Source organism: Ixodes scapularis, unplaced genomic scaffold (assembly GCF_016920785.2).
Source record: "Ixodes scapularis isolate PalLabHiFi unplaced genomic scaffold, ASM1692078v2 PGA_scaffold12__126_contigs__length_90152505, whole genome shotgun sequence".
In the NCBI taxonomy this organism is placed as follows: Eukaryota; Metazoa; Arthropoda; class Arachnida; order Ixodida; family Ixodidae; genus Ixodes; species Ixodes scapularis.
Genome location: NW_024609838.1, coordinates 70,309,651 through 70,453,829, shown reverse-complemented (window position 1 = coordinate 70,453,829; position 144,179 = coordinate 70,309,651). Strand labels below are relative to the sequence as shown.

Sequence of the window (144,179 nt, the reverse complement as noted above, 5' to 3'; positions counted from 1 at the left end):
CCTTTTCGGCGTTACTCCAGCACCGGACCTACTGGGAGACAGGGCTGAGACTTTGGGCCGGAGCCACCCTGGAGGGAGTCCCAATCTTCCTTTGTCGCGCCTGTTCCCAGCTGTGCCTACATAATTTCTACCAATTTTCTAATCGTCTCTTTGTCACTGTAATCCTTTTCTGTTTCGTCCTTCCATCGTCAGCAAAACCGAGGGTCAAATCCGTTACCCCTTCAGGGAGGGCAGGGCGAAGCCCCGTGCACTTCAAAACCAAGTGCTCCAGTGTCTCGCTCTCATCATGGCAGGCGGCACTGTCTCCGGAAATTGATCGCTCTACGACCTTGTCCTTAAAACTCCTGCTCTCGCCTCAAGCAGTAGAGAACTTCCCAGTTAATTGCCAAATACATATTTCTTTCTTATGTCCTGTTTTTGTGACCTGCACATTGTTAGAGCTGATTTTTTCTACATCCTTCCCTTCCAGATCTTTCTTTCTGCCTCTTTCACTGTAGTAGTGTGCTCAGCCCCATCGCTTGTGTGTGGGTATTTAAATAGAAGCTTTCGAGTTCGGTTTGTTCATTTTATGTTTAAACTTTTAATATATAAATACTTGAATATCTTCCGTGCCCATCGCATATCATCCATTTTGGTCAACATTTCTTCAAATTTAAACTTATTAATTTCCTCTCTGCTCTCAAAAGAGGACCAGCCCATGTCCTCTTGTACTCTCGCATTTGGTGTCTTTCTATGCGTTTCCAGTGCCAATCTGCCTACGCTTCTTTGTGGAATTTATAATCCTGATTGAACCTCTAATTTAATGCAGAGTGCCCCATTGCCAAAAGACAGTCCCGGTACCATCCCCTCCTTTCCATATACACCTGACCACTTCATAAATATGATATAGTTCCATAGTAACTTGAACTTCATAATAGATGAATTTACTTTTCATTTGCTAATAATATTCTTCTCATGTTCCTCTAGTTATTTCTTCCCCTCATTGAGCCAGACTCCCAGATATTTGTATTTTCCTACATGGTCTATTACAATGTCTTATATCCTCAGGGGTTCCCTCTTTTCGTGGCTAAACATCATTACTGTAAACTTGTCACTACTAAAACTCATGTCCAAGGTATCCCCTTCCTCTCTATATATTTCAGCTAGTTCCCATGATCCTGGTTATCTGCGATGAGTACTATGTATTCCGCATACATCAGTCCTATTTGCATCCCGCTGTCCCCTTTCTCCTTGCCTAGCGCTCCTCGACCCTTGCTACGTTGGATTCTGCAACCACAAGGACCCCCCTAATTGCCAACGGCTGTTCTCTTTCTCCTGGCACTACGCTAATACCTTGCCCCCGCATTTACCAGCGGCACCAGGTTAGGCTTTAACAATTCACCTGTTTCTATCTCCTTTTGCGCTGCTTCACTATAGGTCCTAGAAACCTCCTTTGTGTTTGCACTGCCTGCTCGACTCCCTCTTCATCTCTTTCCGCTGTGCTTCTAGCTTGACTCTCTTCTCAACTTGCCGCCGCCGCGATTCATTGTGAGACCTTTAGTCTTTGTGCAGCGGGGCTGGTGCGGTCGCAGGCGGACATGCAGTGAAGATTTGGCTGACGGCTAGCCTAGCACGGACGGCGTTAGGAGTATTGTTCCATTGAATTGCTTGTCTTTTGCTTCGCCGTTATGGCGGGTTTCACGTGTTGCGCGCCTAGAATGCAGCAACAACAGCACCAGAAACAAGGGTTTCGGGTTTCATAGCTTTCCGAAGGACCGGCAGTTGTGAGAAAAATGAATCGCCAAAGTTTGCCGAGCCGGCAGTAAGGGGCGGTAAATGAGTCTTCACTTCCCCAAGAAAGCTAAGTGATCAACGTTATGTGCGAGAAAACAAACTCGCACGGATTCTGATTTTCCTATTGTTGAGAATGAATTAGGACAAAACTGACAGAACCCGCGGAGTGTCCCCTGAGTCGGAGGTGCCGTACGATCGTTCTTGCCACAGATCGCGTTTGCGTCCCGATAAGCATCTCCTGTTTGGCTCTGATTCGTCAAACACACGACCTCTCTTTACCGGTAGCTTTCCGCGCCATTTTTATCTAGGTTTGGAGTTTCTATAAATTCGTGCCCAGGACTGGTCACACAAAGCGAAATTATCGAGGTTTTGTTTTGTTGTAGTCTTTGCTCGCTCGCCATGTGCACGTGGGTAAGTGGTATAAACACCTCAAACATAGAGACCCAAGGACAAGGCAGGCGAGCTAGTACCACCAAATGTTCTCAAACCCGGGTCGAAGGTAGAAGCACCGAACAGAAGTATGACATAAACTAACATCGGTGAAGCACATTTTCGATATGTACACTAATACCTCGTTTAGAAACATATCCCAGAATTGTTTGCCAAAGCTAAAAGCCAAATTATGATCAAAAACAATAATTGCAGGAACAACGTGATTTGAATGTCCGCAAGTACAAAAGTTGCTAAGCACGCTTGTCAGTAAATTATACAAGTATTTACGTTGCAAGAGCTTACACTGAACGCTGACCTTATTTTTAACAAACGGCCTTGCGGGTTTTCTTAGTCACATCGACAAATGTTGGGCCCAGAAGATGGCGCAACCATTACTGGTTCCTTCCTCAGCGTGTTTAGGAACGAAACCACACGCACATGGAAATTCAACCCCACTACCTTGCGTGCCCCTGAACCGCATCATGGCTCAAACAGGGCTTAATTAACCCGTGATTAATTGCTCAAAAGGAATTAAATGAAGTGGTGGCGATATTCAACAACATTCCTTCCTAAACACTGGAAATTAACTTTGCGGCAAAAATGAGACAAGCCGGTGCCCTTCCCCTTCGAGTGTGTTGCGCGTTAAAATACCAAGGACCAAAAAAAAAAAAAAAGGGGGGCAGCATACCACTCATTTTTCCTTAGATTGAAGAAAAGCGGAACACTTCTGCTTGTTATGGCGGTGTCATGCGTCGACGAGGGAGCAAGGCGACGGCGGCAGTTAGGCTTTGGACCTGCGTGTACGCACGTCCTCCACGCTTCCGCTGCGTCCGTAGACTAAAGTTAGGCGGCACACAAGGTGTCTTGTTCAAGTTCGTGCATACGCCGAAGGGTTGGTGAGATCGGGTTATTCTTAGCAGGTCCGCTCTGAAAAAACGGTCGCTCAAAAAACAGGCGTGGAATTTAAAGGTCTAAAAATAATAGATAAAGGGAAGCCTAGATTTCACATTTACCACGACAGGAGTTTGCCAAGAATCGCGTGTTTCTGAAGAATTTGCGACGGCAACTTCCTGTCCTCGAGACGCCTCGAGATGCCTGTTGCAGACGACTAAGGCATTTACGAACGTACACGGAGTGGCCGTCTGCAACAGTTTGAATCGTTTTCACAATGATACAATTTTTATTTCGTATTTATTTCGAACATGGCTGGCCTAAGAAAACTAATTAGGTTCATAAAAAACAAATTGTTTTTGCGCGCGATACCGGATACTGTCTGACAAAAATCATCACACGCATGGAAATAAGCTAAATATACAGCGAGAAAAGCATCTGTTTAGATTATGATATAAAAGCAGCGTCGGGCCTTATTTTTGACTTTGCAATTAACGTGCATTGTAATATAAGAGAAATTATTTTGACCCTAACATTAGCGGTTCGAGATCCCATACTTTGTTTTTCAGGCTGGCATTATGGGTGTGTGTTTTGTACCTGCCTTGTAATCATCGAACTGAGAAACAAATCCTACTGATTCTTCAGCTTTAAGCAAGAACCTAAGCGCGCATGACTGAGAAGGAACGCTTCTCTGTGCCTCTAGAATAGGGGTGGCCAAACCGCGGCTCGCGAGCCGCATGCGGCTCTTTGCTGGTCCAAGTGCGGCTCGCGGATCCCTCGTAAGGGGACCCACCCTCCCCCCCCCCTTCCCGCATTTCCCCAAGAAAAAAAAAAAAGGGATTTCAGGCAGAATGAAGTACGGCTCGCGGTTGGGCAGCCTTGTACATCCATACGTACTGTCGTACAGCCTTCTGCACTCATACGTACAGTCAGACTCTGAAAAAAATTTAAACTTGCCCGCCGCCCCCCCCCCCCCCCCCCCCCCCCCCCCCCCCCCGGTGGCTCTTAGAAGTTTCGTAATTCCGTTTGCGGCTCTTAGGCCTGGTAGGCCTGGCCACGCCTGCTCTAGAATATTCAAATATATCCAATCACGTGAGAAAAAAAAAATTCAGTACTGTGCAGGAAAGCCTCCGCTACGGCCGCTCCGCAGCTTCGCTAGCCGCTAGCCGCTAACTAGTCATTAGCAAACTGTGCTCATGGTCTTTACTTTGGCATGAGGCAGTATATCTTCCATTTATAGGTCGTATCATCTATATTCCATCCACTTGAGCATTGCGAAGACGACGAAGACAGGCGGTTATCTTTTGATGAAGACAGGCAACGTAGAGGACGAAGAACACGAAAATAAACCCATTTGGGTACGCTTTTCACCATGCTGTCAACCGAAAACGTAGACATCGCGCGTCTGATATCAGAGGCTGACGCGGAACCACGATAACGTGATTGTATACCACCGCATATGGACCCGAGGGGACTAGCCCTATCCACTCGGCCTCTCGGTGGTATGGGTCCGGTACGTTAAGGGTAACTTTCTTGCATAACTTTGAATTTCAAGATGGCTGAACGCGTAACTCTGGCTCCCGTAGGGAGCCTATACAGGAACTCTAGGCTGTCAACGATGCTGATGCACGGTGGGCGGCGCTGCGTTTTTGGCAATAAAGTCAAAGCTATGGGTACCCGTGCGCTCGAGCACATTGAGCGCCGATCACGGCTGTGCTCGTGCGGTATTTATTTCTTCGGAAATACCAGAAAACAATTTGTCCCCGAGTATTAGCGGCGAGATGTTTTGGTGGCGCCCTCCTATGGTTACCTCTCGTGACGTCATTACTTTGCGAAAAACAAGTTTGATGGTGTTTGTTGTGAGCATGGTGGAAGCTTTAAATTATTGCGCTCTGAAACCAACACTGCCAACAGAGTCACAATTTTAAATTCTTACGTTACTCTTATTTCTGTCGACGAGGAAACCTTTGTTGACGTGATAGTCAGCATTCGGCCAATCGTGGAAGACCGACCAGAGCGACACTTTGGATCGTGCACGTCGCCAATAGACCTTTACAGAAAAGGGCTCCTGGCCGGTTGCATTTTCAGCGTTCGTTCGTATAGGACGCGTGATTTGCTCGCTTTCCGAAGTGACAAACATGCGCGTGCTGGGCTGACGAAATAGCAAGTTGGGCTGAGGACTCGCACATGTTGGAATGGTGTTTGGAGGGAGGCGCATTCTTTATTATGATTTCTAGAGCGCGTCTCCGTCTGGTGTGTCTAGCGTCCTATGCTGCCCATACATCAAAAGTGCTCTCGAAGTGGCAACAAATGACGACACAAAAGCCGGAGTGTCATGCTGTTGCATATCCCGATCCTGGCGATTGATTGTAGAAGTTCTGGCGAAAAGCACGAGCGAATGCGAGTGTCGCTGTCGTAGCGGCGTCCCAACTTCTGGCTGCCGAAGCTTCCGTGGACTGCCACACTGGAGAGCGACCTGCAGCAGAACAGGCGTCTGCCACTTCCACCACCGCTGCTGCGACACCACCAGGGTCGCGATCGGCGACAGCATGACACTTGAATGACGTCATCAGGCGGAAATTGAGGGACCACATTTTCAGACGCGGTAAACACGCCAGTTGGAAACGCGTTCCAGGCACTATGCTCTTTATCCTCCAAGTAGAATAGAGCCTTTTCAAAAGTCACAATCACCTTGTGGCAGTCCCAAAAGCACAAATATTGCCGCTCTAATGGCGGTGATAGGAGATCATGCTCGGGTAAATGAAGCACCCTCGATTTTGTAAATTGAAGGTGTCGTTAAAGGACATCCATCTTTTCCCCTTTGTACTTTGTGCTTTCGAAGACGTTCGCTATTTCTGGTGTGGAGGGGTTTGGCTGGGTCGCACTTTTTGGAGGAGCAGTGGGGAACAGCCGGTGTATCACTGGGGCGCGTATTAACCCCCCCCCCCCCCCCCCCCCTTATGTTTACGACGCTGCGCGGCGGCAGTCTGCGGATGGCTCATCAACACCTGGCACACCCCTACACGCCACTTTGCGGCGTATGCAGGTGGGCCAGGTGGGCCAGTTTCTGCACAGCGGCGCCAGCGCACCGCCATGTTTTTCGCTTAGCCGTGGTGGAAGATCTACCAACGAAGCGTTTGTCTGTTCGGCGATTCCGAAATCACTACGGGACGACACTCACCGGAGCCAGTAATTCATGAAATCTACACGAGGAATATTTTTCGCTCCCCTTATTATGAGATTGCTCTTCGCTCGCCGACGGATCGAGTAGTTCTGCTGGCGTTGAAGTAATCGGGGCGGTTTTCGTCGGAGCATGGAGGGCATCTATGTTCACATTTTCCGTGTCTCCTGTGAACAACATTAGCATGGCCCTAAATGTTTTGTATAACGCTGTGCTCAGGCAAACCGGCATTGATTAGATACAAAGGTTGGTTGCTACACAGGCTGTCTACGCCAGTCCGGCCGTGTTCAATACTAATGGTACTGATAGGAGTCGCACCATGGCTCCGCTGTCTTGACGCACGCTTCCAACAGTGAAATAACTCAATCAATAAAGCTCAAAAGCAAAATCAGGGACGATGAAAGATGAGTGGTTCTTCGAATCTGTGTTTTTAGGCACTTTTTTATTTACGTCAGTATTTTTTTTTGTTTTCTTGCTTGCAAAGCGTATGCTTTTTAAAATTTTCATATTTACGATGTTCTTCATTGGTCGCCTGTAAATTTGTAAGATTACTTTTTATACGTGTTTTACTGATGCATATTGGAAGCTTGGCGAAAGTCAAGCTTTCTCTAAGAGATTGTTATTTCCTGGGTTCCTGAAACATTGTGCTTTTTTATGGTTCTAGCATTGTTCTATGCTACTATTACTGTTACTACTACTACTTATTATTATTATTATTAATGTTACTATTATCGTTATAAATATTATTATTATTAATTCTTCTTGCCGGCAGGTCTCCCTTGAAAATCCCTGGACGCAGTACCATGGCGATACCAAGCCCCAGGAAGCTGGCCGAGAACTCGAAGAAGAAGACCATGGCGGCCAGACGCAAGGCCAGGCCGGTCCCCTTTCCCGGCTCGAAGCAGCAGGTGCCATAGGCCATGGAGGAGAACAGCAGCGGCAGGAAACCACCCTTCACGGCGTTTAGGCACAGCTCTCCTGCATCCACAAAACCTCTTCTTAAAAAAAAAAAAAATAAAACAACAACGACAAAAAATTAAAGATGTTCTTGAAAAAAAAAAAAAAAAAAAAGCAAGTTAGAGGTGAATTTTAGAGTATTTTTATCCCGTGAATTTGAATGTCACGTTCGTTTTCCCCGAAGATGTAACTAAACGCGAGAAAACACGACCCCCCCCCCCCCCCCCCCAGTTCAGTTGTTACATCATAAAAATTACACCATCTTCCCGAGGGGAACCATGGGGTGATGCAGAGCATCGCGGATCGTTATTAACGGTGTTATTAACGGTGTTAGTAACGTTGTCGAACTTCACGGTCCCGAACCTCAGGTTCTGCTGCTCGACGTTCACGAACCAACGCGGCTTCCCGTTCTCGAGGGTCGGGTTCCGCCGCTCGCTTCGTACGTTTACGTTGAACTTCACGATCCCAAACCTCAGGTTCTGCTGCTCGACGTTCTCGAACCGCCGCTGCTTCACGTTGTCGTAGTTCAGCATCCGCCGCTCGACGTTGACGAATGGACGCCGCTTCTCGTTGTCGTAGTTCAGGGTCTGCCGCTCACTTCAAGCGTTTGCGCTCAGCGTCGCGTGCCCTTCGCTGCGCAGCTCTGTCTTCAGTGGACGTAGCGTTGCTGCTAGTTTGTGGGGTGGTGCTGACGCTTGCTTGCGCCAACCCACTAACTGACGGGACTGTTGCTTCCATCACACTTCATCGGAAGAACGGAGTGAAGTGGAGTCAACAGCGGGAGAACTGAACGCGCGCAGCGCGCTACCGCTGCTTATATTCACCCTTGAAGGAGAGGAGACTAGAGGAGGAGAGTTGCGCATGCGCGCGCGGTGTGAGTAGAAGCGAACGCACGCGAAGTGCACGCAGCTGGTAGAGAGAGAGAGCGGAGAGAGTAACGCGCAGCTGTTGGAGAGAGGGAAGGAGGAGAGTTGCGCATGCGTAGTGTGAGTGCGGACTACGACGCCGCGGGACATAGACCCGAGCAAGAGATGCTCCGCATCTAAAAGAATATTTTGGCTGCCAAATGCGTGTCGCTCGTGTGGGCAGCGCGTGGAATTGCAAGCTTGCCAGGCATATTTATTCGCGCTGACACCAGTAGTGACGTCTTTCTCTGACCTTTTTCTGAAGATAGCAAGAGTCCGCGTGCATAGCTTTGATAGGCGCTGAAGATGCACCAGAGCGGACTTTCCGAAAACTCCTTCTATATGACGTAACGCTCGGGGAAGAAGGGGCTTCAGCGGCACTTCGTAAATAATTTTCTACAGCCTCCGTGCACCAAATCAGGGCTGCCAACTTAGAAAGTCAAAATTTCCCTTACTAGTGCCTGAAATTTCCTTATTTCTGCGAAAATTTCTCTCGCTTGCCCCAATAATTGTATAATATTAAATACTCATTGTTTTCTGCATCACCTCCACTCTTACAAAGAGATGTATGTTAAATAGCCTTCACAACCACGCGTGCCTTTAACAAGATGAGTGTATCGGGCCAAAACCGTGGCCAAGGCCAATCTCGGGAAAGGAAATTCAAACTGTCGAATGAATTCCTATCTTCGCTATAAATTTTATGTGCGTCATAAAAATATCATGCTATTTTAATAACTTTAATAGCGCTTTTTATAATAGTCAGTCCAAAACAAAAGGTGTAGCACAAGCGAGAGTTTTCAAACTCGAACATACGGAACACCACATGCAGTAAGTACCATTTTGTGCTCGGCACTTGACAAAATAATTTTAGTCATGGTAAGTCTGTATCTTTGACATGGTAAGTTTGTATCTCCAGACATCGCAGTATCTCTTTATTGTACTCAAGCTTTCTTTTTTGAGAAGGCACATCGGCGCTCTGAGAAGCTTCGTCTTGGCTTGTCCCTTACTTCATAGGTTCCACGAGGACGAGGGGGCGATGAAAACGGATTTACCGAAAAAAGCTGTTTTAGTTCTGCTCAGTCTTGCCAGATGGTCACACAACAAACAACCAAACGGCTAGAGGGGCTAACCCAAATAAAATAAATTTCAGATATATACGGTGCCCAAAATTTTCCTAAAACCAGCAAAATTTCCCTTACTACCTTAATATTACCTTAATCTAAAAATTTCTCTAGAATTGGCAGCCCTGCACCAACTTGAAAAATAATCTCGATATTCGAGATCGTGGAGGATATGTAAAAACGATTTAAGTGTCGTTACTCATTTATTATGTTGTCAGAAGACTACCCAATCAATGTTTTGATTGGGTCATCGTTACACATATCTTTAATGAAATCATAAAACGCAGCTGCTCGAAACCGAAACTGGACTGCGGAGGAAGAAGAAATATGGAGGAGGAGAGAGTTTGCGAAAATCACCTAGCTCTGTGACTTTTTTTTCCTCTTGTTTTCAATTAATGTATTTGCACCGTTTCAGAAGCCACACATTTGCGTATCATATTCCTATTATATATTTGATATTGAGTGTGTGCGTTCAATCGGAGCCGTATATGTAGAGAGTTTGGCCATTCGTTGGGAAGTATAGGAGGTAAATGAGGAGGCGCCATTGGCCAAAAGCGGGCTGGGCGTGTTTCAGGGCGTCTTCAGAAATTCGAATGTGGCGAACCAGAAGCTGAAAATAATACCCTGGTGGTGATCGCGAGAAACAAACCTGATAAGTGCATCGGAGTAACTCTCGGTGACTGAAAATATGGTGCACGTGATGTTTCAATCACGGTTATCCAAAATCATGGTGAAAGAGTGCGACTAGCGCAACCATCGACATAATCCGTACGCCAAGCGCCGAGGGCCGGGAATCTGCCTTCCGGGAATCTGTACTCCGGGAATCAGCACTCTACGCGAGGAAAACAGAGTTGAGCGACCGTATTCGTTTCTAACATCTTTCTGCATGATCATGATCGAAGCATCATGTGCACCCTATTTTCAACCATAAAGGGTTACTACATTTAACTCTTACGCGCTTATTAAAACGACCAGAACTGTTTTTCGCTACAACCACTAGGGGTTTATTTTCGGCTTCAAGTTGGCCAAGAGAGCATGCCAAACCCTCTTTCCGAGTCTGCCGCACGCCCTGGCTCTGCCCGCGCCTCCCATTGATCAAACTCTCTGTACACACGGCTCTGTCTTCAATCATCCACGACTTTGATTGTATTTGGTGGTTGTGTCTAAGCCATAGAGAAGGGCACGTGACCACGGAGGAGAGAGTGAGCGCGACACAAAACGGCCAGTTCTTGGGCGGCGGTTTTCGGGCAGAAAGAATACGAATTTCGAGCCGTAAATTGTGTTCTGGGTAGTTGGGCTTTTATATGTCATGTACAAATAAAAATCTTGGCGAGCATAAATACCCCGTCAGTGCCCCTTTAAAGAAGAACAGATTTACACACTCAAGAAAACAACAACAAAAAACATGCACGCTCCAAAAAAAAAAAAAAAAAGAAGAAAGAAGTGACTGTTTTGGCGTTTGCGTACGCTTTCAGTGATGGCGTGAACCACGCAAATAACACGGCTTTCCTCCTCGCTGTCCTCTCCACCACTTTCTTGTTTTCGGGGAAGATGAGGACCGCCAACAACAGCGGAAGCCTTCCAGCAGAGTCTGAGAGTTGCTACTTCGAGCCCTGCGTCATTAGCTGGCTCCAAGATTTTGTTCAAAGACGCTAGCGGAGGATGACTTTCCCCTCCAACGCAAGTCGTCCAAACGTAGACCGGCAGCGGAGGAGTACCTCCTTTTCGGTCCAGTAAATGCTGCGCACAGCACTAAACGTGTCCTGTTTAGACAACCCTTTAATATGCAGCCCATTGATGTAATTTGCTGTTTTTCTTTATGGTTTGATAATACCATGTATGTGGTGGAAAAAAAAATATTGCATCTGTATTTCGATCTACGAAACAAACCGTCATACGCAGAATTCTTTTGTATAAAAAATGCAGTGAACGCTGACGTCCAGTTTCAGCCTTCCATGGCACGTAGCGTCATGTGTTTTTAAAGCGTCGTCACGTCCTCCTTTGCTACCGCTTCTTGTTTTTTTGTTTTTTGCCGCGAGGCACATGCACATTGTACGAAGACAATACGCAGATTGAAACAAGGGGCGAGAAAGCGTCAGGTGGGACGACTCATAACTAGGATTCCGTGTTTTTCGGAGTTTACTTTTCGTCAAATCGGGAGGGTGTTTTTGGGAGTTTATTTTTTGCCGAAAATTCGGAGTTTATTGAAGTTTATTTTTCTTCGACTTTCAGTTCTCCAAAATTTTGACTTTAATTTCGAAGTGTTTTTATATTAGGCATAAATAAATAAAGAAATAATATTTATGTGTATACATATATTAGATAAAATAAAAAAGGACGATAGAACTCGCTTGTATTACTTAATACTTTCTCAGCTGCATATAATGTTGGTGCCATTGCCATTGGCAATACTCATTTGTCTCACGACAAAAGTTGCACAAAAGTGTTGCTTCGATACACACACATGCATTCAAGTCAATAAACTCCTGGAGGTAGTCATTCGGAAGCTCGTATTCATCCAGTCTTATTGTATGAACGTACCCCGCTGCCGCGCGAGTTGGGCTGGTAAAGGATGTAATAGAGAAGCTTCAACTGCCACTGTTCCCCAATTTTATGCAATCTGTACGGTCCATAGCTTTCAATGTTACAAAAACACAACCTCTCCTTCCTCTAAAGCACAAATAGTATGACCCAAACTGGGAACCACAACAGCGGCTTTTAGCGTGACCCGAAAGTATAATCATCTGTCGTCCTGATTGAACCTCGACGAGATAAGCGGTAGACCCCTTTGACAATGGTCCTAGATTCAAAAGATAAATGTAGTGGCGATTTCCCAGGACCAGTGACTTTGTGCACCGATAGAACTAAATTATAAAATACCATGTTCTTTTTTTTTTTCTGGGGGGGGGGGGGGGGAAGGGGAGGGGAGGGGGGGGGTGCATTCGCCTATCGAAATTCGCAGCTTATTGCAGCAATCCGAATTGCCAAAAATCTTTACCGGCGGGTGTTTTCGGAGTTCATCGAATTTATCCGAAAACACGGAACACTACTCACTCATAACGTGTTGACATGCATGCGACACGTGCGAGGACGCGCAGTTCGTTCACGTATCAGGTGTCTGGCAACTGGCCGAAGATGCGATCTTCTACGCAGCAGTGGAGGTTTAGGAACCCGGCCGGACTTCAATATCTCCCCCAATTAAACCTTTCTCAAAAGTGCGCGACATCCATTAGCTGCTGTTCACATTCCCCTAGTCCTCCACTGTTTGGACATGTACGGAGAATGTGTTGTACGCAAGGATCTGCGTCGGCGTTCGGCGAGGACTCGGGTCCAATCGCACGTAGCGTGCCCAATGGATGGATAAATGAAAGCTGACGGCTGCACCCTTTATATCGGGTGGTAGCTTGCGCCACCTAGCCTAGAAGTTAAGAACCCAAAGTACGCTCGATGGACCTTTGAAAAGGGCCTATTTTGAGTTATATACGTCTCGGCACCAGGCGCTCGAACCGTGCACGGTGCGGACAATGGCCAAAGGGCTGTCCAAACAACGTTTGTTTTGTTTCCGGGGAAAACACTATTTTCCGCTTTCGTCCTTGGACAGAGGCTTGGAACATGCTCATGACGTAGGTCCGGACGGCCAATCACAGGGTCTGCGGGCTGTCGTCGAGGCCTCCGCCATTGTTGTTAGTCGAAAGTTCAATCCCCATTCCTGCCCGTTTCGATCTGTATAAGCATCTATAGCGGCATGCGGTCATGTTGCGTGGTGCACGTTAAAGAACCCAGGCTAGCGGTTTACAGCACGGGCTAAATTTCTCGTCTACAGCTAAGATACAAATCGCCCATGGAGGCTGGCTAACGCCCGGCTTTCTAAACAAACATACACCATAGTTACTTTAGTCGCCAACATCCCAAAAGCAAGAAAGGGTAGGAGACGACAATCTAGGAAGCAAGGAGAAAAGCTGAGCTGTCCGCGTGGTCGATGTCCTCATTGAAAACGTACGCGCGCGATGCGACGTTAACGTGTTTTTGAAGAGACGTGCACACTTTTGTGCTGTGCACAGCAGGAAACATGTACTGTTTGGACAGCCCTCAACCAGTCGAAGACCCGTTCCAGGCAGCGCAGTAGGAGGAAGGACGTGCCTGGAAGCCTGAGGAAGGCCTGGAGGCGGGGAGGAGGGCTGCCGGTGTACAGCAGGACGAGCCCCATTAGGATGCCGCCAATGTGCGCCGCCCAGATGCAGGCGCAGAAGGATAGCCGCCGCCTCGAGGACATGACCATTAGGTCCGAGTGGAGCACGACGCGCTCCTCGATGCGGCGCAGCAGGTAGCGCCGTGTGGCCTGGTCATGGATCTTCGGCATGCTTGCCTGTTTGTCCCGCTTGTTGTTTCCAAACGTTTTGTTTGGAACGTTCTCAAAAAGGGGATTGTTCCAAGGGTATGAATGATTGGATCGTGTGTTAATACTGCATCCTAGATTGCTGCTTGTCTTCTTCTTCTTCGAATCATTCATTGGCAGTATCTTTTGATTTTTTACAGCAACCACGGGGACTTCCTAGTCGGTAAAAATAAAAATAAAACAAAACAACAACAACAAAGAGGTAGAGTTTAGTTTAGGCGTCGTTCTAAGAGTTGGGATAGAGGAATAGGTGAACTTACCTTTCGAATTGAGGCATTTTGTCTATAGACCCTTTGCGCCAGCTGTGCATGGGCGCCGTCATGACCGACCTTCAGTTTTTGTTTTCTCTTATTCCGTTCACTTCACGCCAAACAAGTTATTGCAATTGAAAATTTTGCTGGGTCCTTCTTCCCAGCATAGGCTATATGGAGGCTCGTAAACGCCCGCTCGGTGGCGCGTCATCTCGAGAAGTTCAGCAATGGCGGCTGTAATCTGGCGCGTCTGTAAAGCGTCCTACAAGCAAAAGCTGTAAGGCGGTTGAGTGAGACGCTTTACACACGCGCCAGATTGAGCCGCCATTGCCGCCCTTCTCTTGTCTTACCGAGATGCCGAGCCACTGAAGCGGGGCGTTGACGGGTCTTCACAAGGGCCTATGCTGGGCACAAAAACACAGTTGCATCTAAAATGGCAATAACCTGCCCTGCTGTGGTAATGATGAAGTGAAGCGAACGGAATAAGAGGGAACAAAGATTGAAGGTCAGTTATGGCGGCGCCCATGCACAGCTGCTGTAAAGCGTCAATACAGCCTGGAACTTGATCCGACTCAACAGGCGACGAGTCTCCCAGCTGTAGATGAGCAATTTAGCCAGTGCACAGTACAACCGATAGCCTGGGGTCTTTAAGGTGCGCCACGCAATTGGCGACGTGCGCGACCGAAAGCGTCGCTGTGGTCGGCCTTCCACGATTGGCCCAAAGGCTGACTATGACGTCGAAAAGGGTATACCATCGACGGAAATAAGAGGAATGAAAGAACTTTAATTTCGACGGTGTTGGCAGTGTTGCTTTGAGAGCGCAATGATTTCAGGCTTCCACCATGCTATTTACAAACACCATCGAACTTGTTGTTCGCAAGGTAATGACGTCACAAGGGGGAACCTTAGGAGGGCGCGCCACCAAAACATCTCGCCGCTAATAGTGATACACGACTGCACGCCGGCACGATGCTCATCTAGATCGAAGCGGGAACAAAATCTACATGGGATATTCACAGGAACTCCATATTCAAGTGCACAGCTCGAACTTACAGTTTCCGATGACCGGCAATCGTAATGGTGTAAAATGCACGTTGTAAAAACGCCGCGGCAGCTTGCCGTCAGCACGCGCTGGGCAGCTACCCATCAGCTGTGGCTGCCGTTGGATAATGTTGGATACACTTTATTGGCGGCGAGATGTTTTGGTGGCGCCTTCCTATAGTTACCTTCCGTGACGTCATTACCTTGTGAACAACAAGTTTGTAGGTGTTTGTAAAGAGCATGGTGGAAGCTTGAAGTCATAGCACTTTCAAACAAACACTGCCAACACCGTCAAAAATGAAGTTCTCCATTCCTCTTATTTCCGTCGATGGGGAATCCTTTGCTGACGTCATAGGCAGCATTCGGCCTATCGTGGAAGACCGATCACAGCGACGCTTTCGATCGCTCACGTCGCCAATAACGGACGACCTAAGCTCCTGTAGAAGAAAGGACAATTTCCCAAAAGGAGAAGGAGGTCGTGCCACACGGCACCGTAAATGCTCCTTCCGCTAAAGTGCCCTTTTCTAGAAAAAAAGTTGCTGGCGTCCTTTAGTACAAAGGAAGGGGTCTTGACAGTAGGCGCTAACGACATTGGAGACGATGTGATTGCCTAAAGCTGAAGCAGAAGCAGAAGCAGCAGCAGAAGAAGCAGCAGCAGAAGAAGCAGCAGCAGAAGAAGCAGCTGCAGCAGAAAAAGAAGAAGCAGAAGAAGCAGCAGCAAAAGAAGAAGAAGAAGAAGAAGATGCAGCAGGAGAAGCAGCAGCAGAAGCAGCAGCAGCAGCAGAAGCAGCAGCAGCAGAAGAAGAAGAAGAAGAAGAAGAAGAAGAAGAAGAAGAAGAAGAAGAAGAAGAAGAAGAAGAAGAAGAAGAAGAAGGAGAAGAAGAAGAAGAAGGAGAAGAAGAAGAAGAAGAAGAAGAAGAAGAAGAAGAAGAAGAAGAAGAAGAAGAAGGAGAAGGAGAAGAAGAAGAAGAAGAAGAAGAAAAAAAAAAGCAGAAGAAGAAGCAAAAGAACAAGCGGAAGCAGAAGTAGAAGCAGAAGCAGAAGCAGAAGAAGAAGAAGCAGGAATAGAAACAGAAAAAGCAGAACAGAAAAGAAGAAGAAGCAGAAGCAGAACAAACAGAAGCAGAAGCAGAAGCAGGTGAAGCAGAAGAAGAAGGAGCAGAAGAAGAAGAAGAAGAATCAGAAGAAGAAGAATCAGAAGAAGAAGCAGAAGAAACAGAAGCAGAAGAAGAAGAAGAAGAATCAGAAGAAGAAGCAGAAGAAACAGAAGCAGAAGAAGAAGAAGAAGAAGAGGAAGCAAAAGAAGCAGAAGAAGAAGAAGAAGCAGAAGCAGATGAAGCAGAAGAAGAAGAAGCAGACGAAGCAGAGGAAGAAGAAGAAGAAGTCGAAGAAGAAGAAGAAGCAGAAGAAGAAGAAGAGGAAGAAGAAGAAGAAGCAGAAGAAGAAGCAGACGAAGCAGAAGCAGAAGAAGAAGCAGAGGAAAGAGAAGAAGCAGAAGAAGCAGAAGAAAAAGAAGCAGAAGAAGAAGCAGACAAAGCAAAAGCAGAAGAAGAAGCAGAGGAAAGAAAAGAAGCAGAAGCAGAAGAAGCAGAAGCAGAAGCAGAAGAAGCAGCAGCAGAAGAAGCAGCTGCAGCAGAGGAAGAAGAAGCAGAAGAAGCAGCAGCAAAAGAAGAAGAAGAAGAAGAAGAAGCAGCAGGAGAAGCAGCAGCAGAAGAAGCAGCAACAGCAGCAGCAGAAGAAGAAGAAGAAGAAGAAGAAGAAGAAGAAAAGAAAAAGCAGAAGAAGAAGCAAAAGAACAAGCAGAAGCAGAAGTAGAAGCAAAAGAACAAGCAGAAGCAGAAGTAGAAGCAGAAGCAGAAGCAGAAGAAAAAGAAGCAGAAATAGAAACAGAAGAAGCAGAAAAAGAAAAAGAAAAGAAGAAGAAGAAGCAGAAGCAGAAGAAACAGAAGCAGAAGCAGAAGCAGGTGAAGCAGATGAAGAAGGAGCAGAAGAAGAAGAAGAAGAATCAGAAGAAGAAGAAGAGGAATCAGAAGAAGAAGCAGAAGGAACAGAAGCAGAAGAAGAAGAAGAAGAAGAAGAAGAGGAGGAAGCAAAAGAAGCAGAAGAAGAAGAAGAAGCAGAAGCAGATGAAGCAGAAGAAGAAGAAGCAGACGAAGCAGAGGAAGAAGAAGAAGAAGCAGAAGAAGAAGAAGAGGAAGAAGAAGAAGCAGAAGAAGAAGCAGAGGAAAGAGAAGAAGCAGAAGAAGAAGAGGAAGAAGCAGAAGAAGCAGAGGAAAGAGAAGAAGCAGAAGCAGAAGAAGAAGCAGAAGCAGAAGAAGAAGAAGCAGAGGAAGAAGTAGAAGCAGAAGCAGAAGAAGCAGAAGAAGCAGAAGCAGAAGAAGAAGAAAAAGAAGAAGTAGAAGAAGAAGCAGAGGAAAGAGAAGAAGCAGAAGAAGTAGAAGAAGAAGCAGAAGAAGCAGAAGCGGAAGAAGAAGAAGAAGAAGAAGATTGGAGACGGAACAAGGACATAATTTTGTCTCCCTGCACTAAGAACGTTGAAGGACTGACCTCGGCATGGGTTCTTCAGGCGTTGGCTGACGCTAGTGTACCTATCTGAAAGGCTTTCATTGTCAATTAGATCTTGTGTCATCATACCCCTGTCAGACAACTCCCTAAAGCAAACTTTTGTCCAGAGCAATAAACGAAACTCCAACTACTTTCGATCAATCCGAGTCAAAAGCAGTCCAACTGTCGGATCTGTCGGATCGGACGTCGGATCGGATGATTCTGCCGCCCTAGTGTCTCGCGCTTCTCTGCGATATTTGACCAAGAAAGTTTGTGAGTGAGCTAGGGCGTGTCTGACTAGGAAATGTCATTCTGACCTTCTTTTACACTCGCGGTTGCAGTAATATCGAATCTTCTAGAATTACAAAGAGGTGTTCCTTCTCGGTCATGCACGATTTAATACATCGGAAAGTACAATAAACAATTTTAATTGTATTGAATTATGTAATAGCATTAATATCCTCGAAATTGTAGTTTTGTGTTTATGTATTCCAAAGTTAACACTTTTGCAATTCCCCCTATCTGGCGATGTTTGCTTTCCCTCAGCATCACAAGGTCCGCGGAGAAGCACGCTTGACAGGCGGCTTTATAAACGCTTTTTCAAGCTATCGTTTTCGGCTTTTGTGAACGTTGCTACACAAAGTGTACAATGTAACGTAACGATATTTAAAAAAAAAAAAAAGAAAAGTAAATGAAGGTTGAAGAAATGGAGGGGGCGGGAGAGGGGGGGGGGGCGGAATTAAAAGAGCGAAAGACGTTTACAGCTTCCTCTAACACCGATTTAGAGCGCAGCTCTTGAGGAGGTGGAGAGGCGGGTACTGGGGGGAGGGTATGCCCCTCCTCCTAATCCGTACCCTCTTCTCCTTCCCTCCTCCTCTTTTCGTGCGCGAAACGTGCGTCATCATACGAGGTTTCGGCGCGGTGCCGACACGTCACCGTGGCGAAACGCCACCGCTGTGCATTAGGGAAACGTCCCATAATGTACAGCGCGGTTACGCCGGTCAAGCCGGAAAGGGGCGCCTAAAAGCTGCGCTCTAAAAAAAAAAAAGAAAAAAGCTTATCTTCTTCTTTTAGCGAGATAGGAGTACTGGAAAAAAAGGAAAATAAGATAGGAGTAGGTCACACTCACGTGAAGCGGTGGTAGATGCAGGGAAAAAAATGATTAGGGGGAACAAGTTAAAGAAAAAATTCCCTCCAAATTTCTTTAAGGCTTGTTTTTGTTGTTAACTCATTTTTTATTGAATAATATAAGAATATGTGGTCATGTACGCACCGACACACAGCGGCTTCCGAGAGAACATTTCTCCGTTCGACTTGAAAGGTTCCGGAAGGCTTCGGGCTACATTACCCGTCTCAGGTGCCGCTGCGTGATCGGAAGACCTTGCCGCACGCTTACATCAGCTCTGCGCAATATCGGCGCAATACCCAAGCACCTGCATTGGTGACCCGGACGAAAAAGAAATAAGCAACTTTTCAACGCAAGCACATCGTCACGCCGGCCCTCCCATCCCCGCAACAAACGAAACTTCCGGCCCCGCTCATCTCTTTCGTCTCCCAGAAGCTACTTTCACCACTTGGCCCACCGTCTCCCTGACAACAGCTCAACCGAAGGGCATCACCGACATGGTTCCTCTTCTCCATGGCCCACAGCATGGCAGTGGTGGTACCGCTCGACGAAAATGCGAAGCTCGGCGAGCCTTTCGCAACGACGGTCTCTGCCACCACCACTGAGGGGAGCGTCGATCATTTCTGCCCCAACTTTCGGCGTCACGGCCCGTGACTTCATCATCGCGCCTACGGCCTTTGTCACCATCACCACCGATGCGCCCCATCTTCTTTCTTTCACCACGCAAGACAAAGAAAGCAAGCTACCCACATCCCTCTTGTTGCCACGTCCTAAACGCTGCACCCCCAGCGTGCAGTTTGCCGCAAGGCACCCACAGCGTCCAACTCCGCGCTTGGCACAGAACCAAGCAAAAAACCGCTTGCTACCCAACGCAGCTAAATTCGTGCAACCCAACCCGGCAACACCACCACGAAACTCACCGCGTGCCACTCAACCAAGAAAATGACCGCATGCAACCCAACGCAACTCACTGCGTGCAACTCAACGCGGCAACACTACGCAACTCACCGCGAGCCACACTATGCACTCAGCTCACCGCTGACACCTCAACACGAGCACGTCTACGCGGCCTTCTCACCGCCAGTCAAATCACCGCAAGTACCTCACCACCGGCCTCTCACCGCCACGTCCCGCCACCTGCTGCTCTACGCGAGTACCACGCGGCCGATAACGCTGGGCCTCGGCACGGGCACGCTATTGCGGGTGACTCTCTGTGGCCTTTCGGACGCTCCTGGCTCAGACGGAAAAATCACGCACGCATCCCGCAGAGACAGCTACACGTGATGTACGGGCTACACCTTCGACTTTTCACGACGGCCCACACAAGGTTCTGTAGCACTTACAGGCGCCACTCATGGTCGGCGCTCACGGAAAAAAACGACCTGATCGTAGGTCATCATCGAAATCTTCATCTTTGGCATCAACTCTTCTTTCTCGTCGTACTCCACAAACCATCATCGCCCGAACGTCCAGCAACCAGAGATCCAGACAAGCTCCAGTCGCCACAGCGCCTGGGCATCGCATCTGCTCCGACACCTGCTACACGCCTTACTCGCTCGCCCGCGGCGAGACGAAAGCCTAGGCTCGGATAACGAAAGTCTCTGCACCTTCGCCTACTCTCTGGGGATGGAGTACTGTGGTCACGTACGCACCGACACGCAGCGGCTTCCGAGAGAACATTTCTCCGTTCCGCTGCGTCTTCGGCTGACCTTGCCGCACGCTCACATCAGTTCCGCGCAATATCTATTGAATAACGTTGGATTATATCCTGGCAATCACACCATCGCAAAGCGCAGACTACGCTCTCGTATGGTTGCCGTATTGCCTCGCGATTGCACCACCTCACGTCACCACGAGGTAGCCCTCGGCACCTGGGTACAAAATAATACTGCGCGAGACGACACAGCGAGACTACTTGGGACTAGTGGCCTGGGCAGACGCCGACATCGCGTCTTCGTCGTTATTCTAAATTCGGCCATATCTTAACTAAATAATACGTTAGTGTTCTTACCAACCGTTACAGACCAGCTTAACTTCCGAGTCGAGTCCGGAACAACCCAAGCACCTACATCATCGAGTTTGACGTTGATGTTCCTGATGGATCTTTCCCAGGCTAACACGCCTTGTGTTTCCCTTTCGCTACATCCGGTGCTTCTAGCCTGGCGTCTGACACCGCCTGCTAGTCGTGCGAGTAGGAAAGCGGCAGCCCCCAGTATTGTCTGCTATTCCACCACCGTCTATCGTCGTTATGCCCAGACTCGAACATGAAAGCTGCGCGTCGGCGTCCGTTTTAGCATTCGTCCGTCTGCTACTCCGCCCTTCGTTTAAAAACTTTTGCAACATTCGCAATACACGGCCATGAAAGCGGCGGTCTACAGGGTGATACAAGGAGACGCCAGGCTCTTTAAGTCGACCGGAAAATTTGGTTTCTTAACCTATCGCGCTAGGACTTTGTACAGCGTTGCCCACAGATGGTGCATTTATTTTGTAAAATTTGCAAAGAGCGAACTTACCTGAGGAAAAAGTAAAGAAAGAAAAAGGCTTAGCTCCTATGGAAACGCAGCAAATTCACCGGTCTTCAAATAACACGGCGCCGCTTCGCACGGGAGACAAGAGATGGCGCAACGAACGCCGCCAACGAACGAGCATACGGCGCCGAGAGCCAGCGTCTTTAGCAGACAATCTTTTAGACTCAAAAGCGGCGCGCGTTCCGCAGGCGGCGACAGTTGCAGAAACAAAAACAGGCGCGGTAACAACAAGGAACTGCAGTTCCTTGTCTGCTAAATACGCCGGCTCTCGGCGTCGTCTGCTCGTTCGTTGGCGGCAGTTGGCGTCGCGACCGCTTGCGCCATCTCTTGTCTGAAATGGCGCCATGTTGTTTGTAGTCCGGTGGCTTCGCTGCGTTTCCATAGGAGCTAAGCATTTTTCTTTCTTTACTTTTTCCTCAGGTAAGTTCGCTCCTTGCCAATCTTACAAAAAGAAAAAAAAGAAAACACCAACTGTGGGGAACGCTGCACAAAGTCGTAGCGCGATAGGTTAACAAACCGAACTTTCCGGTCGATTTAAAGAGCCTGGCGTCTCCTTGTATCACCCTGTAGTGTCCCGTCATGCACGAGCCATGGCACAATACAAGTGTCTGTCAACGTTTGTGTATTTGCGGAAAAAAGCGACCGGGAAAAAAATCAACAAAATAAATATGTAGTGTTTTATATGTTTCTCTTCTTGTTATTTTTTTTTTGCATTGCATCCGCGAGCAAGGTGGGTGAGCCTCATGACGGACAATTAAAACACGACCTAAAAATTACCCTTTGGAAGGCCAGGTGCACTGTAAAACTTGAGAGCTGCTTGCCTATCGAAACGAAATGACGAGAAGGTAGACAAACTTGATGCGGGCTGAATGCCCGATTTCCTCCAGCTAAATGGCTAGCGAATTCTTACCTAGAATAGATCATAGAATAAAAAAGAATCTTTATGTGCAATACATACATTTTTAAAAAAGTATAAGAACGAGCCGGTGTAAGCCTTAGGGGCTTGGCAAGTCAGATGGCCAAATCTAGTTCTTAATACAAATATAAATTTTCATACACCGACGAAATTATACATTCAAGCTACCTAACGGCAGGAACACCGCAGAACAATAGGAACTATGTCCTGGAAAACAATGTATCTTTGGGAAGAAATAAAAATCGTCTAGCAATCAAGTTTTACTTACCTAGATTTCATAATCACCTAAAGAAGCGCAAAAAATACACGGACTAGGAAGTAGACAGACAAGAGCTCTTGTCTGTCTACTTCCTCGTCCTTGCATTTTTTGCGCTTCTTTAGGTGATTATGAACCAACTGGCCCAAATTGCTACCTTAATGTAGATTTCATAGTGTTTTTTGTAAGCGTTTGCCCCGAAGTGACAGCAAGTGAGAATTCTGGCATGCTATTAAAAATATGAGGCACATATTACACCCGCGTACGTTCACGGTTTTTTATTCGGATTCGCGGTATGCTAACTCAAAGTGACTGTCTCATTGGGCGCCCTGGAGCGTACTCAGTAATAACATATAAAATCAAGAAATGTTGAAGTGCCTCAGTCTCTTTGCATTTAAGTATTCGATTAATCCGACACATCGAATTCTGCTGGATCAAATTCGAGTTAATTGAAGAACTTTTTTGTCTTGATAACCTAGTCTTCGGGCATCAAGGTGGCGTAAGACGCTTCGCCTCGAATCTGGCGGTTGAGCCATACCTGTTCATTCATCCATCCAGCCCTTTGTGAACGCGGTGTATTCTTCCGTGGGCGGGTGGACAAGGTGGTTATTGGCGTTTGAAGTTGAACGTTGGGCAATGACGCCCTTGGTTCCCGTCGGCGTTTCCTCTACAGCGGAGGTGTTAAGGGCTAGTTTTCCCAGGATCGTGTCCCCCGCGAAGAAATGAAGACACCGAACTCTGGACACCTACCGCCATCTATGAGCGACTCCAACAAGCCACGTATTTGGTTGCCGCCGTCGCTCATAGATGGCGGCAGCCTTTCCACTCTGGCTTGGCGACTTGCGGCCGGCCATTACTTTCCATTGTACAGCTTCGCTGGTCTTCCTTCTTCACCAGAGTGGAAAGGCTGTAAGTTTTGGGTCTTAGTGGTTGTTGGTAAAGCTGGAATCACACTACCATAGCCTCATAGCCTCTTTTATACTCACAAAGTCTGGCAGTTCGACGACGGAGCCATAGAGTGCCCGGTCGCAGATTTGGAGCGCGAGGAGCTGGTAGCACAAAGCATTTCGCGGGGAACCTGGACGTCAGCGCACAGCTTTTGCAGCGGCGAGGCCACGAAACATGGTTTTCAAACCCGACGAGAAAAGAAGCGGTAGGGCGAGAAACGCGAGGAGCATGAGCGGACATTCCATCGCACGAAAGAAGTGTGTTTCGGCGTCCCGGCGCAGCGGGGCGCCCGTCACATGGCTCTTCTCTCATCCGTTGTATGCCGCTCTATCATTTCAATTTCGTCGGCCGTTTCTCGTGGCGATCCGCCAGGCTTTGTAAGCATAAAGGAGGCTATGGCACTGGTTGTACATCGTATACAAACGACAGTTTTTAAACACGAATCACCGCAATATTCGTGGTTCGAATACCGCGTGCCAAGTTTCTCCTTGAACTCATTGTCATGCGGCATTCGGAGCAGAGATCTCGCCGTGACTCGCGTTCAAATCTGTATGCAGGCTGTTGTTTGTATGATCTATAAGCATTGTGACTCCGACTTCAAACAACTGTTTCAATGTCTCCTAAACACATTCAAACGATCGCTCCCTAAATACTGAATTTAACGCATCGTAGGACTTTAAATGTGAAAGAGACGTGATGCGCAGGCCTTATCTTCGAGCTGGTGCTGGTTTACCGCGCCCTAAAAAGTGGTCCCTCGATTTCCGAATGATGACGTCAAACGGGTGTCATGTTTTTGTCGCGGCCGCGATTCCGGCGGTGTCAAAGCAGCGGTGGTGGACCTAGACAGACGCCCGTTCCGCTGCAGGTCGGTGTCCAGCTCGACGGGGCCACGGAAGGTTCAGCAGCCAAGAATCGGGACCCCGCGACGGCAGCGACACAAACATTCACTCCTACGTTTTGCCGAAACTTCTGGCCCTAACCGCCAGGGTCGCGAGATTCGACAACGTGACGCGCTGGCTTCCATGACGTCATTTCATGCCACTTCGGGACCTTCATTCGTGTTCTGGGACGCTAAACACGTCAGTCGGAAACGTGTTCCAGGCACCCTATACCGACAGTACGCATAAAGCACGTTTTAGTCGAGCTTCCGATAAAGAACGCCCGTTCGCTTTCATGCGGGGAAAAAAAAAGAAAAAAAAAAAGACGCCCGTTCGTCGACTGCTGGCGAGGAGGTTCGCGGGACATACCGATATTCGATCTAATGACGAGTACGAACGATTAATCGAATCCGAACCACAGACAGCTAATCGATACCGTAGGGACGGACCTACTTAAAACGGGCAACCGCGGCCGACGGGCACCACTGTCCGCGGCTAAGTTTGTTGCCGCGCCGATCGGCTTCGAAGACAAGCGGTCGTCAGGCCGAGCCGAGTTTGTTGGCGAGCTGACGGCACTCCCGCGCGACGCCGTACCGTCTGCCTTCTCGAAGAAGCGTCGGACCGCCGGAATTCGGTGAGTGACCGGTGTCCAGTGCCGGGTCCCGACAACAGGGCTGGAAAGAGATGCTCCAAAAAGTATCCGGGAATATAAATACTGAGATACATGTATTTTAAGGCCCAAAATACAAATATTAAGATACATTTGTCTTTTATACAACGGGATATCTCTGAGATACTTGTGAAAAAAAAAAAAAAAAAAAAAAAAAAAAAAACGTCGAAAACATATTTTGGAATACAGATACAGATATCTATAGAAATACATTTGTTCCCGAACGTGGGGAGGGTGTAGTTCGTGACGAACGCAAATGGAAATTTATGCTTGCATTCCTTTTTTGTATAATTTTATGCACTTCTTACTTCGAGATAATGCCGCTAAAAAAACACACACAAAACATGTCACCACCGGTGAACCACATAGTTAATTAATAATTGGCGTTGTGGGGATATTTATACAGCGTGTAGTTGGCCTGCCATTAAAGTTGCACCACATAGTTGCTGCACGGTAAAGACTGCGTGCCATGCTTGACAAAAGGCGCTTGCACGATATGAACCTTGTTTTACCATGAGGGCGCATCTCAAACTCACATCGTATATGCTTCCGAGTCACCCATAGTGTGAGCAGATTCGACTCCATAGCAGTATACCTTTTTTTCACTCAACTCCTTTACAGTGTTCGCTATGCTAAATTGGGAAGAGTGGGGGCTTTGTAAGTGGAGCTTTGTCCAAGTAGCACACTTCCTTGGCCCAAACTTGGGCCAGACTGGAGCGAACTAGACCCAAATTGACTCAAGCCTGGCGCAAGCTTCCGCCAAACTGGACCAAGTATGCGCCGGGGAGGTGTCCTGCTAGGGTATATTGTTATTCTTGGAAGTAACCTCCTTTAAACCACTGGTTTTGCTTTGTGTTGGTGATTGTAATGGATTATGATATAGGGCAGACTCTTGTTATAAATTCTGAAGAAACTTGCACCAAACATGTTTTAATTTTTTTTATTTATCGTAAAAACGGCAAAAATGCAACGAGATACCTAAGTCTGGCAAAGTATTTTGTGATAGAAGCGATACATTGTAAACGTATTTCACTACTGAGATACAAATATATTTTTCAAATATATCTCGACACAGAGATACAGAAACTTATCTCCAAGACACTACCGCGATATATTCGTATCTCGATACTGCCCGGCCCTGCCTGACAATACGTCTTGGAAATAAGTTGGGGGTAACGGAAATTTGAGTCCCGCGCTTTTGTAACAACTTACGACAATACAAAGCAATTCGAACTATGCGAATAAATACACCCGCACACCGTAACTAACATTCATCTTTAAACACTCAAGACTGCTTACGTGTAGGAGTGCGAAAGCGTTATTGTCCCGCGGGTGAAATGTTTTCGAGTAATGTTTCTACACGTATTAAAGTTGTTTCTGCCGGTATTGTATTCGGTGTGCCGCGTGGATGTAGACGCTGCTGCCGATGTCGAGGCTGTAGATGTAGACGCGGTCACCTCACAGTCCATCGCACGAAGCACACAACGAGCACAGATGAAATCCGAAGCGCACCTTTTGCACACGGCACTCCGGTGGTGACGTCACGCTCCCCCACTGCGCAGGCGCGGCGCCCCCGCCGGCTTCACGGCTTCCGTGACGAAGCATCTGCGTTGCTGCGCTTTTCTTTGTATTTTATTTATGAGGCGCGTCCGCTTTGACCTAGAAGCGGCGCGTGCTTGATGATGTATTTTACGGCCTTACCTGGGGCACAGCGCCGACGCCGCCTTTTATGCGAAAGCATTAACTGTCCCTTAGAGCGAAGCTGGCGTTGTCTTCAACCGTCCGTAGCAGCGAAACGGCAGTTAAATTTCCATCGGCCAAAAGATGCTTCGTCACGCTAGCTGGCGGGGGACGCTGAAGGTCAAAGTGGACGCGCCTCAGAAATAAAACACGAAGCGCAGCAACGCAAATGCATCGTCACGAAAAGGCGTGGAGCCGGTGGGGTTCGCCCCCGCGTGTGCAGTGGGGGAGCGTGATGTCACCGCCCTGAACGCTGTGTGCGACAGGAAGATGTGGCGTGCTCCTTGTAGGAATCTGCTTTAAGTGTTTTATTCCCGGAATGGAACATGCAAAAGTTTCGTCTCTAAAAACTCAACTGCACGTAAAATGTGCGTATCTGGTACATGGTCGCGCTCTTGATCGTATTTTAATTCCTAGATTGGGATTCAGACGCACGGCAAAAAAAATTGGGTTAGGGGGATATTTATGCAGCATGTAGTTGGTCAGCCATTAAAGTAGCGACGAGTCACACGCTGTAAATGAGCAATTTAGCCAGTGCAGTACAACCGCTAGCCTGGGGTCTTAACGTGCACCACGTAGTAGTGATACACGACCGCACGCCGGTACGATGCTCATCCAGATCGAAAGGGCCAGGCGTGGGGCTCGAGCCCCGGATCCCTGGGTTCTGCAGCGCGAGCTTTCGCCCAACGCGCGTCGAGCTGGGTGTGCGCTTTAGCCCACTCGGACACCGATCCCCCCCCCCCCCCCCCCCCCCAGACGCACGGAAAAAGCTTGGCATATCGGCTATTCTCCCTTTCAATTATAAGCCTAACCGAAGTCGACGCTACGATTCAATGAGGATGGCTAGTTGGGCTAGTTGGTTTTGCATCATGGTGTAATACGCCAAAACAACAGGGACAGACAAAACGAAGGTAGAACTAGACAGGACGCGGCGTAACTTTCAACTGAATTGTTTATTTAGAAGACAGAATTTAGGAAAAATATAATATAAAAGCAGGCACACGTGGCAGAACAACAGATAAGGTCCAAAAACACACCCCCCTCAAATGCCAGTGTCATTGGTTCTTCAAATAGTAGAATTCTTTGTCAGTCAATGACAAAGAGGGAGCGCTTATGCAAGTATTGTCGTGGTGGGACCTAATCAGGAAAGCTTCATGAATTTCTCTAGCCGTTTTTGTTTTATAATGGCCCATGACACAGGTGTCACCAAAGAACTTAGCGGTTCATTGTGACCGTTGCGATTGCGGGCCCAACTCTGAAAAGTGCAGCCCCATCTTTGGTGACACCTGTGTCATGGGCCATTATAAAACAAAAACGGCTAGAGAAATTCATGAAGCTTTCCTGATTAGGTCCCACCACGACAATACTTGCATAAGCGCTCCCTCTTTGTCATTGACTGACAAAGAATTCTACTATTTGAAGAACCAATGACACTGGCATTTGAGGGGGGTGTGTTTTTGGACCTTATCTGTTGTTCTGCCACGTGTGCCTGCTTTTATATTATATTTTTCCTAAATTCTGTCTTCTAAATAAACAATTCAGTTGAAAGTTACGCCGCGTCCTGTCTAGTTCTACCTTCGTTTTGTCTGTCCCTGTTGTTTTGGCGTATTACACCACCATGCTACGATTCAACGGACCCAATCAAGCAGCGGCAAAATTTGTATCGTCACGGTGCATTTGTGAATTTGTTACCTCAAACTAAAACCAATCACGCGCACAAAAAAACAAAAAGAAAAAAAAGTAAAAAGCTCGGGATCGCGACGTATTCACTTTGCGTGATTGGTCCAGTCAGTGATAGCAAACTAGCAAACACACGAGGACGATGATTGGATGGATTGATGGATGCTAATGGCTATACCCTTTGTAACGGGCGGTAGCTTGCGCCACCTAGCCCAACTCTAGAAAGTAAAAAACACACGATTGCAGTGACGACGCACTTTTGATTGCGGTGCGGTGGCTTATAAGTTATGCTCATAGCTTATGGGTGCGGTGACGATGCACATTTGCCGCTGCTTGATTGGCAACATTGGGTCTTTGGGTGAAATGAAGAATAGAGTCACTTCGGTCGGAGGGAAACGGAGAATAGAGTCACTTAACAAAAGCAGAGCGTGGCATAATATGTACGCGCTGTGTACTTTGTGATTGTTTGATTGGCCGTCTTATCCGCTAATGTCACGTTCTGATCGGCTGCTGGTCGATGCTGCGTTCTGATTGGCTGCTGCGTTTTTTTAAGTTTTCGGTGACGATAGAACGTGCCTTGACCGATAGGTGTTTTGTTTGTTGTTTGTTTATTCATACTGCTAACCTCTTTCGAGGTCGCAAGAGGAGTGGAAGACACATAGATACAAGTATTTTATGGTACACTCATTTAAACAAAACGTCGCAAAAGTCAGAATAGGTGGCTGCATTAATGACATTGTGTGGCAGGTTGTTCTATTCAATTAGTGTTCTAAGAAAGAAGGATTATTTAAATGAATCATTTTTATAATTATATGGTTTAAGTGTCTTTTGATGTGAATATCTGGATGCTCTGGGGCAAAAAAGATGTAACGTATTGATTTTTGTCTATTCCCAGCTTATTGCTGGGAATAAAGTTTCCAGCTCATTAAATAAAGCAATTTCAGACACTTTTGTTTCCTTCTTTCGTGTGACGTTTGGAGCCCAGCTCTAGCGCACAAGTGTGTGGGGGGCACATGAGAAGAATACATATTAAAAACAAATCGCACTGCAAGTCTCTGAACTCTTTCTAAATCAGCTATGTTACAAGCCGTGTGCGGGTCCCAGACACTGCTAGCATACTCTAGAATTGTCCTAATAAATGTTTTATACAACAACAACTTAGTATCGCTTGATCCATGTTTAAAATTCCTGCGCAAAAATCCAAGTTTATTTATTGCCCTTGCAATAATTTGGCCAATATGCATATTCCAACTCAAGTCAGAAGTTAAGGTGACACCGATGTACTCATAAGAGGACACTCAAGGTAGATTATGACTGCCGACAGCATAGTTAAAGTAAATAGGATTCTTTTTCCGAGTGACAGACATGCACACAGTTTTAGTAAGTTTAAATGACATTTGCTCATCTTTGCACCACATATAATTTTTTTCTAAAGAAGAACGTAGTACTTCATAGTTAGTGGAACTCCTAATTTTATGAAAAAGAATGTTTCTGCGCGATGGAGATAGCCCAACGACCAATCGATTTTTTTTTTCATATCTCTCGGAGTTAATGAATTCCTCAATGAAACATGTCGTGCGGTGAAAAGTGATTTATTGAGGACTCCGACTTAAACGATGAAATTTAGCGATCGTCGATAACCTGTCTTAGTGAGTTGCGAAAAGCGTTCCTAGGTAACGTCGGCACACGTGTTGTAGTTATGTTTTGCGAAAATGTTCCGAACGGTGTGTTTGTGTTGGGGAAATCTTGCGAAACAGTGGCGAGTTTGTTTTTAAGCGTGAAACGCTTTGTTACGGATCCGCCGATCTCAGAGGTTTGTTCGTCCGTACATCCGTCCGTTCGTCCGTCCGTTTTTGGATCTCCCTCTAAATTTAGCGGGGAAATTAATGTCACGTAATCTACACACTTTCAGCTCCACCGCAGAATTTAGCGGAAACATCGATGTCACGTGACCCGAAGTCACGTGATCTATACGCCGATTCAGTTTCCCTGCTAAATTTGGCTTGGATATTGATGTCACACGGCCTGCTGCCACGACACCTATTTACTGATAGTTTCTCCGCTAAAATTGGCTGAAAAATTGATGACACCCATGCACCAATTCATTAATGACCTGTACACAAAACCCCTTTCCCCTTTAAATTTAGCGGGAAAACGTCGCGTAAACAAATTAAAACGATCGCTTCATTTTATGCGTTAGATGAGTTCAGAATGAAGGTCGCTGCGAATATTTTTGACACAACAGTTACAGATTTAAAAAGGAAACCAGGCATCACGCTGCTATTTCGAAGTCTGGGCTGAATGGCTTTATGTTTGTTAACTGGACGATGAAGACAGAATGTGCAAAACTCGGGGACAACATCCTTGACAATGCCACCAAAAGTACTCGAGCGCGTGTTTAACGGGACCATGAAACGGTTTTAAAATCGAACTTCATTCACTGCACGTCGTAAAAGGTGTGAAAAAAAAAAAAAAAAAAAACCTAAAACACAAAAATAGAGCCAGAAAAATCTTCGCTATAGAACTTTTAGAAGAAAACCGGACTCTTTTACACCCTCTTTCCTTCGAAAGCTATTTGCCTTTTCACTGCGATGCATCCGCGGAACCGCAGCACGTCAGCCAAATCCACGTTGCCTATTGAGTAAAAGCCTACCTCACCATCACCGCGATTATAAACAATAAATAGCCGCGAATGTATCCTAAACGTTTTGTTAACTAATATTCAGATCTACATCTTGTAGCATAATTAGAGGTGTGACGAAAATTGCCAAATTCAATAATGCTCAGAGCCGAGCGCCATCTATCGTGTGGGAAACGAAGCAAGAGAAAGACTTGACTGCACCTGCGCAGTCAACCCATGAACGTCGTCTGCTGAATGGGTTTGCTTTTGGTGTCGCTTTCTTCGCAGAGCAGATTTTCGTTTACTGGCTGCTCGAGTAGTGTTTACATTGTTAGTGATCGATCGCTCGGTCGCTATGCCGAAAAGCTGCAGTGTACCGAAGTGCCCGAATTACAGTTTCTGCAGTCCGGTGGTTAAAGATAAGCAGTTGCAGTTTCACCGCTTGCCACTCAATATGATCCACGTGGAAGCACTTGGTGCAGGCTCATCGGTTTGAGGGACCCCGGGTCAAAGGTCATTTGTGTATGCTTGAAAGATTTTGACACCGAGCGTGATGATTTCAGCTACATTCACAGTGTTCTCCGCGAATGCGGGCAGGTTCTAAAAGCCCTCCGCCGATTCCTTTAAAGAACTGGAGTCTTCGTCGGAAGACTCGCCGCACTTCCCAGCAGGCTTACCGGCGTAAGGGACTAGTCCCATGCTGTCGCTGTAGCGCAACATATCTTATTGAATTTCGCTCAGCTGCGATGTTTCAATGGCTATCGCGGCGATGAGAAGCGCCGATTCAGAAACTATGTAGGTGGCATCAGCGCCATGAGCGCAGCAAAACCTACCGGCACACCGCCAACTTGCCGCCGCTAACGCTCCCATTCTCCTACTGCTGAGAGAACTTCCGGTTCCGGTTCCGGTGGACGTCACGACCGTCAAAATCACGCCGCAGCTTGTTTTGTGGTGAGTTGGAGAGGAAGAAAAACTCGATATTTAATTAATTTCTTTTTTGTGTAGAAGCTAACAAACCGAAACGAAAACAGATGCCTGTTCGGCATTCAGTGAACATTGAAGGTTTAATGTAAAAGTTATTTGGGGCAAAAGTAAAAAGGTAATTTCATGGTCCCTTTAATTGCCCGTTCAAACTGGGCACGCGCGCTCTTCCCCTATTCAGAAGGGCCACAGAATGTAGTCCCTGAATATAGACGCTTTCCGTTTCCTTTCGTTGTCAGTCCCTTGGGTTCCGTATCTGGTATGTGGGACGAAAAAATAATAAGACACTTCAACCTGGAATATGCAAGAAAATATAGATGAGGCAAAATAAGAATGTGTGAAAATCACGCATTTTTCGTGAACACCTTCGAGCGGCGTAAAGACATAAAAAAAAAAGAAGACATAAATAAAATATCTTTTTACTATGGCATCAGACTAGCACGAGCTCCTTGCTCAAGGGTGTGCGGCGGCTGCACGAGGAATGCCATGAAATCGAGATGTTTTATTTACGTTTTTCCACAGTTGCCTCGTTTCGCCAGCGAGCGACACTAGTTCGCCGCGGGCCGTTGGGCGCGCGCATGCGCACGTGAGGGGACTTTATCTAGTCGTTCGCGTCTCATTGTTTCTCGCACCCCTGTGCTCACCTAAGGAGTATATATCTTACACCGTGGTCCAGAATACCGCGATGGCAAAACGGCAAACACACTGCTTTGCTATAAACACAAGGAGCAGCCGGTCAGGATTTAGTGGTGGCGCTGCTGTCGGCACTGAGATGCGTCGTCCACTCGCGTCCACTTTCACTTGGGTGCTTTCTTGCTCCACAACGAAGTATCGCTTGTGATAAGTGTTCCCAAAAATACTTTTCAAAGTTAAACTATGCTTATTTGGAACATCTGGCTAACGTAACAAAAGTATAAACCTGCCGATGCTTTTGTCGTCGTCATCGTAGCGAACGGCAAAGAGGAAGGCTTTCTTTTTTTTTTTTCTTTCGCAGGGAAAAACGTATTACGTTGAGCACCCAGTAGAAAAGCAGTGAGTTTGCCGTTTTTCTTTCGTGTTAGTCTGGATGCCTTGAGCTATCCTGTCTGGAAGAGCGTCAATAACGAGAGCTTCTAGCGAAGCGAAGGAGTCTTTTCTAACGCGGCGTCTGCGTTAGGCATCTAAGGGTCGATGAGCGTGCCATCTATCGTCGTCATGATTTACAAGGGCGCCGCCGCATACGGAGCAAGCTGAGCGACGCTGACACTTCCCTCTTCTAGACACCGGTACGGCGCTTTGTGTTTGGGTGGAGAGGGTCATGTGGTGCGCCGCTTGTGCGTTTTTGGTCGCCGGTGCCGCCGGCGAGGAGTTGCCGGCGATTGATCAGCTGAATTCGCCATTAAGCTTTAGGAAGTACTTTGATGCCGTGCACATATTTACACATGCCTTGCCATTTGCTTTGTTTAGGAGCAAAAGTGGAGCAGCCATGCCTTGGGGATGCTGCCCGTCGGGCCAGGTGAAGCCCGAGCCCAAGGCCATCCTGGGCGACGACCTGGTGCTGCGTTCCAGCAACACTGAGCTCCTCGTGCCGCTTGTCTCGGTGCCAGAGTACCTGGAGGCCGTTTGCCGACACTTTGGTCCCAAGACCAGCTTTGTGAGCGCCGCAGCAGCAGAACGCACAGCACACGGTAGCGCATATGACACGCATCGTATTTTCTGGATTTTTCGCAACTCCCACCCGGACGAACAAACAACCAGAGGAGCGGTGACGGTGGCGGTGGCGGAGACGGTGGCAGGTCTACAGTTACTCTAGTGGCAGGGACTGCTGGCTCTGGTGCTGCTCTTATTGCATGGTTCTGGTCGGCGCGTTCATGCATCATGAAATTCTAACAAAAAAAGCGAGTCCATTAAAATATGTAGTGTTGCGTTCCGCCTCACAACTTTTAAAGCTCGATGTACCCATTTGCCAAACGCACGTCACCATTTCCGTCACCTGTGATATGCTCTTGCCCTGACCGCTTCGAATTGCAGCCAAATGAATTATTAATTTTAATGCGCTGACCGGGAGTCAGCGAGCAGGTGCACGAGAAATCCTGGAGAATCTATTTCCGCCCTTTCCGCCATCTTGGAGCCAGCACTCCGCCATCTAAAGGGCGTTGGAGTTGTGAATAGTCCTTGAACTATAGGTGTTTAAAAGCCGTAGTCACGCGGCTAAAGCCATAGTCACACTCGGCGGCGTACGCAAGAGGGCGAAAGGTCTCACGAAGAAAATGATTTACATTTTATTTGATTTTTTAAATGATTAGACTAACCTTTTTAAACTGCTTATTTCTGTTTAGCACGGTGTCAAAGGTTCAATAGAAGAGGAAAGTGCTCTAACGCGAGATACAAATTAGTAGCTAAAGTGATAGGTTTGGATAATAAGATAATCTTAAAAGTGCCCCGTGGAAGATTCTGAGATTTCCTAATATGACGATAGCTCACTCTAGATGCTCTAAGCATCCCAGAAATGCCTCAATAATGACAATACGCGGCCAATTTTCCTATTAAAGATAATAGATCGCAACACATCGAGGTCATCTCCTGCGATGGGTGTAGCACTTTCCGAAACCAGGACCAATGTCAGCCAATAGCAAACAAAGGATCCTCGCGCCTCCAGCCAGTGGAACCGCGGAGTAATATCGCGAATGCGTCCTGCTCGTTGCTCATACAGCCCGGACTACAATTTAACCCAGCCAGCGTGCTCTCGAGAGCTGTCGACCGGACACAACACTCCCGCGGAAGACAGAAGAAAACACAGTGCTTTGATTTTGAGACTATTATTGCAGTATTACGAAGCGCGTCTCCGAGCAAGCGCGCTCATGGCCGAATCATCTAGATACAGTCATGTTCATTGGCCACCCCAGCACCTGGAAAAGTAAAATGGATGTAAAACACGCTGACGTCAATGTTGGACCTGTACAAAAATATATCGCAGAAACTGCATGCGAGTTGACAGTTGTCTACAAAACTAGGATTCCTCCCCCTGAGTGGTTAGCTGCCTTCAAGGAACTGAAGGCGTTAAAATACTTTTAAACTAATGACCAGTTCTATACTCTGTTTCACCTTACGTTGTACCGCAGTGAAGGCTGGAAGCGCGAGCTCATAGCGTTGGCAGTCCCCTTAAAGGACCCATGAAACGATTTTAACGTCGAGAGAACGTGCAGCTTATTACCCTTTTTTTTAACTTTAGCACAAGGACCATAAAACGCGACTACTTCTCTCGAAATGTCACGGATGCGCTGCGTAACCGCAAAAACAAAAAGGAACTATTTCTTGACTTGACTTCACGTACGGCGGCCATAGGAACTAACTTTGTGACGTCACGGTGGGTGCGGTTACTGAGATCGCTTTTGAACAAGTATATTCTCAGTTTAATGGTAACGTTTAGAAATGATTTCATTCCGACATAAAAAAATGAATCGAAAGTTTTATATTCTTGTTCAGTACACCAAGTCTTCGCAGCGCCATCTATCCGCAGTAAGTCAAAGCATCCCCTCCCCGCTGCTCCGCTGCCTAGCAACGTTGGCTGGCTGCTACCGGACGAGCGATGTGATCAACGCGATATAAAAACTACGTTTCGGCAGCTGCGTGGTTCGTTTTCTTTCTTGTGAGCCTGGTTCGCCTGCCTGCAGTTATACTCTGTAGTGGGCGTGTAGGCGCAATGTAGAGTGCCTTCATACACACGCGCGCTTTTGCTTGAGTGGTGACATCTCAGCCATTTTTCCGCTCAATCGTTTTTTATGCATTTTGAAGTGCGCGCAATCCGGTGTCACTCAGCTCGAGCGCGTAGCTTTGGCTAATGTATAGACGCCATTTTAGCGCCCAAGTCACGCACCGAGTGCGCGAGAGCGTCACGCGCTGGCACATTCAGCGCAACAATGGATGTCTTCACCCTCAGACAGACAGACATGTAGGCACCCTAGCGCAGTGAGCTATGGGGCGCCCTCTAGGGTGTACGTAAAAAGGGTGTGGGTGAATAAACGGGGGCTTTTTCGTCCGAGCACTCGGAGCTTCAGCTGCGTCAGTCTTTCCTCCACGGCCCTCGGCTCTGGCCGCCTCCTCGGCCGCCTCGGCTCGAACCCGCCCACTACATACTCCGTTTCACCTTATGTTGTACCGCAGCGAAGGCTAGAAGCGCGAGCTCATAGCGTTGGCAGCTGCCCTAGGTGCACGAGAGCTTGTGCCGCCGATGTGTGCCTTAAGCGTGTTTCACATGCAGCGATTTTGGCCCTAAAGGGCCGCCCACACTAGCGAGAAAACGCGCCCGGCGCGCCGATAAATCGGTTAAGCGGGAAGATAAAGGGCGTGTCTCTGCACGCGCTCGTGGCGCTGACTGTGCTTCGGCGACATTTTGTTACTTGCCGCGATCGGCGTGCCACGCGCGTTTTCTCGCTAGTGTGGGCGGCCCTTAAAGCGGCGCGATTTCTGCCGTCGCGGCGCTCGTGCCGCAGAAAATGCTGGCCAGTGCGCCGCGACGGCAGAAATCGCGCCGCTCTAGGGCGAAAACCGCTGCATGTGAACTAGGCTTTAGAGCAAGAAACTCGCGTTTGTATTTGTTCCTGCGGTAAAACACAAGGTGAAACAGAGTATTGGCGACGTGAGCGATCGAAATCGTCGCTGTGGTCGGCCCACCACAATTGGGCGAATGCTGACTATGACGTCAGCAAAGGATGTCTCATCGACGGAAATAAGAGGAATGTACGAACTTCCATTTTGGCGGTGTTGGCATTGTTGCTTTGAGAGCTCTATGATTTCAGGCTTCCACCATGCCTATTAGAAACACCATCGATTTCGTTGTTCACAAAGTAATGACGTCACGAAAGGTAACCGAACGAGGGCGCCATCGAAACATCTCGCCGCTAATAGGAAGTATTCACTGGCGGCCATAGCTGTGTGCGCGACTGCTGAGCGCGGGCTGATAGGTAGCTTCCAGGGTTCTTTTGCAACGCGCATTCCACCCCGTCAAAATGGCCGGTCTTAGCAGCCTATTAATGAAGAGAGAGGGCAGAGTCTGCTCTCGCTGTAGCAACGTTTGCAGTGCTAAGGAGAGGACAAGACTGGAAGTCGCGTACCCCGCGGCGCGTCATGCGCACGTGACCCGAAAAACATTGTATGAGTTGAAAAGCATCCCCAAATGCCATCTTATTTGGCCGGAAGTCCGAAAATCGTTTCAAGGGTCCTTTAATGCACGAGAGCTTGTGCCGCCGAGATGTGCCCTAGAGCGAGAAGCTCGCGCTTGTAGCCTCTCCTGCGGTACATCATAAGGTGAAATGCAGCATAGCCTTCGTTTACGCAGGGCGCTTTTCTTTTAACAAAATGGTTCTGTTGTTTGTCATTCTGTTATATACTATTTAATGTGGCAATAGAAAAAACGCCCCTGGTTGGATTGTTATCGTTTTTGGCTCTTACGCAAAGGACCGAGGTTCGATGCCCCGGCAGGACGCACACTTTTGTTATTTATGTAAATGACGCGTTCCGGTAAATTTGAGAACCCCGTTGCTTTTTCGAGACCCGAATGTACTACTCGCCGAACCGTCTACGCCGATTGTTCCAGAAGCCCACGTGTGTACATAACGGGCTCGGCCGTGGCGAGCCTCAGTGAATCTCACTCCAGCGCATGATCCTGCTGTTACGCCGCCATCGACGCCTACGACGTTAGCCTTCTTCTATTTTGTTTTGGGCACAAGTTCGCCCAAAAACGTCGTTTTTGTGCGAACTTGCGCCAGCACAAAAACGACGTGCAAGACGCCAGCACAAAACGTTGTTTTTGCACAAAAACGTCGTTTTTGTGCGAACTTGCGCCAGCACAAAAACGACGTGCAAGACGCCAGCACAAAACGTTGTTTTTGCACAAAAACGTCGTTTTTGTGCTGACGCCAGCACAAAAACGACGTGCGAAAGTTCGATCATGAGCGCAGCGCGGTTGCGGAACACACTGACTCGAATGACCACCGCATTGACTTCGACAACACACGCATCCTCGACATTGAGACCAATTGCCGGCAGAGGCTCTTCGCCGAGTCATGGCACATCCAAACCACACAGCAAAACATCAATCGGTCGCTTGGCGCTTTACCGTCCGCTTACGTCAGCGGGCTCAGCCACATTACGATCGCGAAAACATCACGTCCACCGCTGTAAAAGAAGACAACTCGCCCCTCGCGCACACAGTCGCCCCTGAAGAAGAAACCAAGCAGGTTTCGAAACGTTGGGCTCCTTTTTATTTTTGGTTGGCGTTCCTTCCCCCTCTTCTAATTCTTTCACGTTTCTCTGTTGCTGCGCTCAGGACGTTTCCCAAAATTTTTGATGGTTTTTCTTTCCCAAGAGTCACTTTATTGGGATTCCGCAATCATAAATTCAACAGTGTCCTTTTCGTTGCAATATTATGGCCAAGGTTGTTAATGTCCCTCAATATGCACGCTTCCTGAAATCGTACATAGATGTAGACACACGAATGTATAACATCCGTGTGGAGATATTCGAGCAGTCTGCACACCTCGCAATGACGGTTCGCAACTGAAGCTTCATTGGCGCAATCGCGGCTTATACTTGGGGGGGCAGAATTTGGGAGGAGGCAAATTTGGGACAGGGAGTTGGGTGGCGCCGACACTTTGCAAGCTAACGTCTCAACCCTACCCACACAGTACGAATAAAGAAGTACTGTGCGTTCTGGACTCTAAAAGTAACCGCTTCGATAAAAAAAAAAAAAAAAAATTAGCACTCACGTGGTTCATTAGGAAGGACAACGTGCTCTTTCAAGGTGTAGTCACACAGCGGTCAAATTTAGAGAGCCTGGTCTAAGTAAAGCCCTTTCTATCCTGGGAAAAGTGGCGCCATTCATTGTTGTGAGAACGCTCGAGACACGTGCCGCGCGCCACTTCTGGGAAGAACATGGCGTCTGAATATGCCGAACGGCGGATCCGTCGCGAGGACGGATCCGCCGTCGCGATTGGCCAGCGCCGGCCCTCGCGCCTTCCTCGAGGAAGTGGAGGGGCTCTTCAGTTTGAGTGTAGTTTGAGTGAGGTTTCTGAATTCGGCGGTTAGGGTCTAGCTAGAGCCACTCTATATGGCAGCGTAGCTGCCAGAGTAGCGACACGACGCAAAATTATCTAGATGCACGACGTCAGAAGCGCTGATAGTGATCTCCATTTTGGGCCTGGGAGGTTGCCATGGTAACCGTGCTTCTAGCGACGCCGGGCGGCAACCTTTGTAGTCTAGTTGATATCTCCATTCGTTCATCGAAAAGTGGTATAAGACGCTTGGCATCATGGTACGGCAAGAACCTCTGGAGGAACGGTGCCGGTTTTTTCTGAAAAGTGAGACGATTTGCAGCCTGGGGACTGTCGGGCGACGAGAGCTGCTATGGTATATCGTACGTGCAAGGACAAGGCGAGTGGTTTTCGGCGCCGCCGGGACGGCGGCCGCTTCGTGGGACGAACGTACCGTCCTAGTACCTTCGGACTTCGCTCCGATGGAACAAAATCCGATTACGCCGGCCACAACAGGACGATTGGCTCGGGGCATGACTGCTGCTCGACTGCGCCATAGTGAGCGAGTATATGTTTAGCATCATACTTCTTCAAGACCCGATCATCCCTTCAAGATGAGATTTTCTCACCAACTGGTGAGGCGCGACGTCGTCGGGGTTCAACCAAGAAGGACGGCATGGTGGTCTCTAGGGAACTGTTGAAGCCATCAAAAGAGACGGACGCCGGATATGAGGTGTTCTTGACGACAGGCCAAATGGTCGTTCGGAAGTTTACCGGCATTCAAAAAGTCAGTATTTTTATCTGGTGTAGCACAGATATCCGTGTTAAAGGGGCCACAAAATTATTTTTAAACTTCTTCTTCCTTACCTGTAATCCTCAAATCAAAAGAGAACTGTGAAATCACGCAGTCGAGACATGCAAGGGCACCGGTGCGACGACCCCAAGCTTTCACCGTGCTTTTTAAGCACACCGTAGAACTTGGCATTCGCAAGTGATGATAAGTTTTGTCAGGACACTCATTGGCCAGGAAAGCGAATTCAAATATTTATGGACGAATTGATTGCTGACGAGCGCATACATCGGAGCGACGCAGTTTTCGTGTCCAATGTGTGAGTTGGGATCGGCTGTTGTCATTTTGGCCTTTGTAGGCATTGTAAAGAGGATATTTGGAACCAAGCACACTGACATTAAGGAGCACAAAACGGGCCCGGCTACAGAAAATAAATATTACGCTCGTAAGAAATAAACACGTCTGTAACTTGTTAATTACAAAGACGAACACACCTCTGAGCATCTAAGTTTAATAGTATATGTGTTGATGCATTGTTATATAGCAGGACATTTCATATACGTCACCTGAGCAAACGCCAGTTTTTCACTTGAAAAACAAACCAAAAGACACTGCGATCAAATGCAAGCTATTGCAACGAAAGCAAGTTATATCAAAATCTTCAGAACTGCCAATTTGTAAAATTGGCGATTAGTAAAAAAGGTTAAAGATCGCAAGAGCTTCCTCGCTAAAAAATGCTGTGATTATTCGGTGACCCAGGGCTGAAACAATTTCCCCTAGGCCCTACACGCGCCGTATACCTTTCGTTATGATTCTCAGAAATTAAGACTTTCAAAGGAAGCTAGAAAAATGCGAAAATCGTATCCTAAAAGCTATGTGGAGTGCAAGTTCGTCTGCTTCTTTTTGCAGGGGTAGTGGTGACGTCAGAACGCCGAGATCTGAGTGGCTCCGATTGAAGGCTAGTGGGTAGTCCTAAAAGCAAGCTGCCTTGAGGCCTACCCACTATTCCTTATTCAGAACCAATCAGAGCTCGGCGTTCTGACGTCACCACAACCCCTGCAAAAAGAAGCAGACGAACTTGCTATCCGCATATCGTAAAATCGTTAGTTAGTATACTTGGGAGTTGTGTGAATATTTATACAGCGTGTAGTTGGTCAGCCATTTCAAAGTTGCGACGAGTCACTCGCTGCAGATGAGCAATTTAGCCAATGCAGTATGACCACTAGCCTGGGGTCTGTAGGTCTTTAACGTGCACCACGCAGTAGTGATACACAACCGCAGGCCGGTACGATGCTCATCCAGATCGAAACGGGCAGGGGTGGGGATTGAACCCAGGTTCCCTGATTGATTAGTACAAAACGTAAACATCGCAGGAGCTTCCTCGCTAAAAGTTTGTGATCATGCGGTTACCTGGGGCAAAAACTAATTCCCCAAGGCCCAACATGCGACGCATAGATTTCGCATCGATTCTCAGACACTTCAACGTTAAAATAAAGCTAAGAGAATGCGAAAATCGCATGCTCAATGTCTTATCGATCCTCAAACACATCCGGAAACCCGAGCACCGCTAAGGCGATATTACTGATGCTGTCGTACAGGTGCTAATATCCAGAGCGATCTTGCAGAAAGGGTATAAAGTATCATTCTTTGAGATCTTCACGTTATACCTACGTCAGAAAGCACGAAGAAGACCTAAATCGTCGGCAAGCTGCGGCGCATCACGACTCCGCCGCACCGAAAAAACTCGCAACCACCAGCTCTGGGCGCTGCCATTTTAGCGATGACATCACGGCTCTTGAGAGGTCACGTGACGAATCGTCACTCGGTTTCTACGGAAACCGAGCCAGCTCAGCTCGTTGCTATGGTACCGCGTGTGACCAATCGCAGTGAGAGGCGGCACAGGGAAAAGCGTGGCGCTACTCTGGCAGCTACGCTGCCATATCGAGTGGCTCTAGGTCTAGCCTTGTCCGTCCGGCGTCCGTGCTCACATCGATCTTGCTGGTGCTCGTGCTCGGGATCGCGCTCGTGAGCTCACGTGCTCACGTGATCGTGTAGGGCAAAAACAAAAATGATGAAACAAAAAATGTTTGCGGAGTCGACAGGATTCGAGCCTGTGCGGGGTGACCCCAATGGATTTCTAGTCCATCGCCTTAACCACTCGGCCACGACTGCGGGACGAGTAGGGGGCTCTGAGATGTGGTAGTAACTCAAGAGCTGGGGATATCATGGATGAAACGTTGCATGTAGCCGCCCAACGTCTATACAGGAAAGGGCGCTGCGGTCAAATGCATATATATTCGCGTTTGCATGCATTGGCTCAACGTTTATAGACGAGAGGGCGCTGCGGTCAAATGCTCGAATGCGTATATAACCACGTTCCATACCACACATTCTCTTTCCCATATGGATGAAAACGAACGAAAGACTCGGCATGCTGCGGCTCAGCGTCTACGCAGACATTCACCACCAGAGATTCGCCCCAATCAACATCATTCACCACGTGGAGATGCGGTCATTTTTTTCTTAAGAGGTGCAAATGAATTATATGCAACCTTTTTATTCTGTATAAACGGTTAACACGAAATATAATAAAGTATTTTTTTAGAGCAAAGAAACGGTAATCAGAACGTTTCGCTCGTGGAAATGGAGCGTGCTGGTTAAGTTACGGTGTTTGTGGAGAATAACATAGAGGACGAAAACCACAGATACGTGTCGTCCTGTTTTCGTCCTCTATGTTATTCTCCACAAACACCAGAACGTTTCACACCAATTTAAGCAAGAGAGACATAACGAAAATCTTGTCGGCATCGATATGACAATGGCCGCGCTCGTCCAGCGTGGACTTCCGCGAAGTGCCGTGATTTTTCAGCGGCCAGCTCTGGCCCCGAATCATACCTATTCCGACAATATTTGCTGCTATGATCCGTCCTAGATACCTCCCCCATCTTCCACAATAGTAAGTGCTTCGCTTGCGCTGGCCGTCGGCGGTAATGCGACGGACGCCGCCATCTTTCGCCCTTACGAGAGCCACGTGCCGATTATTAGAGGGTCGAAACACGACTTACTGTAATCTCGACCTGCAGACAAAAAAAGGTGCCAGCACGCACCTTGTAGCACACGGCCGCGGCGGCAGCGTTTCGTCACGCCATGACTTCGCGGTGCTGCGTAAATGATTTTTTGCTTCCTCGATTATCCACCTATAAATTGAAGGCTCGCAAAACGCGGCGGCCTTCTGTGGTCCTGACCTGCTCTCCTCGCGGGCCTTGCGGGATTCAGCCGTCAGTCGGTGGTCGCGTGACAGATTCGTCACTAAAGGCGCCGGCTGCCAGCACTGTGGCTATTTATGCGTGATACGAGAACGCGTCTAATTTCGGCGATGGCATAATAACAGTCGGGGCTATAAAAACGCCCTTGCGCCTCTGTGCCTGAGAAACGTGTTGTTTCTATCCAAGCAAACGTGAGAACGACGCACACTGCTAAGTGCTACAGTTACTGCAGCCTGCTGGCGTCACGCTGCGCTAGGTGTTCCCGAGAAACAGATACCACCAGCCGCACGCCCGTGCGGACCGTGTCCCAGACAGTCTGTGAACCACGTTTGGGTCGCAGAAAAGCCTTTATTGAGCGCCGCCAATGGCAAAGCGACGCATTTCATCGGCGACATCGTCTTCCATTGGAAGCGACTCTGTGGGCCGGTGAGGATTACAGAAGGTCGTCGGTCGGAATTACTGCACAATGGCGAAGCATCTGACATCGTGGAACGTTCAAGTCATTCCATCAAATAGCGACCGTTGCTACAAGACCTACACTAGGAGCCGACGATTTAATCAAACAGTGTCGACAGTGCAACGTCACTGAGTTTGTGTTTGCCTTCTAATCCAACCAAACGCATGATATGTGCCCTGTCGTAGAGGTGTTAGTCCGCCATTGTGCAGGGATTCCACCAGCCGCCAACAAAAGGCAGTGTTTCGGAAGGGGTCCAGTTAACTGAGGTAGGCAAGCTCAGTTCAAGACAGCGATTGTTCGCGGCTCAGTTACAGTTGGCGCCGCGGTGAAACTCCGGCCGATTGCGATTGTGTCAAGTGTCCTTGGCCTAAAGGACCTTGGCAACGATATTTAATTGGAATGTTTTTCACTCTACACGACCTTACTGGCACACCTGGGACTCAAGGATACCCACACGCAACGCCACTGGCCAAGAAACTCCTTTGTTGCGGTGTAATTTCAAGGACAACAGCGATCATTTTCATTCAATCTCTCCATGGCAAAATTTGATGACGTAACGTGGGGATCGCAGTACACCCAAGTGACGATATTTGAAGGCGGTTCATAGATTGGACCCGAGCATTGCGAGGACACTCGACTTGGGCTCGTGATAATTGCTAGCTCGAGAAGCATTCGGATAGTGACCCGTGTCCAATCGCTGCAACGACGACAACAGCCGAGCCATAACAATGTCTGGAACTCAGGGCGTGTCCTGCGCTTTGCCAACCCCAGCACGTGGCTATGATCAACACTGGCGGCATATAATCGGCTCCAGATCACGTGACCTCTTGTTCTGGCTGTGAGTTGAAGGGGTGAACGCTGCTCGTTTTTCTTAAATTTTTTTCTGGGACTTCTATATTGCGTGGGGCGAAGAACGAACGCGTGTTTCATAGGTCATTAGACAGTTTTAGTATAGCGTTGCTGGATCTTACGTACGCAATACGCAACAGTATAGCGTACGCTAAAAATGAACTGCTCGGACCGAATTTAGTTGTGCGTTACGTTTTCGAGTGAACACCGCGCATGATCTTGGTTAAATTTGCTAGTACCGTAGCAACCCAGCAACGCTATACTAAAACTGTCCATTGAAAATGAAAACCTGTCCAATCATTTTATTTCAAATTAAACCAAGCCACAGCTGCCTCCTCAAGCGCGCTTTTCTGCGGGGTACAGAGGCTACGAGTACGAGTGCGTAGCCAAATTCGATCACGGAGCCTCTGTCACTCGTCCCGTGGAAACGGCACCTTTTATCAATGCTATCGCGGAATGAAATTCATGACCCTGATGTCCGGTGCATAGCGAGAACTTCGGCGATTTCCTTTAGAGTCGTTCGTCCGTCGGCGATGAACTGTGGGAATAGGCTTAGCGTTGAGCAGATCGCAGCGTCGACGCACATTCCGAGCGGCGAACATTTTCACTGTGCACTCCTTCAGCTGCACGGCGATCTGATTCGACCGCGGTAGGTCCCAGAAAGAATCGCCGAGCTCAACACCACGCAATTTCACGTAACACAGAACTTGGAAAACACCACGTCGCCCTTGCTGCGCCAGTCGAGGCAACCGCCATCTTGAAACTGGCGCTCTCGTTGGGTCCGAGATCTCTCGAGAGCGTCCCGCAAGGCCCGCTAGCCAGCAACGCAAAATCCCCAGCGTTGCGCGCGTACGCAATACGCTAGCCCTTTTATTGCGTTCTGCCCATGCGCACTCACGACCCCCAATTTCCTTGCGTACGCAAAGCTATAGCTTACGGTCCACTAAAACTGTCTATTAACGTTAGGGTTCCGTTTTAAGCGGTATTTGCGCAAAGTACAAAAATTGTTGCATCGCTCCTTTAATAACAGCTGACAGGCGCTCGTGTAACTAGGGAAGCCATATAAGCAAATTCTAAAAGTGGTCCGTAGAAAACAACAACAACAACAACAACAAGACGACGACTTGTGAATCCATTGTTGCTCGAGCAGTTTGGCGCGATTGGTTCCTTCTGAGTTAGCCGAGTCCGCGGGCTTGGCATGGATCGGCCTCGCCGAACCCGGAAAAAGCGGCAATTGAACGGGTTTAAAATTTCGATAACCGTGGTACGACAGGTGCGTGGACCTATTTTATAACGTTTTCCTACGTGATACGCAACATTCAACAGATCCGCGGACTCGTTCCCGGACACCTTCCTGTGGTCCGCGGACCAGCCCTTGAGCTTTGCGTGCCTTTTTCGCCTGGAAAATGGCGGATTTCGAACTACAAAAAGGGGACGTCCTCATTTTTGTCAACACTTCTTCGGGGACATGTCCGCCATGTAAATACACCTTTAAGCGGCGCTACGCGTATCTGTCTCACTTGTTTCGATGACAACTGGTGCCATGATTTATTTATTGATTCAGACCGCCGTTTAGTGTTCTCCCTTTTCTAACGGCGCCATTTGTTTTTACAATTTTTCTACCAAGGAACCTTCAAACCGAGTCTCCAACAGATGTATGGTGTACCGAAATTGGTGGATTAAACAGATAAGTAATTTCTAGTTTGGTGAGTCTAATGCAATAATGGGTAGTACAAAAACCCGTTTTCAAACCAAAAAAAAAAAAAAAAAAAGCTGTCGTTTTGAACATTTGTAGTAATCGTAAAACTAACTGTTCTTTTCTCAGGCAAGGGTCAATTATTTTTCTTGTCACGTAATCACGTAATCCAATTGAACACCGTCTAACCAAGCGTAATTGTAATTGTGATCGATTACCTTTTTCTAGTAACCTGTGCGAGATAGAACCGACGTGACAGTACGCTCGTACAAGGGAGAAACATTTTATAGACTGTGTCTGCAGACTATCTTTTGTATGATGTATTAGCTGTATGTCCGCGACTTAATAATGACGTAATACGCAGGCGTCGTCTTCCACGGGTATTGGTCCTGTTTGGACAGCCGTTTTAAAGATGGGCCTTCAGAATCACCTTCTACAGTGCAAAAAACCGGTTCCCAGTTTTCCTCTCTCCATTCCCTCTCGCACTCTTCTCTCCTCCTCTATCTACAGAAGAGTGGTTACTGAGCTGCTCTCCACAGAAATGGCGAGGGTTTTCTTTTTTTCTCGAATGGAAAAAAGTTAATTGAGGGGAAGTGTTCTCCTTTCTGGCTGCTCGTTGGCCTTCAGGGTGCCGGAACGTGGCGCGAGATCTTAGGGAGTTTTCCTTGATCTTTTTCGCCTCCACAGTCTTCTCAGTTGGATACCATACCCGGAGCTCTACAGTCAAGGCCATCGGCGCGCAGGCTCAGTAGCGGCCTCTTGGTTGTAGGAGGCTGAGCGGAGGGGGAGACGCGGTCTACGAAATCTCCCTATTCGCCGAATGGAGTGAACCGATGGCGCTCAATTCACGCGGAGTTCCATCTGCTCAGGTGGACGGGGTGACCGGCGCTGCGACCACGTTCTCCGAGCTGTGGCAGCAGACGATGGCCTTTGCGGCCGCCTTCAGACACCGGGGTCTGACTCCGGGACAAAAGGTCTGCTTCCACGGCAGCAACCACGTGACGCTGTGGCCGGCGTTCCTCGGCATCGCCAGCATCCAGGGCGTTCTTGTCATGGCCAAGGCGTCGCTCACCGTCCGTGAGTAACGTTTCAATACATTTAAGCCAACGTCACAGCGTTAATACCATCATACAAAAAACAGTCTGTAGAAACTAGAGAGTTTTAGTAGATCGTTCCCATGACTCCGATAGCGATGCCCGATACTCCGCCACTGCCTTCCTTGTGCATGCATAGTATCGTTATCGGGGCTATCGGAGGTATCGGAACGATCTACTAAAACTCTCTACTGTCTGAGGTGTTCCTTGTATGATGGTCACATTGGTGATACCAAAGCTTTCTGCAGACATGTCCGAAGCACACATAAAACAAAAATAATTTGAACGTTCTAGGGTCGCATCCGCACATAATTATGTTACGATGTCCGCAGCGGCATGATACATTTTACTTACTTGGTGTGACGATCTGTCTTGGAAAAGACGAGTCAGTGTCGCTCGGCTATTTTTTTTCTTTTGTTTTCCTCACTAACGCTCGTACAAGCCGCTTCCGATTAGCGTCTCTTGCGCTCGCTATTGGTACTCAGGCGAGGAAAGTGAAAAAGAACCGCGTAATTCATTGAGAAAACGAATTCCGAGGAAGGGGACAGCAATCCCCCTCCTTTATAATCTCCTGAACAGTTCCGACGCGACTGCTGAAGCAAAGAAGCTCGACTCGCCGGAAAAACGAAACCTCAAACCAGTCGCTTGCGTGCTTTCTCTGCTCGTCGTCTGCTTCAAGAACGTGAAAAGGCGAAAACGCCGTCGTCCTATGCACCAGCTTTCCCGCAATATTCCTCCTCTTGTCACGTGATTTCCCGTCGCGCTGTGAGTGGCTAGCGCGGAAGCTGCCGCTCTGCCGCGGCGAAAAATTTCCAACCCGGTGGAACCGTGCCGCTCAGCCGCTGCGGCTGGCCAGAGCGCCGCCACGGCAGAAATCGCGCCGCGCCGCCCTATGGCCAAAATCGCAGCATGTGAAACCCTCTTTAGAGTTAACCGGCTTCGAGCAAACGGGCCCAGAAGAGGGAACATTAATAGCCACGCCACCCATTTCTAAAAGCCTCACACACTGCCCACACGTATACACAAGGCACGGCATTCACCGCGTACGTGATGACGGAAATAGGAAGTTTTAGGGAATCGTTTCTGCACATCCGATACGTTACGATGGGCCCTCCGGTACGATCTGCGCATATGGGAGTCTTCTGATGTAGTGCATACACAGTTCGTACCGTATCGGATATGCAAAGACAGTTCCCTAAAACTCTCTACTATATAGGGAGTTTTAGGGAACCGTCTTTGCACATCTGATACGGTACGATGGGCCCTCCGGTACGAACTGCGCATATGGGAGTCTTTTGATGTAGTAGTGCATACACAGTTCGTACCGGAGGGTCTTTCGTACCGTATCGGATGTGCAAAGACAGTTCCCTAAAACTCTTTACTAGGGAGTTCTAGCGAACCGTCTTTGCACACCTGACACGCTACGATGGGCCCTCCGGTACATACTGCGCATATGAGAGTCTTCTGATGTAGTAGTGCATACACAGTTCGTACCGGAGGGTCTATCGTACCATATCGGATGTGCAAAGACAGTTCCCTAAACGCTTTACTAGGGAGTTTTAGGAAACCGTCTTTGCACATCTGATACGGAACGATGGGCCCTCCGGTACGTACTGCGCATGAGCGAGTCTTCTGCGGTAGCGCATGCGCAGTTCGTACCGGAGGACCCATCGTACCATATCGGACGTGCAAAAACGGTTCCCCAAAACTCCCTACCATCTGGGCAAAAACAGTTCCCCAAAACTCCCAACTATCTGGGCGAGAACGGTTCCCTAAAACTCCCTACTATCTGGGGAAGCGCCTTATGCAATTCCCTAGCATGTTTGCTTCATTCACCTACGTATATGTTTGGAACACGTCTGCAGACAATTTTTTGTATGACCCACGTGACTGTCATACAAGGAAAGAGACACGCCCCGGACAGTTTGTGCAGACTATCTTTTGCTCGATCTGTTGACAGCGTAAGCGCGGCTTTTACGCCGTCGGTGACCTTATGAAATTTCAACCTTGATTCAGCACGTCGGGAGCGAAAAAATAGGTTATTTTCGAAAACACGTAGAATATTTGTATGGTTAGAAGCAGTACAAAGCAAAACGCGTCATCGTAACAGCGATTGGGGCCCGTCGAAACTAGGGTGCCACACACGAAGCGGAGTCCGCTTCCAGGACCGCGTTATCGCGTATTCCAACACCATTAGTTCAACTAAACGAGCGACCGAATGAAGGACGAACCGATATTGACAGCGGTCCTCGGAGTCATTAGCATAAAACAGCGGGAAAATAGAGCCTCCCCCGGCTTATCTTTTCCATGGTCAGCAAACTTTCCAAACCCGCATCGTTGCCATTCGAAGGAGTTTTCCACGCAGCGATCGATTTATATTGAACCCAGCGGGTACAAGCTGCCGGCGGCTAAAACGGGAAATTGCCTCGTTGGCCTGCTTTGAGATTGCACCAATTTATGTGCATAGCTTCTAGTAGCTAAAAAAAAAACAAAAAACAGGAGGTAGACGTCGGTGGCGTCAGAAGTAAGAGCCAGCATTTAGACAGACTGGTGTATACGAGAAGGAATAAAACATTTAGGCAAAATGTGTCGATGAGAAGAGCGGTGGTGACGTTTCGCGGAGCAGGGTTATCATGCATTCCAGTTGCTTTGTAGGGTTGCACGCGGAATCGTTCATGCAATCATTCCTCATTGCAGAACGTTTGCTGCAGTTATTAGCGATCGATCATGAATGAAGAAAGCGTTTGAGTCACGTATAAACCATGCCAAGCAGCGTCCGCTCTAGTTCACGTGCAATGTGCAAATCATTTGCCGGCAATGAGGTGGGTACGGCGACCACAAAAAGTGATGCCGAAATCGAAACCCACTTCCAGGATTTCAGCAGGGAGTAGCAGCAGAGCTGAGAACGGCGCTCGATCCAGGCACTTACTCTCGGTGAAGCGCGCGGTAAGAAAGCGAGCCGCCACGGCAGCCGCGTCATGGCGCTGATAACACGGACCGGTCGACGGTCCGGCGTTCACCTTCATATAGCCTGCGGGTGTACGACCCACTATATGTGATGTATGGTAGTTGTATAAAACAAACAAACACACACAAAAACTACTTTTGTGAGAACGAGAGAACTCACGGCACTTAATTTTATTGCGTATTTTGTGGTGCAGAATAATCGAGGACCGTACGCCCAAGCTCGCTATCCACATGCTGTCAACACCAACGTTACTAGAACCAACTCAGTTGTGGAACCCCCCTCCGGAGGGGGGTCTCTTTGAGTGGCGCCTGCCAGAGGGCGCGCACTCCGCATTAATACTGGCTATCATCATCATTTACGACGCGTTTCTGGACGTTGCTTCTGGCTTACCGCGCTTACCGATGTTTACGGCGCTCTTTTTGACAGCAGCAGACGACTTTAAAGTTGTTTATGCTGCTGTTGGGAGTCACATATTAAAAATTCCGTTTATTTTTTCAACCAATAAAGTAGTGAATCTGTTTTCCTGTTTACCCTGAACCCTATTTCAAGTGTCGTCTGACATCGGCGCCAAGTAATGATCTCGCGCGCGCGAACATTCCCTCGGTCGTTTGCAACAGCTGCGGCGGGGACGCCCGCGCGCATTTCACACCTCGGAAATATAACACAAAGAGTTGTATTCAATGCATCAGACATTACACATTGTTAAAAACTGATGAAGCAACAATCTGTGAGCCTACAATCTTTTCAGAATATACGGGTGGCATGCTGCGCACCGGAGTGTCGACAACGTAAACGGTCGGCGCCAGGTGATCAGGCAAGACATTTCTTCAATGTTTTTTTGGACAAGAAACGACGCGCCTTAGAGGCGAAAAAACTCCCTTGGCGAGACCTATCGCACAAGGACTTCTTCTGTGATTTGTACTTTAAGGAAGAGGACATTTTGAAGTACTTTGAGCAGGAGATTCGTAAAGAAGTCGTCCTAACGCCACGGGGTAAGTGGAATTCGGAAACCCAACGCCGTCCCAAGCGTGTTTGCGACCTTCCCGGAACATTTGCCGCGTTCGGAAAGGTAGCCTGAAAGTAGGGAATCACCGGAGACGCCCCTGTACAAAGATGTCCTGGATAACTCTTCGGGAGGCGCTCAGCCAACTTTGCCCGCGGGCGCCGACCTGTCCCACGAAGATCCCTTGGAAGGCTGATCCAAAGATGTTGAGAACCTCTGTGAACCAGAGAAGGTCCACAAAGCCTTTCAGCAACAGCGGAGTTGGAAGTACACCCAGATTCTGGTCCAACAGAGCATGTAGAACAAATGCATACCTCACTGCCAAGTTTATTCTGCAAACTCCTAGCAGCAATAGACCCTTTGCAAACATCCGAAAAGCCCGCGCGCGCCGCGCGACGAATAATTGGAGTCTTCTGTACGCTTCTCCCAACGTCTCTCCTCCCGCTACCACGTGGTGTACGCGAGCAGGCGCAGGTTACCACGGCAACAACGTTTGAGCAACCGGGTCGGACGAGTGACGAGCCAACGGCTGCCCCTCTCTCATCCCTCTCCTTTGTACCGGCTCTGTCATCTGCTGCAGAAACGCTTTTGAACCTGGTCCAAACCTGCCACGGTTGCGGTGGAAAATAAGGGGATTCGGTGACACTTGAATGCGTGAATGTAAGTTACGACGAATGATGTATTCAAATAAGTTCACCTGTCGCGATGCCTTTACGCTGCCACAGATACGGTACGCCACCAACGACGTACAACTCGGCGGATGGGCGGGATGGCGGATGGCTGTAACGGCCGCTGGCGGTAGCTGCCGGGACGCGCGCGCAGTCGCGGAGGCGCAACGAGAAAGCGCGTGATCTGTACCGAAGGTTCCCAAAATTCCCTGCCGTCGTAGCGCCGTACATTTTGCAACAGGTCTATTGGTCAACAACGGAAATTCGAGGGGTGGCCGGCACATTTTGAACCTCCTCTCTCGAAAATTGTTCCCCCTATTTGGTAGACGCTGACCAGCCAAACAAGTGCGAGAAAAGCGGCAGCTACATGCGCGAGCGCACGCCTCAAACAGTGCACGTGCAGTGCACGATCAAGACTGAACTGCACAGAACTTCAAAGGCGTCAACTTTTTGTGGCAATGCAGTCAAAGGAAGCGTGAGCACTGAGCACTCCTCCTCGCGTCGAAAATGCCACACAAAATGCTCCATGTATGTTGAACCATAGCCTCCTCTATACTCACAAAGCCTAGCAGTTCGATGACGTAGTCATGGAGTGCCCGGTCGCTGATTTGGAGCGCGAGGATCTGGTAGCACAGAGCATTTTTCGGGGAGTCTGATATTCAGCGCACAGCTTTTTCAGCGGCGAGGACCCAAAACATGGTTTTCAAACCCGACGGAAAAAGAAGCGGTAGCCCGATGAAGGTGAGAAGCACGAGCGGACATTCCATCGCTCGGGTCAAGTGTGTTTCGGCGTCTCGCCGCAGCGAGGCGCCCGTTACACGACTCTTGTGTGCCACTCTGCCTTTTCACTTTCGGCGGCCGCGTCTCGTGGGGATCTGCCAGGCTTTGTCAGTATAGATGGGTTATGATTGAACTTAGTACGTCCATCAAGAATAAACACACCAAAGATAATGGAAGTTTTAGCAGATTATTCTTTGCCCCGATGACGACACCCGATGATACGATGTATGCCCAAGGCCGCCGGAGAGAAGAGGAGGTATGGTTATTGGGGCGGAAAAACGATCTGCTAAATCTTTCTAATAATGGCGACAGAACGAAAGCAATGACGCAATCGAAGCGTTCGGATACGCTCGTATTGGTGTGCTGTGATCACAGCCAGCAATGGCATTACCCTGTTAAGTCTGCAAATCTACTACTATGGTAGAAAATAGCTCAGATTGAAGTCAGCGGATTGTAGTGGTGCCGACAAATTCAGGTTGATTCAAAAGCTTCACGCTGCCAGTACAGCTAAGGCGGCAGCATTTTGCAAGAATACAAACCCCATGCCAAAACAGTCCTGCCGCTTATCATGCTCAAATTGTATCTTTTTAACTGGCGAAAGGGCAAAAACCAACCAAAAACCATGCTGAACCTCGAGAGGAGTCGGAATTCGCAAGCAGCCGCGGAGCACTAGCAGACGAAAATGCGTATATTAATGCGCCGGTAGCGCCACCTCGCTGCGAAAAAATTGGACATGCTTTCGGGCCCTCTCCAATGTACAGCGTCTTTGGGAAGTTCCAAAACTGAGTTGATGCAGTAACGGTGCTCAACACCACCTAGAATATTCCAAACCCGTGAACCAGCATTTCGACATGTTCACGCTGCGGTGAGATCGAGAGCAGACATTGATTGGACACCAGTGCTGCGTCAGCGTTTGGCTGCAGCCTCGTGTCCAATCAGCGAGTCGAAGGACGCTCGGCGTCAGGCTCGGGCCCAATCGCTAAGTGGGCGGAATCAAAGTATGATGACGTCATGTTGAGGTAGATTAGGCTGTTCATATTCTGATTATTTCAAGTGGATTTGGTACTGCGTAAACGAATGCGTTTATATGGGGTGTTTAACTTTAATTCAAACGTATGTATTAAAAAAACAAAAAAAAATCAAAATGTTATACCGTTAGGGGGCATAATATAGAGGGATAATTCTCACAATGATTTGAATAATTAACTACAATTTGCTAATTACGTTTCTGGTTAGTAAAAATAAACATATGGTTCCGATTAGAAACTGGTTGAGCGTCATGCAAAACCTCTAAATCAGACAGTTTAGAAATATTCGAAAGACGTGGCAAGCGTAAGTGTGCGGTAAAGGAAAGGCACCATAGTGGAACGGGCAGGCGCTGCGCTGTCGGTTCCATTATGGTGCCTCGAACGCGTCCTAAAAAGTGATCCCCCGATTTCCGCCTTATGACGTCATATAAGCGTCATGCTATCGCCGGTCGCGATCCTGGCGGCGTCACAGCAGCGGTGGTGGATGTGACAGACGCCTGCTCTCCCGAAGGTCGCTCTTCTTGCATGCTTGTCAGTCCACGGAATCTTCGGCGGCCAGGAGTTGTGACGCTGTGACGACAGCGACACCCCACGTTCGCGTGTGCTTTTCGGCAGCATTTTTTTCTACGACCAACCGCCGGAATGATGACATTCGACAGCATGTCACTCCGGCTTTTGTGACGTCTTTTGTGGTTACTTCGGAACCGCTTTCGATGCATGGGCGGTATTGGATGCTAAACGCAGCACTCAAAGGCGCTTTCCTGGCACCGCAGTCCTAGTGCGGTGAGCTTAGGTGCAAAGACTTGAGTCAAAATATCAGTGATATTATTCTTATTCGACGTGTTTGAAGGAAACGCGACGTGCAATTTCACTCCTAGGCTTATTTCCGAGGTTATGTAACAGCTGCACTCGAACATGTATCTCGCTTCTGGAACCCCTTAATAAGAATCACGAAACCTTAGCATTTAACAGCTTCCAACGTATATTTGATTCAGCATTAGCATCGAAAAATTCTTCGTTTTTGGCGCGCCGCCAAACTCGAGAAAAATGTTCCCGAAAGAAATTGTTTCTATTATAAATGCCGATCGTTTTCGCTCAGATTTCTGCACAATTGTTAATTGTGAACACCCAGTATATTTTCATGATATCAAACTGTGAAAGCGCTCGAAGTTACACGAACATCATAGGTTATATCTGTCCCCGCGCGACACCCACTGCGCGAATTACCGTTTCAGCCTTCAAATACACCGACGCGAGAGAGAGAGAGAGAGAGAGAGAAAGACTAATTTGTTTAATGAGACCCTTTTGGCACAAATCCCATAAATTGTGTCGTTCGCAAGAGTGGTAGAGGTCGCCCGGACGCACACCATTTTTCGGTCGTCGAACTCTAGACCACTTCAGGTTTCTGTCATATGGTGCATCTCCAATTTACAGCGGCTTCTGCGGATAAGTCCCTTTTCCAAAGCCCATCAAGCAACAATGGCGGTCGCCATTGTTTGGACACGAAGTGCGTGATTCGATCCGAGTCCACACCGAACACTGACGTAGCGTTCGTGGCCAATACGAGCCGAGCCGACTTCACGCCGAAAGCTGACGCGGCCCTCGTTTCCAATACATGCTCAGAGTAGGCGAGCAAGCAATGGCGGACAGGCTTCGGCGCGGTCTTTTGGAAAGGGGCTCGAAGACAAGGAGAACAGAAGGGTAGGAGAGGGCATGACGCCAGCCGCGTAGCCTCCACAAGCCATGCTCCCTTGACGCCTCGCCTCTTTCTCATTTTCCTCCTTACTCTCCTCACTTATCAGGCCAACGTGACCACATCACGTGACCGTAGCTAGCCTTCGTCCAGCTATAGTGTACTAGAGTACACCACAGTCTAGCCTTCGATCTGATAAAACCTACCGGACGGAGCGCGCGTAAGCCTGCAAGGAGTCCTTCTACAATCAAACATCCATCTCACACGTGACATGTCACGCGCACCAATCGCAAGAGAGATCTACGGTCACGTTAACCACAACATCATTTAAACTTTTTATGACTAGGCTTCACAAATATTGCAACGTGCCCGCTCCTAGTACTTCTAACTTCCTTGCTCGAAGAACTCTCAAGATTTATAAGAGACTTCGGACCTGCCGTCTGCTATGATGAGATAAGACCAAAACGACGACACCATGGCTCTTGGAGGTTCGTATTTCAAGGTCTCGCAACCCACGCCCGCAAAATATCATTTTAAAGTACATTCCAACGGCCCGTTTACACTAGTGGATTCGCGGGCGGATCCGCGCAGGCGGCCACGTTATTAGATTAGCTCAGTTACGGAACTGCTCATAGGCGCCGCATGCACGAACAGTACCCCCCCCCCCCCCCCCCCCCTCTCACTTACCACGACTCGCCCAGCGCCGCTAGACGGCTGCTTTGGTAACTGCATCAGGATACGTACGTTTCAACGTTACCAGAAACGTAAAAACCAACGGAAAAAAAAACTCTTTTGGTAGTAACTTTTATTGGAGTTTAGTACAAAATGAGGGGCGCGTGATGTTTTCTAAAATCTTTAGTTTGCAAGGTTTTGCGGCACAATTAATATTGTTTTCATACAACCATGCCTCAGCCGTGATTTCAGGTAGCGCGTCCAAACCTAGGCTCATCTTAACTTCGGGGTAAATTCGCGGCGCGTCCTCTGTGGAGACGGGGGTGGCATCCCTGTATCCCTTCCCACTGTATCTATTAGGTTCCGGAATGGCCGATTGAAGCCAAAAGAGATGTTACGTGCAGTTCCTCGAGTGACCGCTGCAGGATAAATGGCGGCGTTGTGATCGCCATTTGGCGCTTCAGCTGGGCTCTTTGGAACACATATATGAAACGATAATATAGACCTTTTCTGCAAGTGCGCCGCCATCTTGAATTGACCTCGCTTCCAGTATGGGCGAAAACGTTGTTTTGCCTTTGCCACGCCAATAAAAGGCATTTAGGATATAAGCGTAACCGTCACACTTTCTCGTGTTGCCTCCCCTTTATTTTTTTACCATTTGCAGGTTGAAACGTTGTATTATTGTATCGTCGCCCATACCGGATACGCCTATTAGGTCGCTGGGGACGAGAGTACACAGAAAAGGTCTATAGATGGCGCTTCCAACGACGGCTGGCGGATTGAAGTGAGTGAGGGGGGGGGGGGTACCCCCCTCCGCAGCAGTTCCACAACTGAGGTAATCTAATAACGTTGGCAGGCGGTAAGTGGATTTTGGAGCGGGGTGGGCAAAATCGGCTCGTCGCTGGCGGAAAATCTGGAAGAGTCCCGGACAGATCCGGATTTCCGTCAGCGACGAGCGGATTTTGCCACTCGGCTCCAAAATCCGCTGTCGCGGCGCGGATTAGCCCGCAAATTCACAAGCGTGGTTTGCCCAAGGTGGCGACGTTGTTATACACCAACTCATGTTTACCAACAAACCGGAGCGCCCCTAGAGGACGCCACCGACGCCGCGCATGCGCGATGGACGTGTGGGCAAGAAGCTTGCCGTCGCCCATAAACAAACCACTGGAATGGGATGTTTTCGGAGTCGGTGTGAGTCCCCGCGCTCTTTTTCGCGTTGGAATTGCTGATTCTACGTCTTCCCGACAATGTCTGACTACTTGAGTGGCCTCAGCGAAATTAACGAGGCTCGTTACAGCTCAAAACTTGGCGTGAATAATGTAACATGCGGCGATTTATTCCGCGAGGACGCCGCAGAATGGACGCTAAAGCCTGATTCACATGGTGAGGTTCCGCTCGCTATTTTCAGTCATGACGTCGCTCGGGCTGCAAAAGCTTGAACCGTAGTTGAGATGTCGACGTCGATACTGAAAATCACAAGCAGAATCGAACCGAGTGAATCAGGCATAACAAGTCGGTGAGGGCCACTGGTAACAATTATCAACATCTTCTTAAATGTACTGTTTACACCAAGCCTACATACCCGAAGCAAGCTTCAAACTTGAACGTCTTTCGAGGTCTGCACTTCTTATCGCAATTACCGGGTCAACGTCTGGACTACGGACCGCTGTCGTTTGTACGAGCAGACGACAGAAACGTTTGAGAGAGCAGACGACAGCTCGAACGATGAGGCGGCCATTTGAACGTGATGACGCACTGAACGTAGTCCACAGGTGGTTCGTGCAACTTGACGGTTTTCCAGCGTTCATGTTGGAACAACACAAATAAATCTGACGACCACAAGTATTCGTGATTTCAATACAAAGTGCTTTCCGCCCAAGCAATCGTGGTCCGACGGCGTCTGTTTTTCCCTTTTAACGGCCCCTGTTCACGTTCTCGGACGAACCGGGCTTTCCCGACTCCCAGTCGCGGCGTTTTGACGAGAGGGCTGGTTTTTGTCCGGTTTCTTCCGAAGTAACATAGGAATGCACGTGCCCCATGGCGGCTTCCGCCCACAGCCCCAGACCGTAACTGCGCCCGACGCGCCACCACCGCGCCGTGACGTAACAGAGATGAGTTAGTGTATAGCCGTTAAGGAAAACCTAGTTTGTTAGTGTTTCGAACAAGCGGATGAACAGAAAGTATCTGGTGCAAGTGAAACTTTCTTGCAACTGGCATAACAATAGGATCTGTCTATAGAAAACCCGGGTCGTCTTCAGAAGACTCAAGGCCACGGTCCCACTGAATGTGGCAGTTTAGGTACTTTTTGGCAGGTCATTACTCATCTCCTTTTAAATACTGTTTTCTGGGATTGATGTCATTCGAAAAACAATGCAATCCTCTTTCATTTGATATTATGTATGTGTTGGTTTTTACTGTACATGCGCATTTGTAGCATTGCAAATATGATGGCGTGGACCCTCACTTGCTCCGCTAGTTCATGTTTTATGAACGATCCATTAAAGGTAGCACGGTTCCAATATAGCAGTTTTTTTAAGATGATGTCGGAGCAGAATGTAACGATACACTTTTTTGATATTTGCACTACTTTTTTTTAATCCCTCCAAATATTGCCCTAAAATTGACATTTTACAGCACGAATATGTTTTTAATGACAAGCGCTAGGGTACTGAAATTAGCTACAGATGTAGTGCTTATAATTGGTAATATGCAGAAAAAATTTAATGTTGTGTAAATTTTTTTTATTTAGATATTTTATATCAAACGTAGCACTTTTTTGTGCTTCGAGTCATGGTACTTCAAATGCCGCTGAGCAAATAATTAAACTATGATAAAATCTTTTATAACATTTAGAGCTACAATGGTTGCCCAAGAGGTGGACGACGGCTTTTTTTCATTTTCAAAGTCATAAAGCTCCAGGAGCACTTTAAACTTAACTGTTTTTGACGCATATCTTGTTTGGACATCGAACAGACTTATTGGCATCTAATAACATTTATTGGTTGGAATAGATATACATTGCGATGTATTACATTTCCACAATGGTCTTGCTTTGGTTTCTTAATAGGTGTAGAGCTTAGCTAATTTTAAAAACATTAAAACACTGTTTGGGTGTTTTGTTGTGCTACCTGGCGGATGGCAGACAAAAAGCTGATTTCTAATGTTCAAAAAATTTCCGAGGGCGGTGTTGGCGTCTGTATCATCATCAATCTCCGTGTCTTTTTACCTTCACATTTAAAAAATATAATGAAAGATTTACTATCGATAAATGAATGGTTTAAGTACTGGCTCAGGTTAACAAATCTAAGAAAAATAATTACAGAAGCGTAGCGTGATATAATGTGTTCATTATTCGATATGGTTGAAATCAATAAACAATAGAAACGATGAGGAAAAGAATACACCCGAGTTCACTTCATGCCTAGAGTCAATGAATGAGCTTTGGGGAACGGAGTATCGGCACTCCGTTCCCCAAAATTGTTTTGGGCGCCGCCATTTTGGGTCTTGTTCAGAGCAAGCGCAACTGCCAATCGTCATGATCCAAAAGTACGACTTCCTCAGCATTAGATGCGGTGCTAGGAAGCTGATGCACTATTGCAATGCTCTGTCGTGGGTTGTTTAAATATTTGTGGGAGACGGAAAAGCTTTTCCTGTGATTTTAGATAAAGCTTCAGATAACTGGCAACCATGATTTTAAGCCACAATATGGCCAAGTGTCGTTATTCTGAACCATAGCTAATTTACTGGCAAAAGCGGGAACAATGAGGAAGAGGCAGGTGTCAAAAGGTAGTGGCTTGTGGAATCCACGGGGCTTACTTCATGGCCCCTACAGGTTATACAAGCCTCTTGAACAAGAGCATGAATAGAGTCATTAAATAAGCTACGCTTCAGAGTAGCGACACTTCGCCATATTGTGGCTTAAAATCATGGTTGCCAGTTATTTGAAGCTTTATCTGAAATCGCAAGAAACGCTTTTCCGTCCTCCAATTTAAACAGTTTGCGACAAAGCAAATCAACATTACATGATATGTAATGTTGCTTTATAACTAAATATAGCTTATTTAGTTATAACCAACTCCACATAATGAGAGGAGGAAGCGGCCGGGTAGGAGAAACGCGGGTTTTATGTGCGACCGTTCTAACCGTCTCAAAATAGAGAACGCGCGAGCTTGCGCTGGTTTAAAAAAAAAAAAAAGGCATCCAAAGAAAAGAGGCGGCACGCTGTGTTCTTTGTTATTATGCGTCTAATTGCAAATTGTTGTGTGTATGTTTATACAGCCGTAAGTTAGTCTGCCTTAGTGGGCGTCTGGTGTCTCAGCTGTAGATGAGCAATTTAGCCAGTGCAGTACAACCGCAAACCTGGGGTCTTTAACGTGCACCACGCAGTAGTGATACACGACCGCACGCCGGTACGATGCTCTTCCAGATCGAAACGGGCAGGGGCGGGATGGGTTCTGCAGCGCGAGCTTTCGCTCTTTCGCTCCACGTGCTCCAAGCTGGTGTGCGCTAGACCGTGCACTCGGCCACCTCCCCCCTTGTGCGCTTAATTTATATACAGGTATAAGTATTTGAAGATCGACGATGGACGTCGATCGTCTCGAGGTAATGTAACGTAATAACATTATATAAATAATAAAATTGTTGAAGCACTGAACGACTCAATTTTTCAATTCTTGGATTGCAATATGGCGGTAGCCTATTGTACTTGCTGTTGATGAAGAGCAATATGAGGTGACGAGGTAATGATTAAATGATGAGGCTCTATAATGACGACGACATTAGTGGGTGACGAACAACAACGTACTGTGCCAGACTTGTTTCAAGTATCGTGTACCCAAAGACATTCCTCACCCGCAACAGAATACGGTAGAATCAGTGAGTATGCTGCTTTACAACTGTACGTGGAACAGGAAAACTGCACTGTGCAGAAGTGCGGCTTATTCGTTAATATGAGGGACGGATTTCTAGCAGATAGACTACTTGGACTACTGATAGACTACTTGGAACAAATGGCCTCGTTGACGTAAAGTGTCCCCGTTCCAAAAGATTCTTGAAGCGTACTTAAACCGCAAAGGAGTATGAGGCGAAAAATAAGAAAAAGGAGCCTGGTGTGAAAGGTCCAAATCACCACCATAGCCTCTACTATCAAATACAAGGGCAGTTACACAATACACAAAGAGAGTTTTGTGATTTAGTTATATTTACACTCAAGGGCGTTGATATCCAACGTATACAGAGAGATGACACCTAGAGCCACTCGATATGGCAGCGTAGCTGCCAGAGTAGCGCCACGCTTTTCCCTGTGCCGCCTCTCACCGCGATTGGTCACACGCGGTACCATAGCAACGAGCTGAGCTGGCTCGGTTTCCGTAGCAACCGAGTGACGACTTGTCACGTGACCTCTCAAGAGCCGTGATGTCATCGGAAAGATGGCAGCGCCCAAAGCTGGTGGATGCGAGTTTGTTCGGTGCGCGGAGTCGTCATGTGCCGCAGCTTGCCGACGATTTAGGGCTTCTTCGTGCTTTCTGGCGTAGGTATAGCGTGAAGATCTGAAAGAATGATAATTTATACCCTTTCTGTGCAAGATCGCTCTGGATATTCGCACCTGTGCGGCAGCATCAGTAATACCGCCTTATGCCCTTGTTACACGGGCACACTTAACTGCAGTTACGCTAAACCACAATTAGCGCACAATACTTTCCGACAACATTCTGCGGCGATGCAGCCAGAGCTATGGACGAACGTGCGCTTGAGCATCTTGAGCACCCATCAAAGCAGTGCACGCGCTCTCTTCACTTCTTTTGAAATAGCTGTCCGAGGGTATAGTGCGGCATCTGTGCTGCCACGTAACCGCAGTTAAAGCTGAGTTAACCGCGGTTAAGTGTGCCCGTGTAATACCCCTGTTACACGGGCGCACTTAACTGCAGTTAAGCTAAGCCACAGTTAGCGCACAATACTTGCGGACAACGTTCTGCGGCTATGCAGTCAAAGCTATGGGCGAACGCGCGCTCGGGCATCTTGAGCACCCATCGAAGCAGTGCACGCGCGCTCTTCACTTCTTCTGAAATAGCTGTCAGAGAGTATAGTGCGGTAACTGTGGTGCCGCGCAACAGCAGTTAAGCGGAGTTAACCGCGGTTAAGTGTGCCCGTGTAACAGGGGTATAACAGGGGTATTAGCGGTGCTCGGGTTTCCGGATGTGTTTGAGGATCGATAGGACATTTAGCATGCAATTTTCGCATTCTCTTAGCTTTATTTGAACGTTGGAGTGTCTGAGAATCGATGCGAAATCTATGCTTCGCATGTTGGGCCTTGGGGAATTTGTTTTTGCCCCAGGTAACCACATGATCACAAACTTTTAGCGCGGAAGCTCCCGCGATGTTTATGTTTTGTACTAAGTATCAACCAGGGAACCTGGGTTCAATCCCCACCCCTGCCCGTTTGGATATGGATGAGCATCGTACCGGCCTGCGGTTGTCTATCACTACTGCGTGATGCACATTAAAGACCTATAGACCCCGGCCAGGCTAGCGCGGTTATACTGCATTGGCTAAATTGCTCATCTACAGCGAGTGACTCGTCGCAACTTTGAAATGGCTGACCTAGTACACCCTGTATAAATATTCACACAACTCCCAAATATACTAATCAACTATTTTACGATATGCGCGGCGCAAGTTCGTCTGCTTCTTTTTGCAGGGGTTGTGGTGACGTCAGAATGCCGAGCTCTGATTGGTTCTGAATAAAGAATAGTGGGTAGGCCTCAAGGCAGCTTGCTTTTAGGTCTACCCACTCTCCTTCAATCGGAGCCACTCAGATCTCGGCGTTCTGACGTCACCACAACCCCTGCAAAAAGAAGCAGACGAACTTGCGCTCCACGTAGTTTTTAGGATAAAATTTTCGCATTTTCTAGCTTCCTTTGAAAGTCTGAATTTCTTAGAATCATAACGAAAGGTATACGGCGCGTGTAGGGCCTAGGGCAAATTGTTTGAGCCCTGGATTACCGAATAATCACAGCATTTTTTAGCGAGAAAGCTCCTGCGATCTTTAACCTTTTTTACTAATCGGCAATTTTACGAATTGGCAGTTATGAAGATTTCGATATAACTTGCTTTCGTTGCAATAGCTTGCATTTGATCGCCGTGTTTTTTGTTTGTTTTTCAAATGAAAAGCTGGCGTTTGCTCAAGTGACGTATATGAACCGTCCTGCTATAAGGCAATGCATCAACACATACTATTAAACTTAGATGCTCAGAGGTGTGTTTGTCTTTGTAATTAACAAGTTACAGACGTATTTATTTCTTACGAGTGTAATATTTATTTTCTGTTGCTGGGCCCGTTTTGTTACTTTTTAATGTCAGTGTGCTATGACGTTATCATCATGTGTGTATGGTTCTAAATATCCTCTTTACAATGCCTACACTGGCCAAAATGACGTCAGCCGACCCCACCTCACGCATTGGACACGAAAACTGCGTCGCTCGGATGTATGCGCTCGTCAGCAATCAATTTGTCCATGGATATTTGAATTCGAGTTTCTGGCGAATGAGTGCCCTGACGGAACTTATCATTGCTTGCGAATGCCAAGTTCTATGGTGTGCTTAAAAAGCACGGTGAAAGCTTGGGGTCATCGCACCGGTGCCCTAGCATGACACGACTGCGTGATTTCAGTTTTCTTCTGGGTTGAGGATTACAGGTAAGGAAGAAGAAGTTTAAAAATAATTTCGTGACCCCTTTAACTCGGATATGTGTGCTACACCAGATAAAAATATTGACTTTTTGAATGCCGGTAAACTTCCGAACGACCATTTGGCCTGTCGGCAAGAACACCACATATCCAGCGTCCGTCTCTTTTGATGGCGTCAACAATTCCCTAGAAACCACCATGCCGTCCTTCTTGGTTGAACACCGTCGACGTCGCTCCTCACCAGTCGGTGAGAAAATCTCATCTTGAAGGGATGATCGGGTCTTGAAGAAGTATGATGCTAAACATATATATTCGCTCACTATAGGGCAGTCGAGCAGCAGTCATGTTCCGAGCCAATCGTCCTGTCGCGGCCGGCGTAATCGGATTTTGTTCCATCGGAGCGAAGTCCGAAAGTACTATAGACGGTACGTTCGTCCCACGAAGCGGCCGCCATCCCGGCGGCGCCGAAAACCACTCGCCTTGTCCGTGCATGTACGATACCATAGCAGCTCTCGTCGCCCGACAGTCCCTGTGCTGCAAATCGTCTCACTTTTCAGAAAAAACAGGCGCTGTTCCTCCAGAGCTTCTTGCCGTTCCGCGAAGCCAACCGTCTTATACCACTTTTCAATGAACGAATGGAGATATCAACTAGACTACAAAGGTTGCCGCCCGGCGTCGCTAGAAGCACGGTTACCATGGCAGCCTCCCAGGCCCAAAATGGAGATCACTATCACCGCTTCTGACGTCGTGCATCTAGAAAATTTTGCGTCGTGTCGCTACTCTGGCAGCTACGCTGCCATATAGAGTGGCTCTAATGACACCTTCTGGTCAACCAACATAGAGCCTTTTCTACTCAAGTTTTACATGGAAGGCCCGACTTCCGCTGAAATTCCTCACGTAGACAAGTTGTCCGACCGAATGAACTGCCATTACTCCCGATCTGGGAATCTCTCGATCTTCGTTCGTAGGCCATAGTATCATGAGCTTGAGTGGTGTGGCTCTTCGTCCGCCGAATATTGCTTCGGCGGGTGTTTTTAGCGAGTAAAATGAGACCGTCGCGTGCAGCTGGAACAAGAACCTGGCGATTCTTCACTGAACTGCTCCTTCCGTAAGCTTCAAAAGGGCTTTTTTCCGTTTCGCACACCATCTGTTCTGCTTGCCCGTTAGCTGCAGGATGCTATGGTGCACTAATTTGATGCCTGATGCCGTTTTCTTTTTGTTTTTTTTCAAAAACTTGTTTATTTTATTTGAAGCAAGATTTGGCGCCTTTTCAGAGAAAAGTATTTTCGGTAGGGCAAAAGTAGGTAAAAGAGACCGTAGAACGTCAATGACGTGTTTGGACATCATGGCAGGCATCGTGTAAACTTCCAGCCACTTAGAGTACGCATCGACCATGACTCCGCAGATGGGGATACGTTTCGCCACCTACCGACCGAATAGTGGATCGTTTTCAGTTATTGTTCATAATGGCGTTGGACTCAAGGAAGTCTTCGAGTCTTTCCACAAAGTTAGCCCGGGTGCCAGGACTTTTGTCGAAAGCGGTAAGTGTTCGAAACGTCGACAACGTCGGTAGCCACGTGTTGTGCTTGACAGTGGACACTTACCATTCGCTGAGAATAAACTTGCTTGTTCGTCTGCCACGAGTCGTCCGATATCAGGTCATCACCGCAACACCATCTCCCGACACAACTGGTCTTCATTATCCGCATGTCCATAGTTAGCAATCACGTGAACTTATAAATTCCCCAACGCTCATAACTTGCCGTCGCTAAACGCCGTTCATTCATAGCGTCTTCATTACAAATAAACGTCTTCCTATTTCTTCTGGTGGTTTTCATCATATTCCTCATAAGCTGTACTTACAACATTATGTGTGTCGGTACTTCCGAAAATATTGCAACGGCGTTTGTTTTCTGGGAACTATATTGTAACAACCTTTACAACATCTTCCGGACCTCGCGAAACACAATATTTCGTGACGTTATTTTAGTCTTCATTAAAATGGTGAGGTAAGTACCGTAAATCGCGAAGCAGTTTACTTGACGTCCGCTTCCACTGGTGTCTTGGAAGATTGAGTCTACTGAGCGTGCGTTCCTGCAGAAGAAATTTTCATTGATAGAATATTAACACGTCAATCAACATTTGATTCCTTCTTGGTAAGGTTTATTGCGAAAACCCGTTACAACCGCGGAACCGCATCTCCCTATATCAGAGAACAATTTATACCCAGCCTGACATTCTGGCATACATCCGTTTGCTGGGCCACGCTACTTGAGCGTGGCCCAGCAAACGGATGTATGCCAGAATTCACCTTATGTGCGAGCGAAGGCAAAGTTGGAAGCGCGAGCACGAAAGCTCCGTTCGCTCAGGCTTTGCTTGAGCGCGCGAGCTGGGGAGAAACACAAAAAGCGCTGGTCTCGCGCTTTTAGCTTTGGCTTCGCTCGCAGATAAGGTGAAACAAAGTATAGCTGAGCACAGCTGGCAGCGACGCGAGCAAGGCCACGAGGGGAACGTGATGCTGCTCGAGCCATCCCACTGCGAACCAATGTTTCGGCCACCCCACGGGTGCGTGTCGCCATCTATTGGTTGAACTAACGCCTTGTTCAAGATGGCTGCCGTGGGACCGCAGCCTTAATGAAAATAGTTGAGTACTTGATCGCTAACACTAATAACCCAAGTGAATTGATAATAGCGGGGATTTTAGCGCCCCTACCGTCAGTTGGTCGGATGACGGTTTGGCGAGGATGGGTGCAAATGTTTCTGATTCGTTCCTTGAACTGGCTTTCAGGCATGGAGGCCGCTGTAGAACCCACCCGTAGTACTGATACTTTATGCTCGTTACTTCAACTTTTGTCTCTTCGTAAACATTTCGATGAACGCAATGTTTCTGTTCACGACAGAATATCGGATCACAAATTAGTGTATTTTAAGTGTGATATTTCGGTTTGTCAAATTTACCCGGCTGAAGAGAATACGTTTTATAATTTCGAAGGGCAAATGACGAGACGTAATTGACCATCTTGAGCAGTACCTTGATGATTTTGATCAGTTGGCCAATTTAAAATACATGTGGTTAACATTTAAGCCAATAGTGGGCTAGTACATTGCTACCTATATTCCGAAAAAATAAAATATTAAACGCTAAAACTCGTGGTTCACGAGAGAACTTCGGCACATAAAACGGAAACTGAAAAGGCTTCGAAAACGCCGGTCGTTGCATGCAAGTGAACAGGCTGGCGACTTAAGAAGAATGATAAAGTAAGGAAGAAAAGTACTTCACAAAATCAATGCCCGAATGTCTGTCATCGGCCTCCGAAATGTTCGGGTGTTTCCTATCTCCGACAAAAAGCAGAATCAGGCAGTTATGGATTGACGGCAAATCAGAGAGTGACAAGGCGGAAATGGCATTTGAATTTCACAGCTTCTTCCAATCTCTGTTTGCAAGAGATGAGAATAAACATATTGTTATTACATGTGATAATGACGCGAGCAGAGTTTTATTGGAACAGGGTATTGTATCATGATTACTATCCCTTGACATTAAGAAATCTTCTGTACCAGATGCCTCGCAAAACGCATTCATTACGTTTTGCGAGGCATCTGGCGGGCGAGGCGAGGCATTGCGAGCCGAGGCATCTGCGAGGCATTCAAACGCAATGAATGTTAATCTCATTCATTGCTCTTGAAACGCATCCATTGCATACTTAGAAACCGAATGTGTTTCTAAGCATTTAACATATATATTTTCAAGATGAATCGCAGATATAGTATTGCCGGATGACTGCCTAGTGACTAAAGTTATTCCCTTAAAAAAAACCCCCCCCCCAAAAAAACCCGGAAGGTATGATTCAGTTCAGAACTACCGCCCCATTACACTTACCTGCACATATTGTAAATTAATAGAACAAATGGTAAACAAACAACTTCTTCCTTTCATAACCATGTTTTTTGTAGAGGCCGGTCGACAGTGACTCAGTTCATTGAACCTTGTCATAAAATATCCAGCTATGTGAATGATCGTAAGCAGTTGGATGAAACGTTCATTGACCTGTCGAAGGCCTTCGACAAAGTACCCCATCGTAAACTAGCGACAAAATTATATACCTTGGTATTCCTTCATGTCTAATCAGATGAATTAAAGCATATCTCACAAATCGCCAACAATTCGTGGATGTCAATGGTACCTATACAGGGTTGCTTGATGTGTACTCCGGGGTGCCACAAGTTTGTTGAAAGCCTCTTGCTTTTTTTATTGTTTACGTCAACAGTTTGTTTGGACTTGTTTCTAACCGCCCAGGAAAATACAAATGTTCGCTGATGACTACGTAATTTATACCCCCGTTTTTTTCAGCTCAGGGCCAGATAAAGCTAAACAACGTCTTATCCGGCATGGCTTTATGGTGTAGTAAATATAACATGTTGATTAGTAGCATCAACAAAACTCAGTATTTATATATATATATATATATATATATATATATATATATATATATATATATATTGCAACAAAAAAACATATTCTAAATTTTAACTATGAGCATGATGGAGTCAGACAAGAAAACAGGGAGAGCTATAAATATGTCGGTGTAATCATTGCAAGTGATTCAAAATGAAACCGTAATGTAGAGAATATCAGAAAAGGAGCAACGAACTAATTGTAGTACCTCAGGAGAACGCTTAGCAGAGCTCCAGCTTTGCTTAAACTTCTACCATATTAAAGTAATATTAATACCCCCGTTACACGGGCACACTTAACTGCAGTCACGCTAGGCCACAATTCGCGCACAATACTTGCAGACAACATTCTCGGCTATAGAGTCAAAGCTATGGGCGAACGTGCACTTGAGCCTCTTGAGCACCCATCAAAGCAGTGCACGCGCTCTCTTCACTTCTTCTGAAATAGCTGTCTGAGAGTATAGTGCGGTATCTGTGGTGGTGCGTAACAGCAGTTAAAGCTGAGTTAACCGCGGTTAAGTGTGCCCTGTAATACCCCTGTTACACGGGCACACTTAACTGCAGTTATGTTTAACCATAATTAGCGCACAATACTTGCCGACAACATTCTGCGGCGATGCAGTCGAAGCTATGGACGAACGTGCGCTTGAGCATCTTGAGCACCCATCAAAGCAGTGCACGCGCTCTCTTCACTTCTTTTGAAATAGCTGTCCGAGGGTATAGTGCGGCATCTGTGCTGCCACGTAACCGCAGTTAAAGCTGAGTTAACCGCGGTTAAGTGTGCCCGTGTAACAGGGGTATAACACAGCTATTACTCTACCCTGAATACGCGTGAGAAGCTTAGGATCCCTGGCAGGTAAACCTTGTTAAAGTGCTTGAAGATATCGAATCACTGGTGGCGGGGGTTATTTTTCAGATTTCAGGTGATCAGCGTCCGTTACGGGACATAAAACTCCAGCAAATTTACAACCTCTGATTTAAATAAGGTTATGACGACGCGTGATTTTGTTCTTTCAGATTTATATTAAACTCTTTAAAATTAATAGCTGTAAATGCCTAATACCAAGAACTATCTACTACGGAATAATACATCATTCGAAAATGGTGACTCTTGTTGCTCGACTAAATACATTTAAAAAGTAATCTTTTGTGCGTACAATGTATCTATGGAAGAAGCTACCCAGTGACGTTGTTGACATTGATTCATTTTCAGTTTTTGCAAATTTCCTAGATATTTAATTTCGCTTCTAAGTTATTTTGACACCGTATAGTCATTGCGCTGTTTAATGTATTGTTTAGGTACCAACCTGTAAATATGTGTGATGTTATAAACCAACCATGCTTTATCATACGGAAAACAAATTCTGGGCGTGTGCAGCTGAGGATCTAGTGTAAAAAAAGAATCTGTATACACATTGCTTTTTAATCTTTCAGTGAAAAATGTGCATTTTGATTAAATAATTCACTTTGGATTTGGCTCCAATGGGCTGGCACTATTGAAAAATACTGTAAACGACTAAAGTTTCGCAGGGACCTAATTTTCGCGATTTTTGCGAATCGCCTACAATTCACGAAAAATACGTCCCGCGAATAATTTCAAATCTTTAGCTTTGGCCCGATTCGGGAAAATTTGAGCACGCGAAAATTAAGTCGTTTACAGTAAATGAAATGCACTCGGGAAAGCCAATCTCTGCGTCCTACAGAAGAAGCTCGGCGAATAACAAAGATGAAAATATATTTGGATTTAATAAAAGGCCTGCGCTATGGCACTGATCGTGACGTTTGACCGTGCTCATCTAACGGCCCAACATCACCTAAATAAGCAGAAGGACTCCGCCCCGTCATCATCAGATCGATCGAGGCTTGAGATGAGGCACACGTGCTGCGTCAGTGTTCGGCCGGGGCTCGTGTCCAATCAGCGTGTCGAAGGTCGGCTCGGGCCCATTAACCGAGTTTGCGCGATCCGACTCTCATGACGTTTCATGAAGGGAGAGGAGGCGATGCGGAGGCTTTCATTATTCTAGGTGGTGAAGGCTCAGCGCCACAGCGCAGACTGCCTTCTTAGGTGTAAACACGTCTTAATCCTCCTCATTCTTTGATGCTCCTCCGGAGATTGCAGCGATCGGCTTTCTCAGGTGCTTTGGGGAAAAGTAGACACACCAGCTTTCCTTAAGTGTACGTTTTCTTTTTGGCTAAGCGGACTTTTTTTCTTTTTTTAGGACACAAGATATTACGAACAGGTCTTGTGGCTTGTGCCCAGGCAACGAACGTATACTTCGTTACACTTCAAATGTGCAGTGCAGCGGTATTCGGTTGGAATGTCTTATTTCCTTTACACGAGCTCACTGTCACTAGTGGGACCCTAGTGTACTCCCACGCAACGATATTAACTAAGAAACCTCTTTGGTGCGGTGAAATTTTAAGGATAAAAGCGAGAGTTTTCTTTTAGTCTCTCCGTCGCAAAACGTGATGACGTAGTTTGGAAGTCGCAGTGTCCCCGGGGATGATATACAGTCCCCCCAGTGACGACACTCGAATGCGGTTGATAGACTGGACCCGAGCATTTCGTGAAGCCCTCGATTTTGGGCTCGCGATAATAGATGGCTCGACAAGCCTTCGTGTAGTTGCTAGTGTTCAACCGCTTCAATCAAGACAATAGCAGAATTCATAACAATGCCTCGAACTCAGCGCACGTCCCGTGACTTGCCAACCACATGTGCGTGGCTAAAGGATACATGTTGGCGGCATATAATCGGCTCCAGATTGCGTGGCCGCTTGTTCTGGCTGCGAGTTAAAGGGATACTGAACCAAAGAATTTAGTGCCCATAATAAGTGGCGCACGTTCTTTGCACGAGCCAGCAGCCGCCGGTGTGCGCGAGCACACGCAACGAATTTACGTCATATGTCTCCATTCGGGCTTAAGAGGACAGTGAAATGCATGGACTTCGGGCCAAAGGAGAACAAATACAGGCTTTTCATCTCTAAAAGTGAAAGCTACGTGCTTGTTAGAGCAATCAATCGCTCACCTTTTACACCAGACACCGCTATGTAGATGAAAAACTTGTCTTCATTCCTCTTTGGCGCGAAGCCCATACATCTCACTGTCCTCTTAAGCGCGAATGGAGGTCTTTGACGTCATTTTTGTAGCGTGTTGCTCGCGCACACCGGCGGCTGCTGGCTCGTGGAAAGAAAGTGCGCCATTTATTATGGCCACTAAGTTCCTTGGTTAAATATCCCTTTAAAGGGGCAATGCAACGATTTTTGTACTTTACGCAAATATCGCTTAGAACGAATCCCTGACGTTAATGACCCATGAACCACCTGTTCGTTTTTCACCACATGAAATAAAAGTCGCAGAAAAAATTAAACAAAAATGAAAGACATTTACAACTCCCTGTAATACCGAATTAGAGCTCAGCTCTTGAGGAGGAGGAGGGGAGGGTACGGAGGGGAAGGTATGCCCCTCGACCCCCTCTTTTCCTTCTCTCCTGCTCCCCTCCCATTTAGCGAAAAAATTTCTGTAAATTTCCCGCTAAATTTAGCGAAACTTTCTCCGCTGAATTCAGCTGAGAAATGTTTTCGATAAATTTTGCCTGAAAATGTTACCGCTAAATTAAGGGAGGAAATTTTTCTCTTCATTTAGCGGGGAAATGTTACCGCTAAATTTAAACTGCATATGTTACCGCAAAATTGAGCGTGGAAAGTTTTCCGCTTAATTTTGCGGGGAAATGTTACCGCTAAATTTAGCGGGAAAATGTTACCGCTAAATTTAGCAAAAAACTTTCCTCGCTAAATTTAGCAGAGAAAATAAGCAAACATTTTCACGCTAAATCTAGCGGGGTAATTGTCCCATAATGCAACGCGCCGTTACGCCTCCTTGCATTATTCCCATAACGCAACGCGCGCGGTTACGCCGACGGCGATGGCGACGCCGGTCAAGCCGGAAACGGGCGCCTAAGAACTGGGCTCTAAAACCAGCAGCGTTCATCCCCTCAACTCGCAGCCAGTACAAGCGCCCACGTGATCTGGAGGTGATAATATACCGCAAATGTTTATATCATAGCCACGCGCTGGGTTTGGAAAAGCACAGCACACTCGCTGAGTTCCAGGCTATTTTTATGGTTCGGCTATTGTCGTCATTGCAGCGATTGGACACGGGCCGCTACCCGAATGCTTGTCGAGCTATCGATTTTCACAAGCCCAGATGGAAAGCTCACGCAATGCTCGGGTGCCAATCTATGAGCCGCTTTCAAATGTCGTCACTGGGGGGTACTGCGATCCCCCAGTTACGCCATCAAGTTTTACGAAGGAGAGATGGAATGAAAACGCTCGCTTTTGTCCTTGAAATCACACCGGAACAAATGTCTTTCCTGGTCAGTTTCGTTGGGTGCGAGTATATTTGGGTCCCACTGGTGCCAGTAAGCTCGTGTAAAGTAAAACACATTCCAAGTAAATATTGTTGCACGGCCCCTTTGAGGGGCAAAACGATGCTCGGTTTCCTTTCATTTTTTTTTTTTTTTTGCGGATATACTGAAAGGGGGGGGGGGGGGAAACATCTAATGCGTGTTTGATAGCTTACATACGTCAGGGATTTATTCTGATTGGTAGTTATACGCAAAGAAGAAAAGTTGTTGAACCGCCCCCTAAGGCCCTGTCACACTAAGGCAACACGATGGAAACAGCAACACAACACGTTGTCCAACAGTCGAGCAACTTGTTGTTCGCTCCCCGTGTTGTCCGACAAACCTGTCACATCGCGGCAACAGTACGACAATATGGACGACAACTAAAATGTTGCCTCGGTGTGACAGCTTTCGGCAACAAAAAACAGCAGCAACTTGTGTTGGACAACGTGTGTTGCCCTGATCGCTGGCTGAGCGAATTTCAGGCCGGCAACACGACAACATAGATAGCTTCGAGGGTAGGGCTAGTCCCCTATCAATAAAGTCTTACTCAAACAAAGGCTTGGAAAACGTTTTTTTTAACAATAATTAGGGCTGGCGTGCAGGTAAAATATCTTCGATTAATGTTTTTGCTGTGTAGTTACGGAAAGTGATTTTCGAAATGGTCGTGAACGCTCAGACTGTTTTTGAAATTAGAACTCCCGAGAGACCAGCTCACATAACTGACAGTGAAATAAAATGGCATGCCTACTCTAATAAAGTATAATAAAAATAATCCGGAAAAACAAATAATAAAAAATGGAAGCATGAAACGATCACTCTGATCATGATTGTTGATGCCTGAAACTTGGAAACAGCCGCTACCAGACACCTGATTTGTTTTAAAAATACCCAGGACGTCTTGGGGGAATGAAGCGATCACATAGCAGGCGGTAGGCAAGTAGACAGCTTTGAAAAATATTTATTCCACCGATTGTTATAAAGGCCGATGGTGTCAGTGTCGCAGTTTTGAAGCACTGTAAGTTCAGCTCAACACCACGTTACAAAAGACGCTTTGGGGTACTGCCGGTGCTATCGCAATTTTACAGTAGACATAGGAATTGCATGAAAGAACCGGACAGAAATACTTCGTACGGAGGCGTAAATCCCGAATATATATCAACGATGTCACTTTCCTCGGTTAGGGACATCTGCTTTGTCAGCGAATGAAGAACATTTCGATAAAATAAAGAGCGGAAAATACTCCCCATGTCAAGTTTTCTGATCACAGTCACTGGTTGATGTCGTACTGCGGTAATTCCCGGCCTTTCGAACGCACTAGCACTTTGTAGAGTCACATTTCCAGCGATTCCACGCCGCACACGAACGAAGGTAAACAATCAAGATGATTCCCCGTGTTGTCCTCGCCGTCAGCGCGGCGTGATAGGGTTGTCGGACAACAAATCGGGCAACACGGTTGCCGGGCGGCAGCAACAAATTGCCCGACTGTTGTTGTTGCCGCGGTGTGACAGGGTCGCCGGCAACACGACTGGATAGAGTTGTCCAACTGTTGCCTCAGTGTGACAGGGCCTTTAAGTCCGTGCGGAGCCGACGCTACGATTTGATGAAGTAAATCAAGCAGCACCTAATGTTGGTCGGTTTGCTCTCGCCGACTGAATCAATTAGGCACTGACTGGTCTGCGATTGGCTTCGTCGGTGCTGGGCAAACACACAACGCCAACGAGCGCCATGATGTTGCACGTTTGGAGCCGCTTGATTGGCTATGTCGGATTGTAGGGGTCGCTGCGGTCGGAGCTCTGGCGGATTATTTCCGCCGTCCCTCAACCCTCTCCGCAATCCGCTACGAGATCCCGAAGTCTGCAGACACGACTTATAGCGCCGTGCATGCGCCATACCTCTTCGTTGCGGAGAGTGCAGCGGAAGGCAAAAAGAAAAGTGTCGGCGAAAACCGGTGTTGGGAAATAGTGTAAAACCGTTCGCGAGTCCTTAATTTTTGAGAATTTCGCGAACTGATTTCGCAAAATTTAAAGGCGCGCGATAATTTCGATTTTTAAGAGTTTCAATGCAGGCATCTGAAATTCTCGAAATATAGTGACCGCGATTCTGTTGTCTGTGATCGATTCGCGAAAAAAAGGCCGCGAAAGTAAAGGGTTTTACAGTACTTTGACTACGTTGTACTTAATGTTTAAAAAAAAAGACTCGTACTTTACTCGAAGTATGTCCTCAGAGTATGTACGTACTTGTACTTTACAAAGTATTTGTTTTCTTCTGGTAATTTTCGAGGAAAGTAGGACACCTGACTTCAAGGTACATTCCACAAATTTGGTCTCGTTAAATTTGTATCACAAAGCAATGATTTGCCAACACTGAAAAAAAAAAAAATACTCGAATGCTATTCTCACCGAAAAATTCCAGCAGACGATGCATCGCTCCGTTCGTACTGGGGGCGGCTTTGCCGCAGCATCTCTGGATACTTCTCGCTCCATCAGCGCGAGCGTGAAGGTTAAGAATATTAGGAGAGGACACTCCTCCACGAGAGGGTTGCTTGCGGGAGTATACGGGGTTGGCGTACTGCTCTCTTCAAGTACGCTTAACCCTGGCGCCCTTTTCGAAAAATAATTACTTGCTTGGTTCGATTTAGTGTTTGCATGTCCCGCAGAAGCTGCATTGCTTTGCAGCGAGTGAAGCCTACCTTAGAACGCAATGGGAAGTACAGTGCCCTGCACTTTTCTGCACCGCTGCAGTTTGGTGCAAGTACACCCGCCGGCAATATGAAGGTGAACACCTTACCTGGTTTCTTGCCTGTTTTACGGCTCAATAAAGCTATATTAACTCTCAACGTCTCAAATGGTACATGGCTTGGAGGTCTGAACTTTGCGTTCTAGCCCTCTTCTGGAACAGAGCTTGTTCCAAAACTTGCAGGAGCTTCAAAAACAAGAAGAGGGCTGTTCACCTTCATATCGCTCACGGGTGTACGTACGTCTGTGGCCACTTGGCTTTATCCAATATTCGCTGCCATTTCCGAAAATAACGGAGGCATCCCCGATTACCCCTAAAGAAATGCGTGCGTAAAAAAAATAATGTGTGCAGGGGAAGGAAAGAAATCATAAAATATTGGTTTAAAGAGTACTTTCGCTGAGCTGATTTGGTTGATCGCAGAGATTGGCTCTTCGGGTGTTTGGCGGGTAAGTAGATGCGCAGGCATTTCTTAGAGTGCATTTATATACTCTAAAAAAAAGCCCGTGCGTCTGCTTTCCCGCATAGCACTTGGAGAGCCAATCAGCGCAACTTACGGAGGCAGCTCAGCGAATTACGAGGCCGAAATATATGTTTCGACCAAAAAACGCAGTTGTGATATTAAGCAATGCTAGCGTGACGTTTTGTATAGCTTAATATCACAACTCAGACTGCGATTTTTAGTCTAAACATATGTTTCGGCATCTGCATTCGCTGAACTGCCTCCGTAAGTTGCTCTGTTTGGTTCTCCGAGTGTTGTGCCGAAAAATAGACGCACGTGTTTTTTTGTGTTTTTTTTTTAGAGTGATTGTATTTTTATTTTAGTACATCGCGCCCGGTGTACTTACTACTTTACTTGAAGTTCATAACCTCTCATATACTTTCTACTTTACTTCAAGTAAAAGAACGCTGACACAAACTCCCTAAAGCGAAATGAAATATAGTGTGGGAAGTTTTGATGCCATGTAAGATTAATATTTACTTTTTCTGCCGTCGCTTTGATTTCTTCTTTCAGGAGAGCTACTTTACCAGCTCGAAGATTCGCAGCCTACGTTCATAGTCACAGAAGCCGGGCTCTTGGACAAAGTTCTCGAGGTGCGGGAGGCCGCCGGGAGCATACAGGTGAGATAAGTTTTGTTGTGTGTTTTGTTTGAAAAAAAATATGCCAGGTGTTTGAGAGAAAAAAAAAGTAAACCGTGTTTTTCTCTACATCGAAATAGACTATGCATTGCCAGATGCCCAGTGTGCGTTACAAAGAAGCGCTAGGGGTTGGAACCAGACGCCAACGTAACTGAGAAAGAATCATTATATTTTAATAAAAAATAAAATTGATTATACAAAAAATATTCTGTGCAAAAATGGGGCCTGTTGGTGGTAGCAGACACTGTCTATTTGCACGTCCGAGTGCAATGACCTGCCTAAAAATGTTGTGCCATCCGATAGAGATTCATTTTTTTAGGATGACCAATACGTTAGAAACTTGCGTCCTTGGCTGTCCCGTCCCGATGACGTATGTTATTTGTAATTGGTATGTTTATACTTTGACGGATGTATGCTGATAATCTGCGCAATTCGATTTGGTTTCATGAATATACTTTTTCTGTGTTTTGTGACTTTTTTTTTTCGCCCACTCCGCTGTTGTGAGGCCTCGGCGCTGCAGTAATTTCTGAAAATAAAGAAATAAGTAATCGCAGGCCTTGTGGGCAAGGATTTCCTAAAATTAAGTTTTTCCAATTGCACCACAACTTTTTAATCAGATAACAGTAAGGTCTGGAACTCTAGCATGGGGTCCCAGCTGCTAGCTCTTCCATTCACCATATTTCCCTTCTAAGCCCTCTCGTCAGTCAAGTAGGAAGCACCCTTCAGATCACCCAAGAGGTGCCAACATGCCCGACACGCACAAGAATAAAATTTTATTTTTATCTGGACGACGGCGAATGGAGGAGTTCGTTTACCATGGTCTTCTAGAATTTTTGCGACTGACGGGTCACAAGGAGCGTTTTTAATTAATCTTTATGGTTTCATTTTCATGAACTGTGCAACCTATGGGCCGAAATATCCTACGCCTCAATTCTTTTAAAACAGTAGTGTACCAATCTGATTGAAATTTGGGGCGACAATGCTTAACCACCACCTCTCTTCTCTTTTTTTCCTTTCATTTTCTCTGTTTACGCATGCCTTGTGTATTGTCATCGCACGGACGATAATAATACGCGTAGGCCTGCCATCCTTTTAGGTCTCAACAATAAAACGACAAAGCGCTACAATTATAATGCAATTAAATGCAAAGGTGCAAGCGAGCTGGACAAGAATGACGATAATAATCCCTGGAGAAGGGGAACAAGAGGGACGAAGGTCAAACACAAATCTCCAAACGTTTGATGGAGATAACGTTCGGCGATACGTATATTTAAGTCCAGGAGTTAAAAAAAAAAAAAAAGAAATCCCAAAAAATTGTAAAAATTATTTTTTACGTAATTGTTTTTTTTTTTGTGGCCCAATACATCACATCATTTATTCCAAAATGTATAGAGCTATCAAAGAACGCGGGTAAGAACCAGGGGCACCCACCAATACGTGTACGTGCAGAAGGAATGGGCAATTAAAAGCGCGAACAGGAATATCTCAATACACATGCGCACTGAGAGCGCAGTTCGAACGCCGAACGACTGCGTTCGGCTCTCGGCGCTTGGCGTTCGAAAGCCATACCCCACGCGAGGAGCAGACGACGCTCTTGTTTGTCCTGACCGGGAAGGATACAGTGGGTAGTGGCAGAGGCCACTACCTACTAATTCTTCCAATCTGAGCTTGGCGCTAGCTCCGACGTTATCACACGCTCTCATCTCCTCCTCTCCCTCAGTTTCCCACCGTGCTCCTTTCAGTAAAGGCTGGCTCACACAGTTGCGACTGCTTACGAACGAGTGCCTTGTGATCTCTTACGACAAGAGAACACGATGTCGCCATCGCTCAGGTAGCCGTGCATGGAACGGTTGAGATTTCCGTGCAACTCTTTTTTTTTTTTTATTTAGAAAACTTTGTTGATAGGGTTTTCAAGCGTAAATTTCTCATAGATAGTACGTTTGATATCGCAAATACTGCAAAGCTTCGCTTTAGTGAAATGCACTTTCAGGGTCAGTTCATAGATGACGCTAGCGCCCCGGTATGTTATCTCGTCGTAAGAAATCGCAAAGAACTCGGTCTTAAACAAACGCGAGTGTAAGACTTAACTCCATCAGTGTTCTTTATGCGCTTCCAACCCATGGCGCTCAGTCGCTCTTCTCTCTCTGAACCGCAGGACATTTTCCTGTTTTCGGACAGCGAGGACTACGTGACCCTGGACTCCCTTTTGGAAGAAGGCCTCGCTCTGGGGCCGGACATGCCCCCGCTGGCCCGCAGCGACCCCCGGTCCACGCCTCTGACGGTGCTCTACTCGAGCGGCACGACGGGGCTGCCCAAGGGAGTGGTGTCCACGCACTTCAACTTTGTCAGCCAGATGGTCCAGATGGGGTGAGTGTACCGCGCCCCGAACCACTCATACAGGAGGATCGCTAGTCAAGTTTCGTAACGAATCGCAGCTCGGAGTACTCGAGCCAAACTCACACTGTTCATACATTATACAGAAGACACGCTGCACACAGGCATGACGGGAGTATCTGCGGACAGTTTTTGTGTGACAAACGAAGCGGGGTCCGTCATACGAGGAAGAAGCACGCTCCAGACAGTGTCTACACGCTGTCTTTTATATAATGTATAAGCAATTTGACTGCGGCTTTAGAGTATCGGCACCTGATTCCCATACTTTATTGTGGCTGCCGCCATTTTGACGGTTGCTGTATAGCGGTCGCAAAAGACCTTCCCAAGAACCCTTACCGAAAATAGCAAGCAATATATACACTCATACGACCCATATTTTATAATACCACACAAAAGACCCGCGCGAAGGAAAAAAAAACAACAAAAAAACACGCGGTTTTATTAGCGTACATTATAATTAAGGTAGTACAGAAAAATATATCTAATTTTTAAACGTATTATTCACATAAACGACGTAAACATTGTCAGTGTTGCGCGCGAGACCCATTGATTAAAATATCACTCATTGGAAAATAATTTAAAAAAAGGCGAAGAAAACGTTGTCATTTGTGCGCAGTCCCACAGGTAAAGTATTGTGGACAAGCTTAGCCGAACATGAAATTGATTGATGCGCTCTTCATTGAGAACAATTTATTTCGTATATTCTTTAATATGGTAGTAATATACATAGATGGTATAAGTACGTATTTATTTTTCAATAGGGCATTATGGTAACAGTAAGTCGTCATTTCTTGGACTCAAAGCGTATTGGATCCGAGACGCTTGCGAACGCTGACACAGAGCTCGTTTTTCATTCGAGCTGAGCCTAGTCCTCACCGAATGATGACGCAGCCCTCGCGTCCAATACATGCTCAGAGTACGTGCTCAAATTATGGCGGACTTGGACCATTGGCGTAGAAAAATACCACATCCTGAGCTTCAGATACGGCGTCAGGAAGCGCGGGCGATATCCCGTCCCTCTGTCAAGGTACCTTTTAACATTTCTGGAGGACCGATAAGCGTTTCTTTCAGTTTAAGTTCAAGCTTTAGATTACTTGCTACAATTAGTTTGAGCTCTAAAATGGCTGAAATAGCGTTACTCGGAAGCGTACTTGATATAAGTGGTCTAACTGAACCCGGTAAATGCGCCAAGCATACGGCGCATTGATGGAGACATGAACCATCTCTTGACAATAGGAAAGCACTCTGCTGCACCCCTGATACTGTGGCGTCATCGAGGCCACGTGCCAAGGGCAAAAAATCCCTGCGGTTGGCCCTATAAATGCTATGCATTTAAAACATGTCCGCGACATGTCCGCTGGTTCCACAAGGTTGCCGGCGAACTAGCCATCATAAACAGCGTGTTGTTCAAGGGCAATCTAGTCGTCAAATTCGAATGGAGATCTTTGAGAGGCTTCACCGGGGTCAACAAGATGCATCCAAATGCCGCGCCAGAGCACGAGAATCAGTCTGATGACCGGAAATTGACCACCACATAGACGGCTTCGTCCGAAGGTGCCTTGTTTGTCATGACCACCGAAAAACAGGTCAACCGCTGCTTTTGGAGACTCCACTACCAAACTGGGAAGTCATCGGATTGGAGTTGTCCGTTCATGAAGGCAGTGCCTACCTAATTGCTCATGTTGCCCTGACACCTCCTTACACCATATCTACAGCCTCAATGAGTCACATTTCAACACCATAACTGTGGCAAACGTTAGTCACGAGCAGTCCCACAAAACTCGTCTCATGTAACCCCAATTAAAACAGCGAATGCCGTGGCTGCATCGGAGAATAGAATGCGGGGAGATAATATATTAAGCGTATAAAATATTTTTATAAGTATGCGTTAGGTCGTTATTTACAACCCAGTGCACTTATAACTCTAACAAAGTTTGTAATCTGATTGGCTTAAAATTGTGTTCCAGATGGATGATTCGGGTTCGTATGTTCTTCTACAAGGTTGTAAATGGCTGTCTAGACTCACCAGCGCTACTGAACTCTGTATGTTTTCGAGTTTCTCAGAGAATAACCCGTGTTTACTCCTTATTTTATCTTTTTCCTTTGCACAAAACTCATCCCATGAGTCGTTTGCAACTGGTTTTCAACAAAGTTGAATCTAGCTCAGGTAATCTTGATAGTGATATTCTTAGACAGAAAGGAAAATTTCGAGGGTACACTGATGTTTTATTTATTTATTTATTTATTATTTATTTATTTATCCCCAAGGTCCGAGGACATTACAGAGGGTAGTGGGAAGTACAAAGAAATAACAACAGGCAAAATAAGCACAGTCATATATAAAAAAAATATAAAAAAGTTAGAGCATCTTTAAAAATGCATAGGTTATCAATGGTGGCAATATCATGAGGAAGGTGGTTTCATTCGACGGAAGTGCGCCGAATGAATGAATAGTGCATTAATGTTGCATGGAAAGACGCCCACTTTGTTCTTGTGATCTAAACGACGGGAAATGTAATATGGAGTGGTTAGTAGATTATGACGCATGGCCAGATTATGATAAATTTTGTGAAAAAGGGACAGACGAGAATATTGTCTACGTAAAGCAAGAGTGGGTAATGATAACGATAGCTTTATGGAGGTTTTTTCATGGGATGTTTTTCAGTGCACCACTAAAGAAACCCCAAAAAGACCTTTCCAATAGTGCACGTGCGCCGATAAAGAAAAATTAATAGTTTTTTATATTACTAACAGGATGAGACATATCTTCCCTTATTTCAGAAAGCCTGTCAAATCGCGAGAGAACGTGGGCGCTGTGAAGGGGAAGGAGGTCACGGAAGAGGGCGCGCCTGGGGGGTTCCTTGGGCAGCGCCAAACAATGCCTCATCGGTACAGTAAGAAAACGCAAACGCGCTCCGTTTTTTCTTTTCTAGAAAGGAGAACATTTTGCGTCAACCCTCTCCTGTTTCTCCATGTGCCGGTAGGCTCTTTTTTTTTTTCTCCGCTCCGGTTCTTTGTTTTACGGAGAGTCCACTGCGCGTATTTTTGACGCTGAGTGAGCGGTTACCCCAGAAGTGGCTGTGCGCTGCCATATCGGTATCCGCTCGGCGCTGCTCCTCGCCTCTTTCCGGCGGTTGGGCGTTTAGTGGCTCCGTCGCGGAATAGGGAGTATTCACTGGCGGCCATAGCTGTGTGCGCGAACGCTGAGCGCGTGCTGACGGCGAGCTTCTACACTCTAAGAAAAAAGGGAGGAGAAAGGTAGCAAAAGCGACTGTCCCTCCTTGTTGCGGACAAATTGCCCAGAGAAGGGAGGAACGGCAGTTCAGATGAAAGGAGGAGGATGAGTTCCTCCTTGTTCAGTTGGCGCAGGGGAGAAGGTCCGGACAAAAGCGGAAAGTTGGAAGGGTCGTGAACTCTCGATGTTTGCACGGGCTACTGTATGCAATATTTTTTTGATAGCGAAAGTGTGGTATGTGTTGCAAGCGCTGGCTATGTCGCGTATCAACGTGCAAAAGATACACAGAGTATTTGCAGTTTTTATTTGGGGATCAGTTTGGGAGCGCTCTTCCCGCACGAATTTGTTCCGTTCAGTGCGATGCGGTGGGTTAGGACTGTCTCACCTGTTCATCCGACAAATTGTGTCTCGGTTTATTTTTCTCCGTGATCAAAATGATGTTTTTTTACGCACAGTTATCCAAGTAAGAATGCGAAATATTCTACCAGAGTTTGTGGTGTCATCGAGTACCGAAGCGAGTGGCAGTGTCCGTGGTTACCTGCGAGAAGTTCTTTTATCTTTTAAGATGTTGAAGGTGCGTTTTTCTTTAGAATACCTGAGTAATGTAACGCGAAAGAGGTTGTATAAAGATTTAGTTGACGTCTTATTGCCCGTACCCCTTTACAGATCTCTATATTCGCAGGGAACGGGTCAGGATGTACTAAAAAGAGTTAAAAGAATGCCGATAAAACCAGCGGTTAAATCCTTTTTCTTTGGACTACACAGCGGCACACTCCCTGTGAAGTCGTGGCTTGAGAGTAGGGGGATATTTGTTCCATGGACAACCAACTGCCTGCTCTGTAAAAGACCGGAGACCATAGAGCATGTCTTCATCGAATGCTGGGACGCAGTTTTTTATTGGGATATTCTCCAGCGCACATTAAAAAAGGACTTTCCTGTAACACCGTTCGGTATTCGGTTTTTGCCCATCGAAAATGAAGGTGGGGTTCCGTACGACATGATTATGGTACTCGGTCTTCACAGTATTTGGAAAACGAGAATGGCTGTGCGCCATGCGGACGTCGATGTACGCTCAGTGCGAGAAAACTTTATTGAGAGCGTGGCATACATTCGAACAGTTCTTGCGGCACAGCCTGAACCCCCTGACTGGTTGCCGCTTCTAAAAAAGCTGGTGTGCCTTAAACGATTTTAAATGTAATTGCGCTGGTCTAGCGGAGGTTGTCGGTTTCTCTTTTAACACTCTCATGTGTGTACTTGGTGCAATTGTCAAAACAGGCAATAAAGAAAAAAAAAAAATTCAGTTGGCGCAGGGGTAGAACATCGCGCTACTGACCAAGTGGTCAACGGTTCGATCCCCAGGAAAAAATTTTTTTTTTGTAAAGTTTTTTTTTTTTTTTTTTGTTTACCAAAACACACATAAACAAACCCATCCCGATGAAAGGAAAATTAAAGTCCTTTTTATTCTCCGAGAGGTTTTCCTCCTCCAGGCTGACCGGAGAAAGCTTTCGCCCTCCCGACCCATCTTCTTTCGGTTTCGTTTTTCGAGCATATCGCGCACGTTGTTTAATAAATTAATGTTGAGTTGATTGAGCTTCAGCGGCAGCGAAGGCCGCCTGTAATTCCGTCTTCTAGTCCAAACGTGCAGAACATTTCGGTTGCATTGACGTTTTTACCACTAATTTTATCAAACGAGCTAACGAAGCCGCTAGAAACAGCGAAGTTCCGGAGCAGTGCCAGCAGCGCTACATACACTGGGTAAGACGGCCGTCTCCGATTTGCGGGACACACGCGGAACTACAGCAGCGACACCACAAGGAACTGTGTCGACGTTTTCGACGTTATGGAAATCGCGGGAACTGCGTCCAAGGAAGGCAGGTTTTCCTGCCGGCTGCCTAGGTGCCTTCCGTGCTGAGTTCGGTTCCGTTGTCCCGTGCCGAGTGCCAACCGGCGTTCAACGTGATTCTTCTGCGTGTCAGCAACATCGTCAACGTGGTTCTGTATTTCTTCGTGTCAGTGACATCGTGATGGCAGTGTTGTGGGTTGTGAACAGAAGACTGGAATTATCACCGATGTGACCGTGTGTTCGCGTATCAGTGGTGTAACAACAAGATGAGATGACGTAAACTGTCGGGCATTGATGCCGCTGGTCGGGCCGTTATCGGAGGGGCCGGGGTGTCGCAGGATGGCATTCCGCTTTACATTAAAGAGTTTCAAACCACTAGAGGGATTAGGTGCAGTCGATCGACGTGTGGATAGTCATGTTGGAACGCTGGTCTGAACGGTAAGCTCCTATCGTACAGTGGCCAATGTGACTGTCGGTCCCCGAGAGCGATTGCGCTCTGGGGAAAAGACAACACTACGAAAGTATGACGGAAAGTACGTATATTTATAATGGAAGTTTAGCATTAAAAAAAAAGACAGGCAAAATTGAAAAAAAACAAAAAACGCTATCCTTTAATTTACTGTTTAAGTATATTACGGTTCCTGTAGAAACTGCTCTCTAAGTGGCGCGCTGGGATGAGCGCTAGAAGTTTTCGAGCTCGCAACGGCGCAGCTCCGTACACTTAACAGTTGTCGGAAGTCGCGGCTTCGACTGCATTCAAGTTGATCGAAAAGCGATTTCTGTGCCCGTGAAGCATCACTTCCAGCTGAGTGGATATCCGCTCTACAGAGATTAATTCAAGACGGCAATTGCAGCTTTGCGCGAACAGCACAAATAGAAAAACGAACACTACAATATAAATACTGGCAACGAAGGGCCATGCGGGAAAACAAACTCATGGCTTGGAACCACATTGGAGCGGCTCGATTTATTGGCTTTCAAATAATTATGGCATGATCGAGCGTCTTCTTTTTAATAAGAGATTCGTCCCCTGAGCCATTAAAATAGCTTCAGATGTATGACATTGCTGGAAAAAAATGAACATGTTCGGAATATTTTTTTTGCTTAGGGAGTCACCGAAAAATTCCGTACGTTCAAAACGACTACTATAAAAGACGGAAACGCAGGGCTCGGTAGTAGTGATCGGGGTAGTGTTCTGTTGTATTGATGTTTGTATGTGCGATGCGTGTAATGCGTTCAATATATGTTGACCTGATGTTTGTAGTGTGCGCAACGTGTCTACATGTGTTAGAGATTCCGAAGAAAAGGAAACGCAATTGTGGCGTAAGAAAATAAAATATTTTTTTGTAAAACATGAATTGGGCGGTACCTAGCGCCACCTAGCCTAGCTACGTGCGATTACTCTGCTTGACCCTGCCTTCTGGTGGCAAGCGATTTAACATTCTTTTACGCTACGCGGCTACGCCATAATTTCGTGTTACCGTGCTGAGATAAGCCAAGAAGTTGCTTCGGATTTGCTTTTTTTTGAGAGCGGCTTTTGGTTTTGCGGGCGAATGATTTTCACTCCTCCGTGATGTGCGGTTGACGCTACGGTTGACGAAGGAATTGTGGCTCGAGGAATAGCAAAGGTAGGACATAAAGTGCGCGAACTGAGTGCCGGTTGTCTCCGTTGAACATCGCAGTGCTGACGATGAGAAGACTGAGTGACTGCATGCTTTCGAAACGTAAGTTTCTTTACCTGCAGGGGTAAAGAAACTTCGGAAATAAATACAGTTCGCGGAAAGCTCGTGTTACGTTTTCATTTCCTGCTCCTCTCGCTTCGTGCAATAGACTTAGTGTTCTCGTTAAGCCTTACCGAGCTCGATTTGCTCGATTCGTGGCCGCCATAATGAGATGCAGTCGACGGAGGAACTTTTCCTCCCCTGCTTAAGGGACGAAAATTTCTCCCTTTCTGAAGGAACATATGTGTCAAGAGCGTTCCTCCCTTTAGGGAGGACTATACTGCCCCTTTTTTCTAAGAGTGTACAGTTCTTTTGCAACGTGCATTCCGTACCATCAAGAGTGCGGGCCTTAGCAGCCTATTGATGTGAGCTCGTTCTGAGCATGTGCTCAAAAAAGCACCCACAAATATGGTGTCCAGTGAATACTCTCTATGTATCCACCTTACTATGCGTTCGGCGCATGCGCGAAGCCGCCTTAACTTTAGTTCGCAGGAGGCAAGCGGTAGCGCCCGAGATGACTCGTGCCGTCTCGTGCTGCATATGCGCAGTGCTCCAGTGAGGTTGTCGCACGTGCAGAAAGAGTGAAGTTCGCCGAATACATTGTGGCAGCGGTGGCATATACCCAAACTGGCTGGTGTCATCGGTCTGTTGGCAGGCGTTTTAGAAAAGAAGGAAGCCATGGATGAGAAAGACATGAAGATTCTTCTGTTGTCCCACACCCTGCGCAAGCTTTCTACCTTTGGTAGCGTTTTGGCGTCTCGTGAGCCTCGCGCTTACACGCGCAACCAAATCATGGCGAAAGGCAACAGGCGCGTGCTCGAAGCCCGGCGTTCGAAGGAGAACCCCTGGCGTTCTCACCTTGTCATTGGCTAGGCGGAGAGAAATCGAGGAAGAGGAGAAAATGAGAGCGTGTGGGAATGCCAGAGTTCCGAGCTCGGAGGGGATCGATTAGTAGATAGACGGAAAAGCAGGCATGGGCAAAATACATGCAAATATGCATCGAAATACAAATACAAAATACTTTATCAAAAACTTATTTAATTACAAATCTAATTACATGTCCAAAAAAGCATTTAAATACAAGATACAAATACAACCAAATGTATTTGGTCTCCTCCAAATACTTTTCCAAATACATTCCTCAAAATTTGCGTCAGTCAGCGACTTCAGGGCACCTGCAACGGGTTTCTGGGTATCTCATTTTAATTTTGCATCGCACACTCGGCAGTTAGTATGTGAGGCTCTAGTAACGTAATAAAAATATAATCACAAAAAAAAATGTATTCAGCTTGGACGTAATCGGTGAAAAAAGTACAGAGCTTCAAGCAGTTTTTTTTGTGGATTACATTTTGGTAGAGACCAACAAAGAACCGAGATGACCAAGACGCGCAGCACTAGCTAGGGAATTTTTTATTGTTGCAACTCGCACCAGTTACGAAAATCTGGACGACCCGCGCATTTAGAATGTTCCAGGCAAAAATATGGATGGAAATCAGGCTGGAAAGCATCACAAGTTGTCACAGGCACTTATTTAGCCAGTCTGCCTGTGAACGTCGATTTCGTCACTATTCTTGCCCTGGACTAGCACCGTAATCACAAAGTCACTAAACACTTGTGCTTGATTGAGAGACACTGCATTCGGTGCAGAACGTAGTTTTCTTCCTGCTCTGGACAGTGAAAATAAATTTGAGGCGGATTATTTTTGCCCACAAAATTGTATTTAATTACAATTGTATTTGAAATACCCACGTTTAAGTATTTAAATACACATGTCAAATACATTATTCAATTGGTAATTAAATACAATTGCAAAATACACAAAGTATATAAAACACGTATTTCAAATACTTGTATTTGAAATACTGCCCATCCCTGCGGAAAAGCTAGCTGCATTCGTCTCTATTCACTGGTCAAACGCGTTTCAACGCCGAACACCCGAGTCCGGCATTCGAACTCTATAGACCAGGGGTAGCCAGGATGGCCCTGCCTAAGCCACGAAACTTCCAAGAGCCACGGGGGGGGGGGGGGGGGGGGATTTTCAGGGCAGTAAACGAAACTTCAATCTATCTGAGTCAAAAGCAGTCCTAGTGTACGTAAGGTAGCAGTAGCACAAGACTACCAAACCGCAACCTGTCTTTTGATTTAAAACGCATTCCATTTCTCTTTTTGGGAAAGTGCTCGTGTGACAGGGAGGGAGGCGGGGGAGGGGGGAGGGGGGGGAGGGGGGGGAGGGAGCCGCGAACCGCACTTTACCACGCGAAGAGCCGCATGCGGCTCGCGAGCCGCAGCTTGGCCACCCCTGTTATAGACCCACCGCGAAAAGCAGGCGACGCTCTTGTTCACACTTCTTAGCGCACAAAAACAACACACTATAAAAATTATAGTGCGTTCACGCAGCGCTGACCGTCAACTCTGGGATATATTAAATACAATCTTCGTTATCTTTTACTCTGACGCACCAGGAAGAAGAATAAAAATTAAATTTACCAAGGAATTCTGAATACAGTAAAAGACAATACGGAGGTTTTCCTAAATGATCCAACTCTTTTTGGGATAAGGTAACCAACGGGGCACTAACATATAATCCATTTAGCATACACATGCTCGCGGCTTTGGTAATTTCTCTAGTCAGTTTTTTCTTGCTTCGTCCCAGTACCGTGCAATTGTTTTGAAGGGGGGAGCATTCACAATCTCTGCAATGAATGCCCAGCCCCAGGGGACCTGAGTTAGCATGAATAACGTTGTTGTTATGTTCTAGAAGTTTTTCATTAAGAAAGTGACCTACCTGCCCAACGTAACGCTTCCCACAGCTAAGATAGAATGGGTAAATCACACTGTCTGCACAGGAAAGGAACTTGGTCTTGTGATTTTAGTTGCAGCACACTGGTAGAATAGATGGCCATTCACCCGCTTGCATAGGCTGGAAAGGTCTTGCGGAGCAGAGAAGACCACGTCGATGTTGACCCTATCGGCTGCTTTCTTACGCTTGTGCGACGGGTAGTGAATATAAGGCACTATGACAGGCCTTGTGATGCGTTCTCTTTTTCTGCGGTGAGTTGCTTCTTCTTGCTTGACCTCTCTAAGTAAGCATTCAGAGACTTAAATTAGTAACGACAAATGTCAATCGAGATATTTGAAACCAATCGAGATATAACGACAAAAGCCAATAGAGATATTTGAAACCAATCGAGATATAACGACAAAAGCCAATCGAGATATCTGAAACCAATCGAGATATTTGCTTTTTGAAGCTCATATGGGTCATTTGTGCACTGTGAAGCGTTAGCGTGATTCACCAACATGCCCAAGCTGAGGTATTGACCAACGTGACGCTCTTGTTCGATCCGATCGGAGGAGAAGAGTACGTATAAACAAAAACAGCTAGCATTTGCGTTTACCCACTAATTTGTCCAATTAAAGCCCGGTGCATCGACATCCTTGCGCGCTCTAATTTCCTCCTCCCCCTCAGTTCCTCTCCGTACAGTAGCTCAAACGACACTTAGGGCCGGTTGCACCAACGCCGCTTAGCGCAAAGCGGAGCTTAGCGGGGAACCTAAGCTAAGTTTCGGTTTCGTTCGGTTGCACCAAAATCGCTCATCGCTAAACCTGGCACTAAACTACGCTTAACTTAAGCGCTCAACATTGGGCGCTTTGCTTTTGGTTGTTTCTTAATCCTGGATTTAAAACATGGCGGCTGGTTTGTCGCGGTCGACGCGGTGGACGAAATTGGTTGTGCAAAGTGTTTTAGGCTACATCAGCGGGAAAGTTTCGACAAAATGACCTTCGATTGTGACAAGGATGCAAAATATTGTCGCGTGAAGTGTTTATCGACCCCTGTTTTCAAGTCGGCTCTCCACTCTCAGGGCGTGTTAGCCCTAACCGAGATACGTACGGAGCTGTGGGGTTCACGTCTGTCTTCCCGTTGGTTCTTCTGTCAACGAGCTTATTCGTATGTACTTACTAATTTTCGCATAACCGTAACGTATTGTTATTTACCACCTTGTTTATTTACACTTGCAGCACGTATCCTTCAATTAGATCAGCGCGTTGAATAGTGGCAGTACATGATCTCGGCGATCAACTGATTGTCGACACCTCTGCCGTTCGCATTAGATTGCGGCGCTTTTAAGTAATAAAACAACGAAAATTCAATTTCTTTCGTTTTCTGAGCTTTGAGACAATCTTCAATGAATTTTCCTAATCTCGCGAGTAGAATCTTGACTTCAGAAAACTGTATCGTTCCATAACCGTAACTTTTTTGGTGATCGCAATTTTTTAGGAATATTTTGCTTTATATCTTTCATTCGTGGCGACGACAAATCGTAACGACTACTATGCTAGATTCGTTCATTGCTGTATCGGGGCAGGCTGGGGCAGGCGATGCGAAGAGACGACTGTTCCTATCGGCACGATGTGATGTACTAGTGGGAGTTTTTTTTTTTTTTTTTTTTTTCTGAACTCGACAGTGTGAAACTGAAGTCCGTTTGAGGCTGCAGCGGATGTCCAACGACGGTACAGTGCAGTTCTGTCACCTTGCTGATAGCAACGAGTACCGTCGATGCAAGGTCTCGTGACCTGACCTCTCGACGACTTCTATTCGACGATTTCCGGGCATTTTCGCAGCTGCCGTGGCGAGTTCGTCACTGTTTTGAACTTCATCGGTCTCAGGCTTGACTTGATTTTAGTAGTCATCTTACCTGCCTACTTATATCGATGATGTTTTGTCTTCAGCGATGTAGCGAGTAGAGTGACCTTCTCGCGTTCGGTGAGATTTGAGGCTCCCGATGGCTCCTTCACCTCAAAATGTGAGCACGAAAACTACTACCACTGTCAAAATATCCTGCTATCAACCGATATTAAACACACAATCACAGATGTAAAGAGCATTCGTGTTTATTTGAAGTTTTTACTTCTGTTATTGAAAGTTAAAGGAAAAAATGATTGAATTTGGAGACTTTTAATTTGTTACTCACCGAAGAAATACAGCGAAAAGCAGACGCCAACGACGATTACTACAGCAGTTTTTTTTGTTTGTTTGTTTGTTTACATCACGTGATTCCTCTCCGCCAATCGTATTCGTCCCTCTGAGCGTTCCCTAGTTCGCTCTGTTTGTCCCCAGATTCCCTACGCAAATCCAGCGTTTAGCTAGGGGCGCGTCTGTAAAGCCGGCTTAACGTTGGTGCAACCGGAATTTAAACACGTGCTTACCTGAGCTCGGTTTAGGGCGCTAAGCCGGCTTAGGAAAGTGCCGCTTTGGGTTAAGGTAAGCGGCATTGGTGCAACCGGCCCTTAGTCTTGGGAACAAACGCTTAGTGTACGTCCTTAACTTTAACTTTAACCTTAACACGCGAGTTGCTTCTGGGCCGGCACTGTGACCTCCCCCTTTTGCGGCTGCAGGACCGAGGGCGAAAACATGTGCAACTACACGGACGTGATCGTACTGTGGCTGCCCAGCACGCACCTGTCGGGCGTCTTCTTCTGCCTGGTGGCCCTCGCCCAGGGGGCCACCGCACTCCTTTTTCCAGGATTCAAGTTGGACCTGCTGCTCGCGGGCATTCAGAGGTACCAGGTGAGGCGACACTCTCAAGGGGCCAAGCTTATTGCTCGGATTAAAATATACACTCCCAGAAAAAAGGGAATAGACTTACACTTCTTGTCTCTTATAATACACCCCACCGACATTGAACCAACGGTACCAACTTTCACGAGCGGCTTGAGAGCCCTGTGGTACAACTTATTGAAATCACCAATGTGCGTTTTACGGAATAAAAAAAAAATAATACCGTATTTACTCGAGTAATAGCCGCACTATTTATGAACAAGGCCCTTCCGTCTGCTTTCCCACATAACACATAAACAGCCAATCATTGCGTTGCGCATAAATAACATAGCGAATAACCAGATTGAGAACGCGATTCTCCATACAAATGCAATCTTCACAGATGGCATCTTCGCCCGAATACATTGTCTCTGTCTTGTAATAAGCTAAAGTCATACTATCGATCGCGGTGATTGGCAATCTGCGTGCTCCGCGGCAAACCAAACCCTCAGGTTTTCTTCATAAGCAGTGCGGCTATTACTCGAGTAAATACGGTAATCGTTTTTTTTTTGCTTCACTGCAACCCCTCTATATATTTTTCTGTAGTCTTCGATACGCACTTTGGCTTTTTAATAATTTATATCACACCGTTATGAAGCCCCTCGTAAAAGTTAAGGCCGTCTGTTCGACATCAGTGCACTATACGTCTAACTTAAATTTTGTATGTATTATATGTGACAAAAGGGCATAAGGCTGCACCCTTTTTTGAGAGTGCAAGAGTAATATTTTAATAAGGCTTAAAATTCTTTTAGAGGAATTTCCCAATTCCAAAATGTTATCCTACCGTCCGTCCGTGCATTTTCCGCTAGATTTAGCGGGAAGACTGGCGTCACGTGACCATAAACACCAATTTTATCCCCCCGCTAAATTTAGCCGGAAAACTAAGGACGGGTTTCTGATGTACTAACAAAGTTTCCTCCCTAAGTGGGGAAAATAATAAAAATATATCGCGTTCATCCGCGGTAACATATGTTTAATATCTTCTAAACTATATTAAATGATCGCACCATAAATCTTGCATTTCGTGCATTATATTGCCGCGTACGCTACTACATACTTCTAGAAGATACGCGTTTACTCGTACCCCAATTGTTCGGCACTCGAACATTCTATAGGCCGAATGTTGTGGATACTGAGTGTGATAGATGAGGAGGCCAAGTCGAGTCAGTTTTGCTCTAACTCGACGCTTGAACATTCAAGGTAGAAAGTTCTAGATACCGTGTAGTAGATAAGGAGCCCAGCCAGCTGTCACGCCGACACTACGACGCTCGCTTCTGCTTTCTCGAGGCTAATTCTTTCTTTTGTTTCTGGCACAAATTCGCCGATTCAACCTTTTTTTTAGTTCTACGTTTGTCTATCCTTTTTATCCATGACAGTTTAGGACTGCCAAGATGAAAGTCGCCGTACATTTTTTTAAATCTTTCCATAAAGAAAATGCAATGTTGGTAGATAACATGGGAAAAAACATGCAATGTTGGTAGATAACACGAAAAAAAACAAAACAAGGCTCTGTTTCTGCGGTGCTTCGAAACCCCTTTTAAAGTCACGTAGGGATTGCTAGCAAGTCTGAACCACCGCATAATGGCGAGCCAACTGACACCACGCTAAGTGAACTTTTGATGCTACATAAGATGACGATGAAGTAGAATTAGTAACATTTAAAGTGTTCAGTAACTTTAGACGTCTCTCCTGAATTCGTCATTGTGGAGGGAAATCATAGCCCCCGACGTGAAGCGCAATGTTGGAAGGGGTCTTGAAAGATGCGTCGTTTATTAACTTCTTTTGTCTCTTTACTTCTGTACCTTCTAAAGATGTGCCGTAATCGTGGCAACGAATTATAGCGTGCTTTGTTCTAAGAGAAGACACAAAGTCAGTCACGGGGTATGTATTCGGCAATCTGTTTACTACACAATTTACTTGAAGCCGTCTACTACCATAACATCGCCTTCTCCTTTGTCTTCGGAATGTGCAGCAACACAAAGCATGACTGACAAGGAAACAGCGCACCTGTCATGTCAGTCATGAACAACCAACTCGCCCGAACCTCCGTTTTAACACAAAGCAATCGGCGTTAAGAGGCCGGTTCCCAATTTTTTTCCAGCGTTTAATGAACAGTAGGAGCTGCACTTATGCTACAGTTTACTAGAATGCTTTGGTAGTGTTGGGACGGGAGCGGTTCGCCTGAGGCGCGTGGATTGATTGCGACAGGTGTCGACACCGGCGCATTACCCAGAAGGTGTCCACATGCGCTACTGCAGGCACGAAAATATGAATTTTTGGTGCCGCTTTGGTAGAGTGCACATAAGATTTCTGATAGAGCAACAACCTGCCAGCGGTCGTACCTCGGCATCAATTACGCTGCGGCACGACTGTTCGCAACATGATGCTTTAATATATTGGACGGTACATGCTCCATTACTCTGCCTCGACATAAATAGAACTGAGACTATAAATAAGCGAATTGCAAGTTGTTTTAGCGTAGTATTAGCTGCAACTTTCGGTTCGTTGGGTGGTGAGCATTTTAAATAAAATTCCCATTTCCTTGGTTGCAAAAGGCCAAATATTAGATCTTTGGCAAAAAAAATGTAAAACTCGGAAGCAGTTTTTTTTTTTTTTGCTATTTTATTCTCTGGTGGAACGAAAAGGCACATAATCAAACCAGAGATTGTTTTAGTATGTTTTTATGTACCCCAGGTTAACTTTTGTGTCTTCTTTTTTGCCTGTCTTCTTCTTCTTCTTGACCTTAATTAGCTCGCTTCACTTGTCACTCCTTCTTGTGTTCATTAATGCGACAAACCACCCAAGCAACGGTCGCAAAGAGGGGAGATTCTTATATTTCTTCATTGCTGCCACGACAATCTGAGGACCACCCGACGTTCACTTGTAAGAATTTTATCACGCGTTTTAACATTGAGCTTACGTCCAAAAACTGAGACAGCGTGGGCTGAAAAAGTTATGAGTGATAAGATTCAAAGAAGAAAACAAGCAACTATTTCACATCATTTAGAGCAGGAAACCACAACACACGTAATTAAGGCAAGGTAAAAGTTGTAACAGTTTACAGCAAGCCATTGAAATACGTGGTTACAATGTGCAGCGCGTACATGGTTACAATGTGCAGCGCATACATGGCCCTGAATGTATACTTGGCGTACGTCATCAGGGAAGTTGTCCAAACGAATGAACACCACCCTTTCGATTCTGATATTGTTAGACTTCGGCTGAAGAGGAGTCTCCAAATAAGCAACACTGTCGAAGTTTGCTTAACTTGTGAACAGCCCAGCAGGAAGTTGGCATATTCAGGGAGCCTAGTGCGTCGCGATCGATGCCTTGTGGAATAACGGCAGGAGCTTCGCTGTTCACCCGGGTCCGTTTTCCGAGCGAGCCCCGAACGCTTTACAACGGTGGGCTCTGGTGGACTTGCCTTCCGCTTCCTTTCCTCTAGTCCTGCGGGAGGGTCACCACTGAGGTCCTTGGGTACACTTGGCAGCAGAGTCGGCACCGCGTCTGGCGTGAGCGCTGGGTGTCCACAAGGAATCCTGACTTCCTTTCCGCCGATTATGCGGACGTCGTCTCGACGAATGAAGCGGGACTTGAAGTGCCGCTCGCAGGCTTGGTTCTTCAAGACGCTTGTCCGATTCTTGCAGATTCTTTTGCCAAAGATCTCTTGTGGCACTGTACTTTAGAACTACGAAAAGGGACGCCATTTACACGCTTTTCACTCGGATGTAGCCCATTTGGCAACCAGGTGTGCAGCAGTGTTGCGGAGTTGCCACTCCGGAGTTGGAATGATTCCGGAATCATTCTGAATTTTCGCGACCCCGGAATGGAATGGGAATGGAATGGCGGCAGCGTTGAGGGGAATGGAATGGGAATGGAATTAGATGCCTTTTGCCCGGAATGGAATGGGAATGGAATAGGCACGGTTCTTATATTTTTTTTTTATTATTATTTTTTTTTTAGTGTTTACGGTGAGTGAACTTGAGCCAGTCAGCCAGCCAGCTTCTCAGAAATAAAATGAGCGGGAGGAAAACAGCTAACCCGCTTGGAGCTCTAACAGACTTATACCCAAAAAAATGCAATGCAAAAAAGAAGCGTCAAAGCAACGAGCAGAGGGGGAGGGAGGGGGAGGGGGGTGGGGCTGGCGGTGGCGCTTTTCGCGCAGGCGACGGGCTTTACTGGCGTTACACGAGAGCGAGCGAAAGATGAAATTAAGCACCAAGCGAAAGAAACGAAGGCATGGAGAATACACCCGCGCACAGACTGAGGTCTGGGAGCGGGGGACGACTCATACCTCGCTGAGCTCTGACAACTCGTTGACTCGCGCGCCGCCGAAAGGTGATCACTTATTGTTTTCTCATAGTTCAAGGCGCGTTGTTTAGCAGGCGGCCTGTTGCCTTCCACGTTCATTCGCGCGCACTCCTTTGAAGTGCGAAATCTGGGTTTGCCTCGGCATTAAAACAAAGCGAGATTCACTTTTCTCTTCTCCTCTTGCACTTTGCTCCGACGCTTGTCTTTTTATACTGCATTTTTACGTGTAAGTCCGCCTTTTACTTGGTCTTTGTTCCGATGCTTGTTTTCTGTGTTATATGTTTTACATTCAGGTGGGTTAGGGTTACAAGCAAGCTAGCGGATTCCCGCTCATTTCCTTTGACTTTAGTCTCTGACTACTGTGTTTCACCTTGTTATGGACCGCTGCGGACGCTACGAGTCACCCCAGGCAATCCAGCACCGTGAGGGGGACTACACGCACGGCGCGTTACTGCGCCCCAGGGTCATGTGACACTAAGAACAGAAGGTATGCACTGGATTGGTTTCGATGGCTCTCTTGCTGTCTGTTGCGGTCCATCGTAAGGTGAAGTAGATTGTCACCACCGCTCTTGTCGCGTGACCGAACTGACTAGACCTGCAGAAAGACAGTTTCGTGACATGTATATACAGTCTCTCGTGCTTTGCCGTAGCTAGGTTGCACCTTGTCAGGGGATGTGTTCTTGCCACTCTACATGGAGTTGCCTACAGAAGCGTGCTAGCCGTTTTGCTGTGCAGGTATTTGAAGAATACAGTAATCTAGCTTATTTCTGCGCCACGCACGAACTGGACATTTTTTATGGTCTTATCAAACAAACACGCTCGCCGCGTATGTCCAAAAGACAAATAGAAAAAATTTTGCCAAAAATATTTGTGGATTTAAGCTTTGCTGTTTTTTGCGAGCCACGTGGTCGAAAGACCGACGTTTTATACAAGCATCGACTTATCAAGGGGCTTTCTCGATGTTTGTATAGAATGTAAACAAACAGTTTGTGCCAACAGCGCTCCGCTTAGTAAAATCAGTGCTTTTTTGAGGCATTTTGCATTTTATTGCAATTGTCTATGCGTTTGATAATATCAGCTTTACGGTGCTTATGCCGGCAACACAATGTAGCTGTCAAGTGCCAACTTTTACGTTTAGGAATTAGAGGAATGGAATGGAACGATTCAGCCATTCCAGGAGTTGGAATGGGCCCAGTGTCCCCATTCCTAGGAGTTGAAAGGAATTGAATTATCGAACACTCTATTTCCCCGGAATGGAATTGGAATGGAATGAGGGTGCCCATTCCGCAACACTGGTGTGCAGCAAGCGTTCTGTCGTCTTTTCGCCGACGGCATTTCGGCGCTAACCTTACGCGTTCACCATCCATAAAATCAGAACACACAAGATTCAAAACAGATTTAGATCGAACACACGGACCTATGACATAGTGGTCGGCTACGCGCGCATCGCTCAAAGAGAAACAAAAGAAGAAAAGCAATAGCGTCATCGACTCCAAAGCATTTTCCGCCGAGCGTGGCGGTCTGCGCGATTCTTTCCGGATAACCAGAGCCGTGTATTGGGAGAGTTTGGCCAATAGGCGGAGCGAAGGCCGCCGCCAGCGCCGAATATTCCCCCCGCGCTTAGAGTGTAAACTAAATTTGTGACACAGCGTTGACCAATCAGGAGACCGCGACGTCACAATATTGCTAACGACATTTGAAGCGTGAAATAGAAGCGTTCAATCTCGGCCTTTCTACTCCAGCTCCAAATGCCTGCAGTGAAGAAAAAAGCACAGGCGCGTGAGCCTAGCTCAGCAAAACGCTTTTGTTTGCACGAGAACTTGTGCACAAGAGGCACTTGCCAAAGCCATGCGCTCGTGCCCATGCCTTTGTATGCACGGCTGATGTTGGCTTGCTAGAACAACGTCCCGAGACTGGCTGAAAGAAAACAGTGCAAAGTGTGGGGCGCGCGAGCGTCTTGAGACGCGGAGTCCCGCACGGCTCGTGCGCTGGCTTTGGCAGTGCTTTCTTTCCCCGTTTCAGCAGAGACGCTGTTTCTAGCAAGTCGGCCCTGGTGTAGCCCTGGTTTGGAGCGCACGTTCGTTTATTCTACACTTGAATATTGGCGTGACTAAAACCTCACATGCACAAAGTTGTCAGTCATCGAGAGCTAAACCTTTTCACTCTAGCGACGCTATAAAACGGCTCAAATTAGTCGTGTCACATATTTAGAGCACATGACCACCGCTAGGGGCTGTTTCGCGGCCTGTGGTTGGCCCCGATATGCTCGCCTATTGAAACCAATGTATGGCTACAGTGTTAGTATGGCCAAACTCTCTCAATAAATGGCTCTGCGGATAACTCGACTACAGCGCCACCACAAACTGTCAATACACGCGCCCTCACGAGCTCCCGTTGCCGAGCCGCTCCAGTCCCAACAATACTTCAAGTATTCTAGTATACTGTACTTATTCTGCGCTGATTTTAACGTAAACTAGCACTAATGCTGTGCTGTATTGGCGCTGCATTACTGTCACATAACGCAAAGTCAGTGCTATTTCAGTAAACTAAGTGCTGTTTTTATCGCTGACGAATAGCGCTGAGGTAGCACTTTGGTGTTTGTTTGTTTGTGTGTGTCTGTGTGTGTGTGTGCTTGCGTGTGTGAGCAGGCCTAAATTATAGAGTAAGTGACATACCTAAGCACATTCTGTCTTTCCATGCATCTCGCAAAGACACAGCTCAACGTAGTACCGTGCCGCATCGTTTGTCCTTCCACTTCATTCACCATTTTAAGTTCAAAGGTTTTGAGGATGAAGCATGCTTATTACTCACGATGTAGAATCTTCATCGGAGAAAATGTTTCGTTAATACGCTTAGGGTATCCCCCCAGTCAAGTGCTCATGAATGCCTTGACTTCGCCCTGAAGTCAAGGCATCCCTTGACTTCAGGTCGCTAAAGGAAGCCGTTTGCCTCCTTAGGTGACGTTAAAAACTTTGCACTACGGCCTTTTTATCTTTGAAAAGTCGGTTATAAATGATAATTTTACGAAAAAGGAGGAAGGGGGCGATTCTCAAAAGGAACATTGTCTCATTTAGTAACTATCGCTTCACGCACAGTGGTTGAGCGTCGGCGCAGTGGTTGAATGCAGGCACAGCGGTTGAGCGTAGAGTTCAAAAGTTTGCGTTCCGGGGTTTGGGCACACGTTCGGAATTTTACAACGGAGCTGTTAAGGCCTAGTTTCCCCAGGATCGTGTCCCCCGCAATGAAATGAAGACACCGAACTCTGGACACCTACCGCCATCTATGAGCGACGGCGGCAAGCCACGTATCTGGTTGCCGCCGTCGCTCATAGATGGCGGCAGCCTTTCCATTCTGTCTTGCCGATTTGCAGCCGGCCAATACTTTCCATTGTACAGCTCCGCTGATCTTTCTCACTTCACCAAAATGTAAAGCTGAAAATTTTTTTAAGTTTTTTTTTTCTTCAAATTTTATGATTATTACCCTTCCGCAAATGCGCAGGCGTTTCGTGTTACAGAGCAGAATTTTCCCAGGTGGGCTGCCGAAAGAAATGCTTTCGCATTTTTAAAAGCAATCTTGTTTGATTTTTACCGAAAACAAATACGTATCGCTTAACGCTTAGTCTCCATCCAAATGTAGCGTTAGTGATTGCAAACAGATACTAAGTTTCAGAACGTGCCTTGATCTGATTTAAAGGTTAAAGGGGATTTTTGTAAATTTTCAATAAAAAAATGACGGCCAACGAAGTCCGTGATAACATGGAGAAGGATGACTTTTGCTACCCGAAACGGGCCCCATTTTATTTATTAAAAATTTCCGTAATTTCCTCATGATTTCAGAACCAAATACCGGCAAGCTCTGACACATTCACGGTCCGAGCCAATAGCGCTATATTTGGGTGGAGACTGAGCTCATGATGTCTCGGATGTGTGTAGCTTAATTTTACAGGGAGCAAAACAGGGTGAATTTTTCTCCGAAACAGCCTGTCCGTCAACTTATTTCAAACACCGCAGTTCGAATGCAGTCACACATGAAATGAATATTTCGAAAGTGTATTTCTCGGGCTATAGTCCGCAGGGAAAGATTTCTTCGAAAGAGAGAGGCTTTTCCATGGACAATCGGCACTTCATTCACAGTTCGCACCAGGTGCGTAAAGGTAACTAATATAATTTGTTACACAATATATTTTAATATATACCTGCTTTATTAACGCAGAAATAAGCATGCCTCGTACAAAAATCAGCATTACTATAAGGTTTACTTCACAAAATTCGACATCTCTCGTAGTAATAAACGATCTTACAAAAAACGTCCCTCTGTTCCAAGGCAGCATACCAGAAAAGCGCCAAACTTGGCTAAACTTTGGCTGTCCTAGGGGCCTAATTCGCTCCTAACAAGGTTTTTCTCCAAATCGTTAGTTAGTGCCGAAGTACTTTTCTTTGGCTTTTCTCTTGTTCCCCACATAATTACCAAAAGCCATATATGATATAAATATGATACGCATAACCCAAACAACCCGCAAGGAAGGCCAATTCTTGCACTTGTGTTGAAATTTAGGCCCAAAGTTGCCAGGTGAAAACTGAACAACCAGAAGTGAAGCCAAATTCTGGCATGTGTTGGTAACAGAGGCCCAAAGAATTCAGTTGATAACCGAACAACACGGCAGCGAAGCTTAAGTGGGGCACTATTTTCTTTGACAGTTTAGGGCCAAAGATTATAAAATTAGGTGACACCTTGGTTTTTTTCGGGCTTCCAGGGCTTTAAATTGCCAAACAAAAACAAACTTTTTGACCAAAGAACTGTGGTACTTGGGTACAGTTTGCGGACTACAGTTCGAAAAGTACGATACGTATACAGCTGCCACCTCATGGTGTGAAGGTGACAAAGGGCGCGGTGCGCAGGCCACCCTGTTCCCCCTGCTGCCCACGTACGCCGCGGCGGTGTCCCAGTCCCCGCTGGTGTCGCAGTTCAACGTGTCGAGCGTGAGGACCATCGGCATCGGCGGAAACGCCACCCCGGAAGTCGTGGCCCAAGAGCTCGCACGCATCTTCAACATTGAGAGCCTCATTCACGGTAGGTAGGCAGTTGCACGCGCTGACGGTCGCCTGCTACCGCAGGCCCCCGTGACTCATACCGAGTGCAGCTTCTTGTGCGTCCGTTCGCCTCTTCCTCGTGGTCCCGAGTAAGGGTGTTTTTTTTTGAAGATCGCACAATCTGGTGAACGATTCTCGCTGTGCCATCTCGTGAATCTTGCTAGTTGCGATTAATCATGTTCAGTTATGATGAAGTATAAATAATTATGATAAGTGTATGCCTCCCGTATGCTTTGTGTGTTCATGCGTTGCATGCTACGGTATTTTGTTACGTTCGAGGCAACGTTTTTCGCATGAGATCCAAGCCTTAAACACAGTCTGTGTCAAAACTTTGCGAGATTGGCATGATGACCATGCCTTGAGCGTATTACGTGGACGTAACAAATGAGACGTGCATGTCCAAGAAATGAAATATAGATCCAGTCTTTATTTTGGGGTTCAATCACAAAAAAAAAAAAAATGATGTGCAGATTTATAAAGATTGGAATAATTCCCGAAAAAGTTAGTTTTGCGGAGATTTAAGTATGTATGTTTGTTCCGATATGTGTATATTTTGGATGCTATAAAACGATAGGTAATACATTAGTGCACACTACAAAAAATCGTATCCTAAAGGGGCTCTGGCGTCAACTTGAACGCTTCAAACTAAACATAGTTTCTGAAAGAGCGCGCAAAATCAAGCATAGAGCGGTAAGTAAGTTTCCCCAAAACTTTTAAACTTTTAAAGGATAAAAGCGAAACAGCAACTAAACTGCAACTTTACCGCTCCACCATCTTCTTGTGACATCAGATGTTGTATGAACATCATCCAACGTTACTAGAACTACTCAGTTGGTAAACTGCCTTAGAGCCTGCTATGAAAAAGGGGCTTTGGTCCGTAATCGAGAACCGAACTAATAGTGATCGCAACGCCGCCATTTCTCCCGTAGCGGCCACTTCGGGAACTGCACGTCTGCACGAATCGGTTAAGGTTGAGTCGCGCAAGGGTGGGTGGCGCCATCTCGCAGTGCCCTTTCGCAGTAGCAAAATAAATGAACTTTCATGTTTTGACTAGTCACTAAAGGGTGGCGCTGTTATCGTATTAAGTTTAATCTCGGCGGACGCGAGTGGTCCGGGTTTCAAGGGTGAGTTTCCCAACTAAATGTTTCATTAACGTCGACACAAAACTTTAGTAACATTGACATCAGCACAGGGGCAGTTTGAGCCTGTTTCGCCCACCGCCGGAAGCAGTCAAAAGGCCGTCGCGATCGTTTGTGGGGAATAATGAACTACGATTCATCAAGCTTGTCTTAGCCGAGCAACGACCAGCAGACGTTGTAAGATTTTCAGTACGAGATTTCAGGCGATTCACCGTTCGCATTTGATCCGCTGGCATCGCCCCCGATGGGACCACCCACGGCGGCTGCATTCGCGATCCGCCGACATTTGGATGCGGCTTCAGGAGAAACACGATATAGAAGGTTTCGTCTGCTAGCATGGTGCGAAGAGTTTTCTAGCACGGCGCGGACGCTAGATGCCAGCGTTCGCGTCAGACTGCTCGCACCCACTTCCATCGTAGAAACTTCTCGGTCGGAAACCGATAAGATGCCACTCTGCTGCATTTTATCGTCGTGTTCTTTCACCCCACTCAGGACATCACCAATTCTCCGCGCCAGTTCTGGCATCGCATGCCAGAAGGAGCCTAAACCAGACGCCGTGCGCGAAAACCACAGACGCTCAGTATCACAACAACGTAAAATCCGTTGGAGTAGGGAGCCTAGTCTGCTCTCGGATAAAACACTTGACGTAACGTGCGCGCCTGCTTGTTGTTGCCAGTAGAGCGGCAGCTAGCGATTTGGAGGCGTAAGCGTAAGCTTCAAAGTTCAGTTTCTCGAAAGAAAATGATTAGTTTGATGATATACTTTGTATACTTACTTAGGCTAAAGTGTATATTTAGTGCACGGTAAAAAGGTTGTAACTATCGATGGCCATACATTTTTTTTTTGCCGGAAATACCCTTTGAGTGGGTAGTTCGGCGAGTTTTTTTAGCTACCTCGACTGACTATACTCTCCTTTCCGGTATGCTATTTAGTATGGAGAAAATCAGGAACGTTATTGTGCAATCGGCAAAAAAGAATGATGCCAAAATCAAAATTCAAATATACCGGCGCGCTGCAGAGCCGTGACTCACGTCAGTGGGTGGCAGGCTTGCAGTCGTGCTGGCAGACTAAAAAAAAAACAGACAATGCCTAGCATTTGTTTTGTGCTGCTGCGCGGGGTCTGGAGTGGGCTTCCAAAGCATTCCTTTGACACCATGGTACTGCTTGTAATCACTTCGGAACAAATCTTACATTCCAAAGAATGAACCCCTGCCTGCACCTCGCTTTACGTTTTCATGGTTGCCAGTAGGCACTTACAGTTTGAAAAACGATGTGACGACAAAAATGGCAAATTCAATGCCTCGGAAAAAAAATTATTTTGACCTATCATTTGGGGTACCATTTTAAGATGTTTGTTTGTGTGCTTAGCAAAATTTAAGGCGAATCTTCTGACCAAGAAGAAAACGACTGAATACTCTTTTAAGGCTGTAAATATGCTTGGCCCAGGGCTAACACTTAAAGGTGTTACAGGAAGGCCCTTAGACTGGTGGTAAACACCAAAAATAGGATACCGGCCATCTCAGGTGTTCTTTACGGATATATTTATTCGAGAAACAGATTTACAAGCCAAAATCAACACATGCACAAAATCGACCAATATAGACGCAGTAAATCGAGAGAGAAATCACGGCCCTGCTTTCTACTCTACTGCCTTATACAGTCAACAATTCAGAGACACTGAATCAAAGTTGACCGTTTCTGTTATTACGATAGTTACAAGTACGTTGTTTGTTTTCGACAATATGTCACGTGAAGCCTGATATATCTCACTCTAAGGAAAGTATTTACAGAAAAAAATGAAACTATTACCAGCAAAAGGATTTGACGTAGTTGCTAAAACAATCTCTCGTCTCACTATTCACATAGAGATCGACCTAAAGGTGGCGTTACTGTCGCGCTATCATCATCATCGTGGTATGGATTGAAGTCTGGTCGACCCATAGGTTCACCGCGTTCAAGGGCGAGACACTGTAGGATCTTGTGTTTATTTTGTGGGCATGGTATCATTGGGAAAATAATTTTAACAAAATATTGCCGACCGCAGGGTCGAGGAAGCAGCGCTCGGTCACGAACTTCTAGAAGATTCGCGTTCATTCTCGCACCAGACATAACTTTCCCCCTGCTTTCTTGTTCTCGAAAGTGCTAGTTTATCCTCGCCCCGAGCGCGCGACGCTCGAACCTTCATTGCGGAACTTTCGAGATAGGGACGCACTTTAGATAAGCAGCCACCCGCGACCTTGTCGAGTCATTCTCACTCTCGCTCTCTGTCACGCCGCCAAATCGCCGCCCGCTTTTCTGCTGCCTCGACGCTCTTTCTTTACTTATTTTGTTTGGCAGAAGTTTGCCAATTAAACCTTTATTCTAAGTTTACTGTTGGTCTTTTAGTCACCTTCATTTGTGACATTTCTGGTGGAGGTGCGGGGTAACGCATGTCCCTGCAGCGTACCCCTCCGAGGGCCCGCAGTGCAAGTCCGACGCCAAGTCCACAAAGATCCAACGAAGGTATTACCGAGACCCGAGGAAGCCGCCGGTTGCCCCCGGAATTCGGTCTACTGCCGAAGTAGACTCACCAGTTGACGAGGCCAACAATGGACCCCCAGTCGTCGCATACCCCCGACCGCCGCCCCCGTCGTTTATATGCCCGTCGCCCCTCGTACGCCGAGACCCTTCCACGGCGAGATCTATGAGGACGTCGAGGACTGGATCCTACACTACGAGCGCGTGGCCCGCTACAACGGATGGAACGCTGAACAACGCCTCCAGAACCTCTATTTCGCTCTGGAAGGCACGGCTAGGCACTGGTTCGAGAACCAAGAGGCTTCTCTCATTTCGTGGGACATCTGCACCACCGAACTAAAATGGACTTTCTCGAGCCAATACCGGTGACAGAAGGCGCATGACCAGCTCCAAACTCGGATTCAAGCCCCCAACGAAAGCGTAACCAGCTTCGTTGAAGATGTGCTACGTCTAAGTGCACGCGCCAACCCCCACGCGACGGAGGAGAAGAAGCTGAAAGTTCTCATGCGTGGAGTTAAGGAGAACATATTTCGAGTCCTTGTACACCACCCACCGTCGACCGTCTAACAATTCGTGACGGAGGCCACGAATATCGAACGTGCCCTACAGGTACGAGCCTCCTACTACCAGCGACTACCTGGCGTCGTTGCATTCGCGTCGTCAAGCTGCTGCTTGGGCTCCACTACATCGGACTTACGAGAGATCATCCGAGACGTCGTCCGACAGGAGCTACGAAAGGTGCTCCCCGCTGCTGAACGCCCGGCGTCGCTGTCAGTCGCTGAGATCGTGCGCGACGAGGTAATACAGCGGGCCTTGCAGCCTGATACTCCCGTCGACGTGCCAGCCCCCGAGGAACCGACGCTGACCTACGCCGCCATGGTCAGACGACCGCCACCTGCTGCCCGTCAACCTCCTGCGCCACGACGACGCGATGCACCAGCACAGGCGTACCCCGACGCCTCGATGATCGACGTCAGTACGTCCGGCAAGGCCAACCGGCGCCCAGGAGACCGACGTTTGGCAAACGGCCGATCGACGCCCGCTGTGTTACCGCTGCGGGGAAGCTGACCACGTGTACCGGCGAGGCCCGTACCGGCAGCTGGGGCTACGCGGCTTCCACCACCGCGAGATCGACGATTACCTACGACGTCCACTCTCTCCAGTGTCTGCGCCTCGACGTGGGTCCCGTTCGCCTTCACCTCGACGTCCTGCAGCATCACCTGTCCATTGGTCCCGTTGAGAGAGCCTGTTGCCGTGTCCCGCCGCGGGAAAACTGAGTGCGGCAATACCGAGAGGTGGTGTTGCCGAGGACGAACGACGCCAATATCCTCCACAAACGTCGGGGGGCTCCCACATTAGCGACAAGACGCATCGGAAGGACGGTTTTGCGACGGTGTCGAATAACCTATTCTCGGCGACAACTTTTCTTGGCAATGCAGTGGAAGGTACGTCCCGCGTCCCCTCTCCCATTTTGAGTGTGCGCAGGACGCGGGACATACGCGAGACGTACCTTCCACTGCATTGCCAAGAAAAGTTGTCGCCGAGTATAGACGTTACCATTGACGTCCACGACGCGAAGGTACTCGTCGACACCGGAGCAGACTATACCGTTTTAAGTGGAAGGCTCTCTCGCCGCCGGTGGACATCTTATCACACCAGTGGGAAGGTGTACTGCGCGCGTGGACGTCCACGGGGAGACCTGTCCCGCGAAATTTGTCGTCCTCAAAGACTGTTCGAAAGACGCCATCCTTGGCATAGACTTCCTCTGAGTACGGTGCCGTGATCGACCTTGGAGCAAACAGGTTGACGCTGCGAAAGTCCGTTCAACCTCCGGAGGGATCCAAAAGGTCGCCAGCCGAAGTCCGAGTCATCGCGTACCATGTGAACCTGCCGCCACGGTCGAGTGTTCTTGTTCCCGTCATGACCGATGCAGTTGCCCGCGGGAAAGTCCTTCTGGAAGACAACGTCCAACTGCTTCTCGGAAGAGGAATAGGCGTCGCGAGGGGCGTAGTATTGGGGCCCCTCGCAGTATTGGCGCCAATACTGCGCCAATACTGCGAGGGGCGCAGTATTGGCGCACTGTGGCCTTCGTGACCAACTTCTGACAGGAGGCGCTGCACCTCACGAATGGTGCCGCTGTAGGACACGTCGAGGAACTCCTGGCCTATGCCGAAATCACTGCGATCTCCGACAAGCCCTTCACCTGTCAGCCATGCAGTACACCCCGCAACAGCTCGACGCTAACCCCAAGCTCAGTGCCACGGAACGACGACAGCTCGGAGACCTCCTCGCCGAGGTCGGCGACTGCTTTGCGACGACGTCGAGGGTGCGCCAGAGAACAGTTGCGAAACATCGCATCATTACCAAGGAGGATTCGCTCCCTGTGCATCGGCCGCCCTATCGGGTCTCCCCAAAGGAAAGAGAGGTTATTCATGATCAAGTACAAGTTATGCTCAACGACGACATCATTCAGCCTTCGAGCAGCCCGTGGGCCTCTCCAGTCGTACTGGTGAAGAAGAAGAACGGAACGCTTCGATTCTGCGTTGACTACCGGCGGCTCAACGCGGTTACCAAGAAAGGCGTGGATCCGCTCCCCCGCATCGACGACACGCTGGACCGGCTTCGCCACTCCCGATGCTTTTCGTCGATGGACCTTAAAAGTGGCTGCTGACAGATCGAAGTCGACGGACGGGACCGAGAAAAGACTGCCTTCGTCACGCCCGACGGACTGTTTGAGTTCAAGGTGATGCCCTACAAACTATGCACGCACCGGCAACGTTCCAACGTGTCATGGACACCGTCCTGGCAGGCCTCAAATGGCAGAGCTGTCTCGGGTAGCTCGACGACGTCATGGTATTGTCGGCCAACTTCGACGAGCACTTGCGACGCCTTCGGGCCGTTCTTAAGGCAATCAGGACCGCAGGACTCACCCTCAAGCCGACGAAGTGCCGGTTCGCCTACGGCGAAATGACTAACGTTGTGAGCACCCGAGGTGTAAGTCCTAACCCTGAGACGACTCGCGCCTTAGCAGCATTTCTACCGCCCACCGACCAAAAGGCCGTGCGAAGATTCCTGGGACTTTGCGCGTACTACCGGCGATTCGTTCGGGATTTCGCCAAGCTTCCTGCGCCGCTCACGCACCTTTCGAAAGACGCCGTGAACTTTGAATGGGGTGGAGAACAACAACAGGCATTCGACGAGCTAAAACGACGGCTCCTGTCACCACCGATTTTCGGCCACTTTGACTAATCAGCCGAAACGGAAGTTCGCACAGACGTCAGCAATACAGGACTCGGAGTGGTACTGGTTCAACGACAGGGGGGTGCAGAGCGCGTGATCGCATTCGCTAGTCAGACGCTGTCGAACACGGAACGCAATTACTCGACGACCGAGGAGTACCTGGCCGTCGTCTGGGCCATCACGAAATTCCGCCCGTACTTGTATGGGACTCCTTTTCGGGTGGTCACCGACCACCACTCGCTGTGTTGGTTAGCGAGCCTGACCTACGACGGTGGAGCCTACGACTGCAAGAGTACGACGTGACCGTGGTCTACAAGTCAGGCCGAAAACACAGCGACGCCGACTGCCTGTCCAGAGCCCCCGTCGAGTCAGCTACCGGCTGTGCCAAAGACGACGACGACGACCATCACTTTCTTGGCGCAGTGAGCGTTCACGGTATGGCAGCGCTCCAGCCGGACGATCTTGAGCTGCGCGCACTGATCGACCACTTGGTGGGACGAGGGTGTACGATTCCCCGAGCCTTCTTACGTGCCCTGCCAAGACTCGCCGTCCGGAGAGGTATTCTGTACAAAGAAAGCTTCGGGGATAGCAACTCGACGTGGCTCCTGGTGATTTCCACTAGTCTTCGAGAAGTGGTCTTCCAAGCCTGCCACGACGACCCAACATCTGGTCACCTTGGCTTCGGTAGAGCTCTTGCACGGATCCGGGAAAAATACTACTGGGCCAAACTCCCGAAGACTGTGCACCTCTACGTCCGTTCGTGCCACAAATGCCAACAACGCAAGAAACTACCGACGAAGCCGGCAGGTCTTTTACAGTCGATCGCACCCCCGTCTGCACCGTTCCAGCAGATTAGAATGGATTTCCTTGGACCTTTCTCGCCGTCGACGAAAGGAAACCGTCGGATAATCGTGGCAACTGATTATCTCACCAAGTATGCCGAGACAAAAGCACTCCCGTCGAGAACCGCCGTGGAAGTAGCCAAGTTCTTCGTTGAATCTATCGTCCTCGAACACGGCGCTCCCCAAGTTTGGATTACGGACAGAGGCTCCTCGTTCATGGCGCAACTGACACAAGAGATACTTCACCTGAGCCACACCGACCACCGCCGGACCATGGCATACCACCCGCAGATTAACGGGCTGACGGAGCGACTAAAGAAGACCATCGCCGACATGATCTCGATGTACATGGACGTGAAACACAAGACGTGGGATGAGGTGTTGCCCTGCGTCACGTTTGCGTACAACACGGCTGTTCAAGAAACCGCCGGGATTACACCTTTTCAGCTGGTGCCCGACAGAAAGGTTACGACGATGCTCGACACCATGCTTCCTCACGACCCTACGGACGACGGCACCGACAATGGCCAGCTGGTCACACAACGAGCAGAAGAGGTACGCCAGCTAGCCCGCTTTCGCATAAAAGACCAGCAACGTGTCGACGCTGGCCGGTACAACCTTCGTCGCCGCGACGTGGAGCTCCAGCCCGGAGACAGGGTGTGGGTGTGGACGCCCATTCGCCGCCACGGCCTCAGCGAGAAGCTGTTAAAACGCTACTTCGGACCCTACAAGGTCATTGGCCGCCTCGGGGACTTGAACTACGAGGTGCTCCTCGACGGAACTTGACCATCAAGACGCCGCAAGCCACGACCCGAAGTCGTCCACGTAGTTCGACTCAAGACGTTCTACGGGCGTTAGGATTGCAAAACTGTATGTTTATTTCGTTTCACCGTAAAAGTTTTTAGCCATTTCTGTTTTCCTTTCGCGTTGCATCGGGACGATGCACTTTTAAAAAGGGGGGGGGGGGAGGGGGATAATGCCTCCTGCAGGGCCGAGAAATCAACGCTCGGTCACGGACTTCTAGAAGATTCACGTTCATTCTCGCACCAGACATAACTTCCCCCCTGCTTTCTTGTTCTCGAAAGTGCCAGTTCATTCTCGTTCCGACCGCGTGACGCTCAAACCTTCTTTGCGGAAGTTTCGAGATAGTGACGCACAGTAGATAAGCAGCCACCCGCGACCTTGTCGAGTCAGTCGATCTCGCTCTCGCTCTCTGTCACGCCGCCGAATCACCGCCCGCTTTTCTGCCGCCTCGACGCTTTCTTTACTTATTTTGTTTGCTTGTTTTTTCGCGCTACAATGAAGATCAATTCGTGTTACGAGCGTAGGCCAAAATTTAAACAATCGCTTGTGTGGATGCGTCCTGTTATCGAGACACACGTGGGAAAGCATAGATTCCTATGACGAATGCCTGTGTCCCGGTCAACCGTACTATTTATGTTAAATACTTGTTTTGTTTTTAATACGTTGTATTGTTTTACCAGCGTGAAAATGACCCAAAGCGAAGAATCCGAAGCCGTATACCTAGGGAGTAGAATCGGAGTTTCGCCATGTTTTTGTCGCACAACTTTTTGCTTTTGCGGAAATTTAAATGTTGAGCATTGAGACAAGTTGGTGATGATGCTTATAAAAAATTGTCGTGCTTTCGGTAACCTCTAAGAGTAATAAAGTTTTTACCGCAGCAGCCGATGTTTCCCTTTACCGTGTCGTAGTGTGGGGCGGGGGGTTGACGGAGTCACAATAATTCTGTTATGATGGGATGAGGAAATAGTGTCTCTTCTAGTTACGACTAGCAAACTGCTCTTGGGCGTGACAGATGATGCAGGTAAAACAAACTGTTTCAATAAATATGATGCGACTGGATTAAACCAGTGTGAGCGAGCAAACCAGTAGCTTGCATGTAATAAGATACTCTTATCTCTAGTGTGAATTCACCCACTTCGATGTTCATGGGAAGGGCCGAGGATACCAAGAGGCTAATATTTTTAATCTTTGGCTAAACCTTTTTTTCCGCGTAAAATACTTTTTGCGACCCCCCCCCCCCCTCCAAAAAAAAAAAATAATAATAATAATCTCGCACCACGTCACACGCAGCATCAGTCGCAGCAGCCCTCTTATACCTTATTTACGCTGGTGGTTGAACCGCATTCGCAAAACTTGTGCGAACGCGGTTGCTGGAAAATTCAGTGCAGTTTCACGCGCATTTGATGATGACAACGAGCGGATACGTTTCACGATTGCGATTTGAACGCTAGTGTGAATGCAGCATTACTGAGGGGGGCTAGCGAGTCCCGCCGGACTTTCCGATAACCTTCCGCCCGAATCTCACACATATCAAGACTCCAAGATGTGTCGCTTGATCTTCAGATAATGAAGCTAACGCTTTAATTACGATTAAATCGCTTTAGCCGTTTAACCCTAGTCTTGAGTTTCGAAAAAAGAGTAAAAAATGCTTGCCTTATTATATTTGAGGACCTACACTTCTACGATAAACCACTCCAGCATTCTTGTTATTGTCACCGAGAGTAATTATGATATTAAAAATGTGTCTTAATAACATCACGTTCAAAAAGGCTTCCCGTGATTATATTTTTGTAGGCGTTACAACGCTAACTTTCAAATAGGACTGCGCTATGCTATTTATGACTTAGTGAAAATAGTAAAAAGGCGTAGTTTTTGTCTTTTATATATGTTTTAATTAATCGATTGATTAGTGAAGTATAGGGCAGCGATCACTCAGGTTATTTTTTTTAATCTACCCCCACCTCCAATCAAATTTTATTATTTTACGGAAGCTATGTTTTGTGTGAAATAACATATGTGTAGGACCCGCAATTTTGAAAACCACAGTATTATGACTATAAAAACATCCGACGTGATATTTCTCGCTTTGCTGAATTTCCGCGCATGTGAAGCTATACAATTCAACTCTTAGCAAAAAGAAACCACAAAAACAAAAGTTGCGTAACGATCACACGACATGATGTGTTTAGACAGCGGCAGGTGTGCTGCTGATTCGACGATGAGACCATAACGTTAGATTGACATTGCGCCCATCTTGCGTCATACTGTGATCTAATCTGGAAATGACGCTGCGTTGATTTAGCGTCGATACGTTGTTGATAAATTAATGATTTCAAGGTCTTGATGTGTCTTCTTGCCAAATTTAGCCGGGAAAGTGAAAGTGCATTGGTGCATGGTCAGGGAACGTCATTTTTTCCAGCTGAATTTAGCGGGGAACTTGAATTTGTCTAAGTCACGTGACGTGAGGTCACGTGACATTAATTTTCCCGCCAAATTTAGCGGAGAAATTGTTTATTTTCTTTTACGATGTACAGGGGGAACAGCGCACCCGCAAAACAGTCACTCAAATCCAGACACGCAAAAAAAAAAAAAAAAAAAAAAATTGGGTTGTGTGTATGTTTATACAGCCTAGAACTTGGTCTGCCTCAACGGGCGACGAGTCTCTCAGCTGTAGATGATTAATTTAGCTCAATCGTAAACAAACTAAAATTAAAATTAATGCAAGACTAGGTAGTCTAGTTTTTTTTGTGATAAGATTAAATACGAAGTACTTACAGAACTATCGTTATGTTCTGCGATATTCTCGGTCTCAATGATTTCTCTTGTTAGGTGGTTGTGGTGCTTGCCAAGCACGGTGCAGTTGCCATGCAGCACTGAGCAGCCAATGTCTCGACAGTGAATACCTAAATGTCCGGAGTTTTTGTTGGAGAAAGTGTTCTTATGCGCACGAAGGCAATCGTTGAGGCACCTTCTAGTCTGACCTATGTATAGTTTTCCACAAGAGAGGGAAAAGGAGTACACCAGCTTCTCTGTACAAGTGGGAAAGGTGTTTTTATTCTTCTTTTTGCAGCCGACAGTTGTAATTGGTGGGGTATTTACTTTTTTGCGCAAGCTGCGAAGTTTGTTAGGAGCTGAGAAGATGCTTCCAAGTTTACTCGGTTAGCTATTTTCTTCAGTTCGCGAGAAAGTTACGAATATATGGCACAATGATGGACTTTTTGTTCTGTCTCTTTGCTTTTGTTGAGTGCAAACATCTGGCCTGCTTTCGTTAATGAGCGTTTTGGCCACTGATGTTAGTAACGAGATTGAATACCCTGCGCGTTTTAGTCGAGAGACTTGCCCGTCAAAGCTCGGTGGGATGGAATGCGAGCAGGATCCTGTAAGACCGTTTTTGAGGCATAACCGCTCTATGCTCCTCTTAACTAATTTTGAATGCGCTGAGTTGAAAGGTAATAGCGGTTTTTTTTTCCCTGGGCTCATACGACCAGCATAAATGGTGGGGTAACATGAAGAGTCGAAGATCCAGGAATCTTAAAGAGCTTTCATTTGGAAGTACGCGAGTGATTTTCAAAGAGCTCACGCAGACTTTGAAACTGTCGAGGACGTCGGCAACCATGGTGGTAAAGTTGCGATCATCGGAAGCTAGAACGATTAAAAAATAATTGTCTACACAGCGGAACACTCTTATAACTTTGGAGGTACATACATCGAGTGCCCCCCCCCCCCCTCTCCCCAGACACACACACACATCATGAGTTTATAAATATGTTCCCCCTGTACAACATTAGAAACCAACTCGGCCGAACCTTCGTGTTAACAAGTTTTTTTTTACGCTCCCGCCGTCGCGAAACTGCGGGGCGGGCGACTTAGAGCTGCCGCTGTGGAACTATTTAATAAGGAGAGTGCAGCTCAGCCAGAAACTAGCTTTCATCGTAGAAATACATGCTTCTCAACGTGCGCCCACAGCAGACGCCGCCGCGGTATTTACACTCACAAATTGAAATGATCACAAGTTTGGCCCCACGGCGCGATGTGGTTCGATTTCGAGGCGAATACTGTAGCACGTTTTTATAGGCACTTTTCATACCCTTCAGTGAAAGGTGTTCCGTGCAACAGTACCTTGTTTTACGATGAAAATGGGTGTGTCGTTCGAAATAACAGTTCCGAAATGGTGTGGCTATGGGCGAATCTCTGGAAAAAAAAGACATTTTACACCTTTAGGGGTGGAATATTTCCTAGTGTGTGATATGCTCATGACCCGCTGCGGGTGTTTTTTTTTCTTCAGTGTACGGCATGACCGAGTCAAGTGGCATGGTGACGATGACATCAACACATAGCAGGGACATCAAGAGTGTGGGCTATCCGTTGCCACTCACGGAAATACGAGTGAGCTAAGTACATCCTTTTGCTAAATGCATATTTATAAACTAATTCTTTAGTTGCTCAAGTTTGGGCTGAAATGGGTATGTTGCAACCCTCACAATGGCGCAGCCCCAAATTTCATTGTAGCTTTATTGAGTTACTCTAAGACGTCTTACTGCGGCTTAGTTTTATATGCTCCAACAGCATCGTGCGAAGTTGAATATGAGCCGATTTCGGTTGGAGTTCTTTGTCACCTAATATATGATACGTTCGCACCATTTATAAGAGAGTAAGCACAATAAACAAAGGGTGACTGGTGCCCTGCTGGTATACGGTGCTGAGAACACGCTCTACTTGTGTGCCTGCCGCGTCTCTATATAGGTCCCTGAATTTTCACCTGGTGGCATCACACAGGGTTGTCGATTGCTCTAAAGATGATGGGGCGGGGGCGGGGGCGGGGGCTTTCTCAACTTGTTTAGCAAGAACGTCAGAAATGTCTGAGGGCGATCGCCCCTCCTGCCCCCTCCCTCTCCCGCTTGTTTCGATTCTACTGGTAACACAAGTGTCATTTTCTTGTCTTTCCCAATCATGAATGGCTATGACACAGCGGTGGCCGTGGATGTAACAGCCACCTGGAGCTGTAGGTCGCCCCTCAGCTTGATCAATCTACGGAAACTACATCGTTAGACGTGCTACATGTTGTGACGCCGCGACGACAACGGCACCTGTGTGATACTTTTGTGATACTCGTCGCACAAGTGTCATAATCTTGTGACACTCGTGACATAATATTCGAAGAAGTCGCCTACGCAGCGTTGTTCCCCGTTTCCGTGTCTCTAATAGATCATTAACCGTACCGTGCCGGGACGGTCATTTTCTCGGCCTAAGCCGAGAAAATGACAGAGGAAAGTGCTATCTAAGTGGAATTTTTGACCTTAAGTGTGCAGACATAGCTCATGTTCAAGATGCCAGGGGCTTAACGCCAAAAATCCTGACTCAAGAGTTTTCTCACAGTCATGTCGTTTGACATTTTAAAGGAGCTCGACTCAAAAGTCTGAGATAGACCTTTGGCTAAATTACCCGAGAACCAAAGAAAATGCTGATTACGTGGGTACACGTGTTGCCTTTACGCATTAGTAGAAACATCTGAACTAGTAACACAAATTACAGGTCACTATAATTTACTTTTTGGGAAGGTATGGTACTTTCATATTGGGTCTGTGCGGCTAGGAGGCTCCACTGGCAACACTGAAACCGGAACGTCAGATGCAATAAAGGGGGGCGAAGGTGCAGCTTATTCCCAACGAGTTACGAAAAGTTTGATCATGCGAAATGTTTGCTAAAAGTCTACGGCAGCAAAAGAAACGAAAAGAAAAACTGCAAAATATTGTGTTTCTTAGACTACTCGCTTGATTTGGAAGTTCTATAAACTATGACGTCATCCCACTCGGGAGCGTGGGAAACTTTGACTATTAGTTTCGGCGTGATGTTGACCTGCCGTTTTCTCAAAAGCAATTTTAGAGTAGAGATAATAAAAAGCATGCCGGAAAAAGTAAAGCCTGGATACGCTAAAAGTATGGCTAGCTTGCGTGGTCCCCAAAACCGCCAAAGCTCCCTTTCAACTGCAATTCCAGGTTCTCGATTTGGACACAGACAAGCCCCTGGGTATCGACCGGGACGGAGAGATCTTGGTTAGAGGACCCCAGATTATGCTTCATTACCTTAACAAGCCTGAAGCCACGAGGAACGCAGTAGACCCTGATGGCTGGTACCACACTGGTAAGAGCAGCGACCTTCGTCATGTGTTTTCGAACCTGCTTTTACGGCTTCGTGTTCAGACCACCAGGAGATGTGAAGAAACCCGCAAGAAGAACGGCTAAGGGTGCGTAGGACCATACTCCGTTTCAGGATAACTTGGCAAACTGCGGAGGCTGAGGCCTCCGCGACCCTATTGAGGGCGTCGCAGCGAGGCAAGGGACAACACTCAATGGTCGAGGCCAGGAAGGCCTTGTTACCACTCCAGCAACAGCGCTGTCTGCGACTAAAAGTAGTTCTAGGCACCTTTTTTTGTTTAGCGGCAATCGAAGTCGCGCGATTGCATCTCTGTCGACGCTACGCAACACGACACGGAAGAAAGACGAAGACCTGTTCCTTTTAAAAAGATACTTGAGTCGGATCGACCCTTTTTCGAGACCAGCGTTGCTTTTGAACGATGCTTAAACAATCGCTGCCCTGTAATCAACCACTTACGCTCAAAACATCGCCCGGGCATTTGCACCTGCCACAGATTCGCGGGTAAATTGAGCGAATGGTTCTCTCATGAACTGTTCCCGAAGAGCTGGCTACTCTAGCGGACGGCAATGTTGTGGCGATGGACGCGCACCCGAAGCTCGGTTTCGCAGCAAAGGACGCTTGTCCAGCAGACGATAGCCGGTTGCTCCGGGCCTTGCATTTAGCGCAGTGACACAAACGTCCCCCTGACGTGGTGTCACGTGCCTTGCTCCGACGCTCTTAATGGGTCGCAGGAACCGTATACCTCCTCAGTTCGCCAAGTTATTATGACACGGAATCTAGCATGTGATCGTACATGTTTAAGGCGCGTTGTAATCCTCAGTTCTAGTTTAATCTGCCTCTCATACGTCATTGAGCTTCAAGATATGTTTTCCGACAGTTCATGCAACCGCGTTCAGACCGTTGGCAGTATAAAGTTTCTAGAGGGCACCTGTCCTTCAAGCGTCGTTCATGCGCACGTTCGCTCAATAGAGAGCAAGAACATTAGAGCAGGCACAGTGACTTTCTGCCGTACGCACACCGACACAGAATCACGAGAACAGCAAACTTTGCTGCGAAAACGCTACTTGTCACACGTCGGAGATAGCAGATAGAAAGCTCAATTTGTGAGTTTACCAACTACACAACTATGGGGGTCGTGGTAGGACCGCACTGAATTGCCGCTTCATCTGGTTCTTTACATGGGCTTTCTTCATGGCATATTCTCGCTGACGGTTGAGCTGCGTTTGTGATGTTGTTGCCGAAGCGGGGGACAGCGTTATGGCGCTCTGTGTACTTGTTTCAAAGTCGGGCTGGGCGTCGAATAAAACTTTTAACTAAATTAATCGCCACCCTCTAGTCGAATAATGAATCCATTAATCGGTTTCGTTCATTACCATGCACATTATAAAAAAGTAAAAATGATAGTTCTTGACTTTGCTGAATATGTTACAAACGGCGTAAGATGCAATTTCCGACTTAAAATCAAACTTGATCAGTAGTTGATTGATTGATAAAACGTCATTATTTCGCCTTTTCGACTCACTCTTGCCGTAAGGTATCACTGAAGGCTTTGATGTGTCGTTGAGAATAGTCAAAAGACACCCACTCTCACAAATATTTACTTCAGGCGCAGAGGCAAAAAGGTTCGTTGATATATTCTCGGGCAATAGCGAGCTCCTTTGATTGTTCACAATAGTGTCTGATGCGCTAAACGGTCTCTCGCGTGCCATTGAGAATAGACGGGACACGTATAACCCTCTCTACATGCTTTGAGTTTCAAATCTCGTCCCTACAGTTTACTTTAAGGCAAATTTTCACCTAAATTTGTCCTTTGTACAGGCGAACTCGTCCACGTTTGCGCGATGAAACGTTAAAGTTTTACTTTTACAGCGAAGCTGTTATGTGCTAGGATCTGGAAAAAATGTGTCCGTGGATGTTAACAAAAAAACTCTCGTTTAAACGGCGCTCCTTCGTTCCGATTGGTCATGGCAAGTATAAATAAAAAAAACGAGGGGGTAACCTGCGTGAGTCAACCTTGATTGGCATTATTAGATAGTGAGGTCCTGATCCCTTGTTATCATCTACGGTCTCCGACTTATCTCAGCTAAGAGTGCACTGTGACGAGGCTGAGGGAAGAACGCGCCCCGATCTAACCTTCTTTTCTTTCTCTTCCGGGATGCTAATAAAGAGACTTGGCCTCAATCGGGAAAAAACTATCCTTGAGGTGTGCCTCGAAAATTTGGTTTAGAACTTACAACGTCGTCTATTGAAAGAGCTCATCGCCTCTATGTATTTATATGTCTCTATTCAATCACTATAGCAATTCGCTGTAACGTCGCTGTAAAACCTAAAATAGCTACCTAGCAATGGCTGTGTTCCTTTGTCTCTTGACGTAGCCATTCCCTAGGGACGTGATCAGTTGCCCTTTGGGCTCGTCATGAGCCGCGTGTTGTTCGCTCTGAAGAGGAAGAGCGCGCGTACAAGGATCGTCGGCGTGCTCAACAGCGCGGATGTGTGCGAAAGCGTCGAGAAGCCGAACACGCAGTGGCCCAACGTGGTACGGCCGATGGTGTGGGTCCATCGGCATCGATTTATTTTAAACTCACCGACGAAGAACGTGCCCGTCTAGAGCGTCAGTGGCGACAGAAGCGGAAATGTGAACGTCGTCGCCGGTCGAAAATAACCGACGAAGAACGGCCGCCGATGCCAAACGGAAACTAGTAGCTTTTGTCGTAAAGAGAACAGCTTCGCTGGTCCTTTATCTTCAAGTGAAGTGGATGGGCTCTGCATTTGTTTTGGTCAAAATCTAAGTGATTAACCGGTTAAGAAATAATCACGATTAGAGTATTAATCGCGATTATTATTGCTCACACCTATACCTTGATACGCAATTGGTCGCCGGAAAATGCCGCTGGCGATTTCTTGGTGACCACCTGCTGTTTTTCGGTACTTTTGTTTGGCGAACCTATTTTAATACTCATAATCTCCCCAGCTTAGTCTATAATCCAAATCTCAACCTTAGCATGCTGACATTAAGAATACTACGAACGTGGCCACTTTTCCACGGAAACCAGTTGGACGACTATTCATTTCAACTTAAGTCCGCATACGGCCGACGTTACGAGCGTTTGAAGCTTCAGTCAAAGGTATCATGGTACTTACTTAATAAATTTACTTTTATTTGTTAAGTCTCCTGCCTCTTCATCATCGAGCAGCGCCCGACCCCGAGTATAACGTTTGGCGCAGCTTTTCTGCAGTATCTGATCTGAAGAGCTTGTATGTGTAATTGGTGATTTTAACATTGACCTACTTCGTCCCACACTGACTGTAGTCTTGGGCTACTTTAGTGTTGTGTTTGAATGGGGCCTAGAAGCAACAATTCAGAGAGCGATACAGGAGTAATGTGAATTTGACCAGCTTGAGGTATCTATAGCATTCATCATATAAGCGTTCAAGCTCGCAACGTACTAACTCAATGATTGCAGCTAAACGTGCTGAACGTTATTTTGTTTGTCGAATTATTATTATAAATATCTAAACCGTTGACCTGCGTGGGCGCTGAGAAGGACTTTTTAATAGTCAATCCCAGAGACTTCAATAAACTTGTAGAGAAGCATGATTGGAATATTTTCCTTCTAACTATCGCCAGATGTCTGTTATGAACAGTTGGCAGCTCAGCCTAACCTTTTAAGAAAGCGGCTACACGTATTGTAAAAAATTAGCAGCGTAAAAAAGACCAGAAATGGATGCCTACGGAAATATTGGCGGCCATCGAAGAAAAATACGTCGTATGAGTTCAGTCGGAACGCTCCCCCGGTGAGACTATGCTACGGTTGAAATTTAGGAAGTATAGAAACAAAGTTGATGCCATGATTCGTCAGGCAAAACGCACGCACTTCAGAAATAATCTAAGGACGTTATTTTTTTACATGCAAAAAGTAAATCTTGGTCACTCATCAACATTCTCCATGGTACAAAGAATTGCACTAGACACGATGGCTACCTTCTCTCGCAATTTTTCACTGATGGACTGAGTATTTCTAATGATCATAATTTTTTTTCTTTCGAGTGTCAGGTATTGGAGGACACCACGCATATTCATGTATTTTAAACAGTAATGTTTTAGACGAGACTTCTCTTCCTCTTCTCTCAGAAGAATTGCTTAGTTAAATTATTTTTAACCTTAAGCCCAAGAAATTTCTAAGTATCAACAGTATTACTAGCGCAGATATTTCGAAGGGATTATAGATATTTTGTTCTCATTTTTAGTCACGTTACATTTAATTGTGGCATTCTGTTAACAATTAAAACAGTACATTCTACTTTCCAGAGGAGGCACGCGAAAAGACGTAAAAAATTTTCGACCTATCTTCATTCTACCTTGTTTTGCTGGATATCTGTGGATAACTTTGAATAACTTGTTAGATAAACACAGGCTCCTTATCAGTACAGATTAACACAAGGCCGAGATACCCCAATGCTCCTCGAAATGTTTTCTTACATGCTCACATTAGCTTTTGAACGGAGCAAGATGCTTGCACATTGTTTTTTTTTATGTTCGCAAGTTGTTTGATAGTGTTTTCCACCGTATTTTGTTCTCTAAACTTTTAAGGTTAATCTTTCGAGGCTCTTTCAGCTACTTCTGAAAAAAAAAAAAAAAAAACACTTTCTACAGGATAGGCCTCAATGTGCTTCATATGAACGGTGTCAACGCGCATTGTTTTTTAATCAAAGCTTGTGTCCCCTAGCCCCATTTGAAGTCTATTATTATATATTTATGTGAATGACCTGGTTCCAACATATTTATTGCAATATGCTGACAAAACCGTTATTCTGTTCAGTGTCCATTTATTCAGATGCTATCTTGTCTTTACAAACTGTGGCAATTAAAGCGACGTAATGGTTTGAAACTAATTTAATTAAAGTTAATTATTCCAAAGCGCAAGCTATACGTCTTTGCAACCCTTTAAAACAAATTAATATAACCTCTTCCTTACAAATATATAAGCCTGAATGTATATCATGTGTATATTAGCCTATACATCAGGGACGTAGCCAGGATTTTGTGTAGGGGGGGGGGGGGGGGGGCACCCATGAGAATATTTAGCTTATTCTTTGACAGTTACCTAACCTGGAACTCTCATCTTGCTAATTCATGTAAACAAAAATTCGTGCAGTATCGTGTTTGTTGTACAAATTTAGATGCCTTAAGCCACAATCAGTTCGAAAAATTGTTTTACAGACTCTAGTGTACAGTGAGCTCCGTTATGACATCACCGTGCTTGGTCACTGTGCTCTCCGCTGCCAATTTTGTATTATTTGTTATGCGTCCTTTGTGAAAAAATATTTCCTATAATTTATGCCTTTTTGAAGCACATTCACGCCTTTTAAGTATTATGCGTGCTTATTACTCGCTATTGATGGAAACTGTTGCTCATAGGCATTTTTGGGATGGAGAATATACATTTCTATAAGTACCTTCCCGTGTTCTTAGACCTAAAGAGCGTTACCGGATACCTCGATGTTCGACAATATTTGAAAAACAAAAGCTCGTAATTAACATTTTCTGTACAAACTACCCTTTCTCAACAAATTACCTTCTAGTATTCTTAATACAATAGCAAAATACAACCCCTAAAAAGCCCCGATAAATTTTAGTTTGTAAAGTGCTCACAAGTTCTCTTTTAAATTTCTTTGTGTGGATTTGTTTTTTTCATGTCTCGTTTTAAAAACGGCTTGTTTCACTGATTACCTAAGGCAGTGCCTGTCAAGTCTAATGTGGCTGTGGCTGGTCTGACTTTATATTTGTTTTGATCGTATGAAATAAAATCATTATTATAAAAAAGTGTACCAAGATAGGGTGTTCGTCAAGCTTTTGTACGCTTTCTATCGTAGCTGAAAGCTGAAGCAATCATGCGCAGGGAAAGCCCAGTGACTAGTGCTTTTTACACTGAGTTTTACCATCAGCGCATAACGTCGGCAGCATTCGGACGTAAGATGAAACAAACTATAAGGGTATTCTTCTGCACGCTCTTTGCACTCGTCCCAAGTTCAGGCCGCAAAATGAGAGAACGTGTAACTACGGATTGACGACTCCGCCGAGCTCGCCTGCAAGCAATGTCCACCATGGCGCACCCTGCTGCAGGAAAGAATGCCTTGTCGTACGGTGCACACCGTAACGAACTGAACTCAGACTTATTTCTTGCTACAAGCCGAATAGGCCGATGTCACCAGTCAGTTTGACTACGCCACCGCTGCCGCAATGCATCGAGGGAACTTTAGCCTTTCTGCACGTGCGACAACTTCGCTGGAGCTCTGCGCGTGTGGAGCAGGAGACAGCATGAGCCCTCTCGTGCACTGCCGTTTGCCTCCTGTGAACTTAAGATATGGCGGCGTCATGCATGTGCCGAACGCTTGGTGAGATCGGGCTATAGGGAGTATTCACTGGCGGCCATAGCTGTGTGCGCGAATGCTGAGCGCGTACTGGTGGCGAGTTTCCACAGTCTTTTTTTGCAACGTGCATTCTGAACCATCAAGAGTGCCGGTCTTAGCACCCTATTGATCTGAGCTCGTTCTGAGCAATTCACTGGACGCCATATTTGTGGGTGCGGTCTAGAGCGCATTCCCAGAACGAGCCCATATTAATAGGTTGCTAAGGCCGGCAATCATGATGGTGTGGAATGCACGTTGCAAAAGAACCGTGGAAGCTCGCCATCAGCACGCGCTCAGCAGTTGCGCACACAACTATGGCCGCCAGTGAATACTTCCTTGGGGTAGCTGTGGGAGCCACAATTAAAGAAGCATCGGACTCGTGTGATCCTTCCTTGTTTATCTCGGGTCGACAGTCGGACGATAGGCGTCTCTGAACATTGTGCACCGCGCAGAAGTGGAGCAGTCACGCTGGGACTCGGTGGGAGCCGGCGGCATTCTGATTCAGTTGTATGTGTGAGTGGTTAGATTATACAGTACACATGGCTTGCACGTGACATCGTCGGATGGGGCTCATGGTCAAATCGGTTCCTTCCTGCATGTTTTTGTTGAGAAAAACAAACTGGATGGTGCGAAATGCATGCTGCAGAAGGTACGCGCTCGGCACGGCTACCATAATGACCGCTGATGGGACGTCAGTGCCAGTCATGTGTAGATTGTGTGCGACCTGACTTAGCTCATTCAAACCCTAAGATGTACACATGACCTGCATGAACTTTACCTAACGGAAGTTATCACAAGTGATCTAGCGAAACATAAAGCTACCCTTACCATCGTGTTAGCGTTCTGACGTTTATGGGGGCCAATATTGTCATAGGCACGGGGTATAGGGTCTATTCACTGGACGCCATATTTATGGTTTTCTGTTTAGAGCGCATGCTCAGAACAAACTTACACTAATAGCCTGCTAAGACCGGCAATCTTGAGGGTGTGGAATGCACGTTGCAAAAGAACTGTGGAAGCTCACCGTCAGCACGCGCTCAGCAACCACGCGCACAGATATGGCCGCCAGTGAATACTCCCTATACGGGGATTAAAAAAAATGATTGGGGCTATAAAAATAAAAGAAGTGATAATTTGAGTATTTTAGGTTGTGTGTGTAAAGGTAGGGACCGTTTCTCAATTCTAACGCAGGTGACTTGGGACACTTTGACGGCGACGGTAAAGTGTACATCGTGGACCGAGTCAAGGACCTGATAAAGTGCATGGACCAGCAGGTGGCGCCAGCCGAACTCGAAGACCTGCTCATGACGCATCCGCTCGTGGTCCAGGTGGCGGTGGCTGGGGTGCCGCACAACCCTTACGGGGAGGCAGCCAGGGCTTTCGTTGTGCTCTCGGAAGAAGCCGCTCACGTGCCCTTGGAGCGGATCGTCCAAGAGTTAGAGACGCTTGTTGCCGGTAGGTAGAAATGTTGGCACTTTCGAATGGCTATTGCGTAGGGTCAAGGTGTTTCGGTGACGCCCTCTTTCGGTTCTCCCAAGTAACGTCCCTACGAATGCTTGTCTTACCGGGACGTCACAAATTATGAAATTGGGAGTCACCGTATTCTTAAACAGTCAATGTTGACATCCTTGTATTACTCTTATTTCCGGCGATGAAGGAAAAATAAATCCCACCGAAGAAGTCATAGGGAGTGCACAGTGTACGGACACTCTTGGAAATCTGACCACAGCTACGCTTTCGATGGCGTACAAGCCGCCAATAGAGATTTTGCCTAACGTGCAGGGCCGTCCGCGGCACCGAAATGAATGCTGGGAAGTCTAGGTATAGTACCGGTGTTAGCGCTCTCTTTAGTGTCACGTGGTAGATGTTGCGGGGGAGAGGAGAAGTGTACAAGACTTGGCGCGCGGCCTTTCGGAACATTCGTTTTTGCTCAATCAAAGCATCCCATTTGCCCGCCAAACTGATGAACTTGTACATTTGGCGCTTGCAAGGTTTTTTTGAGATACCTGATGCAAAACGTGCGGCGCCTTTCGAGGCGCATAAACGAATGGCGGGAACTGTAGGCACAGAACCGGTTATAGTAGTCAACAAATGCGACGGAGGATACGCAGGCGAGCGGGGAGGGCAGGCAAGTAACCGCGCTACTGGAAATCGCGCACGACTTTTTGGGATTGTTGCTCAAAGTTTATTGAATTCGTCTCGCATACTTTTCTCTATCATAGACTCGGCGCCATGTTGACACCGCCAAGACGAGGAGGCCTTACTGCTTGTTCCGTCACGTCACCAGATGGAGACCTGGCAGGAGTTTCCCCAAAAATTGAAATTAGGGGGTGTGTCTAAATTTTTAGGGCGGGGGCCTTGAGAATAGAGGAGTCGTTGCGAATTAAGAGGGTGCCTTAAAAAAAACAAGGGGGGGTGTACTTCCCCATTAGGGGGTGCGTAGGGAAATTACAGGCCTGATGACGTGATGTAACTTCCGAACTCTGTTACGTGCTGGGATCGAAACTGAAAGTTCAGCAGTGTCAAAGTCTGTAATCATTTTACCATTGGAAACAGTGAAGGTTTGGCGATGATGATTTTGAGGTTGTTCTTTTTTAATGGGGCGGTTTGAAGTGGGCATTACAAACTAGCCAAGAAAACAAAACAAAAAATAAACTAAAGCTTTTATTGCTTTTTTGTCCATCCCCACCGATCTTCCAGCCGCCTTTTAGACCTTGCGGCTGAGTCCTTGCACAGCTCGCCGCGCTTGCCGGGCCTTGGCATAACCCCAGCTGCTGCCGTGTTGGTAACCCCACCTTGCGTTGTCCCAGAAGTTTGGAATCCGAGTGCCTTTTCCAGTAATTGATCACGGCGTAGGACCCCGCCAGGCTGCTGTGCCCGCTGTCTTGATCAGTACACCAATCCGCTGGGTGCTTTGCGTGCAGCCTTGGACTTGAGAGCACAATGTGCTCGATGGTTTCGGGCGATAATCTACATGCCCGGCATGATGTTGAACAAATCATCTGAGCCAGGAAGAATTGCACAAAAATAAACTGATAAACGCATGCCAGCAGGACTGACTGTTCTTAATGAATGAAGATTGCTTGTCCGTTAGAACATAGTATCTCAAATTGAGGGCTGAGCTTAGAAGCCGCAACTCGCAGTTCCTGCCCGTTGTTGAAATGCGGCCTGAACTTTGTTTTTATTGACGCGACCGCGGCGAAGCCTATTTTGTGTTTCTGTTCGAGTTGCAGAGCAGCTTCGCGACCCTCCGCTTAATCTGTTGCGATCCCTTTGGCGTTGCGACAACGCAGCTCGGGAAACCCTAGCATAGGCAACCCCCCTTCCCCCCCCCCTCCCCCCCAAAAAAGGCAAAAAAAAAAAAAAAACAGTGTTCAGGATTGCGCGGCATTTCCGGAGGCTTCGTAAAACTGTTTTCTATTTCCACATTGCAGAAACTTCGGCCCCTCACAAGCACCTGCATGGTGGAGTCCAGTTTCTCAGTGAACTACCGAAGTCAGAGTCCGGGAAGTACCTTCGGAGAGAACTCCGAGACTTCTACCTCAGATCCATCTCCTAGTGCAGAATCTGCGAGCTTTTACTGTGGCGAAACCACGTTCTTGATAAAGCGCACCTTTATGGCTAACATTACTTTTCTTCTACTATTTGTTGGTAGAATAAATTGAACATTTTTTCAAACGCTGAATGTATTTTACCAACCGTTTTTATGGAAAAGATCATTACGTTCGTCCGTCATACACGACCATCACGCTCTACTGTTTGGTTCGACACTAGCCAGAATCACATGATGCTATTTTGCTAGCGATTTTTCAAATGCGACGTCGGTCACCTCAGCCTCCACCATGCCTTTGTTGCCGCACGAACGACGCCGCAACTGCGGAAACTCAAGTAAAATCGCACCACAGGATTCAGGCTTTACACATAGTTGAAATTTTAATAAACGGAACACCTTACGTCACGTGTCGTTATGCATACAGCATATGCTCGGGTTGTTCTCGACACATGCTGCGCGTCTCCGAGTTCATCAAATAAATAATATCGAGGCACTTTTTTAATTTTTGTCTAATTTTAGTTGGCAGGAAAGGAAGATAAATCTACGATTCTATGCTTTCTTTCCAGGATTTAAATTCAAAACAATAATGAAATGCTATAGCGCGTAATACGCCGATTGTACAAGTAATTATGTTTAGCCTGTTTTCCAACGGGTTTCGTGCCAAGTGTTCAAGTGCCTGTCAGTAGGTCACCGGGCACGGTCTGACTAGCCGAGGCTGCCCTGCCATCAGATGGAAATCGCTTGAATGACTCTATAGACATTTTCTCTTTCCTGTTGTTCTCACTCACGGGGGCTCCGTATCTGGTATGCAGGACGAAAAAAGAATGAAACACTTCAACCTAGAACACGCAAGCAAATACAGGTGAGGCAAAAAACAAAAAAAAAATGTGTGGCAATCACGCATTTTTCGTAAGCACGTTCCAGCGGCGTGGAGAGATCGTAACAAAGTTTACTGCATACCAGAAGTGACGACGTTCAACATGGCCGCGCCCTTGTGGAAAAGGTGTATAGGTTGCAGACGATCCGAAATTTCGATGTCGGAAAAGTGTCGCGAGAGGCTCTTAAAACTCGGTCACCCATTAAAGGGGCCCTCCGGAGCGTTTTGCGATGGTCTATTTATGGCGGTAACTCAATCTACAGGCCTTAAGGATCCTAAAAATCATAAAATTACGGTCATGCGCGGCGGATTTCCCTATTAAAATTCCTATCAAAGTCCCCGGCACGCCCCCTTTTCTGAGATGACCCCGGAAAACGGGAGGGGCATCTCTTTACGCGTCAGCCAATAGCAAGCGAAGGATTCCGGTGTCACTGCGCGTCACCAACGCGGCCGACCGCCGACCCGCGGAGGAATCTCTCGAACACGCGGGGACCGTCGTCAAGGAGCCCGGACTTTGTGCTCGGCAGTCGTCGTTCGTCGCACCGCGCCGTCGCGCTGCTACTGCAATACGCAGTCGCATTCCACAGATGACAAGGAAAAGTTTGACTCGTTGACGTGGAAGGATCGCAAAGCCGGCTTCGGAGTCGGGATCCACAGGAAGGAACACGTGTCCCGCAAACGCACACCTGCAGACGCCCCGGGAAGCAGACGAGCTGACGCGCCGACGCATCACCCCCTAGCTACAAGCTTGCGGGGCGAAAACATAGTTCGCTGGTTTTTGAGCGATAATTGCAGACTATGTTTCCCGCACCACAATAAGTTTACGTTTTTCTCAAACTCTAATTTACAACAAGCTTAAAAAGTGTTGCAATAATACATTCACCGCGAGATGCAGCACTTCCATTGGTCAAGTTTTAGCGATGGGCAGGGAATGGGGGATTGTCTTCCAAGAGTAAATAGTCCCAATATATTTCTACTGCCATCTTCTTAATAAACGGTTTTGTAATCTAAAACTTTGTATACATATTAACTTGCACCTACTACGCAATTTAACAACATAAACAGACGATCGCAGAAAGCTCCGGAGGGCACCTTTAATGAACAAAAAGTAAGGGCGCAAACGAGCTGGTGTACATTGCACATGGTAGAGACTTTTTAGTGTTGTGTCGTTTACCCGCAGTCTCGGGGTTTTTTCAACCACAGGCCCCTTTAAGTACGACCATAGCCGATGTTATGATTCAATGGAGCCGATTAAACATTACCAAAAGCACGTAGTAACGGCTCTGGTCGTCTTCGTGCATTTGCTATCATGGAAGATATCGATTGCAGAATTACATCTTTTTTACTTTGCGTAATTGGTTTATCCGGTGGACAGAGAAGACAAGAGCCGCAACGATACGCTTTTGGGGCTGCTTGATTCGAGAGATTCAGGGAACCATTTTTGCATATTTAATACAGTACGATGGGCACTCCGGAACGAACTGCGCATGTGCGAGGCTTACGCTTTGGCGCATGCGCAGTGAGTACACTGGAGGGCCCATTGAACCGTATGGGATGTGCAAAAACGGTTCCCTAAAACTCTCTACTGTCTCCAGAGTGTTTTTACAGCATGTATTAGCAGTGTGATTGCGGGTTTCCGTGCAGCCTTACCAAAAATTCGGCGTACTTTTGTGAGCTACGACTGTTTGTTTGCGTCTTTTTGCAAGATTCGAGCTCAAGTACTTTGGAGTCGTTTCTTCAAGTGACCTGACCTTTTTAATGGAGCTTTACTCATGGTCTAGGCAGTACTTGTTTTGCATTTCATTCATGGATTCCAGTGTTGAACTGCAAATGTTTAACATTGTAATGAGACACCTAGCGTACACTCTCAGAAAGAAAGGGTATATTCTAACACTTCTTGTCTCATATACGACACCCCAAAACCTCATTTCGACGTACAGCGCCTTGACGTTGAACCGACGTTCCCAACTTTCACAGGTGGCTTGATAGCTGAGTGGAACAACTTATCAAAATAGCTAATGTACGTGTCTTGAAAACAACAAAAAAAAAAGTTATCGGTCTTTTTTTGGAATTACTGCAAAACCTCAGTGTTTTTTTTTACTTAGTCTTTGATACGTAGTTTAGCTGTTTAATGAGGTGTATTTCACCGTTCTCAAGCACCTCGTAAAAGCTGATGCTGTCTGTTCGACGTCAGCGCGCTGTACGTCGAATTGAAGTTTTGGGGTGCCTTTTATGGGACAGGGGGTGTAAGAATATACCCCTTATTCTGAAAGTGTAAGAAAATGACGCTACGCTAGAAATTTTGAACGCAGTGTCTTAACCGTGCGATCACGACAGAAATATTTGAAACGGTATTTTTGACAACTCTTTCCAGCGTAGAATTGAGAATTTCTAGAGGTATATGAAGCCATCCCTTTAAGCACTGTTGTTTTAGCACCGTTGTGGTGATGTTAAGGGTGAAAGAGGATGGATGAACATGTGTTAGTGTCGCTATACTGTTTTTTTCTGTCTGGTGGGGGCATTCCGATGATAGAATGTTACAATAATAGTTCACATCATATATCATTACCGTTCAGGAACTTCTGCTTATATATTACAATGAAATATAACACAATCATTACCTGCCACACTTTACGCATTCGTTTCATTAATGGAGTCCATCAAGGCTGCTGCTGCCATCAAGCCACATCTTGCATTCTGCCTTTTTTTTTGGCTTTTTTTTTTGGAGCTTGACTTTTTTTTAGGATTAAACGCATTACCTCAAGATTGTCCTGGCTTAGATTTCAATAGAACAGTCAACGATGATTCTTTCTGTGTTCTATTTCTTTCCCGTTTTTTTACACGGATTCTGTGATTCAAGCGTTGCAATATGATTGGTAGACTAATGACTGCTTATGTTGGCAACTTAAACACATACCGTAAAATCCCGATAGATCTCCTAATCTAACGTCAAGAGCAAATTGGGTGAAAATATGGAGTGGGATAACTTTCGGCGTACAATCAAGAAAATTTAAAAACAATTGCTATTTTGAGGTCGTCACCCTTTCAAGCTTGTTATGGTGGCGAGAGGCAACGAAGCAAAGATGACTATTTCCCAGCCGGCAACCTTCGCTTATATCCGGCCAAAGCTAACTAGTGGCATTTATGCTGAGGCCATCATTGATCACAACAATACTATTACAAGGAGTGGGCTATCTTTAGGTGTTTAAAAAAACATAGCAAATCAAGCCAAAAATTGGGGTGGGCTATCATTCGGGGTTTGGGACATCTCTCAGGATTTTAGGCTAGTTATTTTTCAATGCGCCTGCTTATTTGAATGTGAAATGTTAATTGAAATGTGTTTCTTATTGATCTTTTGCTATAAGTCATCTTTGTTTTCGCCCCTGCAGGGACCAATTTAAAAAGAGTGCCGAATGATCTAGATAAGTATACAATTAATACAATTAAGCAGTATTACCTTCTGCTCTTCAGTGTTAACGAGAGTGGCATTAGGATGCTGTGGCTTCCTTCTTTGCGCCCTCGTTTGCTGCACATTATTGTCTGCGCTGCCATTTCTACGGCTGCTTCCTATGCTCTTCCTAGAATATGAGGCACCATCGCTCACATTACCACTTTTTTCGGATCTTTTGCGGTCGAAGTAGTACGGTGCCGGGAACACGTCTTCGACTGGTGTGCTTAGCGTCCTGTCCCGGTCACACATCAAGAGTGGTCCCGATGTGGCAACAAAGGACATCAGAGGAGCTGGCGGGTCACGTTGTCGGACGTCGCTTTCTTTGCGGTTGGTGCCAGAACTCCCTGTCAAACAATACGGGCGAAGGCGAGTGTCGCTGCCGTCGTTGAGCCCGGACTCCTGGCTGCCGTATAGTTTCCGCGCACTGTCGAGCTGGAAAGCGACCCGCAACGAACAGGCGTCTGCCACATGTACCACCACTGTTGTGACAACGCCAGGATCGTGACGGCCGACGACCGCTTGACACTTTTGTTACGTCATCAGGCGCATATCAAGGGACCACTTTTTGGGTCGCGGTAAACACACCAGCCGAAGACGCGTTCCGTGCACTGGGGCTGGATACCGCACCGTCCTCCCCGAAAAAGATTTTCTGGATTGTTGCCTCGACAGAAGGATGCTCAAAGATGCTGCCTTCAGAAGTAAATTTGCACTGCGCGTTTCTACGCAACCAGGAGCAATGCCAAACGGTTGGCTTTACCTGCCTGAAACTGCAGCTTGTTATTCAGAGGAAGGTACTCTAACCTCAGGTGGTTTCCAGAAGTTGTAGAGATTGTAATAGCAGGTTTGTGGGCAACTCCATCTAATCTTGTAGCAGTTCCCAGCTTCAGGTGGTTTCCAGAAGTTGTAGAGATTGTAACAGCAGGTTTGAGGAGACAGTACCCGAAGTATGAGCGACACCTCACGAAACGAAGATTTCTGAATAAAAACGTGTACACATCATATTAGTGTCGCTATCGCGCATAACGATATAAATATAAGCAATGCATAGATTACTGACACAATATAGAATTCATCAACTTCTGCTTAAACATAGCTACAAATAAAAATTGAGTGGCAGAGTGGCAAAATGCAACTTGTTTTTGAGTTAGGTGTTAATCCACGATTGCCACCATTCTGGAGCTATTAGCCTTAAACAGGGAAGCATGCCTCAATCGAAAAGAGTTGACAGGCCACGAAACACCTTCGCCGAAAGCTGTGTGCTGTGGCTTTACCGGCCACACAACGGAGATCTAAACGAAAAAAGAAAATGGACAAGAACATAGCATAAACATTAAAGAGTCTGGAGGGAGGATTCCGACACAATTGAAGAACAGTTGGTCAGCTGCTAAGATTTCAAAAAGAAAACAAGAGAGATAAAACTGCACAAAGGAGGACGTAATGACGCTAGATAGTGCGTCGTGTTCCTGGATTTTCTGAGACTGGAGTTTGCGTGTGCCCCGTTCTTTATAAAACGCAATTCTCCATATGACGGTCTGATTGATATATCAAAAACAACTGAGACCCTTTTTTTTCGGCGTGTTAGTTTTTGCCTAGTAAACCTGGCCTATTTCTGGAAAACCAGTATTAAACAAGAAAAGACTCAAGAGCTTAAACGATTTTTAATGCGTCAGCATTAGAAAGCTCGTTTCGACGAAAACCCGGTGGTTTCTTTCGTTTGTCTGTTGCCGCGTGCGACGCTTACATTGGTCCCAAACGCTGACGTGAGCACGCGTCGACCTCTCCCTCTTTCCACAACGCTGAGAAACTGACAGACAACGCCGCGTTTTCGTCAAAACGAGCCCTTCCGTTTTCGACAAAGTCGCGTGCACAGCTTGTGCGGAGCCAGAGTGGAGTAGGCGCCGCGCAACAACTCCTAGATAACAAATCCGTAGTGCTGAATGAGATGGCTTCACGAGAGAAGGCGAACGCTGAACACAGATTGAAAACAAGTGCTGCGTCAGCGCTCGGCATCGGGTCAAGTTTGAGCCGAATGTTGACGCAACCGTCGTGTCCAATCTGGGCCCAGCTTCGGCCTCCTCTGATGACGCCATCTCATTCAGCACTACGGCTTTGTTATCAAGGAGGTGCTGCGCTGCGGCGCAATCGAATGCGAGCGTGCTCAGTTGCCGCTCTGCGGTAGCCGGTTTTTCTTCGCTCTGGGTTTCCGTAGTAGTGGTGCGTGGACTGTGATGTATGTGTGTGTAGTTAAACAATTAGATGCGGTTCCTTCCACGAGTCGTATGGACGTGGTTGTTTCCACGAGTGATATTGATGGGCGTATCCAAGGGCGTCGACGTGCTTTGACAGGCAGAGCACAAAGAAAGGGTGAGAAAAATTACAGGAAGATCCATCGGTGGATTCTTAGGGAATTCATTAGCATAACCCAATTATGAAACTCCGTGACGAGGCTAAAAAGAGGCAGAAAAAATAGAAGAAGCAAGATATAAAGCCAAAAGAAAAAAGTGAAGAGGTCAGCGTCAGCATTTCTCAAAGGGGGTCGCGTGTGGCGTTTCCAAGGGTCATGCTAACTCATTCCGGAAGAATCCACCAATGAATCCTTTTGTTTATCGTTTTCAAAGTAGTGCTGTTTTATAATCTCTGTACTAAGATGTAAAGATAGGCTAGTCGTCGTCTGCTTCTGGTGTGCAGGTTGGGGCATTTGAACGCCGAATACCAGACCCCGCTCGAGGAGCAGACGATGCTCTTGTTCCCTCTGATTGGAGGTAAACAGTGAGTAGAGATGAGGGCAGCTAGCCTTTGCGTTTACCCAATTTCCTTCCAATCAGATCTTGGCTTTCTGACATTACCTCATGTGCTCACTTCTTTGCTTCTTCCCGTATATCTATGTCTCGCCAAGAGGGGCAACCAGTGGGCAGCGTATGGTTGATCCTTTGCAGGCCGAAGTTGGTTCTTAATAGGGAGGCTTACCAATTAAGGTCATTTAGATCTTGTTGAGTATAGTATATGGTGACAATATTTTTAATGCAAACGAGTTACAGAAATGTATGTCAATTTTGTTTTATTTCATTAGCGTAATTTAGGTTAAGACGCTTTTTATTAAAAATATACATGTGATACGTTTGATTTTACGAACAAGAACAACGGTGGTTGGAAATGTGAGAATTACAGCAGTTATAATATTGAGTTAATTTTTTTGTGGCAACCTTAACTGATTTATGTTCGGCTAGCATTCTCTCTCACAAACTGCTCGAAGCATAGATGAGAAGTAATAGAATGACTTGTACAGCACGAACTGAATGTAAGTGAGTAAACGACCTGGTGTGAATCGAACATGACACAAACCCCAGGATTGCAGGTTAAAAAGACACATACATTGAAATGTCTCAAAAAAGGGATTTGCAACCTTGAGACCTTTCAGTGTATTTGTCACTTTCTTTTTAACCTGCAGTCTCGGGGTTTCTGTCATGTTAAATTGTAAAACGTGGCGTTGACAATCACCGGCGGTATATATCAGCTTTCATTATTCTTATGAATCTGGAAAATTTACACTGAAGGTACTTTGCATGCTCTGTTCACGGTATCTGGCGTGAAAATATTACAGACAGTGTTTTATTTTTTTACATAATCAGTCGTAAAGGAACCACACAGAAGCAGATGTTATAAACAGCCATGCGGATTTGTTTCACTAAATAACAGTCTTAGTTTACAATGCAGTAATCTATGACGATTGCTTCTAGAGCATACTATTAATTTTGAGACCATGAAAATGCCCAAATAACATTATGCTTTGTGCTATTTGGCGCAAATGACATTCAAGATGCCCATGTGAGGAAGGTATCAAGACGCGATCCCTTACGGATATCCAAAACAGCCTTACGCTTTAGAAGCATCGCGAGGAATACATTGATTGTGTAACGTCCCTCGAACACCCTAAATATTTTAGGGGTTCACAAGAAGGCATTTCCAACCGTGAAAACGCCCGTCATGCCGTGCATAAGGGTGTTGCATGGATATTTTGACCCGGACATGTTTCCGTGAAAGGAGATTGATCTCAAAAAAAGAGTTTAATGTCTTTATATATAACGCACGTAAAAAGAATAAAAAATTTAAACTGTTTGTTTTCCGATACTTATTTTTAGTATCGTGATGTGACTATATTTGGTAGTTCTATTTTAAAACGACATGCCGAAATGAAAGCACGGCTTGGATTCTCTTCTCACCCAAATAAATCTCGCGACGTAAATATTGCGGTAATTTGTTTTTCGGGTAGCGTTCATTTTCTGACATATATCTACAATCCAGGCACTTCAAGATATTTCATGAAAGTTCAAAGTACTGGAAACAATTCCGAAATATGCTTCTATTTCTGATCGACATTTTTATTGCCCTATTTATTTGTTTAGTTATTTATTTTTGAAGGCGGGGGGCGGTGAAGTATAGTAAATTCCAGACGTGTTCTATTTAAACAATTACACCTCAAAAAAGTTTTTTTTTAGAGTTTAGTGACCCCTTAAAGGGATACTGAACCAAGGAATTTAGTGTTCATAATAAATGGCGCACGTTCTTTCCACGAGCCCGAAGCCGCCGGTCTGCGCGAGTATTCGCAATAAAAATGACGTCAAAGACCTCCATTCGCGGTTAAGATGACTGTGAAATCTGTGGGCTTAAGACCAAAGAAAAATAAAGACAAGTTTTTCATCTACACAGTGGTGTCTGGCGTAAAAGGTAGGCTATTAATTGGTCTAACAAGCACGTAGCTTTGACTTGTGGAGATGAAAAGCCTGTTTTTATTCTCCTTTGGCCCGAAGCCCATGCATTTCACTGTCCTCTTAACCACGAATGGAGGTCTTTGACGTCATTTTCGTTGCGTGTGCTCGCGCACACCGGCGGCTGCTGGATCGTGGAAAGAACGTGCGCCACTTATTATGGACACTAAATTCTTTGGTTCAGTATCCCTATAAATAAAGATCTGTTCCCACCTAGAGTACAGCGCTAACTAAGCGCTATTATATCCCATTCACACGGCCAGCGGAAAGCCGCACTTACACTACTGATACATAAGAAAAGCAAACAAAAAAGACAGGCTATTTATTGCAGACATGATGAGCATCGTCAAAGCATGTTTGCCTTATATATACGCATGCTTCCAACATGTCTGGAAATAGTTCTTACACGACCAATGTGTCAGGACACTCAAAAACAGAACCAACCCGCGCTCCTGGTTCGCGAGCGCATAGCAAGCGAGAAGGATCGCACACCGACTCGCCGTCGACCATAAAGCTCCCTCGGCTGAAGGTTCTGCTTCGAAGATGCTCATCGTGTCTGCAATAAATACGATCGTGTGCACGGGGATCGGTCAGCGTCGGGAATAGCGCGGGCCTCGCTGATGCAGCGTTCACTTCTTGACATATTAGCGGTGTACAGCGTTGACACACATGGCTTCATCGTTGCCAAGTTATGTTCGAGTCGGTGATACAGAGGCGCTGTCTCTAGAGTTCTTTTAGCGCTACGCTATTAGTGTAACACCGGCCCTTAAAGGCTGACGACCAGACTCGAGATTCTGCACGGCAGAAGATCCTCTTCACCATTGTGGAGGAGGAAACGGGCAACGGTGGAAAGGGTGGAAGGTGGGAGAGGAGGAGGCGAGGGAAAAGTTGAAAGCGCGAACTGGTCGTAGGGCTTTAAGGTATTATTTGGCACTTTTCAAAAATGCCCTCGAGCAAGATTGGCCCCCGTTATTTCTTGGGCACAAAGCGTGTGCTTTAGGTCCGACTCCTCGCCGAACACTGACGCAGCACTCGGTTTCAAAACGTTCCGAGCCGAGTTCACTCCGAACGCCGACGCATCTATCGTGCTGAGTACATCCTCGGAGTACGTACCCAAACAACGGTGGACTCGGATAATTGGCGCCGCGTCTACTAGATGGCGCGCCCCTTTGAAAAGGGTCACTTCACTGCGCATTTTGTGTTTTGACGGGCTTCCCGGCGGCCCCCTTCATTCGGGCAGCGATTTGGCACATGGCCGAACACGCAGTCGGACGTTCCTTCGCGTGGCAATCTGCCCGTGAGGCGCGAGGAGGCGGGTCCTAATGAGACCGGGCCTGTTAACGAGGGACTCGTCGATAGCCCGGCGGACCGGTCGATGGAGAGCCGAGTGGCCACCAGGAGTGCGCCGGGCCCGCGCGCGCTTTCGGAAACGAGAGAGCCTAGATTAACGAGGGGGAGCAACTCAAACTGTACAGGGTGTTCTCCCCCCCCCCCCCCTTTCCTCCCCCCTCCTAGCACATAAATACACACACAATGGTTTCTTTTTTTTTTCTTTTTTTTTTGTTTTGTTTTTTACATGAAAAATAAATTAGGCAAATTCCAACGCTCATTCTTCGACCAAATGTAGTACTAGTGGTCCGGACCAGATGCCGAAGTTTTAGAACAAACCGTCAACTTACTCGAAAGTTAAACACCCCTTAACAAAAAAAAAACTGCAAAGCGAGTGGCGCAAAAGACACTATAAAAATGGAACGTCTATCAATTGTACACCGTTTCTTAAAAGGGAGTATTTTATCAGTTATAGACTTGCCAGCTTGTTGGTGTTTATTGCGCACGGCACCTTGCAGAATTTTTAGATCGACCAGGGCGTAAATTTAGAAAAGGTCTATAAGTGATTTTCTTAAATTTTCCGTGGCAAAATGGTGGTCAACGAACGTCTCAAACACATGGTTCTAAATTGCGCCAGTTGCTGAAAATGGGCGAAAGCGGTAGAAAACACCTCATTCCCCATTGAAAGTTTCACAAAGACAGTTATAACTCTTCAACGTGATAACGGTTAGCTCCAAAACCTCGCCATGTGCTTTGAGCCACTATCGCTACATTTGGGCGCAAAATAAACGTCCCGGTATCCGGAGCTTATATTTGAGGGAGAAAAAAAAAACACTAATTTTCTTTTTGTTCTTCTTGTTGGGCTGGGAGCACGGTGTATTTGTGCAATTTTGTTACTTTTTTACGGATGCATTAATAATGTATGTATCTCAGGTACTTTCAATTCGCTACAGTATTTGTTTACTTGAATTTATTTATAATCCGTAGCATTTGACACAAAGCTACACTGTGGCTTTGCGTTCAAAATGCCAATGTTTCGCTAAAATTTGTTTATTGATTTTTGATACTGATCTGAACCATGACTTTGAATTCGCTGTGTAATGCTCATATTTTTGAACCTGTATGTATTCTGGCTATGATTTATTATGTCACATTTGTCCGCTTGTTGCCCTGCGAACCAAGAGGGCGCTAAGGCCTTCTCAGGCGCGTACGCCTTTAGACTTATGCTCATTCGTCAATATTGTACCGAAAAAAACAAATTAAAAAAAAAAAAAGAACAAGGAGAGCGTTTGCAGGTTCATGGTGGTCTTTATCGCGCAGACTGGTCGGAAGTGCTCAGGCGCTTCCGCCTTTTTGCATTAGGCCCACTCCTCAGTGCTGTACCGTATACAAAAAACAAACAAACAGAAAATACAGCCTGAATAGCTTTTGCATTTGAATGGCGGATGCTCTTGCCCAGATTGGTCGCAAGTGCTCATGGGTTGCGTCGTCGCGGGGCATGAAGGAAAGCAGGGGAGAGGCGGAGAGGCTTGCAGACTATCGCAGCATTCGTCACCTCCGCTCGCATTTCAAACGTGGCCCATGAACCACGTGACCGCGACCAAAGCAATTGGAAACACTCTGTGATATAGGCACACTACCGGATACGAAAGGTCGCTCCTCATCGCCCCCTCGGGTGCGGAGGTGGGCCACTTCGTCCGCAAACCCTTTGGAAGCATCCGAACACGAGCTCCTGCTTTGTACCTGGGGTACAATGCCCGATGGTCATTGCCGGCCTACCCACGTGCTCAAGCAATCGAGGAAGGAGAATTATCGTACTCTTTCCGCTTTGACGTCAAAAGGACGCGAGCAAAAGACATCTTCCTTTGTACTCTGTACACCTCATGTTTACTATAAGAGTACCATATCTGACTGATATTGCATTCATATAAATAAGTGCAGAAATGAATGGAAGAACGCTTCGTTATCCCAATAATTAGTTCATATGCCATTTTGGGAAAAGGTGGGGGCCGAGCAAAAAGCCGCAATGAACGGCTCGACTGTCCCAATAACGTTCTGAAAGGGGCGGCACGGATCATCTCTTGACACACAAATTATCATGCAGATTGCTACAATCGCTGCTCGTCCTCTTAAGCACGGTAGCCACCATACGCATATCTTTCTTTTTTTTTCATTTGTTCTGTCGCTGCTGCCATAGTGTATAGTGTATTGTGCTGGTTTGTTCTTTGTTTGTTTTGTACCTACGATATGGTAAAGGATCTCACCAAAATGTTCACGGAGTTAAAAAAGAACTTAAAGAAAGAAGTAAGTACGTTGAAAGACTCGTTTGATAGGGACATCCGAGCTGATTTACGTGAAGTTAAGACTAGCATGGACTTCATGAACGGCCAATTCGAACTGATGAAAAAGAAACTGGACGAAGTTCTCAAGGAAAACGTAGCATTAAAAAAAGAAAACAAATGCCTTCGTCAAACAAATGCAGATTTGCAGAAAGAGATGAAAGAATGTCAGACTAGGCTGCTTCTCTGCGAGCAATACACGTGAAATGTAAACCTAGAGATTAAAGACATTCCAAAACGTGATAACGAACAACTCGGAACCGTTCTGACCCAAATCGGTAAAATCATCGGTGGACCGATAACGCACTCCGACGTCGAGGTGTGTCATCGTGTACCGACGCGTATCGCTGGTGAAAGCAACATCATCGTCCAGTTTCTAAAACGCCGTAAACGCGATGCTGTACTTGAGAAAGCAAAGAGGAGGCGTATCACTTTTGTTGACCTTGGCCTTTCGCCGGCTGTGCCAGTTTTCGTAAATGAGCACTTATGACCAGCGTTCAAGCGTCTGCTTGGCAAAGCTATCAAGAGGAAGCGAGAGTTTCACTGGAAATTTGTCTGGGTAAAAAATGGAACGATATTCGCCAGGAAGTCCGACAGCACGCCTATTGCTCAACTTGTGACTGGAGATGGCCTCTTCAAAATTTGCTAGATATTGATGCAAATGACTGTCTCGCCAAATGGAAATGCGGTATCACGACTGTATTTTGCCATCCGATGTAATGAAATGCTTACAAACTAAGAACGCTCTTTCTGCATTTCACCTCCAATGTGCGCTCTCTCAGAAATAAAGTGGATACATTTGACACATACATTTCTCATTTTCCATCTCAATACGACGTCTTTATGCTAAAAGAAACAAGGTACCATGACTACGATGATATGTATGCCTTGCAAGGCTATAATAATTTTTATTTAAATCGTCAGGTGAAACGCGGAGGAGGTGTTTCCATCTACGTTCGGCAAAGCATTAGGTGTGAACCTTTAGCAAGGTATACTGAAATGACAGATGATTTTGAAATACTAACTGTACGAAGTAACAACTTAGTTTTCTCAGTAATATATAGACCGCCATCGGCGTGTTTTGATAAGTTTAGTTCGTTTCTAGATAGGTATCTTGAATTTATATCTCTAAATAAATTAACCCTTTTTCTTGGTGGAGATTTCAATGTGAACACACTGTTACACTCGACTTTATCATCGCAATTAGATAACATCATCAGTTCAAATGGTTTCATGAATGTGATCCAGTCTCCCACTAGAATAAATATTTCCTGCTCAAGTGCCCTTGACCGTTTCGTTACCAATATTAGCACAGACGTCCATGACGATGGTACAATAATTAGTGATATTAGTGATCACATTCCTATGTTTATATCCTGTGGGGTTGACACTTCCATAGTGAAATCAAATAAAGTATCATATGTTTTTCAAAACATATCCGAGCGTAATTTGGAAAATTTCAGGGTTGAAATTTTCCGCACTGATTGGGGCCCAGTTTATTTTGAAACATGTGCAGATGAGGCGTATAACACATTTATTAGCATCTTTAGCTGTGTCTATAGCTTGAATTTCCCCTTATGACAAAGACATCTCTAAAAATATTCCGAAGCCCTGGATCACTCCTCTGCACCTGAAAATGTTAAAAAAGAAGAATCGCTTATATAAGTCTTCTTTTAACGTCAAGAGTTCCCGATAAACCGATAATCTTCAAGCAAATTTGTAACCGCTTGACATCTGAATTGCGGAAAGCTAAACTGGAGTATCATACACAGCTTTTTAACCGAAATTGCAAAAAACGACCAGAATTAGTTTGGAAATCCATAAATGAGGTGTTAAACCATAGTAGACCGCGTAAAGCTATTGGTGAACTTTCTGTTGACGGGAAAATGTTTCTGGGGCATCACTAGCAGAACACTTCAATAAAGTATTCGTAAACTTAAGCCCATCGCCAAATAATGCTAATGCCTTCAGTTTTATACAAAATATAGTGCACGAAACAATTTTTTTTAGAACCGACTTATGAACGCGAAGTATGTTCTATATTTACGGGTCTTAGCAATAGTAGAAGTTGCGGCACAGATGATTTACAAGCTAGACCAGTAAAATTTGTTATAGATATCATCGCCTCTTGCCTGGTGCATATTTTTAACCTTGCCTTGTCACAGGGGACGTTTCCTAGTAGAATGAAATTAGCTAAAGTATCAGTCATATTTAAAGGATGAGATAAAAATCTACCGACAAACTATAGGCCTATCTCTAAACTTCCTATATTTTCTAAAGGGCTTGAAAAAATTATTTTAAAACACTTCGATTCTTTCTTTGCTAACCATTCTGTGATATCGGATTTTCAATATGGTTTTCGCTAAGGAAAGTCAACTGAGTCTGCATTGCCTCAACAAAAAGAAATTATTTTGAAAAATATAGAAAATCGGTTGTTTACCCTTCGTATATTTATAGATTTTGGTAAGGCATTTGATTTCATAAACAATAAAATACTACTTGATAAACTATACTGTTATGGAATACGTGGTGTAACTCTGTCCCTTTTACATTCCTATTTGGAGCACCGCAAGCAATGTGTTGTGATCGATTGTGATACATCGCCTTTTCTTAACATACGATGTGGGGTTCCCCAGGGTAGTATACTTGGGTCAATGTTATTTAATGTGTTTATTTAATGTGTAATATAAACAAACAAATAAAATACATAATATACGCTGATGATACCAGCCTATTTCTCGCCGAAACGAGTGTTGAAAAATTAATCGTAGACGCAAATGATGTTCTTAGCCAGTTCCTTATATGGTCCAACAACAATGGCCTTAAAATTAGCATCCAAAAAACGAAAGCTATAGTTTGTCGACTAAAGAGCATGCCAATTAATCATAATATTACAATAGGCACCGTACCAATCGAGTTAGTAAAACAACATAAAACGCTTGGAATAATTTTTTCTGAACACCTTTTGTGGAATGATCAGGTCAATTATCTTGTTACAAAGCTGTCTAGGGTGGTTAGAGTTATGTCACACTGCCGCAATATTTTCCCAGTTAACGTGAAATTAAAAATCTACTATTCAACATTCCAGTCTCACATTAATTATCGCCATTCTTGTTTGGGGGACAACTACACAAACAAACAGAAAAACTTACTTTACTTAAAAAAACATGCTTCGTTATATTGCCAATGAGCACTATCTCGCTCACACCAAACCTTTGTTTGCCAAATATAAAATAATTAATCTTGATAAGATGTATGACTATAGATTACTGCATAGCTTTCGTTTTTCATCTCCTGAGCATGCTTCGCTTTTATGCAAGATGTCGGAGCTCTTCGAACATCCTCGTAGTTTAAACACCCGTCTTTCCGAAAAATGGATAGTACCACGGGCTCGTACTAACTATACTTACCAGTCAACTACATATCGTCTACCTTTATTACTTAAAGGGGCGATGCAACAATTTTTATACTTTGAGCAAATACCGCTTAGAACGGATCCCTGACATTAATGACCTATGAAACACGCGTTCGTTTTTCACCCCACGTAATAGAAATCCCAAAAAAGCGGCCACGTGATCTGGAGCCGATTATATGCCGCCAATGTAGATCATAGCCACGCGCTGGGGTTGGCAAAGCACAGGGCACGCGCTGAGTTCCAGATATTGTTATGGCTCGGCTATTGTCGTCGTTGCAGCGATTGGACACGGGCAACTACCCGAATGCTTCTCGAGCTAGTAATTATCACGAGCCAAAATCGAGTGCCCACGCAATGCTCGGGTCCAATCTATGAACAGCATTCAAATATCGTCATATGGGTGTACTGCGATCCCCACGTTACGTCATGAAATTTTGCAAGGGAGAAATTGAATGAAAATGATCGCTTTTGCCCTTGAAATTACACCGCAACAAAGGAGTTTCTTGGCCAGCGGAGTTGCGTACGAGTATCCTTGACTCCCACTAGTGCCAGTAAGCTCGTGTATAGTGAAAAACATTCCAACTGAATATCGTTGCGCAGCTCCTTTAATCATCTTCTTAATAATAATATTAATATATATTATTGATATATATGAAATGGGAAGGAAATCATTACTTATGCATTTCTTGTGAATTGTTCCGTGAAATTTCTTGGGCATACCCATACCTTTGTATAAATTTTGCATTTCCTACGGTGCTGTTAGAAGTTATGCGTATGTGCGCCTTGTGTTGTTTTGCGTAATTTTCTTCTATATGTAGCTGTATATCTTTTCAATCTGTCACAACTTCTGCGAATAATTTTGTTTTTCCTTTTTGTATAATGCTGTTAGAAGTTGTATGCATGAAGTGATTGCTCACCGTACCTTTCCTTTGCATGTAATCTCCTTTTGTGTTCCGAATGGATGTCCTGCTGACGAAATTGGGACGGGCCCCAGACCTCGTCAAGCTGCCACTGGCACCTTTTTGTCTAGGGTCTTCGTTGGCTTAAAGGCCATAAATAAAACAATTGATTGATTGAATGATTGATTGATATATTAGGTGGTTTAGTTATTGACAGTGAGGGCTAAAGCTTAGCCGACACGTAATTAACTTTTCTATAAAGGAAGAATCCGAAAAGTTCCCTCTTGAAAATCGAGTAAGAAGCGGTTTCATTGCGATGTCTTCTGGTGGTCCGCAAATGGCGCGAGTCATCGTATTCTCAGTGGTCTTATCCGGGGTCGCACTGCTTATGCCTGTGTCCCACTAGAGCGACAGACAGAAACAAACGACAGCGACAAGCCTCAAACCAGTCTTTCGCGATTTGACAGGCTTTGTATAATAAAGGAAGCTATACTCAAACACGAGCATCATGCACGCGAGGGTATCTTCGGCAGGTTTGCAATCGCTCGTGCTTACTTCACGAGCATCGAACGACTAAACGCCTGCCAAAGGTGCCATCGCGAACATGCTGCATGGGTTTGAGGCTTGTCGCTGTCTTTTGTTTCTGTCTGTCGCTCTAGTGGGACACGGGCATTATACATCAAACAAAAGACAGTCCGCATACAGATTCGAAAGTGAGTAACCGCGAGATCCGTGCTTCGAATGCCGTATGGCAATGAATTCAAGGAAAAACTAGGCTCGCGGCATTCGAACCACGGATATTCCGGTGACTCGCGTTTGCAGACTGTAATTTGTATGATGTGTGAGCATTGTGACCCAGGACCACGGTGTGAGATACACTCTTTAGGTGAGGACACGGCGGGGCTGAACGCGCGGCGTGAGGAATCAGATAGCGTTCGTTCGACGGGCATCCGAAAGGCTGCATCATTCCGCGGCCAACGTGCCCGCGGCTGACAGTGTCACCGGCGGCCAAACGGCGAAACTGTGTGAGAGCGAAAAAAATTGTCTCGTTGCCATGACACCCCGGTACACCGCGGTCTTTCTGCACGTGTAACAGCCTCACTGGAGCTCTGCGCGTGTGGTACATCAGACGGCACGAGCCGTCTTGCACTTGCCCACGGGTCAAAGAGTCACCTGCCGGCGCCGCTTGAAACCTTAGTGAGAAAGAAAAAGGGAGAGAGTGAAGGGCGAACTTTATCGGGCACGTCGCGAGGAGCGCGATGTCCGTGCACCTGAAGAGGTGAGGGCATCGTGCCCCGGACGGATTCGAGTCATCAGCTTGGGCTGACGAGGACCTTACGGAAACAAGGCAACGGAGGTCGTGTAAGAGATTTCTTGGGTAAAATGCTGCAAAGTTTTCATTATGCTTGGTGTGGAACCATTGCGGCACTCTTGGGGACTGAAAACAATTTCCAGAAAGCCGGAGTGACAAAATCATCCAGAAATTTAAACGAAGTACATTCTACGTCTTCTTTAAAAACAGATCGAATTACAAGGATGACGAATAGGAGAAGGTGGGTTCAAGTGAGTGGCCCGTTCCGCGCTGTGCAATTGCAGCATAGCGCGCAAATGTGGCACAATGGTGTAATTGCATTTTAATATCAACACCGCCAAAGTGGACAGTCTGATATTGTTCTTATTTTCGCTGATAAAACAGAATGAAAACGTCCCTTCCGTTCCTATCCTTGAAAGTAAACATTATCTTTAAAGTACGGCAATTAACCAAGTCCTAAACATGTAGGAGCCCTACGTTCCGAACCATTTTGGTTCTTCGTCAGGGTCGACTGTGGCCGTTAAGGAGCGGCGTTATTCGGTCTTCTTCTTTCAGGGATGTGGGGCATTTCTCGACCTTCTTTCACTGATACGGCGAAGCCCGTTTACAAACACTGTTTGTAAAGCGCCAAGGCACCGATTTATGTTCCTATTTAAGCTCCTATTTCACACCTATTTATGTTCCTATTTACGCACCTATTTACGTTCT

At 46.6% G+C, this 144,179-nt stretch overlaps 1 protein-coding gene and 1 pseudogene across 1 annotated transcript; both read left to right on the top strand.

Moving 5' to 3' along the window:
- Positions 1 to 19,171: 19,171 nt before the first annotated feature.
- On the top strand, positions 19,172 to 19,789 carry LOC120840376 (annotated as a pseudogene).
- A 13,511-nt stretch (positions 19,790 to 33,300) lies between these two features.
- On the top strand, positions 33,301 to 125,110 carry LOC115327108 (4-coumarate--CoA ligase-like 7). Its single transcript, XM_040210874.3, has 10 exons — positions 33,301 to 33,468; positions 46,773 to 46,980; positions 76,104 to 76,210; positions 78,384 to 78,595; positions 90,819 to 90,990; positions 100,230 to 100,401; positions 113,249 to 113,349; positions 114,960 to 115,104; positions 122,722 to 122,985; positions 124,965 to 125,110. Exons 1-10 carry the CDS (start codon positions 33,301 to 33,303, stop codon positions 125,087 to 125,089), a joined length of 1,674 nt encoding a protein of 557 aa, XP_040066808.2. The 3' UTR covers positions 125,090 to 125,110.
- Positions 125,111 to 144,179: the final 19,069 nt, after the last annotated feature.

Excerpts from the sequence above, each read along its gene's own strand:
- LOC115327108 (XM_040210874.3), top strand. The coding sequence starts at position 33,301 with ATGCCTTGGGGATGCTGCCCGTCGGGCCAGGTGAAGCCCGAGCCCAAG. Across the intron at positions 33,469-46,772 it reads TTGGTCCCAAGACCAGCTTT|GTGGACGGGGTGACCGGCGC; the intron begins GTGAGCGCCGCA and ends CCATCTGCTCAG. Across the intron at positions 78,596-90,818 it reads AGCCAGATGGTCCAGATGGG|GACCGAGGGCGAAAACATGT; the intron begins GTGAGTGTACCG and ends TTGCGGCTGCAG.